Source organism: Neolamprologus brichardi, chromosome 10 (assembly GCF_056152115.1).
Source record: "Neolamprologus brichardi isolate AB-2024 chromosome 10, ASM5615211v1, whole genome shotgun sequence".
In the NCBI taxonomy this organism is placed as follows: domain Eukaryota; kingdom Metazoa; phylum Chordata; class Actinopteri; order Cichliformes; family Cichlidae; genus Neolamprologus; species Neolamprologus brichardi.
The window spans coordinates 21183461-21296225 of record NC_142113.1 but is presented as its reverse complement, the minus strand read 5'-3'; the positions used below and the strand labels follow the sequence as shown (position 1 = coordinate 21296225).

At 39.8% G+C, this 112765-nt stretch overlaps 5 protein-coding genes across 8 annotated transcripts; 2 read left to right on the top strand and 3 right to left on the bottom strand.

Moving 5' to 3' along the window:
* Window positions 1–34603: 34603 nt before the first annotated feature.
* On the top strand, window positions 34604–50730 carry adad2 (adenosine deaminase domain containing 2). Of its 3 annotated transcripts, none has more exons than XM_006784944.3 (11): window positions 34604–35014; window positions 35756–35918; window positions 36603–36747; window positions 38441–38579; window positions 40545–40673; window positions 42513–42663; window positions 42902–43072; window positions 43328–43542; window positions 44187–44421; window positions 50178–50310; window positions 50429–50730. In XM_006784944.3, the coding sequence occupies exons 2-11, from the start codon at window positions 35770–35772 to the stop codon at window positions 50537–50539; spliced, it is 1578 nt and encodes a 525-aa protein (XP_006785007.2). In that variant the 5' UTR covers window positions 34604–35014; window positions 35756–35769; the 3' UTR covers window positions 50540–50730. The 3 variants fall into 3 exon arrangements, with proteins under 3 accessions (XP_006785007.2, XP_035761255.2, XP_035761254.2); XM_035905362.2 differs by lacking the exon at window positions 34604–35014 and adding an exon at window positions 35153–35237; XM_035905361.2 differs by lacking the exon at window positions 34604–35014 and adding an exon at window positions 35527–35565.
* A 2329-nt stretch (window positions 50731–53059) lies between these two features.
* On the bottom strand, window positions 53060–69908 carry adgrg4b (adhesion G protein-coupled receptor G4b). Its single transcript, XM_087846969.1, is given in 30 exon segments — window positions 53060–53190; window positions 53715–53879; window positions 54151–54252; window positions 54948–55149; window positions 56068–56146; window positions 56576–56693; window positions 57269–57537; window positions 57844–57965; window positions 58904–59007; window positions 59094–59139; window positions 59233–59358; window positions 59470–59616; window positions 60285–60450; window positions 60533–60737; window positions 60888–60988; window positions 61874–62003; window positions 62094–62236; window positions 62554–62594; window positions 62684–62791; window positions 62929–63002; window positions 63095–63301; window positions 64097–64251; window positions 64554–64582; window positions 64759–64804; window positions 64950–65011; window positions 65567–65664; window positions 66923–67207; window positions 68282–68519; window positions 68632–68762; window positions 69899–69908. Coding segments are annotated over 30 exon segments (3840 nt in total).
* A 1300-nt stretch (window positions 69909–71208) lies between these two features.
* Window positions 71209–88391, bottom strand: fhl1b (four and a half LIM domains 1b). Of its 2 annotated transcripts, none has more exons than XM_006784943.2 (6): window positions 88248–88391; window positions 75160–75334; window positions 74864–75038; window positions 74404–74573; window positions 73581–73767; window positions 71209–72276 (listed from the first exon to the last, which is right to left on the bottom strand). In XM_006784943.2, the coding sequence occupies exons 2-6, from the start codon at window positions 75313–75315 to the stop codon at window positions 72125–72127; spliced, it is 840 nt and encodes a 279-aa protein (XP_006785006.1). In that variant the 5' UTR covers window positions 75316–75334; window positions 88248–88391; the 3' UTR covers window positions 71209–72124. The 2 variants fall into 2 exon arrangements, with proteins under 2 accessions (XP_006785006.1, XP_087703011.1); XM_087846885.1 differs by lacking the exon at window positions 88248–88391 and adding an exon at window positions 85619–85666.
* Window positions 88392–89687: 1296 nt separating this feature from the next.
* LOC102796534 (sodium/hydrogen exchanger 6-like) lies at window positions 89688–103623 on the bottom strand. The gene is made up of 16 exons (XM_006784942.3): window positions 103214–103623; window positions 102595–102794; window positions 102356–102433; window positions 102129–102205; window positions 101421–101533; window positions 101205–101310; window positions 98936–99077; window positions 98678–98783; window positions 97523–97611; window positions 96102–96215; window positions 95693–95804; window positions 94361–94514; window positions 94236–94266; window positions 94056–94144; window positions 93591–93696; window positions 89688–92095 (listed from the first exon to the last, which is right to left on the bottom strand). The coding sequence occupies exons 1-16, from the start codon at window positions 103488–103490 to the stop codon at window positions 91766–91768; spliced, it is 2124 nt and encodes a 707-aa protein (XP_006785005.1). The 5' UTR covers window positions 103491–103623; the 3' UTR covers window positions 89688–91765.
* A 1130-nt stretch (window positions 103624–104753) lies between these two features.
* On the top strand, window positions 104754–110429 carry LOC102796229 (cytokine receptor common subunit gamma-like). The gene is made up of 9 exons (XM_087847408.1): window positions 104754–104821; window positions 105181–105271; window positions 105564–105730; window positions 105954–106096; window positions 106204–106369; window positions 106663–106698; window positions 107923–107980; window positions 108929–108989; window positions 109497–110429. Exons 1-9 carry the CDS (start codon window positions 104755–104757, stop codon window positions 109752–109754), a joined length of 1047 nt encoding a protein of 348 aa, XP_087703534.1. The 5' UTR covers window position 104754; the 3' UTR covers window positions 109755–110429.
* Window positions 110430–112765: the final 2336 nt, after the last annotated feature.

Here is a 112765-nt window from a genome sequence, read left to right as displayed (position 1 = left end):
ACATAAATGACACTGGTAGTGTCGATAACCCCATTTGGACCCTTATATTTACATTTTTACATTAACAATTCAGTTGAGATTTGCTGCCAGAAAAAGACCAACATTCATCACACACAAGTGTCATGCAGAAGGACACTTGAAGAATCTTGTTATTATTGCACCGGTGTGAAATCTTTTTTTCCCCAGTCCTCTCCTCAGCCATGCTCAGAGCAGAATGGATCTTTTCTTTTTCCACAGAAAAAATAATAATCACATGATCATGCTCTTCTAATTGGGGTCAAGGAGAAATAATCATTTAAGAAGAAAGATCTCCCTTCTTCTCCTTATATCGCCTTGCCCCTTCATTTTATCATCTTCTGGGGACGGTGTCACAGCACACACACAAAAACGCGACCTTGCCGTTCCACTCCAATTTATAACAATTGCTGTGTGTGTTCTATGTCTGTATGGGCTGCGTGGGCTTGTGTGGATGTGATTGTGTGCATTATACATGTGTGGTCATCTTAAGAGGCCACAAAGGAAGCTTCTTTTTGTTCTCCAACAAAAGCACCTGACAGAAATGTCTCAGATATCCTAACAACTCTAGACTCTACACACACACATGCATGCAGAACAAACACACACACCCGAAGGCAGAAACAAAGGATAGAAGAGCATGCAGACAGCAGAAGCGTGACTGTGCACATGCAACGTCATTTTCTAGGAAGCTCTTTAATTCCTGTAAGAGAGAAACTGCATTGTCATTTCTAACAGAGAAGCCATTTAGTTTCTGACACAGAACTGCAGCATCAACGTTAGCACTGACTAACAGGCACAAGCAAGGTTTCAGAACATCTGACTTTACAAAAAAGTCTTACATTTAAACTACAGTGCAGCAGTTTGGTGATGTCAGGCACTCTTCACATTTTTAAATAAATATTTACCACTACAGCTCCTGTCCTTCCCTGACTATGGTTATTTAAACTCACACTGCTGATTAACACACCCCACTAAGATTGTGGGGTTTTTCTCAGATGAACGTTGAAACGATTGCTTTTATCCTATTCCTCCTCTTCTCCCTGGAATATAATGCTTGTGGAGTGTGCACTGTATATGCTCTATACACTGTGTTAGCAAACTTAAAGGCTGTATATAAAAGATGGACAATTAATTTGCTAATTGCCTAATTGATTATATTTTACGTGTTTTTGATGTGGGTGGGGCAGAACAGGTTGTATTTGCAGTGTGATCTTCTGAGGATATAAATGAAAAGTTGCTGTTGTGAAATTAAAATGAAACAATGCTTGTATAAGATGGGACATTTTAGCCTGTCGGTATTTGATTGCTAGATAACATGATGACATCATATATCAGCCGATTTAGCGAATTATATCAAGATTTCTTTCACTCTGTTTCTTGTTTTTACTGCAAACGACAGGTAGTATATAAGACAACAGGATTACCATGACAACCTAAAAGTGTGATTGTAAGGGTCTTTTCTGAGATGAATACAGATTCTTCTTACTTAGTGTGAAGTACCATACAAACCACATACTAGTATTTCATTCATCAGAACTGAACCGCAGACTTCATGGCAGACTTGGAGTACAGTTACCTGTACAACAGGCCATATTATTTGGCACATAATTGCCTTAAAAACACAAAACAATAGTTCAGTCACACTAGAATAAAAATTGGATGCTAACATCCTTGTGACTAGCAAATATCAGTAGTTGCTCTGCAAGTAGGATTTACCAGCTGGTCACCAACTATTTTCAATCCTAGCAACCTGTCTCCAAGCAACTGGGGTCTGACTTGGACTGACTGCAATCAACCTCAGACTGTTTGCAAATAATTGCTGTGTAATTCATGAATGCAGAGTTTGCTAAAATGTTAAAACTTAGTAACACATAAGTGTGACATATGTGTGTTACATATGTGTGACACATTTCATTACAATAGGGGACTCAGACTTGACTCGACTGGTCGCCAACTGGTTGTATTCTAGTTATATTCCTATTCAAAAACAAGGTTTTCTGTTTAATGTGAACTCTTGTGTTTGTGGACAGCCACAAATGTATCATCCTCAATCAGTTCATCGCAGTTAGTTGTTGTATTATTAGAAACAGGTTGCATTTAATTGATTTTATTCAATGGTCACCATCTTGATGCACCAAAGTCACTTCGGAGATGGCAACTGACTGCAACTGGTCCCTGAAGTAACCATTAAAGGCACTGTGCTGCATTTGGGTCACAATAATTTTGATTGTGTCGTAGTCTCCAGCCACTGTTTTCCCCGAGTATGTCTGTTGCACAAATCTGTTGGGACTGACTCACTTTTGGAGCAAGTCTCAAGCGGTCATTCAGAGATTTTTTTTTTCTCACATTGGGTTTGCTTTCGCTTTGTCCAGTGAAGAATTGTTTGATTGTTCAGTTGACGCAGGGATAGTGTAACTGTTTATCAGCATTAGCGTCATTTGCACAGATGGTGGCACATTTTCAGTGAGTGAGGTTTGATGCTTTGCTCATTAGCACCTTGTCAGTAAGGAGACAGCAGTTATTCTGACGCCTCACTCTGATTTTACAAACAGATCGACTAGAATTTCATCTTTAACCTTTACAATCAGAAACGTACTTCATACCTCTTCCACACATTTGCACCTCATCTCCACCTTGTTTCTTTTTAACATTTTTTTTTTTTGCCTCCTCTTGTTGTTTCTTTCACCTCCTGCTGTCTCCAACTCGCCTCGCCCCATTTTGCTTTTGTGTTTCTCCTCCTGCTCGTCACCATCATCACCACTATTTTCCCAGCCTTCATCTTTCAATCTTTTGTGGTGGTCTGGAAAACACAATACTCCGCTTTCGCACCAACAGACTCGTCATAGCAACAGAAGTGACTGTGACAGGCTGTATATCAAGGAGAGGACAAGAAGAGGCAAAATAGAGGGATGAGAAGGCAGTCGGGAAAGGAGGCAGAGGGGTGGAAGGAAGAGATGCTGAAATTTGCCTGCCTGATGAAAGATACTGTGGGGAAAACAGCAAGCTTTGCTATCCGAAAAGATAAGTAGGTCAGTCCTAATCTGGGGTTGAGTTTAGCATATAAATAAATAATGCAGTCAGCTTCACAGCAAAAGCACCATCTAGGTAGAAAACCTCATAAATATAGAAGCCAACTGCACTGCACTGTGTGACCTACGCTGCATCCAGCTGCCGTCCACTAATCTTCACGTCTCTGATCACAGCATCAGTTTTGTTTTCTAAAGTGCAACGATGATGATGTACAGCATCATAGTGGCGAACAGACGTGTGGTGACAGAGGCAGATGTTGTGTATAGCCCGAAAGAAGCTAACTGTAACAGAGCCAAGATACAGCAGATAGCGAAGAGGTAATCAGTACCAAATGTTGTCACTGCATGCATGTGTGCAGCCCGAGAGAGAGAAGAGAAAGCCTGGACTTTGTTGAGGAGATGGCACTGTTGGAGATATGAGGTGCATTAGACAGATGGGACATGTGATAGGTCACATCTGGTAATGGGTGGAGAGGACAGGGGAGGAGATGCTGGAAACGATAAGACAACAGCACAAAGTGAAGGTAGTAAAAAGGCAATGCACACTCACTGGCCACTTCTAATACGATCCAATATAACAGCTCTGCCATAAACACTACTTTTTCCAAGCATCTATTGTTTTTGTTTGACTGCTAAAGGTTATAAATCTACCTACCGGGGCCATATTGGTTGAAGGTCACTATATTTAAGTGCTCCTAATTACCTGGGACATAGAAATGCCCCTCCTAGATTGGCATTTCTCAGTAATAAAGGTTACTGTTTTAATCATAGCCTGTATAGAAACCCGCTGGTTTTGGACTCTTCATTTTGAAGCTTCAACATTAACATTTTGGCTGCTACCGTGTTAGCTTTTTAGAGCTCCAAAAATCCACAAACACTACAAACATAACTGAGAGGTCCAGTTCACTGACTTCAGTTAGCTGAGGTGAAGCAGCGCAGATGCCTGTGTTAGCAGTCAAATCAGCCATCCATCTGGATGTGTTAAAAAAAATGCCCATCTTACAGTCTTTATAGAGTGGTATATAATAGTATATTTAGGTACATCGGTCGACTTGCCTTCTTCATTTGTCGTTATCACGCTCACCACATTAGTAGAAACAATGTTTTAACTTGTTGATGGTTTAATTAAGAAGCTAGAGTTTGTCATGAATGCTAAACATGAAACAAGTAGCCTAGCTTTGTTCAGAGTTTGATGCCATTCCCAACTCAAATGCATTAATACAGACTCCAAAGCAACTTTAAATATGGATACATTTTTAGCACTTATGTTTATAATGTTCCCCCCCCCCCCCCCCTATTAATACAGTTAATGTCACAGTTCTTTCATGAACATCTAAGGTAATCTTTCTGACCCTGAGCCATACACAGCTTTGTTCATTAACCTGGTTCTATAACATAAATCTTGCTTTGAGGAACAACACCTACACTTAACCCTGCACTGATATCTGGGACACTGCTGTGCACCCTGGCACACTTCTTTATCACCATCATCCTCTGCTGATTTTAATCTGCTTTCCTTTACACCAGCGGGGTGTTATAAACCCCCACTTTCATTTCCCTGTGAGCTGAAACAACACCTTCCCTGCTGGCATTATTCTTTAGGTTTCTAATTCTTCTTTGCACCAGCTCGGCCATTTTTAATCCATTTCATACCATTTTATGGTCCTTACGGATAACCAAATGTATGATCTAACATCACACGAGATGTTTCCTGTTATACTAGATTGTTTGTAGTTTCCTCTAAATAATTGTATACAGTAAATACATAACTTTAATTTTGATGGGCGTAACTATATAGGCTACACTGAGAACAGGCATGTATTGCACAGTCAGCTGATGACCTGCCCATAATTATAACCAATTTCAGTACAGTCTATGTTATTCTGCAAGAAAGTACAGTCTCTTAGAAACCTGATCCATTAACTAAGAGAGACACAGCACTCAAAGATTAAAGAATTTAAATCTATATGAGAACTATTTAATGGCAAAGACAGTGGCTGTCCTACTACACACCCCAGACAATCAATCATTGGCTCTATCACAGCCAAACCGGGATTAATATGCTAATGGTGCTGTTGCAGTGACGCATGTGCACCTTGTAGGTTCATGTTTCAGCAATGTGGTGGCAGACATATCTATTCTTTAACATAATAAGGATAAACCTAAGTGTAATTGACATTTTTCTTGGGTGATTGTGATTGGCTCTTTCTGTTGTGCCATCAATGAAGCCATAACAGTGTGTGACTTTTGTGCAAGCAAAGTAAAAGTAAGCTGCAGAGAAATAAGCCTCTAAAACCTTTCTTTAGAGTCAAATCAACAAACTCTTTATTATTTTTATTTTAATCAGACACCACGGTAGAGTCTAGGCGTGCACATTTTGTGTCCACATGACTATAAAGGTTATATCTTTTCTCTCTCCTTATTCATTTAGACATGCTAGTCAAAATAACTCATAGTCCATTTGAGCACTCACGATGCTTTCTGCTATGAGCCTCATTCACCCATTCACTTTTTTCTATGCCTTAGTGCTTTTATCTAACATCCACACACAATCTGATGAATCTGATGAATATATAGGGAGGACTCAGGCTTCAGCATCATGCCCAAGGATACTTGGAGTGGAGGAGCCACCCAACTGACTGCAATCTTTACCAACATGGCTTCCAAGTGGAAAAAAATGCTTTTGTAATGACTTTGGAGAGACTTCCTTGTACAGTCCAGCAAAAATAAAATGCTTATTGAACCAGTTCCCCTGCATGGGACCAGCCATAAGCTGTTATAAGAGTCAAGGTGACTGTGCTGGCATTTGTGTTAATAACAGCATGACAGAGGGTGACTTGTCACACAACACTGTGGGCTTATACAATATTTCAGTATGCAATGAATGAGCGCAGTGGAGTCTCATGTGGACAGACCATCACAATGTCCAGTTTTCAGTGATGAAGTTAGTAGTTTAATTGAGTCGGTAGTTGTCATAATGTACTATGTAGAATAGTTATAATAGATGGTAAATTAACATAACTTTTACACCCGGCTTAGGTAATACCAGAGTGCACAAACGAGGCCGCAGCTGAAAGAGTAACAGCTAAAACTGTCATTTAAGCATTAATTTCATTAAATTTATAATCAATGAGATTGTCCAGCTTAATGACGGATCTGTGATATTGATAAATCTGTTAACTTACACAGACTGTATCCGACTTTCCTCCCTGCCTTCAGATACGCTAACCTTTATTAATATAACAGCTTTTTCCCAGTCTTACTGACCTTTTTTAACACTAAACCACTGTACAGCACGTTTACTCTCATACATGCTCACACCACTGCTTTATCTGCAGCAGCTGTGTTACTATCTGTCTGTACTATGTGTTTAACCGCTTTATAAGTTTATCTTCTTTTGTAAAGTGAGCCGCTATGTTACCGGTAATCTCACCCATTTTTGTAATTGCTCAGTTGCTATAAACACAACCCTCTTCGTGTGAACAAGTGGAACCCTGGGTTAACGTGGCACGCTGATGACCAGCTTTAAGTGATTAGGGTAAGTGAATACAGATAACGGATTGTTGAAAGGGGCCAAAACAACTTATATCACTATATAACCCCCTGTAAAAAAAATTAATAAATAAATAAATTCAAGTGTCTTAGCTGCCTCCCCAATTTAAAAAGAAGAAAAGGTTGTTAAAAAGACGACACCTACAGCACCAGGACTGCTTTTTAAAAAAATATATTTCCAATATTTACATTATATACACACTTATTTAACTTTTTCGCAGCCAAGAACACTTGTCCACACAGCTGTACCGAACACAACACACAGGAAGTAGGGAAAGCAAAGGTGGTCTAGCCAGGTTTCAGTTCAAAGTTGATGCTTCCAGTCTCCAGCCAATGGCAACCTGCCACCTAGAGCTTATGTAACTGAAAACACAGAGCAAATTTAACAGCACCACACCCAAGCGGGGGGGATCACATACAACATCCATCCATCTTCATCCGCTTTAGATCACATACAACAGACAATACAAAATTACGATCTGGGTCATAACAGTCACATGGATGTGAGTCTGAGGCTCTTCATTATAATCCACAGAAAACCTGTGGGCCAGTTTTGTTGCACAGTTTGATGTATAAATGGGCACAGAGGGCCGGCCATAATGGGTGATTTGATTCCCGAGGGCGACGAATGACCTCACCATGTGATTGAACACCAGCGCTGGTATCTCTGGTTACTGTCGTCCTAGCAACAACCGCTAATTCTATGTGTCCAGATCTGTGTTGATGATGACAGCCTGGTTTGGACAGTTAATCCCATCTTATCAGCAGAGTCTTTCTTTTTCCCCCCTCTTTCCCATTAAATCTCGCAGACCCTCATCCTCCTTATTTATCTTATCTTCACCTCTATCACTGTTTCTGCTGTTAGGACAGCACACTGGTTCCACCCAGTCTATATAAATACCCCTAAATGTTGCTTTCATTCATTGTGCTTTTGCTAAAATATGTCAGGGGCCCAGTTATAATTGGGCCTCTATGGCAGAGACACCCGCAGCCAGAGGCATTATGTTTTTGGTTTGCCAGTCTGCACAGACACTTGGACTGTGGCATTAACTGTTCAGAGTTTGGTGGCTAAAGGTCAAGGTCCCTATAATCACATCCATCCCATTGTTCTGAATCCAATGTGTCAGGATCCTCTGAAGAGAATTACATTACTTTGCTGGCTTAACTTGGACTGAACACTGAACCAAGTAGAACTTGATGGGCAGAGCTTAAGATCACTGTGACACTAATTTCAAGAAGAAAAATGATAAAATGGTGGCATTTTATAATCAAAAGGTCAGAGATCATGTCTGGACAGTCATGAATTTAAACTGCGACATGACTGGTTGTCAGAGGCGTACAAATGTGGAGCAGTAGCTCCCATTTTTACTACACTGACTGCCTGCTTTTTAAAGTGCTTATGGCTTCCTCTTAGCCGTAATCCATAAGCATTAACCAAAAATGTCTACCTTGTTGTGGCAAGTCTTTAGCGTGCATCCTAGGGGGAGCATGATTATTTTTTTACTTTTTGCACCAATTAATGTAATTTTTTTTTTACAATAGTGACTGATCTACCAACCCAGGGACAAGAGAAACCAAGAACTTGCTACCTGAAGTTGAATAAAAAACTATAGGTGCAGAAAACACACTTTGATGGCTTTGATCGTGTTCTGCTTCTTTCCGTGCTGCACTCCGTCACCTTCGAGCGGGTTTCATAAGACCAGTTCGGCTTGCTGGTAGAGTGCAGTGTGTGGCCTGACCGAGCACAGCTGCTGTTTATGATCTCCTGTTGTTATTCCTACCCCATTAGGACACCACAGAGCAGCTGAGGGAAACAACAAAGGCACAAACACACAGGCACCGACACAAAGGCTGAAACTACATCCACACATCCAGCACGCTGATTGATTCTGAACCTGGTGTCTGCACAGCACCTGTTAAAGTACTTTGATTCTATTTCTCGATGTTACACTCTGGCATTAGTAACTGTGTAATTACACATTTGCGATTAATAATTCCAAGTTTGGTCCGGGATCATGGCACTTTGATGCTCACAGTGGAACAAACGGAAAAGCTATCAGTCCAGCGTGGCAAAAGCAGGTCATTTATTAAGAAAGGGTGCGGCTCTTATTCGAGGTCTATTTGAAAACCAAACATGTTAATTCAATGTCAAATATACAAACTGAAAACAGCAATTATACTGAGGGTTAATAAACTCAATTCATTCTTTAATGACCTCCTTTTTATATGAATCACAACCTGCTAAAATCTGTCTTTGCTGAAAGAGATGCTCTTGGTACAAGGGTAATACAATCCTGGAATAAAGAGTCCTTTAGGAGTAAAGATAATTTGGTGGTTTTATGATCCATGGTGCATAATATAATTTTAAAAACAAGAAAACATTCAAAGGGGGGGGGGAATCAAATATGAATACAACCCAACTATCTGTATCAAATAAAATGTTCATATATAAACAGGATACAAATTGTGTTTTAATTTTACAGCAGGCTATTATTTGTCTTTACTTTCCTTGCTCTCAGTGTTACTTCCAGATGGAGCAGCCAGCTGTTCTTAGTGAAATGCTCTTGCTCAGCACCAGTTAACAGATACCAACGAACACAGTGGAGCAATTAGCAGCTAAAGAGCCAAATATTTCCTGTTAAGAGTCGATGGACAACAAAATGGAAATGCTTAACACAATATATTGGCCACGTTGACACAAAAGCAGCAAATAAATGCAAACATACTTTCACTCCCACTTTGTGTGCAAATAAACCACATTTTGTTAGCAAGTTTGTTTTACCACCATAAAAGCTGATAACATCAGTATTGTGCTGCTTTGTCTCAGTTTAAGAAGAAACAGATCATCTGGTTTAAATAAATAGAAACAAATACTTGTCGATTTATCCAAAATACAGTACTCTGCAAATGTCACGAGGCAAAGTTCCTAATTTGTTTGTTCTTCCAAGGACCCAGGCTTTCTTCTAAGTTTTTTAAGTGATCTTGAGCAATAATTCTCCAGGCTTTCTGAAGGTCTTTCACAGTTTTTCTTTGGCCATTAGCTGATTTTTCACTGTTTTTCAGTCCAGTCCTTGTAGCTGACTATTTTCAGAGGGTTTTTTGCAGGTTAAGCCACTTAACGCTGATCTATAAAAGATTCAAACATCTAATTTAAGGTATGAACCAGTGTTATGCCTACACATAACAGAAAAGTTAGCAAAGAAACCATTTTACATTGTATCTTTAAAAACTTTGTTAAAACACATTGTTCCCCATTTCTTTAGATAAATTCAGTTCAGTTATATTTTATTTTGTTTGTATTGTGCCAGATTACAGCAACTGCCACCCTAAGGTCCTTTATATTGTAAGGTAAAGATCCTACAATAATACAAAGAAAACCCCCAACAATTAGAGTCCTTTTCCATGCCACGTGGCTCAACTCTATTCGGTTTCGGACGTTTTCCATTTCAGTCAAGTACAACCTAACGTGCACACAGTTGATCTAGCAACGTGGCCAAAAGTCCCATGATGTAATTTGTATGCAACACAAACGCCACAACAAAGGAGCACATCAAGGCAATGGCATACCTGCTGCTTGGTGTATGGTTCTTTGTCAGACTCAGGGACAACTGTGTTGTTTTTTTGTCACCATTTCCCCTTGTGCGCAAGCATTTGGTGAAAGTGGGAAGGAAAAACTCCCTTTAAACAGGAGGAAGCTCTGACAGACCTATGCAACCTAAGAATGTATGAAAAATTTCAAAGTTAACACAGTTTGGCAAACATAAAATTGTATTCTTGTATTCTGGACAAGTTGAGGACAAAAGAAGAAGCAGCAGGCCTAAGAAAGTCTTTAAAGCAGATAAACAGTATCTAAGAAGTCGTGTCCCTTAAGAAATAGGAGGTGGGAAAAAATCCAGCAATGATCCGACATGTGACTGAAAGATGCATCTGGCCCTTGAGATGATCCACCTATTGTTCACTGAAGCCTCAACAGAAATGGTCTCAGTGGAAGGCTGGCTCTCAAGAAGCCATTCTTAAAGAAGCCAAACAGTAAGAAATGATGATGGTGTGCCAAATTACACAAGAACTGGACTGAAAATCAGTAGCAACAGATCACACAGAGTGAGGTGTCCAAATTAGAAATATTTCGTTTAAATTGTCAGGTGCTCATAAGAGAGCTACAACAGTGAGTCTCTACAGCCATCTGTAAAAACATGGAGGAGGCTATGTCATGGTTTGGAGCTGCATTTCAGCCATGGTATTGAGGATCTTATCAAAATTCATGGAATTATGAATGCAGAAAAGTAAAATCAGATTTTCAACAGTTTAGTTTTTTAGACTCACACTGCCAGTGCAATAAAAGGATATCTGGAACACTATCAGCCATGGATTGGCCTCCCCACGGCCTGAACCTCAGCTTTATTGAAAGCAGTGTGGGACATCACTTAACTGACAATGAAACAAAAGGCAACCAACATACAAAAAATGTGCTTTGAAATATCCTTGAAGAAGCCTGGAAAACTGTTCATGAAGACTAATTAAAGAAAGATTGCCTGAGAGAGCTTAGACTGCGTTAAAGGCTAAAGGTGGTCTTATTATCAAATACTGACTTTCAGGCTTGTTAGAACTGTACAAACTCTGTTTTTGCCTTACATACTGTATTTCCATGTGGGTTTGCACATGTGTCAACAAATTGCTGTCCCCAATTCCCCACATTTCCCCTGTCCCCAAATAACATATAAAGAAATAAGACATAAATCAAGACTTTCGTAATGTAATCTATAATAGCTTATGTTCCCTTTACTTACTTCCCAACCTGTCACGGCAAATGGTCTGATAGTTACTACTGCACGCTTACAAGTCCTAGCTAGCCACAGTGCGTTTGGTATCATCTGACCTCTTTCTCGCTCTCTCTCTGCTCTTACTATTGACTGTACTGTGACTCAGAGATGTTGTTCACAGCTTCCTTTTCAGACATCTGTGACCTTACCTCCTCTCCTCTCACTTGCCTCCTCCTCCTTTTCTTCTCCTATTCTCTTGGCCTCCAATTGACTTCCCACCTCCCTCATCTCTCTGCAGTCATTCTTCCCACCCCCTCTCATCTCTGGACATGGGAGAAGGAGTCAGACAAGAGCACAGATGCAGTGGCAGGCATAGAAGCAGGATGGAGAGCTGTCTCCTCCCAAAGCATATAAAGAAGTGTGAAGAGCTTGAAACACAGTCTTTTTGAGCAATGACATCATTATGTGATGCTTTATTAAACTCATTTAGGCTTTATCAGGTGGCAGACAGGCCCGATTTAACTGATTGTCTATTTTCAGCTTTTTATAATCTTTTTAAAATACACTCTTTTCTCTTTTTCATTTGAATCCCAGAATTAGACTACCCAATTCCTTACTGCAATCTCTGGCCTCTTTGAGATACAGTACATTGATAAACAAATATTTGAGCCTCTTTCAGGCATAATTGCATATGGTGCAGAATTCATATTAGAATCAATGAGTGCAACCTGCCCAGTCCTAGAAGCAGTGAATCAAACTATTACATTCATACCCGTCAATCTTCGTTAGTATGATGTTTTTTACCATAAAGGATGTTTGTTCTGCATACATCTGAAGTCAGTGTCACACAACAGGAAGCATACACTATGACGCTAACTGCTTCAAGTTACCTGATTTTCTGATAAAAAAATATTTTGGCCTTAAACTATGTATCATACTGAATGCGGTGCTCCTCTAGGTGTCTAAATGGACATTTAAAATCTCCAGAACTAGTAAATGATGGTGAAGTATTATGGAGCTCTTTTGAAATCCCTTACTATACTCTTAGGTATCTGCAGTCTTCTTTTTTTTCTTTTCCTGGGTGCCTTTGAGAGTTCTCGACATCTTAGATCTTGGCACGATGACACCAAAAGCGTTCTCATCCCAGGGTGACGCCATACACAGCAAACAGCAAAAAGAAGACCAGACTCTAGATTTCAGCAGTTGAAATCATCCTGGCTCGCCCAACAAATGTTCATTAGCACCTAATCTGAAACCCCTAATTTAAATTTATGAAGCTGAAGATGTGAGTAATGTAGATTTAACTATTTCAATGTGATGCACTCTTTTTTTATTTTTTCCTTGACAACAGGTTTTGGGATTGTAAATGGCCTTGACCTATCTCACGTACACGGTAGATTGAACACAAGGCAGCGGTTTTACACTTTGGTTGACGGGCATTGATGATTATGGGCAGCAATAGATCTACCAGTTCGAAGATTTTTATTCACTTATGTTTTTACTTTTATTTTTAAGTTTCCTTCATAGTGGATGTTTATAACACTAAATGAGGTCAAACTTAACACACCACCCAAATTTACACTCTTCCTCCTTAGGTACCAAGCATGCTTAAGGTATTTCTATCGCTGTGACGATCCACTGGTGGATAAATATACTGGACATAGATGATTGGGTGTTTGCACTTTTTGTTTTCTGTGGACTCACACAACTGAGTAGTTTGGTCTATTATAGGCATCCAAATTTTAAGTCTGACGTTTAGCCATTTCCAGGTCCAAACTCTTTTTCAGTTCCCAAACTCAAACAAATACTGTAGCATCACTGTGAACTGAAAGTGGCTCAGTTTATTTTATCTTTAATAATAATAATTTAAAAAAACGACCTGTGTGGCCTCTCCCCCAGGTGTTACAATAAAATTTAACATCATTTTCAAAAGTCAGGAGAGTCAGGTCACATGTTAGTTAGGTATTAGCCCCATTAGCTTTACGGATCTCTTAAGGTTTCATAATAAAGATGTATATTTTTTTCAGTAAAGGTTTAATTGAGCGTACCTTTTTTTATTATTATTGTTGTTGTTTTTTTTGGCTCTATGGACTGCATCCCACGCAGAGACTAAAAACCCATCAACTTTCTGTGGCAATACAGACACTCCCCTCTCCTCCTCTTTAATCGGGGTACCGGTGGCACAACAAAGGTTCCTAATGACAATAACTTCCAAAAATGTAGAACCGGGGAGAGATCATTTAGCATATTTTGGTGTCCCATACCTGTTCGCAGATGCAATTTTGTTGTCAGAGAAAATTACACTAAAGCTTTCTTAATCTTCCTGGAGCCCTGATTGTGCAGCACGGTACTGTTCTGACACTAATTTTCATTCCCGATGGCCCCCGCCTGTCACGTTAACTAGTTTTTGGGTTCATACCGTGTATTCTCACCCCAGCAATTAACTTCACTTTTTTTTTACTACAGCAATATTTTTGCTGTCTTTTTCTTTTCTTTACTTTTTTTGCAGATTCCAGAACCACAAAATAAACATAAGGAGGAAATAGGTGTAAATCATTAATAATTATGTATGTTTACTTATATTTAAATTCTATTTTCTTCTACTTTGTACAGTGTGCATTTTTCTCTGTAGTTGCAAAGTTTTTTGCTGTAGGTTATAGGTTACTTTTTACTGCAGCTGTATTCATTTTTCTACTGTAGAAATTTGAATTTCGTAGAGGACTAATCTCTTAGTCTATCTTATCTCATCTTATCTTATAGTATCTTATCTTATCGTAAAGTTCCAAATACAGCAGCATATCCAGGATTTGTGTTTTTCAGGGCTGTACTGAAACTGTAAATGTTTCTAAGATGCAAACAAAATCACATCCAGTGCAGTCAGATCGGAGCTTGAGTGATCTTTAATGTGGAAGCCCCCCCCCCCCCCCCCCCGGGTTGAACTCTTGTGACAAGAGCTGCAGGTTACTGTTCCAATGCTTCTGATGATGAAAAAGGACGACTACAGAAAAAGTCGAGATGCAATTCTCCTCACAAGCAACATCCCATTACTTAAGTTTAATTTAAGACAATATAACACACAAAACACCTTCACTCTCAATCCCAAATAGCTCAGTCACATTGAGCAAAGAAAGCACTGACTGTACTGTTTTTTTTTTTTGACAACACGCTCACAAACCGACACACACAGTGAGAGGATTGTTGTTTGAAGCCAATTCACCAGGCCTCCAGCAATGACACATGGTGAGCCCATGTGACTCCTTCCATGTGACCTCCTTGTACTGCATTTCTCTCTGTGTCTCTCTCTCTGAGGCACATCTGCATCACTGCAATCGTGAGGCTAGAAAAAAAAAAATCTGACACACACATGTCAGATAAACACACACACAGACACAGTCTTGTAAAAGTAACACATAAGCAAATGCACACAACACACTCACATTAAACTTTGACCTGAACTGTAAACATACATCAACCCTTTGTTGGGCAAAGACACATGTGATGATGATGATCACATGACCAACTTGCAGAACTGCAAAGCTCTACGGTTTATTTTTTTTCTTAGGCTTGAAGGGAAAAAAATATATCCTGTACTCTCACCCGATGTTAAAATGCAAAATTGACAGATTTAATTCAGTAATATGAGCTGATAGTGAGTACAGCGTCGTCCTGGAAACGAGCCAAATGACCACCTGCGAGCACAATTTGACAAGCTAATTATTACCTCCCTAAACAAGTCAAATGTCATAATGCTTTATCTACACTCTACCAGCGAGCTGTGAGGAGGAATTTCACAGCTGAAGTATATCAGGACATTATCACGTGGCCTAAAAAATAAAGTGCCTTACTTTTTGTGACGCAAGCCATTCATCCATTGCATAGCAGCAGAAAACAAGCAAAAACATACTCGTCATCAACATTTTGACACTTGGAATGTCATATTTTGTGGTTTGTGAAAGGAGCCTAAGTTCTAATGAAGAAGAACGGTTCAGGACACCGAATGTCTGAGGTGCCTTGGACCACTAAGATCAGACGTAATGATGACGAACAGTTTTTCTGCAGTGTTTTTAGGTTGCTGATACTTTTCTGGCAGCCAATTTGTCACATTTTGTATCTGCAGTTTCCACAGTGAGACGAAGTTGTGACAGCCACCGTCTGTTCCTGTAGCTTCTGTAACTCAGTGCAATCTTACATTTTCTTAAAAACGAAAAGAAAAAAAAAGAAGCCTGTCCTGTGGTTTACCATCCGTCCACGCTCATGAGCAGCTGTTTTAGCGAAGCGTTTTAGTTTAGCGATGGAGTAATCAGTGCATGAAGTTATCCTGACTGAGTCTTATCCATATCCATAAAACGTTGTCTTCTGAAGTCATATTTAAAGGATATTAGTGCTAAGCCTGGCTTTCTAAAGACTTAGTGTGATTTGTTCCCAATTAATCCACAAGGCTGTAAGGCTTGTGGGCAGCTTTAATAAAGACAGCTAGAAAGACAATTAAAGTCTCTTTTTAAAAAAACACCCTTAATTGATCATATGGTGTACTACATAATGTTAAGTAAGGCTATCCCAAAAAACTTTTAGACAATGAATAGACAATGTTTTAGACAATGTTTCTCTTTTAAAAAAATACCAGTGTCACTGTTTTCTGCACAGCCGTTAATAATACTTCTCTGATTTTCTACCACTAGAAAGATTGCATAGATGAACTGCTTTACATTACCCATTTATCATTTAGATTGAACCACTGTTTAACAAGAAAACAGAGTGAACAGCAGTCCATCTAAAGTTCATTTTTTTGTCCATCATACCCTGAGCAGCGTTGACTGTAAAGATAACGTAAGTGTTTCGGCCATGTTTGCTGTTTTAAGGCCTTGTCATTGTTTCAAATGTGTATTAAACTTAAGATTTTATTACTTAGGTATAGTAGTATAATTAAGGTAGCTTTAAAAACCTAAAACATATGATAAACTATGGGAAGAAAGCATCCATACTCACGATGAGTCCAGTGCAGTAGCAGAATTATGCAAAACGTCTGTTTTTGGTTATTTCACTGTTCACTGACACAAAGAAAGTGTAATAAATAAATGTAAAAGTACATTTGAAGAAAATCACATATGTGCAGCGTTTGTTTATATAGTGTATTTATGTGTCGGGATTTTGTTCTACAGTATGCCAGAGAGTCCTCAAAGTGATTTTACGGTTCACGATACCAAATTTAGCAATGAGCAAACAAATAAATAAACCTTATACAGCTTTTTAAAATAAATCTGTTAGATTCTTCTCAGCCCATCTGTCTGAGAAGCAATGCTACTGCCACTCTGGGCAGTCTACTTTTACAGAAAAAGAACTAAATATAAATAAATGCGTATATTTTCTGTTGGACCTACTTGAGCTAACGATTTGTTCCGTGTGAAATTTGCGCCTCCCTCCACTCTAGCATCCCCCCGTAGACTCTGACATTCCTCAGAGGTCAAACTAATTATTTGTTCCAACTACTGCTATCCTGAGTTTGATGATTTCTTGTGGGAAGTGATGAGGTCAAAGGATGGCTACCAGAGATTAACGCTACATAATTTGCACTTACATGGCTAAGTACCATCGCATATTCTGTCTGTAAGCTATTCTAAACAGAACAGCTGTATTATTTGCTATTTACTTTTTCCTTTGCTATAATACACTGTAAATGTGTTTTACAGTGTTTGGGAATGCTAAAGGTCACACAGTTAGCTTATACGGGACTAAGCTAGCCACATGACAGAGTTCAGTCACAGGATTCTCTGTGCATGTGGGTGTGTGATAATGTAAATGACACAGCCCTTGTGTGGATTCCATGAAAACCTTCTAACCGTGTGAAAAAAGAGAAAAGGATCGCTGCCTGTCTCAGGACCTCAGCGTCTCCTTGTCCCTGAACCCTTTCTTTACCTCTTTGCCATCTTTACCATTTTTTGATTCACATGTGTAAAGGCACCAGTCTTCATGCAGGAGGAGCGACTACAAGCTACGAGCTGACGCGTGTGCTGTATGGCTAATGTAAGTTGCTGCATATGTAAGTGGATTAGTCGCTTACCAGGGAGGATAGGGTGTAGGAAGGGAGAAGCACAGGAAAGAATGAGGTAAAGGCAGGGAGGAGAGTAAATCAAGGGCGACAAGATGGCAGGATAGAGGAGGACATGGAAGAGACTGCAACTCATCAGCTTTAGCTTTGTGTCCCGGCCAGCAAGACCTAATTGATTGAGACAGCTAACTTCCAGTAATTCAGCTGATGAAGCTTTTCACTCTCAGGACTGCTGGCTGGACACAAACAAACTCACCGGCAGGGCAGCTCAGGAGCAGAGACAAAGACAGAGTGGCAATGAGAGGGGGGGATGCACGGTGTTTTGTTAGCATGCCGACCCACAATCAACCCCTTGACACACTCGCGCGCACACACACACACACACCCACTACCATAACTGAGCAAAGTGCTGATAGGGCTGTTCTCATTCCAGGGTTGGTGAAGGCACATGCATGGTTGGCTGGAGCTGTGAAGATAATGTGGCATGCTAGGCAGTCGACAGTCCTACTGGTGGTGCAGAGGAATGCTGTCTGACGAGACCGGCCACAGCCTGAGCGCTTTCACCCTCGTTCAAATTATCTTTGCTTGTGTGTAGCCAGTGCAAATCCAGCCTTACAATCTATTCATTTCAGCTCTGTGCAAAGCAGTCTCAACCTCACCGAAATTAAGGGATAGCTTCGTGCAACCAGATTATGGAAGGCACCAACCGCTTCTCATGCCCCCCCCCTACCCACCCTCCCCTGCCCCTAAGGCTCTTTCAATCCCCGCTTCATTCTCAACCACGCTGCTGCATGTGCACGTGTACCATAAATAGACACAGAGAGGCTGCAGAGGGAGATCTGCGGATGAGAGACTCATGACCCGAAGATTAAGACTGCTGCTGCAGCATGCAATTGAAGCCAAAATCTGGTCTGATGTTCTGGATTAGGAAGAGAGTGGTGGGAAAGGAAAGAGAAGGAAAGGATGATGACAAGAGGGGGAAAGCAATGGTGAAGAAGAAGGTGGTGAAGAGAAGAAGAAGACAGGATTAGAAATGCTTCATGATATGTGGGACTTACTTTGTATTGAGGTTTCCCAAGCTCCTCAGTAGATATTACACTGATATTTCATCATTGTACTCTACAGTAGATTAGATTTTGGTCCTTAAATCCCCTCTCACTCTTGAGCATGAAATGTCTCTGGTTTTAGTTGGAAAGCAATAATCTGCCCCCGTGTGAAAGCCACATCAGACAGATTTATGAAACAAAGTACAAGGGAGAGAGGAGGGAAAAATGGGTTCTGATGCAGCGAGAATTGAAAAAATAGAAGGTGTGTGTGCTTTAATCTTGTTTTTCTTGCAGACTTGCTCCAGGTGTGCAGGAGCGAGTGAGTTATCATGATTTTTGAAGCTGTGCAGGTCATCATTTCCTATTGTGCATAGATATGATTCTATCATTAAAGCTCTGAAGATTGAGGTCCCTTAGGAAATGTCCCTTTTTTTGCAAAACCGAATATCGTTACTAATCAAGTGAATAGGAAATGGACAACACATCAACCATGTTAGAAATAATGATTTTTAGCTAAAATTACAAAACTTACAACCCCAATTCCTGAGACTGACACATTTAATGCAGAAACACATCTAAATAAATTGTGACAAGGCCATAAATGTCTGAGAACTGAAGAGACCAGCCACTCGACTTCTAGCTGCTCACCAGTCCTCGGTTTTCTGTGTCATATTTTTCATTTCATGCTAGTGAAAGGGTTCAACACCTTCTACTCTTCTACTGCCAAGCCATGCTATTGTAATAGCTGTATTATGCGCTTTAGCATTGTCTTGCAGAAATATGAAAGCCCTCTAAAAGACTTGCAGACCTTGCTCTGATGGTGTCTATCCAGATGTGTAAACTGCCAGTTCTGTAGGCACTAATATACTCCCATACCATCAAAGACTGAGTGTCAATAACGAGCCCTTTCCCCTTCAGTTCACAGGACTAACCACACAACAGTCTTTCACTTTTCACAGTTCATTTTAGATGAGCTTTGGCCCAGAGAAGATAGCAGTGTTTCTTGTTCACATATGGCTTCTTCTTTGCATGGCAGCTCTTTAACCTATATTTGGAGGTGGCACAATGAACAGTCAGTGATTTCTGGATGTGTTCCTGAGCCCATGCTGTGATTTCCATGATAGCATCATGGCTGTTTTTAAAGCAGTACCGCCTGAGGGCCAGGAGATCGCAGGCAGCCAATACCGATTTCTGGGTTTGACCCTTAAACACACAGATTTCTCCAGATTATGAATCCTTTGATGATGTTACGCAGTGTACATGATGACATATTCCAAGCCTTTGTTACACTGAAGAACATTTTTCTGAAATTTTTCCACAATTTGTAGCAGATTGGTGAACTTCTGCCCATCTTTACGCCTGAGAAGCTCTGCCTCTATAAGATGCTCTTTTTATATCCAATCATGTTACTGACCTGTTAACGTTATTATCGCCACTGTCTCAACTTTTTTGAGATGTGCTGCTGCCATCAAATTCAAAATTTGCAAATATTTTTCATTAATGTGTAAAATGTCTCAGTTTATGTGTTTGATGTGTTTTATTTGATATTTCTGGGGCATAAAATATAGATTCATGAGATTTGTAAATCACTGCTTTCTGCTTTTATTATTTACATAATATGCAGCATCCCAACTGTGGAAGTGAGGTTATAAATGTTTTTCCTTTAAAGTTTGCTTTTGATAATTTGTCGTTGTAGTTTTATGTGTTTTATAAGATATATATTGTATAGCCTCTACTGAGACTTTTTGCCTCATTGTCTACATAGACTTTTAATGGAGTGAAATGGTGTGACAGTCTAATAGTTATAATTGCATATGCCTAATTAGTTAGAAGTCAACGGATTTTAAGAGCGACAAGTTAAGAAGTTAGATTCAATAGCACAGATGTCGGATTAAAATGTGTTATTACATAATAGAATAATTATAAACACAGATGACAAAGAAGCCTCAGGACCACATTTGTCACTCAAGCCCCATTGATCTCATGTAATGAAATACTAGAAGAGATCACGACAAGGCCACTGTGTCACAGTAATTACAATGAATAATGGCTCAATTAAATGGAGGGAGAAGGGGAGTAGTTGGAAAAAGTGAAAGATACATTTGAACTTAAAAAATGTAAAAGTAACATAGTTCATAATAACTGTAGCTCGTGCAGCATTTCTACTTGCAGAGTCCAAGAACGTCATTACCACACTAGGACTTCATCATCAGGACATGCAGGGCAGGACGACAAATGTAAGTAGGAATGATAACTCGAGACTGTTCATAAGAAATGAGGCGAGTGTGAGAGTAGAAGTAGAGATAAAGCATGTCGACCATTATGAACAAAGTACATTAAAAAATAAAAAAAGACTTTTGGCACTCAGAAACATGAATCGAGAATTTGCTGTAAAATTCAACTGAAATATAGACAAAAAAAATAAAAGTTTTATTCATTTGAATATTTAATCCAAACAAGTTTATTTAAACAGATTTCATTAAATCTGATGTTTTATGTTAAATTTATGTAACAAAATCACGTAGAAAATTGACATGTAATCAAATTACTTAAAGTATATATTTTGGGCATAAATACTTACAGAGGGCATGTAAATAACAGTTATCAAGACATGTCAAATGTTTAACATTGCAATATTTAATGTAATATTAAAACTTTCGTAATCACTCTACATAAAAGAGTAACACTCTGTATTGTTAATATCTTTAGTGGCACTTCTTGTCCTTACAGCGAGGCTTTCTTGTGAGGAGAGGCTAAAGTTTACGTATTCAGCCGTGCTGTCTTAAAATATCCAAACACCACTGAAGGAGGGAAAACAGCTTAAGCGTTCCATCCTTCTCCCATTTTTCTATATTTATTATATTTGGAAAAAGTGGAATAGTGCCTTCAGTCAACAATGTTTGCTGTTACAAGATTGTTGATTCGATACAGATGAGCCATGTTATGAGAATCACTAGCTCGACTAATTGTTTTAGTTGGAAGTAGTGTGAATATGGGGTCTTATTTCAAAAGCAACAGCTAGTTTCATTAGAGTAAGCTAATAGCCATTAACAGTCTCAAATGCTCTGTCAGATAACAAAAGCTTTAGCCATGCTTCCAGGTGTTAAATAAACCAAGATTAAAAGCAAAATATTAGCCAAGATTAGGAAAGCTTGTTAACGTAGGCTCTGTGCCCTGTTACACCCACCTCCCCGACTAGCTACAGAGGTAGGGTTAGGCTAAGCAACACCACCATGCCAGGACAGTGCCACCAAAAATATCAAAAGACTGCAGCCATGTCAATGTGGGACCACCTGAAACCCAGTGCTGATACTGAACAAGCAGATGCCACTGTTTAATTACAACATTTATACACTGTCATATGTACACCTTCAGCGCCCTCCCAGTGATATTTATTTATAACTCCATATATGTGATCATAATCCATCCACCATAAGGCAAGAGACGAGATTTCAGGATACACTCTGGACAGATCAATAATGCTGAAATGCTGAGTTAAATTTTAAGCTCTGGCATCACTGAAGAAATCAGTAGTCTGCGAATCAAAAACATGTATTTTTTAGTATTTTGATTTAAAAAACACTTTACTATAAATCTAGTTGATATAATTGTTTAGAAAATAAACAATAAAAAATGTGCAAAATTAATTTTTAGCTGAAGTTTGTGCCAGACAGTTTGATAACTAACTCCAGATTTGGTATTTTATATATGTCAGATCATCATTCAACCTCTGAGCTGGTGAATGTAAACATATAGGTGCTTCACAACACTTTCGACACTGGAGTTGGAATAGATTTTAGTGATAAGTAGGCTTCGCAGACAAGCAACATGTCACATAACCACTATATGACAGTTGAGGGAGACACATAAGTGGGCACAGCGGGAGTTTGTCAGATGCTTCAAGGCATGGAATGAAAGAATATAGAATCTCTACTCTCAAAGATACAGAGGAAGGGGGGAAACAAAAAAAACAGTGTGCCAGGAAAGCAGGCAGCATATTGGTCTCCACTCATTACATTGTCACCATGAGCATCCAATCTGGAACTAGTTGGCATGAATACAATCTGATCCCACCCTGATTGTGTGTGGTTTGAGGCTAAATTACTTTTTTCCCCTTTTAAATCAGGCTACTGCATCTCATTTGAGAAAATAGGTCTAGATTCATATAAAACCGAGGATTATGCGAAAATACACACACGGGATTGGACAGTGGACTGCGTGTTTGTGTGTCCATAGAGATTTCCGTCTCTCCGCATGTGTCCATGAATCGGCAGTACACATGCATGGATGATTGCTCATGTGAGCTTTCATCCATGCTGCTACATATGTGCAGGCACACTGCATCTGAAGTCTTGTATGTGCCTCTGCTGGCTCATGGCTGCGTGATCGGGCCACGTCCAGCGATGCTTATGCATGTGTGTGTCAGAGCATCGTGCTGTTGCAAAGGAAGGCTGCCATTTGTTTGTGTTTGGCCTGGAGAGGACTATCAGATGCCAAGGACCAGCTCAGCGGAGTGGGGAAGAGAGGCATGGATGAGTTGCAGAGGGAATCAAAACAGCAAAAGGAGGCATAAGCCTGTTCTGTTTTGTGGCTTTTTCTGGTAGAGCTACAGTAAGTTAAAGAGTGGAAAAGTCCACATGAATTATTTGAAGTTTTCAAGTAGGACTGGGTTCTTTTCAGAGGAAACAGTACCAACGACACTCATTCTTTTCTGTAAATCTTTACATTTCCATATTTGATTGCTCTTTCTTTCATTCATCTATCGAGGGGGTATCTCTTAGACAATCCTCCTGAATTCACTGTAACTAGTCGGATCCACGGAGGCCTTATTCTACAACAGACAGTGTCGCACTGCCAAAGACCACAGAGGCATTGTGTCTTTGCCTCAGTGGGTCAGATCTGTTCTGTCCAACTTACAAATTATAAAGCAGGGAGTTTCAAGGTGTTACGGAATAATCTATGCACTGACAAAGAGTCTGAAGGATTTTAGGTGGGTACCATTTCTTTAGCTGACGTTACAAAAGAGACGTTAGCAGCATAGCATTCAACTAAATGTGAACTCTTCACTTCTATTCCTCCAGCAGAGAAAGGCCTTCAGAGAAATGTCACAGGCAGTCATTGAAGCTGAAGATGACAATTTAAATAGGAAAAGTCATAACTTCATAATTTTATTCTGCTGTATCAGGTATCTGTGTGAAATGTTGCTATAAAACCAGGTTAGCAAAAGGTCACATTACCCTTAATCTTTTACCTCTGCCCTTCAGAATATAATCAGAAAATCTAATTTGACCAAATTTAAGGAAATTTTAAGGAATGAAACTTACAGACAAAATGATACAATTATAATAAGTACATAGCCTGGGTATCACATAGATTTGCCAGAATAACAAGCCTGACAGCACAAGCGCTTTTATCTTAAACACCAGGTGTTACATTTCCTCGCTATGAAACAACCCAGATCTGCCAACTTACTTTCCTCACTTAGTTTTTTATACCACTTGATGTTGTTGAGTGAAAAGTTACTTCCTGCTCACTGAATTTTCATTAAATCTTCTTCAATAGTTCAACATGCTGCCGTCTTTACAGTAGCCTGCCTCATTAGCTGGCAACCTTTCCTGATCGCATTGCCTCTGCGGCTGACGTGAACTGGACCTTTATTTGCACATAGGGCCGCAAACATGATACGCAACAGCCGCTGCATATCTGACCTTACAGTTGACAACAGTAGCTTAATCACCACTGATTGGCACACTCTTTAATGTGGCCAGGGCTAGCGGAAGCATCACTTGTTGTGCACTCGGGCTGCCAACTCCGCCAACACCTACATCACACGCAAGTTTGACTGCTAACAAGAGTATCTCTCCATATTTCAGTTTCTGTCATCTGTTAACCGCAAGCACACTGCATGGTTTTAACAAGCACTAGAAAAGAAAAAACTGAGTCAAATTGAAGGTTTTTGGCCGATGCTTCGGGGTAGCCCTATGCATAAGTGATAGAAATGACCTTTCAAAATAGACAGTGAGGACAAATGGGGAAATCATGGCAGCAGGAAGAAAGGGAAAAGAAAGGAAAGAGGAAAGTACACAAGAAGGGGGAGAAGACTAAAAGTAAAACCACAAAGACACGCATATGTAAACACACACACTCAGAAATGGTGGTATAGACCTTGATCACTTATTCATTCAGACCTGAGGAGGGAGCCAGGAGGATCAGGTTGCCTAATGACTAAAACACACTCTCACTCACTCGCACACACAGACACACGCACACACAAGCAGTAAATCCCACAGGCCTGGGCCCGCCAGCTCAATTGAATTACTGTTATCGTATACCCAGGGCTGAGACAGGGGACCCTGTCTGCCCACCAGCCACACCCTCTGTGTTTGCTCTGCACTGGAGGACACACTCACATGCAGGATCAAATACCAGCACTATACTCAGTCTGCATCACTACTGCAGCCTAGTCCCATAATAGCCATCATTTACAGTCAGTATTGATTACCCTCTGGCTGACTCTTAGTTATAAGCACTCACACACACAACATATAAAATCTACAAAACTACATTTAATAGTGTTCTTATGTTGGAAGACTGAATTCCTCTATGCACACTGTACACAGATGCATGCACGCACATGCGTACACCCACATTCAGTCCGCACTCACACACACGTTCCCAGGATGTTAGATCTCAGTCTATTGATTTCTACTGGGAATGGAAATCACTCCTCTACATTACGCTGCTCTCTCTGCCATCTTCGTTCTGCTCCTTTTGTCTTCATTCTCATGCATGTTGTTTCATTGTTCAAACTAAATGGAAAAGAGAAGGAGTACAGACGAGGGATGATGAAGACTACTGAGACAATATGCTGAATGATGTCACAGAAACTGAGCAAAACTCCAGTGAATGGGGAATTGAAGCGCAGCTACAGAAGCTACATTTCAAATGCTCTGGGTTTGATGCTCAAATATAAAGGGACTGCATGGACCGTGCAAAAGCCCCCACAAAAATGCCTAGAATGCAAAGTTCATACATGCATACATGAATGCTTGAAATGACTAGCTATTGAACTGTAATGTAACAAAAAGAAAAAGTCAAAGGAAGATTGGAGATATGGTAATCCACCCCATATTCATGGAGGATTTGCCGGATAGCATTGTGGCGATGTGTGTAACGTTTCGATAATTTCCATATATCTCCCTGCCAGAAATGGGGGAGCCTGGACGGGGACCAACTGTGCCGCGTAGATGATGGCTGGTGGCCTGCTTACTGTGGCGTTGATCGAGGCTGCAGAGAGAGAGAGAAAGATGGAGAACAGAAAGACGGAGAACCAAACGAGAGAAAGGAAAAGAGAGATGGGAGCACAGAGAAAAGGACAGAGGGAGGAAGGGGAGGAAGAGGAAGAGGGAGAGATTCAGAGCTGGTGCAGCTGCCATGGTAACCGGCATCACCTTGGAGAGGAACAGAACAGAACCGCTCTGGGGAAAGACCCAGTGTGTGAGCGCGTACACACACACACGTACACACAAAACTCATCAAACAATCACTTTCTCATTTATGTTTCATCAACACTGCCCTATTTTTGGATGTCGAGTCTTGGTTGAATATGAGAATTTTTTCTGGGATCAACAGTCGGTTCAGCGCAGTTCAAATGACGCCCCGCTGGCCATGGATGTTTAATTGATACGTCTGAACCGGGGCAATATCTCATACATGCCTCACTTTCATCGACTGCTCTTTTTGTGCTCCGCAGAAAGCCTCATATCGGCCCGCCTCTTTTTCATACGCATTAAATGTACAGTATCTGCATTAAATTTGCATGACTGCAGAATTCCACAGTGAGAGCATGTGGGCTTTAAACTGCACCACAGTGCAAGTCTGCCCTTGAAAAGTCTTGATACATGCGTACAGTATGCCATACTGTACTGTTTGCTTTCCTCGCCATCTGAATATGCATATACTGCATCCCCTGCTGTGGCTGTGAGGAGGACTTCCCATCCCCCCATGTTTCACCCAGAGTGCAACGTGAATCCGATCTGCATACATGTGAAAGATTCCCCCTATTCCGTAACCTTATCTTCCACGCTATTAATTTTATGGGAATATAATTAGACGTTTGATTAGCTCAGCCTTTTTTGTTTAAAATTAAGTTTCACATTTATCTTACTGTTCTTCTTCCCCATCCTTTTGATCATTATGTCTTTGTTTAACACAAAAATGATCCTGAGTGAGAAAAGTGTTTTAGTTCGTGTTAAACTCACTGATGAATGTATAGTCAAACATAATAAAGCCATTGTTTTTGTATTGTGAATATTTCTGCATTGACGATTAAGTTAAAAAGTGTAAGATTAGACCCCCAAGTATGTTCAGAATCCAAGAATGTGAACTCAACACTCAATTAAATGAATACATGGAAGAGTTGAATAATTTGTACAATTTTCTTAAATAATTAATGGTAAATGTTTGATTTAGAAGCTGAAAGATGACCATCTACCTTGACCAAACAGATTATTGCACATGCACACCTAAGCCCTCTGCAGCAGTGCTGAAGTTGCTTAAATGTAATATAGCGGAGAAACAAACTCAATGCAGATGCCACTCTGCTATTTATAGCATAGCATGTGCCAGAAAAATGTGCTAACAGATGCAATGGGTGTAGCAAGGACATATAGGAGGTAGTGGAGGTGCAGACAGTGATGTATCAGGAACCGAAGGCTGTTATCCAGCATTATATTAAATATATATATATGATATGACTTTAAAGATACAAATGAGGAAACAGGAAACAACAACCAAGTCAAAAAGTGCACAACCTGCAGCTCTTAGAGGCACACATGCAGTGCTTCGAGCTAAATGCTAATATGGTCGAGCTAAATGCTAACATCGGCCTGCTAATGTAGTTACACATTTCTAGTGTGCTGTGCTGTTTAGCAGGACTCATGCTTCATATGGCCACTGTCATTCTAAAGAAATGATCCAATACTCCATTGTTGTACTATTGACAAGTACAAGCTACTGGGCATCAGTGATTTTGGTGAGTTGTTTGTACGACAAGACAAAATCCACCACAGCGACAGCCAGAAGTAGCTCATACTAATGTGCTTTTGTATCACCAGTCTTTTTTTGTTTGTTTGTTTTTTTTCAGTTTTTTTTGTTTGTACCATGAACGGGTCTGCATTCTAAGATCTTTTTATACTTTTGACTTCCATGTTTTATAGCTATTTTCCAAGCTACTTATATATATATATATTATATTATAATCTATACGTATTTCAGACTGATGTACAAAATCTCTGCATGTCAGTTTGCTTGTGTTTTTACCTTAGGCCCCTGAAGGTTTATATTTATATTGCATGTTTTATAGATATTATGATGTTATCATATTCCCTAGAAACCACTTAATAGCAGGATAAAAATTTTGTATTTATGCAGGGATAATCCCTTATAAAAGTCTTGGTATCATTTTTAGTTAGCAACCACCTAGCAAAGGGCTAAAATAACCAGCTTTTGGCCTTTATGCACCTATGGTAGCTTATGAAAAGCATCCCAACTTTTTAATTTCATGACTGTAACGTCTCATTTATATCCCACAAATTTCAGTTACACCTGCTTAGCAACCACCTAGCAGCAACCTACAGTGACCAATTTTTAGCATAGACAGTGCTTAGGAAATTTATAAGACCACCGACCATAAAAGCAAGGAAACACAAATATTATATATATAATATATTAATATATTTATAATTTGTCAATGTCAGTTTTATATCCATAGCTTTGTTTAAAGCAACAAGGCTGACCTAAGTGCTTTACAAGTTTGTTAAAAAAATTGCCAACAGCACACACAGACTACTGTGTAGTACATGTAGTACGTACAGCCCGTGCTACCTATTACATATACTAGTTTAACTAATTGAAACGGGTACAAACATTTTTGCCAGTAGCTGTCAAGACATTTCAAAGCCACAATTCTCAATTGCGCTGTGGCACTAGAGGTAAATTTCATTAGCATGGAAATCTTCAGTAGACCACAAATGAGTGTGACTTCAGCTTACTTCGCCTTACTTCAACTGAGACACACTGAGATGGGTCGTTTTTGGGGGAGGGGGGGTTCTTCCAGGCCAGCAACAGTACATGTGGTTTCTTAAGTGGCAGTCACTTAGTGTTAATATGATTCCTGGATTCCTGGCAGTGCCTCTGGTTAGTGATATGTTGGTCCTACCTACACAGACATCTATCATCTTAAATGTGATAATACAAGGTCAGCATCTGTTGACCATATGCTTTGTGAAAAGCGCAACGAGACTGTGAGAGCCGTCTACACACCTCTGCTGCAATATAGATTCCATTAAGGCATTTAAAGGCATATATAGGGAGCTTGTAAAAGTGGTGGCCATTATTTCGTTTGCATGAAAACCTCATAGCTCCGCGTACCATGTAATCACTTTAGCAGAATGATATAATGCTGTGGTTCTGTTCTCCAAGGACAGCGTGTCGTTCCAAGCCTTAAGAAAAAAAAGAACAATTTGTTAATCATAAATCCTTAAACATTACATTTTAGAGATAAGAGGTTTCACCTGCATGCACTAAATGTAAAATGATACAATCAGTGCATGCAGCCGGATGTTCTACTAATGCACACAACGTGTTTATGAAGGCTGCTGCATATCCTATAGCCATGCTTGCTCTCTCAGGCCTCTACTTTAACTACAGCATAGAGGAATATAACACTTAGGCCTGTCAGGAAATGTCTGAATGAGTCTTTGATTGTGGCATTTTTAAAAATGCCCATTCTTTGCTTGATAATCTCTGCCTTTCAGAAAGAGCTCACCTTTCTTTTCTGCTTTGTTCCCCTCCTTGAACCAGCTATGCTATTATATATAATATGTTTGTAATTTGCAAAGACAGTGGAGTGGCTAATACACGATCGGATGCTCTGGTTAACAAATAAGTGGCTCAATCACAAGGAAAGGAGAGGAGCGGAGGATTGGAAAAAAAAGGGAAAAAAGTGAGGGGGAGGCAGGGGGAGGTCAACAGAAGGAGAGGCAGATGCTCGTGCCTCAGATGCCTGTGCGCGAATAATTATCCTGATGAGATTCACCAAGAGCGGCACGAAATGCAGAGGAAGAGGAGGCGGATTTGGGGAATACCTCACGACGCAGAAAAGAGAGACAAAGGGTGATTAAGTTTTATATAAATGTACTGTAGTACAGCGTGTACATGTGGGTTCGGCATGCCGCTACCCACCGCTTCTCCTTCATCTGTTCTCCCTCCTCGTCACGCCGGGTTAGAAAGTGGAGCCTCCCTCTCATCCTTGAAAGATGCATGAAGCAGCAGCTATAGAGACACAGGGAGAGACTAGAGGATAAAGAAAGAAGGTGCACTAAGCAGAAATAGTCTTCTGCTCCATATAAGAGCACATAGGTAGGTATGAACTCCCAGCCTGTGTCTGTTGAACGAAGGCAGGAAGGACAAAGGAAATAAGGGCAGGTTCAGGTTTTTTTTCCTTTGCTGTGGTTTCTTTTCCCTCATCCTTGATTGAGTTTGCATGCATCGCTGACCTCTTACTCCTTTTATAATCACTTTGTTCAGCCTGGCATCAGTAGACACGTCTTTCTTTCTTTTTTTTGTGCCGGGCAGCAAAAACCATCACGTCTCTTTCTTCACGTTTTAGTGAAAGACGATGATCTCTATCTCTCTACAACCGAGCACATTTGTCAGGATCAAAAGACAAAACCAGCTTTGTGTCGAGGATGCACACAACCAGGTCTTCACAGACACAGACGGATGCTCTACTTACACCTTTCATGTGGAAGTTTTTATCACAGATGATATCTTTTTTTATCTATTAAAATAGAAGGCTTATTGTGTGCTTCTGTAAACATATCATTTCTGTAAAATCCAACTAGACTGTCAGTACTAGATGATTTATGACAGACACAGACAATGTCTATTGATATTTGAGCTTTCAGATTCTTTTATAATCCAAGTAAAGCACAACTTTGAGTTTTTGCAATGTGAAGCCATGCTTTAGCAAGAGCTAAAGAGTGTGCTAGCATATCTATGAGGCATTGATGCAAGAGTGCTGTGAGCTGACAATAGCATGCTCACATGGACACTGCAACAATGCTGATGTTAAGATGTTTCATATTTAGCGTGATCACCATCTCAGTTAAGCTGATTAGCAAACTGCTTAAATCACAGCACAGCTAATGCAAATGGAAACGCCCACTTCAGCAGTGTTGCTCTCCATCTTCCTTTAGTATCTCCTAAAAGACTAATATCCTGTTTAATTGTTCTCTTTTCAATAAGTGTTCGTCCACATATAGGTGGATCAACACTTGTCCAGTGAAGCACAACACGTGCTGCTTCTGCTAGAAGGAATAAGAAGGTAGAATAGTAATAAGGGCATCATTATAATCTTATGCTGAGAATATTTAGGGAAAGCTGTGCTGGATCCTAAACCCCAGCGCGCTTTCCTTCTCCCTCTGTTCCCTCTCTCCTCTGACTGATGCTGCTGATTTGTAGGTCATGTGTGAGTATCAGAAATAAACTGAGAGAGTGGGTAAGAAAAGGACTTTTACCCTCTAGTGGTGAGCCTGGGGAAAGGCCTGTCAGAATCATTTATGGGGGGGAAAAAAGATGAATGTCCAATTATCCCTGTTCAGTTGTGCATGGAGACGGTGACCCAGTTGGAAATCAGTTTTACAAATTTCCTTTTTTTTTGATTCACAGGCAGCTTTCATCCAGTTAAATGTGAACGAGGCGATGATGCTGCACGAATGTGCGATAAAGTTATAGAAATGCTCTAGAAATGTTAGCAAGCTGAAATAATGTAGGGGGCGGGGAGGGTTAAGAAGGCTTTTAAACCAACTTTCACCAGGCACTAAATGTAAGTTTTAATTTTAAATGCACTTTCAGTGTTGCGTAAGCTACATATGCCCAAACACACACACAGACACACATTCGTTGATACACTGCTTGCTTTATTAGACACGACATCATAAATCAGAGGCAGTTTTTTGGGATCACTTTCTTACTCAAGGACATTTCAACGTGCAGCCTGGAGGAACCAGAGGTGGAACTACTGACCTTTTACGTGACCTTCTTGTGTAGTTGTCTGTGTCGTAAATTATTAAAAGTTTGTTGGGGGTTTTTTCTGTTTTTTAAAGTGCAATTGTCTCACTTATTGCTGGTATGTTTCTTCTGTTGCCACGGTATGTGCAAGTACATTATGTGTGGAGAAACGATCACAGACCACAAAGGTCATCCGTTGAATTGAAACACACACAGTACCATTCTGTAAATTAGGTAAATGAGGGACGGTGTCTTCTACACAATCCTTGGCATTATGGTTGGGAGGAACAGAAAAGGGCAACAATTCTAAAATTCATCATAAATGAGAATCTTAACATTTCACTTTAATAAAAAGCCAAATCTAATAGACGGTGATTCTGCAGGGAGTCGGGAAGGCTTTAATTTCAGGGTCCTTTGACTCTCAAAGTGACGTTTTTCAACCGATAGCTGAATTTGAGACACAATGTCTCTGCATTCATCACAAAACAGTCCTGTTATATTTTACTCAAAAACATTGGTGTTATCTATAACCACATATTGTACATATGCTGCACTTCAAGTAAGTGGCCACTTCATTAGGTACACCTTTTGGATGGTAGATTGGACTCTTTTTTTCCTCTTTTTTTTTTTTTTTTTTTTTTTACCTCCAGATCTCAGTTAATTATTCATGGCACAGATTCAACATGGCGCTGGAAACATTCCTCAGAGGTTTTAATCCATATTGACATGATAGCGTCACATGGATTTGTCAGCTGCACATCCATGGTGTGAATCTCCTGTTCCACCACTTCCCAAAGGTCCTCTGTTGAATTGAGATCCTGTGACTGTGGGGGCCCGCTAAATACAGTGAACCCACTGTCATATTCAAGACCAGTGTGAGATGATTTGAGCTCTGTGACATGGCAGTGTATCCTGTAGCAACAATTACTGAAAAATACCAATAACCATGCCTCGGTCAAAGTCTCTTAAATCACATTTCTTCCTCATTTTGATGTACACTTTGAATTTTAGCAGGCTGACACTTCCATGTGAATGCGTGATTTGATATTTACAAGTCTACCTAATACAGTGAATGTAGACTGTATGTTTAAAGTTTAACCTGGAGAAAGACATCCTGCAGTAAAAGAAAGTTAAAGGTGAATTTGTCTTAAAGGATTTTTGCAGTTTGTTAGTTTTTTTCCAAGTCTTCTGTAGACATGCCAATTTTTAATGTTTGATAACTGTCAAGTGAAAATCTGACAAAATGTTACACAAAAAGTGAGATAGCCGACTGAAAGACACTGCCTAATCTATCCACGGTGCCAGCAGGCTTGAAAAGTCTAAGGATGAGCAGAAACAGAATGTAACTGAATCCCATAACTGAAATAATCCAGGTATTTCTACCATTCATAAAAAGAACATAGCAGCTAAATATTTATCCTACTGTATTTGCACATACAGGACATACTGCTGTATAGTATAATATGCAGTAGCCAAAGCTGATGAGAGAAAAAGCGGCTGGTGTAAATTCAGGTTTGCATTGAGAGCATTATCATAAATTAATACATTATAGTGTTATCTGTGACAGTCGGGCATCAGCAACAATGCTCATCAACAGTGCATAGAGGGTTTTTTTTATTTGTTTTTTGACACACATAGGCACACATATGCAAGCGGGCCAACACAATCACACTTTCACAAACACATGCACATAATAACATATGTTTAGAAAATTGCAACAGGCTCAGTGTTTCACAGTTTTGCTTGTCTATATTCCAACACAAAAACTGTGACAATGTATTTGGGAAACAGTGTCCCTGAGCAGGAAAAAAAAAAGACTGTATCAAGCTCTGTGGTTTCCTCCGTCTCTTTATTTTAATTAAAAAAAAATAAACAGGGAAATCTCTCAGCCCTGTGAGCGAATGTGTGGGTGTGAAAAAATAAGGAGAAGAGAGTAAGAAAGACATTGAAGGGGAGAGTAAGGGGAATAGAAAGAGACAAAGACGGGGAGTCAGGGAGGGAATAGGTGGTATTTAAAATGAAGATGACACCCGGGATAGTTTCCATTGTGCCTCAGCATGCTCTCTTGAGATGGGAGTGACTTAACATTTCACAGTCTCCTGTGAAACACAGGCACAGTGAGGCATAAGCACACACACATCCTCATAGGAGAGTCTCGTTTGGCTCAGAACACATACGAAGGCTTTCTCTTGAGGTGACAAGAAGGGAAATAGAGTTCAGTCTGCAGTTTCACAATGATGGGCGGGGGGGACGCATTACTCCACTGCAAATCACACGTTCTAATTTTAACTGCGGCGTGCTCATTTCATCATTGGAGGTTCGGTGTGTGGTGTGCGTGCACTCTTATCAATGAATGGGCGTGCAATGTATGTGTGTGAACAGTGCTACAGATTTATTTATTCATAGAAATCACCAAACCATCGCTGTACCTGTTTTGCTTATTTACTGTCAATACATAAAACATGAATGATCCAGCCTGGCAGAGTCGCCCTTTCATTTCCTCTCATTTCCCGAATTCAATGGAAATTTCACGGAAATTGATTAAATCCACATGGATATCAGTGTAAGTAGAGATCTGAATCTGGGATATTTACACATGTGTGTAAGAGGCATGAGTGGTCAATCCTGATATGTATATTTTGAGGTCACTCCTCAGATGCATCCTTATTCAGTGTCTCTCAAAACATCATTTTATTCCCATCCACTGATTGACAGCCGATCATCCATCCATCTGTCAATCCATCTTCTTCTGCTTATGCAGTTTAGGGTCTGTCATAGCCCTGACAGCTGATTATGTTTCATGCATGTCTGTCATGCTGAGTTGACACCATTAACATGTTTGCATCAACATGGGGGTGTGCAAAAAAAAAAAGAAAAGAAAAGAAGAAGAAGAGCACTGCTGAAGCACTTATAGCTCCATATATTCAGCAGTATGTCGGCACCTCTCTGTTTTGTGTACTTGTGGTCTTTGGATGTTTTTTTTTAATTACTTAGGGTCAGCTCTGGGTTGTCAAAACATGGGTTGGTTCTTATAAGACAGAACTGGCAAGCACCAGTTACACATGCAGGTGGAAAAGTGGCATCATGTCCAAATCTTGGGAAAGTCACACCTTGTATTCTCACTCTGATGATGCGGTTTCACTGGAAGGATCTGTCAAGAGTCCTTTCCCCAAACCTTATTCAAAACAATTCATGAAGTGATGATGTGAATATTTCCAAATTGTAACTGAATATAATTGCAGTCTATACAAGAGTCAGGCAGCATATAAGTGAAACATGTCCACATACTTTTTGGAAAGTTTCTCATTATATCTATATTTATTAATAATTTTATATAATTTTAATTGCATTGGCAGGCGTTGACTTGAAGTAGCTGCTTCGTTTACTTGCGCGCAGGTTTTCACACCTGTTACCGTCTCTGGGTTGCAACGGCTTCCCACGTCAGATTTAGCTAGTCTTTTAAAGCCTGAACAAGCGTTAAGTGTATAGGTAAGCTTTTAGCAGTGTATTTGGAAGTTAAAGTGTTGACTAAATACTTAGTCGCTGGCAAACTCGCGGTGAAACAATTTCATGTTTTATTGTTTTCTGCCGGGACTGGTAGAGGTGCTCTAACGTGTGGTAGCAGAAAGATGCTAACGTTAGCTTTATCAGTGAAGCTAACGAAGCATTGGTGGCTAGTTTAGAGTTAGACGTTCTTTCCAGTTTGAAACGGGTAAACTTGTTCATATTTTTCCTACTGTCAATTAATTTCAGCTCGGTCGATACTTTTGGTTATACTAGCTAACTCGTCGTTTACTCTTGATAGCAGCTAACTAGTTAGCCTCTCAGCTAAAACGCAAATTGCAGAAAATGCACACTTAAATTTTGTGTTGGCGCTGTGGGCTAAAGGAAAAGGGAAATGTTATCGCCTCTAGACATCACAATTTATCATCAGCTGTCAATAAGCTAGGGGTTGTTACTTTTGGTTTGCTGTTAATCGTGTACACGATTAACATTAGTGTAGCTTTATTGGGATTATATATTTAAACAAAAATAACTGAGTAAGTGCATTTCATGAGTATTAAAAGCTGTTAAGGCGCAATCGGATGAACACACTCATTCCTACTTTTGTTAAATATGTATAAATGCAACAGTAGCAACTTCACGCCACCATAGGGCGAGAGGCGGGTACACCCTGGACAGTTCGCCAATCTGTTTTATTTATTTATGTGTGTATGTATGTATTTGCAGGTTGTTCGAACACCATGACTAGTCGAGGAACATTTAAATATTCGAGAAGAGGTGCTGCTAGTTTCTGGTCTTTGTCAGACCGTGAGCTGAGCCCACGCCCTCACTGTCCTCAGGTCCACAAGACAGATGATGCAGACATTTACACTGGTGCTGCTGGGCTGAGGTAATGGAAAAAAATGACCGCCACCTTGTCACATGCTGTGTCCACCTGTTTGGACAAGGACTTAACTTTTCTGTGTGTTCCTACTCACCTCCGTATAATTGTTGGAGAGGATGACTTAAAATGTCCTTGCACACAAACCCTGCCTTAAAACGCGACAGATACACTCTCACGTTTCTCTCGCACATGCTGGGACAGAGGTAACTAATTTTCTGTTTCACTGCAGGGGAGTGTACTCTTGATGTGTGGGTCAATAAAACCAGGATGTAACTGTTTCTTTGTCAACAGCAATTTGGATTTTATTGTGTCTTACTGAGGTTTCACAGCAGGCAGGTGAACAGCTTGCTAATGAGTCCAGTGTCCGGTCCAAAATTGGGCACATTACACTCTGTTACTAATGAGTGCACCCTTTGTTTCAAGACAGTGAGAAAGACAGTGGCTCTTGTGGTTGTGAAACTTCTCATGTACTTCATTTTACTCTGCTCTGAACATTTACATCCTCATTCATTTACTTATGCAGTTCTATTTTTTGTGTGCAGTCTTAGCAGGTTGTTAGCAGTTTTTTTTAAGAGGAAATTGTAGGTGAGAATTATCTTAAAATAAATGCAGCTGATAATACTGTTAATTTTTAGCTGTTTGTGCTGACTGAATCATTTCCTAGTGGGTTTGTGTTTGTTGCCCTCCTAGGACAAACGAACATGCAGCTGGAGACTACGATACAGCACCAGAGGCTCTGGTTTCTGAAGGAGACCACAGACCCCGAATCGAAAAGGGCTCTGTCCCCACACTCAGCCATAATTATGATTCTGGTGACATAATGTTGGAAAATGAGGTAACTATATGAGTATACACAGATCAGGCGTAACATCTTGACCACCTACCTAATATAGTGTTGGCCCACCTTTGCTGACAAAAGAGACCTGACCTGTTAATACATGGACTCTGCTAGACCCCTGAATGTGTGCTGTGGTATCTAGCACCAAGATGTTAGCAAGCAGATCATTCAAGTTTTGTAAGTTGTGTGGTGGAGCCTTATTTGTCCATAGATGCCTGACTGGGTTGAGATCTGTGGAATTTGGAGGCCAAGCCAACACCTCAAATATGTTGTTGTGCTCAGCAAACCCTTTCTGAACCTTTTTTTGCTTTGTAGCACATTATCCTGCTGAAGGAGGCCACAGCCATCAGGTAATACTGTTTCCATGAAAGGGCGTACATGGTTGCCAACAATGCGAGGTGGTATATGTCAAAATAACATCCACATGGATGGCAGGACACAAGGTTTTTCAACAGAACATTGTCCAAAGCATTACACTGCCTCTAAGATGGTTTGCCATTTTCCTGTATAGTACGTTCTGGTGCCAGGTGTTCCCTACGTAAAAATGCCTCACACAGCTGGCCATGATTGATATGATGAGGCCACCTTCTTTCATTGCTCTGTGGTTCAGTTTGGAAGCTCACCTGCCCACCACTAAAACTGTCCAACTGCAGCTCTTGTCTTGCTGAAAAGCTGCAGTTTTGGAGATTCTCTGACCTAGTTGTCAAGCCATCACTCGCTCAAATCCTTAAGCTTGCCAGTTTTTTCTGCTTCAAACACATCAACTTTGAGGACAAAATGTTCACTTGCTCGCTGACATATCCCACCCACTAATAGGTGCTATGATGAAGAGATAATTGGTGTTATTCACTTAAACTGTCAGTGGTCATAATGTTATGTCTGATCAGCCTATATAAGACCAAGGTTTTCTGAAAGTTCACTGCCGTTGCATTTAATGTATTATGCTATTAAGACTTTTTCATTAGAAATTTTATCTCAGACGATGAGATGCTGACAAGGTCTTATACATTTACTTATCATCTCTTATTCAGAAGGTGTACTTCACAGATTAATTAAGATATGTGAATTCATTGTGGCATTAAACCATACTTGAAAATCTGACATCAAAGTGCAATCTCAATATCTGCGATAATTAACATTAAATTGCTTGACTGGCAAGTAGAACAGTGGTTTATACCATTATCCAGTTTAGTGAAGGGGCTCTAAACCACCTGCAGCCACCTTGTCACTTTAACTGTGAACAGCAGAAGTGCATTCAGTGCTTATCTCACACATAACACTGCGTTTATTGTGTTTCCCTGATAACGGCTCAAGAATGATAAGAACACCAGAGTCCCGTTTGTTTTGGGGTTTTTTTTTTTGGTTTTTTTACCCTCCTAAGACCCGAACTCTTCCACAGCAGGCATTTTTAATTTCTCTTTGATATTTGGGCACATTGGGGCCCGATGAATGTAAAAACAAAGAATTACCAGATTTTTTACCTTATTTTTGTTTTTAAGAAAAATAAGAGCCACATGAGAATATTCGTTTAAATTTTGATAGAACAGTAGCAGTATAATGTCCTCGTAAGTGGATATCAGGCCCTTGTAGAGAAAAATTGAGTATTTTGGTCGAAATAACCCAAAATGTGATGTCCACATATGTGGACGCCAGGTCCTAGGAGGTTAAAGAAGGGTTTTGTCTTTCTCAGGCTGAAGACTCGGATGATGAACCAGCTGTGCTCTCCCTCCGTGGTATGTCACCTCCTGAAAGCATACTGTCAGATGAAGATCTTCTAACAGAGCAGGTCAAGGACATAAACCAACCTGATACAAGCACAAAGACTGAAGGTACAGTAGCAATTTAATAAAGGTAAAACTTGAAAGCGCTCACATTTTCAGTGGCACTTCTGCAGTTGCTAGCAGCTAGTATACACAGAAACACCCAGTTTGATAGTTTGTTCTCAGAGCTGCAAATCTGCTTCCTCCAGCATTAAAGGCACAATTAGATGTCAGTAGATATCAGATTATAGTCATGAATTTTTTTTTTTCTTCTTACAGCTTCCAATTCAAATGCCTTTAAGCTGTGTATCTGTGGTTAGTGCAGGAGGTTGTTAAACTTTTCTAAAGGAGTCTGATTCGAGATGATGAGTAAGTGAAGCTCACTTCTTTCTGATGACAGTGATACTAAGGCAAGTTGTTGAGGATATCCTGAACTTCTCTTTATGCTCCTGTTAGCTGGCATTAGTTAAACTTTCTTTGAAGTGGATCTAACATTGTTGAACTCTGACAAAGCGAATTAACTCTCACATGATGTGAGAATGTAATCAAACTGCCGTACATTAGGTGGTATAATGTTAACTCAAAACCAGCTGTTGTTGTTAGTTGTTAGCTGGCTCGTTATCAGCTGTCCAGAGACGGGATGGTTGCATGTCTAATCTGCTGACAGATTTGGGATTAAAAAGCATGTTTATGCACACTTGTATGTGTTAGTTTTATTCAGACACTGGTCACATTGTCTCTTTCCATTGTGTTTTTGCTTTTTGATGAAGGGGAGCCTTGTCACATGATTAAAAGCATAGGAATGATCCTTCATGTCTTGAGTCTGAATGTGTAGAAATTAATTGCAATTGTGACTGGTCTCTAGTATAAAACATAACACACAATTAGGTGGAATGGTGAAGTCCACGCATTTAAGATGGCATGTTAACATGGCAGCTTCCACAAACCGGTCGCTGCTCTTGTGTATTTTTAATGGATTAATTCTAAGGCTTTGACAATGCATCAATTTGTTTTAAGACGTAACTACACTCTAATCAGTGTACATTTATGAAGGTAACATTCTTATTTTATTAAAATGACCTCAAAAAAGACTGACTGTAACTTTAAAAAAATGATTGTTGCCTGTGCTTCTTGAGAAGACCCACGCAGTCACTCTGTCCTGGTCATACAGTCATCGAATATCACTATTGATCACACACAAGTCAGTCATCAACCTCCCTCCTTCAAGAAAATCTTTTCACATGTTCACCCTTAAGGTCTTTTTTTCCTGTTGAGATTGAAAGCTCCGTTTCAGGGGTTTTCAAATCAGTGGTTTTCAAACCAGTGGTCTTGTTCACAAGGCACTCCTGTATTCAAACCTATGCAAAATAATAATAATAATGGATTGCATTTATATAGCACTTTTCGGGACCCCTCAAAGCGCTTTACAATACCACTATTCATTCACTCTCACATTCACACACTGGCGGAGGCAAGCTACAGTTGTAGCCACAGCTGCCCTGGGGCAGACTGACAGAGGCGAGGCTTCCATATCGCGCCATCGGCCCCTCTAGCCAACACCAGTAGGCGATAGGTGAAGTGTCTTGCCCAAGGACACAACGACCGAGACTGTCTGAGCCAGGGCTCGAACCGGCAACCTTCCGATTACAAGATGAACACCCAACTCTTGAGCCACGATCGCCCTCAAATGTCCTCTACTTATTTTTTTTCTTTTTGAACATATCTTTGGACTGAAGTGCTGCACGTTTCTTTCAGAAGTGTACAATAGATTAGTTTAAATACATTTCTCTTCATTTTAGCACATGTGGTAAACTCCTTTGTCACTACCAGCATGAGGGGGGGGGAAAAAGCAAAGTTCTCACATATATTCAGCCAGTCAGCTGACAATGTTTATGATGTGTAGCAATATCATAAACATTTTCAAGGCAAAGTCCTTCTGCTTCCACAGTTTTAAGGACACTCAGATGAGTGATGTCCAAAATACGCTCTGTCCCTGATTATATAGCTGGATTCTGCTGTTTATCTTTCTTCCAGTTTGGCGCACTGAATGGCACAAGAATCACATGGCAGCTATAAGCAGTGAGAAGTTTGACAGCCTCCTGAAAATGTGTCCAGATTTTTATGACTGCAAGAGCCACATGGCAGCATTTGTCTTGATAAGAGGTAAGCTTCTTGTACACGTGCAGTTTTCCATTAGATTTGTGCTCTTCACTGCAGGATTTTGTTTTCATAGTAGGTTATAAGTGGCTCCTGGATATTTAGTAGATGTATCCTGTTTATTTTTAACCTTTTTTTTTTTTTTTAAATCTGTATCTTAACAGTGCTAAAGAAGAAGACTAGTTTTACTCTTAACTGTCTATAAATGCGTAAAGTGAGCCTGTACCAGTGGCAGGTCATTATTGCAGTAGTATGTTAAATGTCCAGGCATTAGCAGTCCACATCATGAAGATTTCCAAGCATGAAAAAAAGGTCACACTCAATTATCATAAAGTGTGTATGATATCACATGTGAGCCAACTGGAAATTTCCATTAAATATGATGGGTCACTCATTAAAAGATAATATTGTGGAATTAAAGCAATATATGCAGACTCTTTCTTTTAATAATCATGGAAGCAGAAGATATGTGTATATAAAAACATAATTCTTTGGCACTTTTATGTGAAGTAAAATAATGGAAGTTATAATCTGAGTGAGTCAATTTAGAAGAACAATTTAGGAGATGAAACTCCTTTTAAGACACACAGTGCCTAAATTGCACAAGCTGAGAGCTAATTCGATATGACTACCGAATGCACGACTACACAGCTGTGCGGCATTCCTGCACAGAAGGCCTCTTAGTTGTTTGAGAGTTGCCATTTAGACTGATGTAAAGTAATCTCTCCTATTAATGAGGTTAGCAGTACAAGCAGTCCCTATGAGTCTAAACGTTCAGGCTTCATGGTGCTCTAAATGCTCAGTTCCTGACAGGATTTTTTGTTGTTGTTGTTTTTTTAACCTGGTATCATCAGTTCAAGCACACAGCATCTCAGCACATGTGCTGTTCAAACCTTCAGTCGTTTGAAAGAGAAATGGCTAAAGATTCAGTCACACAGCCTTAAGGTGCCAGTTTTATGGTTAGTGTTAGGATGCAGGTAGCTATTGGAGTATTCTCCTGAACAGTAGGTGTCACCACTGAGGAGATAATGCTACATCAGTGCTGATAAAGGAAGCAAAGTTAAAACGGGATGCAGAGACATTAAAAACAATGTTGTTGTTTTTCTCACTAAGGTCGTGTCCAAATTCATGGGCGGGTAGGCCGGAAGTAAACGGCTGTTAAATTGGACAGTCTAGCTTTCAGATTTGTATCTCGCTGTCTCGGTGGAGTTTAATAAACTCAGCTGCTCCTTGCTATCTAAAATATAACAGGACACTGGTGTAAATTCTCAACTATCTCACACTTCTGTTTAATCAGTTTTCTGTTGGACGTTTATTCAGCTCTGTGAAAACCAAGGAGGAACCCACCCAGGTGATTAGTAAAATTTGATTTAATCGAATCTAATAACTTTAATCTCAGCCAAACTGATTTACACACGAACAAATAAAACACTGAAAAAAGCCTGGAATTGGCTGGGCCATGCTATGAATTCTGGGATATGGTGGACCACGAAGGATGCACCCGACCCAACCTTCAAATTCGGGGAAAAGGAGGACACCTTTGTCGGCTGCATTCGGAAGAGTCTACAAATTTGGACAGCTTTCGGCGCGTCGCTATGTTGTAATCGGCCTACAAATACGGCTTCTGGAGGATGCAGCCCATGAATTTGGACATCCCCCTATGTCTCTAAAATGTTTCCAAACTGTTGCACCATCTCTCTGTATGTAATCTGTTATTATCTGACTGACTAAATCAACATCAAAACAGCACATCATCACAAGCAGATGTGATATCTCTCGCAGTCATTGTTAATTAAAGCTATCGCTAATGAAGCTTTGAGAAGAAAAACTATCTTTTCCCCACAGAAGTTCTGGATACAGCAGGTCATCCATGTGAGCAATACCAGGTAGTGGCAGTGGGATCTGGCCGCTCAAGTTGTAGCGAATGGCTTTGCTACAATGGGGTGATGGTTCATGACAGCCATGCCATCATCATTGCCAGACGGGCTCTTTTAAGGTACTAACTTCTAAAATTAGTTCCTAAATACAATCTCAAGAATGCAGGTGTTAAAGTGCTGGTTCTGATTTAGAACACCTGAACTTCAAATGTCTATTCTTAATATTAAGAATGAAGATGTAAAAAGCAGGCTGCAACATCTCACTTGCTCTCTACCAGTTATAATGCTTCTGATTCACTGAAAGTGCTGCTGCAGCTTAAAGTGGGAATAATATTTATTTTTCTGGCTTGTGTTCAGGTTTCTGTATAAACAGCTTTTGCTGTTCTTTGATGCTGATCCAAAGGCCAAGGAGAGCTGTATTTTTGAGAGTAGTGCAGCCAGCCACCAGCTTCAGCTCAAACCCAAGATCAGCCTGCATCTCTACACCAATCAGTGTCCCGAAGGAGCTCCTACGAACTTCTACTTTAAGTACAGCAATCTGCTAATTATCCCATTCTTTTGATTCTTTTTTTTATAGATGTTTTTAAGTCATATTTGTACTTGTAAAAGGTCTCAATTCAAATCTGTGGATTTATCTTCCAAGAAATGTGACATTTTGTACATGTTGTAAAACCTTTCTATGGGTTAATTTTAACTCTGTTTATAATGGACATTACATTTTGTCCATTACTCGTGAAGATTAAGTTCTAGTAAACTAAAATGTAACATAATGTCCTGTTTTAGGGTTTCTGCAAACGACACCTGGACCTCTATGGTTCTCCAGTATCATTTCAAAGGCCTACTGGTCCCTGTGACCTACCTTGACCCGAGTCTCTGGGGCGCCAAAGTCTGCTGCATGTCTGGCAGTGACAAACTTTGTCGCTGGACTGTTACTGGGATTCAGGGTGCATTACTGAGCCACTTTATTCAGCCGCTTTACATCACGAGCATGGTGCTAGGTAAGAAGCTTAAAGCATTTATTCTTTATTAGAAGGGAAGTGCAGCTAGACCCATCATGAATACCTGGATGTTTTTCTACAAATATTTGGATCAGCACTAGAATGTAGTGGTTTCTTCCCTTGTTCATGCACAAGTTTCATGAAAATTGGTGGGGTTGTTTTTTCTACTATGAACACATAATTTATTCCCATTTTTTTAAAGGTTAGTTTCCAAAGAGCTGAAAATGGTCAGGTACAAGAACTGAACTTAAAATGAGTGAAAAAGCAGCCAATGGCCAAACTAAAACTTTGAAAGACCTTCAGAAAGTCTGGAGAACTGTTGCTTAAAACCATTACAAAAAAAGTAAAGCAAGTCTGCTTCAGTTTATTCTTTATTAGCATTATTCTGTATGAGCAAAATATAAAGAAATGAGGGGTGGGTCAACAGTTTTGCACAGTATCTATCTGACAGCAGAATCAGTCATCATATCCATGTATCAGCAAGATAGTGAGCCAATGCATTTCAAAATATTGGAAATACTGACAAGCTTTAATTCCAGTTCAACGTTGCAGATGTAATTGGCTAAAGGTGGCATCATAACAAACTAAATTTTGCATAAATTAATTTCTTTCTGTTGCAAATGTGTTTCTAAAATCTTACTTAGGAGGCCAGAAGCTCATGAACCAGGAAGTGTCTGATATCACCAGCAAGCGACTGGGTGATGGATGGCAGATTGTTCTGCCTCAGTCCTACAAGAAACATGACATCGTCTTTGTCTGCGGGGACTACGTGGGGCCTGTTGTGCCCTCGCTGCATCATGAAAACCTCAGCATCAACTGGTGCCTCGGGGATCAGGATATTGAAGTTTTGGACAGCAGCAAGGGCTTGATTGTGGAGGGGTAAGACCCTTTTTTCTTTTTCAAGAAATCAGTCTTTGTCATGAATTAGATGAAGTTTTTAGAAAATGTGTACTAATGTGTTTCTGCACCATAAATTTGGGACGAGTATGAAAATTTTCCTTGTGCTGTCATTTGTAGAGAAATGGTAGAGCTGTTGTCAGAGTTGTCTACTTTCATGGCCTCTGTGTTGCCTGGGGCTCCTGCCATCACTTGGCTTTGCTGCTGCCGACAACTGCTGATGTCCAGTAGTTAGTGTGACACAGACATGGCTTTCTCTGGAGGCTGTTTTGTCCTTGAGCAGAGATTACAGCTAAAAATAGATTTAAGATCCTTTTTTTTTTTCTCACTGCAGTGTTGCTGCCTATTTTAGCTGTTGTCCTCTTGCTCGAACTGTTATTTTTAGGCAAACACCATGGTTTTAAGTGTCAACTATTTAGAAAGAAAACAAAAAAAGCAAAGAAAAATAGACTTCTGAAGATATTTAATTTAAAGGCAGGTATTCAGGACACGAGGTATGCAGAGGGCTGCTCTCTTTAGAGCTTGCCACAGCAGATCTTTTTTTTTTTTTTTCTCAGCATCACTGTCTTCAAATCATACATCCTTTCAGTTCTCATTACCATCTTGTAAACTTTCTCTTTGACTCTATCCTGTCCTTCAGTCACAAATCACCCCTACGCTCATCGCCACACTTTCACCCTGCCTGCACACTCTTCTGTTGTTGTGAGTCTAGTGCTTTGGATGGTTGACCCCAGATATTTAAGCTCATCGTCTCCTGCTCACTCACAAGCGTATTCTGTCTTGCTTCTAGTGGCTTTCATTCATTTTCTCTTTAGGGCATACCTCCACCTCTTCAGGCTCTCTTCTACTCCCTCCCTACTCTCACTAGAGATCTCAGTGTTTTCTATAAACATCATAGTCCACAGAGACTCCTGATGATGTAATCCCACCCCCACTTTGAACCCACCTGCCACTTCTACTGCACTCTTTTGGTCAGAGGGCCCGGTGGCGCCAGTGTCCGGCAGCCTCGCCTCTGTCAGTGCGCCCCAGGGTGGCTGTGGCTACAATGTGGCTTGCCATCACCAGTGTGTGAATGTGTGCGTGAATGGGTGGATGACTGGATTTGTAAAGCGCTTTGGGGTCCTTAGGGACTAGTAAAGCGCTATATAAATACAGGCCATTTACCATTTACACCTCACATGTCCTGGACCACTCTCACGTACTTCTCTGTCCCTCTTGAATTCCACATCTAGTCCCACTGTTTCTGTGATATGATATGATATGATATCCTTTCTCTGGGTCCAAAAAGACACTGTGCAACTCCTTCTGACCTCCTCTATACTTGTAAGTGTTCATCAACATTTGCAAATCAGAAACTGGTATGAAACCATAACTGCTGCTCACCTCTATCCTTAATCTAGCTCAGCTCTCTGTCTATCCCTCCTTTTTCTCATTTTCTTCATTCATCATCCTCAATGTATTCCATCCACCTTTTAAACACTCTTCATTCATTAGTACATTTCCATCTCAATCCTCGGAGGTGTCCTTCACCACTTCATCTGTACGTTTGTCATCTGGCAATTCTTCCCTATCATCCAGAGCCTGTCTCAACTCTTCCCTGGACTCTGACTAACATTCTTCCTCCTTTAACTTTCACCTCTGCATTTGCTTTTTCCTCTTGATTTCCAGAGTCATCCTACTGGCTTCCATCCAATTCTATCCTAGCTACATTCTCCCCTGACAACTCCCTGCAGTCTCCTTCAGATTGAACCTCATGTGTAAGATTCAGTCCTCCTGTGTGTACCTTCATCCAGTCTTATGCATTACCCCAGATTCATCCCTTTCTTGAAGCCCTTTTCATCCTTTTTACAAAACCCACCACCATCTAACCTTCTGCATTTTTCTCCTTAACATGATATCTACCCAACACCACCTCAACACCTCTGTTCCCTTCTCCTTCATGTCCATTGAAATCTGCTCCAATCATCACCCTCTCTCTACCACTTCATCCAAATTACTTCAGAATTCCTTTCTCTTCTGACATCCAGCCTTTGCTGCAGACACACCTAATAGTCAACATGCCTGCTTCGATTTCCAGATTCAAACTCCTGTCTGATCCTGTCTGACACTCTTCACCTCCACAACACTCTCCACATGCTTTCCTTTAATAGTACTCAGACTCCACTTCTCTTCCCATCTTCAGTGCTTACAGATTTACTCAACCACCAGTCATAAAAACAAGAAAACATGAATCCTATTTAATCAAACAGTACATTTGAAAGTTCATGGATAACAATAATACTATTTTTTGCATAAGTTTTATCATTTTGATTAAATAGCTTATACTGGTGGATTAAACACTGCAGAAATATTTTTATTTTTACCAGTACTGTTAGTTTAGGGCAGGTGTGGTGTAAACCTTATATTGGGTGGTGGTCTAATAAATTGGTTAAGCACTGTACACCACGGTAGAACAATATCTGGCCTTGCTTCACTTCCACCTGTCTCCTGCACACACAATATATCTTCCTTGGTTCTCTCTTGTTTTCTGTCAACAGTAGCACAATTTCCATGGTCACCTTGGCTAACAGTATCATAGACGGTGTTTTCAACCTCATCTCTGGCGAATCAACTACAGAAATCTCTTGATGAGCGGCATGTTTGAGTTGACAAAGATTTTACGCTGGATGCTCTGTGCACGTGCGCAATTGCGCACTGCTGGCACGGTCTCTGCGCACAGAAAAAAAATCTAACCTGAATTGAAATTAAAATTAAAACTTAAACAATTCTGTTTTGCAGTGTTAGTCAGTAAGTAACTGGCTGCTCCCGTATGGGATTAGAACGATGCCACCTTATCCCATAGTCCAGCCAATAATGCGATTCACATTCGTATATACGCAGCTAATCAACGTGGTTGACAGGCTATGACAGCGTCCTTATGTGCCGACACCGGTGTTTTAGCTAGCAAAGCGGCGTGGCTGATGTAGAGTGAAGCCACGTTAATGACAACGTGTACAACCATTGGAGATGTGTGTGTTTATATCAGTTTTTTAATAGTGTTGCTAGGCCACGTAAAACCAGAGTTATGATAAAAAATATATGCAATGTTTTTCTGAATATGTTCTTCCTGAATACTATCGTTGTTTATATTTACTATGGGAAGAAACGGTAAAAACGGCGTTTTATAAGAAAAAAGGCTCGAAAGCACTCTCCACCTGTGAGCAAAACCAATAAAAACCCACCTTTTCCTATTGGTCGAAAAATGTACCATGTCGACCAATCAAAAAATGATATGGCAACATGCATTTACTTATTTAGGAAGGGGTAAGTTTTAGGAGTGGTGGCGGTGTTTTGAGATGTGAGAGATTTGCGACGTTTAGCGCAAATTTTGTGTAGTTAGTGTGTAGTGTAGTCAGTAGTTTTGTTGTGTGTGTCAGAACAATGAGGCAACTACTGAATGTTACAGGTGTTACAGGAGCCCTTTATCTCATAGTGGACAGAAATTATTTTATGGAGTGGCACAAATAATTTGTGGCATCAAATTTGATGCAGAACAACTGATTGTTCTGTAAATAGTTTAAAATTTTTATTTTTAAAAAACGCCTTGGCTGCATTTTTAGGTAAACGGCTGCAAAAAAACGTTGTTATTTGCATAACTCAGTTACTTTTTTGAAGAAGTAACTATATAATTAATTGCCCAATATTGGTCATTATATACTGTATTTTGCAGACAGAGTCTCTCCCAGACGACAGACTCATACTCATAATACAAGTCAGAGCTTTATATTAAAAAAGAGAGAAAGTTGTGTTTTCAAAATTGGGGTCCAAGTTATTTTTACTTCCAATAGTGTTAACATACTACACAGGCCATGAACAACATTTTTTTTTTTTTAAATTTTCATTGTAAGTGGGCTAAAGCAGTTAATTAAAAGTAGTCTAACATGAATGTAAATGCTGTAATTTGATTATTTTAATAAACCATGTAACTTGGATGCTGGCGTGACCACAGTGCACACGTCTGCTGTTGCTCACAGTGGTCCAAGGGACCGCTCAGGGAGTTTGTGTGTTCGCTCAGACGCATGAAAAATTAGAAGGAACATTGCTCAACCCTTCCCATTTATCTGGGCTTGGGGCCGCCACTTGGAGTACACTGGCTTGTGGCCCTCCTGTAACTGAGCTCAGAACACCTAATCATAAAACTTCCAAATATTAGTGTGAAAGGAAAGGTTGCTTGTATCACATGACTTTTTTTTTTTAAATTGGTGATTTAGAAGTCTTACTCTTACTTTCTATTAACTATGATTTTCAGTACCAAGGCACTTGGCGAGGTTTTTAGGAAATAGTTATCTTGGAAGGATTCAATAGTCTTTCCCTTCTAAGTATGCACTGGACATGTAATGTCTCTGAGTAACAGAGAAACAAAGCTAGGTTTCGAAGAATATCAGGGGTTATAGACTTTGTCAGGATGGAAGAGACCTTAAATTATTTGAAAATGAGTCTCCCTGAACAGGCTTTGCTAATGTCAGCTTCTGTGAGTGCAGTCACACTCAATTCCTCCTCAACATTTTGTCTGTTTAGGCTGCTGGGTTCCTCCCCTGGGTCTCACTCCAGAGTGTCCCCTAAGAAATGTGTTAGTGGTAGTGGTAAGTGCTGCCTGCAGGAAACCCTTCCTCTCTTTCTCTCAGCCAGACCACAGCCACACTTTACCTCGGCAGTGTGATAAAATTGTCTCGCCAGACATGTTTAGCACAAATAAGCTCTGAAGCAGAGAGTGTCCCCACCAGAGTAGCATTGCATCTGCTATAAAGGTCAAAAAAGAGTGCTGCAGTGCTGCAATGAGAGGACATATTTTTCATTTATAGTTTTTGGTTTTTGGAGGGTATCATACCCTAAATACCTCACTGCTGCTTGCTAACTGGCTGCAATCACTGTACATTGTCTAATATGGTTAAATAAGAAGGTGTGAGTATTTAATCGGGCTCCCAATTCAAACTGATAACCGTAAAAGCTTTTGGATACATTGTTGTATCATATCAATACATGCCTGTACATGAAGTTGGACTGCAAATGAAGGAAGAATGTGGACATTAAATGATACAGAATTGAAAAGTTGAATCTTGTCAGGTGGAAAAAGCATTTCAATTAACAAAGGACAACTTTTTTGCTGCAAAATATGTTTTTTATTGATTGCATTGTGGCAGAATGATACCATCAGCATTAATATCCAGTGGCTGCAAATAATTTCCAGGAAAATGAAGGTTTGATTGCGCAGCAAAAACAGGAAGAGGAATGGCAATTTTCATTTCCTTCTTAGCTGTTGGTCACATAATCTCCACAGCTGAAAAGTGTTTTTTAAAGCTTTAAATAATTTGTAGCTCACCTGGTAGAGCGTGCACTACATGTACCAGAGGAAGAGAGCTTACCATAGTGGCCTGCATTCATTTCTGCTCCAGGTCCTTTTCAATCATTTCCCCTTTTCCTCTTCACCTTCCTGTCTTTTTGTTCTTTTTTAATAAAATCTTCAACAGCAGTTTTAAGAAGAAGTGTGTGTGTGTGTGTGTGTGTGTGTGTGTGTGTGTGGGGGGGGGGGGGGAGTGTATCAAATGCACCTAAAAATAGCTTGCATTAAAAATAGTATATCTTTTGTTGTATAATGAAAACTTCAAGAGGACAAATGCATCATAAAGCAAATTTAAGTAATATGTGGGAAACATTAACTGTTGGAAAAATGTTAATGGTGGATTTTAATGTTTCTCCAGCTCTCCTTCTGTGAGCGTGCCTGGCTACTCAAGCAGACTTTGCAAGAGAGCCCTCTACAGTTATTTCCTCAAAGTTGCACAGCTGGGTGGGCACTCCTATCTGCTGGAGCTTCCCACGTACCACAGTGTCAAGGTTTGTGAATCCTCAGTGTGAACTGTGCAAAGCTTTCCATTTGATGAGTAATAGAAGGTTGGGTTTTTAGTTCCCTTATGTGATGTCTGATGATGTAAATGGTTTTATTCTTTTATAGGTGGAAGCCAGTGTCTACCAGACGGTCAAAGAGCTGGTGAGACAGCAGTTCCTGGAAAACCACGCAGGACCGTGGAATTCCAAAAAGCTGGTGGATTGCTTTAGCGCTTGAACTCGCAACTGGAAACCTGTCATGCCGATGTTTACCCAAGTTCCTTGAGAGATTTGATTTGCTGTTCTTCTCTGCACTTTGCTAATTACCTTCAACAGTAATTGTAGTTTTGTTTTATGTACGACATTAGAGTTTTCAGTTTGTGTAGGTGTTTGAGAAAAATAAACAAGGCCCTGCTGTTGTGCACCAGACTGAAGGAGTCAGTTTGAATGAGTTGTGGGTGGAAACACATCGCTCAAAGGCTAACAGTGCACAAAATGGGGAACATTTTCTGTTGTGTCAAGTAGAACTGAGCAACATTATTGCCAGAAGCTTGAAAATTAACAATTCCTTTTATGGAGCTCGTGTTATGAAAAGGTAACTGTGTGCGTTTTTTTTATTTAATATTACTGCCATTCACTATTTTCAACATTTGACCTTTTTTAAATGTGAATTATTTCATTTATTTTTTGTGCATTTGTAGCCAAACTAAGTCCAGTCAGAGGGTAAAATCAGCACCCGAAGAACCAAAATAAGGTCTGTAATGAGGTCCATGTGTTCTCTTGGTTTTAATAGTAACTTAAGATGAAGTAAAATGGAGAAAAATAAATGTTTTCTTTAGTTTTAAATGTTAGATATTAACACATGTTCTCTGTATGCTTTCTATTGCACAATGTGTTGTTGTTTTGCACGTGTATTAATTAATCAGGAACTTGTACAGCTCAAAAACTACAACTTCAGAATTTACCTGTCAATTCAATCAACACCTCTCTTGTATTCTGGAAGTGAAAGGTGAAGCGTGGCAGAACTGTCACCAGCTTTTTTGCAGATGCAAAGGTGAGACAGGCAATATAAAACAAAAAGATCCTTAGTAAGCTCTCACACATCGTGCTGGGAGATGGATAAGTTGTGACTCCACATTGCTACAAGCCCGTCTCAAAGAATGGCAGCTGCATAATTAAAGCATACACAGACTGCGCTAGTTTAAAAACACTTGTTTCCATAGGCTCTCTGAAATGAGCAGCAGAGACGTCCATAGTTAGACTAATTATTCAGAAACATCATATGTTGATCAGAACAAAGGTGTCAGAATTTACACAAACAAAATGGCACTCGCAGCCACGAAAAAATAAAGTGTGGTGATCTTTCCGTCTGTGAGCTGATTGAGGGATGGTTGTGGAGTTGTTTGGTTTGAGAACAGTTTCTGGCAAAAGAAATTAGGATAAAGATGAACACAGTGAGACTTCTGTCATCTTAAATTTAATACTTTTTTTTTTTTTCTTACACAAACTTTGTGGTACCACGGTTCATTGTCACCATGGCTCCACTCACCAGTTGCTTGGCAACCAACTCCTCCTTGGAACTGATGCAACTGCTCGTGTCTCCATAATTACAGGCTCTTTTACAATATTTAGCAAAAACAAAAACAATAGAATTGCATGAAAAACAATATCTAATGAAGCTGCAGCGATGCTTGCAGTTTAATTTGGTCTGACATCGCATGGATTGCATCTGTGGTTATCCTGAATTAAAGTACACTATGCTTAGACTGTGTGTGTAGTTGTGGTATATAACAGCTGCTTAAAACTTTGGGATCACTTTTCAGTGTGCCTGATTCTAAAATAAAAGCATATTTGTTTTTGTTTTGTTTTTAATCTAAAATAACATTTAAGCAGAGAAGAATTCTGAGTGACATTTATTTATTCTAAATTATTGAGGATTTTAATGGAATAACTAAATACACTTTGTTTCTGTGGTCCAGTGGCATGCTGGGTTACTTACATGTATATAATTTAAAACGATCATTAGAAAAATAATTTGCACAGCAGAAATTGGTTATGCTGGTTAAAACATTGATTTATCTGGCTAGTCATGTGTGTACAGTATCAGCCTTTGGGTTGGGTTATAGTCTCAAATAAACAAAATTCTCTCTGTTACGGTTCTAATAATTTAGTCCATGTGGGAAAGTGCCGAATAATTAAAGATTTTGTACGACGATGTGCTCGCCTTTATTCTCAGAACAACACAAAGGAGGGGAAAAAAAGAGGCACCAGTACTCAACTGATCAAGAGCAGAAGGGCATCACAGTCCTTAGACTGAGTAACAGATCATCAGCAGGCAGCCTCATTAAATGTTACCCGCAAGTGCCGTATCGTGCTGGTTAAGAAAGGGACTGTGGAAACTTCTGGGTCTTGTTTTGTTTTTGTTTGTTTTTTTATTTGACTCTGACCCTCATGGAATAACTTTCATTTTGTAAAATATGTCCACTCTGGAAAGTTTCAGAATTTAAAAAAACACAACAACACGTCATTCACACAGTTTGATGCTGCAGACACACAAATCGCTACAATAATTAAACGCGATAAAACCGCATTAGGTTGAAGCAGTGCTGTATCAGTGGTAGTTGCTAAACATTGAATCAGTTGACGTTATTGATTTATTTAATAATAAATATTTGCAAAATTTCTGATCAGTTTCATGTTACATGGCTAAAAACACTGAGACAAATCTTTAGTGGTAGTCAATGTGTTGCGCTCTTCTTTATTCTTGCTGGTGAAGCATGTGATTCCTCCAGCCAGGTGTTAGGCTCACCCCTCTGCAGGAAGGCGGACCTCCCAGACCCAAAGGGCTTCTCTGAGGTTGAGGAAGCGCCAAGGAATTCATAAAAAGGCCTACAAGATAATTAAACATCTGTGAGCAATTCAGAGGTGTGAAAAACCTGTGTGTGAGAGAAGAATGTATACCTGGGAGTTTAAACTGAAATTGAGCTGTCAGATGGTTGACGGAAACCTTTTTAAGGAATAACAGACATGTCCTTTTACTTGTGTCTAAACCAGCTTAATTACAAAGCCTGGTAATTATTTAACGTCGGTGCAGTCTCATTAATGTAAGCAGTGACCTTCAGTGTGAATTTTGGCAGCTGAATGCAACGGTGATCTGTGCTCATCATTTTACTTTAAGGAGCCTGAATCTAAACACGATGAACTGTAACTTTTAATTGTAAGCTTAAATGTCTTATAACAGATTAGAGCCAAGGAAGTTTAATGTCAACAGAGGAAAGTCCACCGAAGAATGAACGTCTCACGAAATGTCATCATGTACTTAATTTATCTTGCTCATAATAAGTGTACTGAAATGTCTTGACCGAATCATAGTTATGAGTTTAGTCAGGACGTGTGGTGCCTGGTTTTCTCACCCAGGTCTGGTCTCTTGCAGGATGAATCTCGCTGGCTGTAGTTGGAGGAAGCTGACGTGCTATCTGTGGAGGAGGACTTAGTTGAGCTGACTGATGGTCTTAATGCTCCCGGAGGATTTGTTTTGGGCTTTGCCTGAGCTCCAATCGAAGCCGAGTTGCTCCATTCTGGACAACAGTGGCAGACAAGTAATGTAAGTGAAGCCCAAAGTAGTGTTTGCTGCTTTGCTTTCATTGCAAGTTACCCCATAAGTTGAACTTTTAACAGCACCAAACAAAACAAACAGATTTGTTAGATTGAGTATGATCGAGTCTTTGCATAGTATCAGTATCATGTACTAATTTCAGTACTACTTTATGAGCCTCGACAAAAAGGTCGCCATAAAAGTAACTGAACTGAATTGATGAGGTCACGCTGTGTTACGTGTGGGTCTCATACCAGAGTGCTCCTCAAGTCGAAAACGTCCAAAGCAGAGGTGAATCCTCCACTGTTTCCTGACATTCTCCTTCATTAAACAGTGGAAGAAAAATATGAAAAGTCCTGCAGCAAATAGAAAAGTAAGAAAAGGTCGTGAGCTCAAGAAGATTAGATAAGATCTGGGTTTGTAGCTCTTTGTTCCTCGCGCAGGTATTTCTAATTTTCTCTGGAATAATTTCATATAGAGAAGTAAACAGCAGTGGCTGCTTCACTCTAATATACAAAAGAAAGTATTATAAGAGAGACCAGTAGAGGTGAAAGCTATTGTGAAATGGTTGCATCATTTGGCTGTTTGAAATCTTCCTTTTCATCTTTTTTTTCCCCCTCATCCGAGCTTCTTTTGAACTCCGGTTGCAAAGCGGGTTGTTGTGGAAAACTGCACACGTGGTTAGCAAATTTTCACACAATAAATAAATCCACAACAACACCCAAAAGGTCGTCTTCTTAAAAGTAAAGCACCATCTTTTTACAAGTCTGTGCGTGTTTATAATGTTTGATCTTTGGCATATTACACTATCCTTACTTCTGAAAATAGTTTTGACTGACTGAAAAGAACTAACACAGCCAGATGTTCATGTCAGCTAATAAAGACACACTTGGCTGACCGAGACGTTAAGTATTCAAAAAAACTGCAACAGATTGAGGCTAAACAGTTAGTTATATGGGAAAAAATAAGCTTGATGACTTTCAAACTTAAGATAAAATTCTATCTGGACGTTATCGAGCTTTCATTAACTGCCTCTGTACAAAAGGACAACCTTGCAGGCTGTTGAGTCCAGAGAACAGGTACAGCAGAACTATTCTGCCTGGCCCCCAGCCAAAGAAGCCAAGAGTCCATGTTAGCCCCAGTAACAAGGTTAGACTGGCAACTCCTTTCAAGTCCTGCATGACTCCACTCCTGGTCCCTGCCGGGCTGTTGGCTCGCATACGTCGAATCTGGATTAGAACCACCACAAAAACCTAAGAGGAGATTGAAAAGAAGCCTCAGAGTGGTTGGATTACAGGAAAATGGTAAAAGGGTCAAAAGCAAATTTACACAGTAATAAAGAATGTGTCTAATATGAAGCCACTTTGTTAGATACAACTGTTCAGCTGCTCATTAATGCAAATGTCTAGTCAGCAAATCACATGGCAGCAGCTCAGTGCATTTAGGTATGTAGACATGGTCAAGGCAACCTGTGGAAATTCAAGCTGAGCATCAGAATGAAGATTTCTAATGGTCAGTTCTGATTATCATAATTTGCTATAAACAACATTAAAGCATGGATCCATCCTGCGTTATATCAACAGTTCAGGCTGCTGGTGGTGTAAGGGTGTTGGGAATATTTTCTAGGCACACTTTGGGCCACTTCATACCATCTGAGCATCATTCAAACGCCACAAGTTGCTTGAGCATTATTTCTGACCATCTCCATTCCTCTTTGATCACAGTGTACCAATCTTCTCACGGTTGCTTCCAGCAGGATAATTCACCATGTCAAAAATTTCTGAAAATTTCAAACTGGTTTCTTAAACATGGCAGTGAATTTATGGTTCTTAGATGGCCTCCACAGTCACCAGGCCTCAGTGATCACCAGATAAGGTAAACGTAAGATTGACATCATGGACACGCAGCTGACAAATCTGCAGCAATTGTGTGATGCTGCCATGTCAATGGATACCAAAATGTCTCAGGAATCTTTCCAGCAACTTGTAGAATCTGTGCCACAAAAAATGTTTCGGAGGACAAAAGTTATCCAGTCTGTACTGATTATCAAAAACGTTGCCTGTTAAATCCTGATATAGAAACAAATGAAAAATGTTGAATTTAAAAGGAATAAGGAGAACGCATAACAATCTAAAAAGTAAAATCTTTAATGAAATGTGGAAATGATTTACCCCAGTGTTGAAGAGAAAGATGAACACAGCGTAGGCAACCACAGACACATAAAATGTCACATCGTCCTGGAGCCAGCAGCTGGGAGGGTGACAAACAGGAAAAAGACAGACGAGGCATTAGTCGATGAGATCAGTGAACACGACGAATGATCAGTGTGGTCGTATTTGAACTAATGAAAACGTGTTACTGGCTTATCATTCTTGAATCATGTGTTTGGATAGCCTGAGAATGTAATACCACGTTACATGACTTCCAATATGACATCAGATCAGCTTGATCTGGCTGAAAATAAAATGTGAAGGAAATGGTTTTATCTATTTTTGAAGATTTGTGGTTTTACATCATGGATTTGCTTTTGTAATTGGAGAAAATATGTTGTGATATTCATTTTGTCCAGCTAAGAGATAGATAGAGAGATGGAGAGAGAGAGAAACCTTCAACTCTCTTCAGATCATCAAGTATGTATCAAGATATGAAAAATGAATAAAAGATGAATCCAAAACTCACAAGTTATCAGAGTTGTCCAGCAGCTGTAAGGTAGAAGAAGAAGTGTCTGTGTAGATGTGACTGCCGTAGGCCTCTTTGTTCACGATGAGCACCAGGATGCAAATCACCAGAGGAAGCCCTGGATGGAGATTTCAAATACATACAAGGGTATGTACTTACAATGTCATACCCTCAGAAAAATATTAAACAGAAAATATAATTGCTTTTAAAATGGACCCTTTTTGTTATATAAAAATAGCTGTCTAATGTAATGCACTTTTAGAATTGTTGATGATCATAATCGCTATGAGGCTATAGTTTAGGTGTCACAAGTGTTCGAAAAGCTCCATGTCAGGCAATTTATTCTCTTTATGATTTCAGAAAGAGGGGAAATCATTAATATGGCCCAGTTCCCTCCATCTGCTGTTTAAATTTTGATTTTGTGAGGTGCAGCCAATCAGAAGGTGACCTAAAGGGAGAGGAGCAAAATGGTTTAATACTCTGCACTGGGGCCCAGTATATGATAAAGATTATTTTGGAACCATGACTCATGCAGAGCATCTCTGCTAGAGTCTAACGATCTAGAGATGGACCTGGAAATGAGCATAATGCGTCCCATTAGAGATTTTTATGAGCTGTCATCACACCATATAAGTAATAATGTTTTCTGTGTTGCCATTAACTAAAGTTCAGTCGTGCAAAAATGTGACTCACCCCATCCCAGAAAACAAAACTTGAGCATATAAGAGGGCACGTAGGTGTTGAATACTTTAACAAGGGCAAAGTACATGTTAACGGCCTCTAATCCCATCCAGGTGAATGATGCAAGCAGGAAGTAGTGCAGGGTGGAGGCCACAGCCACGCAGAGAGGGTACAGACCCCAGGAGGACAGCCAGGAGTTGACCAGAAACACCAGATTCAAGCCCAGCAGGGCCAGAGAGAGGTTGATGAGAATCTGAGAGGGGTAATCTCTACGAAGCTTTCTAAGAGAGATATAGACATCGTTGAGAAAGTCGAGAGGTTAGGTACAATGATACTTTTGTGCTACATGCAGATACACGTACAGAAAAACCTTTAGCAGTGAAGTAAACTCAACAAACCTGAGAAATGCATGCATTAAAATACCACCATGACAGTGAAATTTCAGCATCTCCTTCGCTGCTTTCTAACACTGAAAACAATGTGTGCCTCACTTAAAACAATAGTTTTTCGCATACATTTGAATTGGTGTTGACAGGCCTGTAGTAGCACCCACAGATCTGTGCTGCATGTAAGCAGAAAACGCTTACTCGAAAGCTGTGTACGTGAGAACGGTAATTCCCAAGAAGAGTGACGAGACTCCACAACCAAGATAGGTGATAATGGTCAGGATCTGCTCATTAGCAGGGTCCAGCTGAGTCCTGGCGGCATCCTGGAGACATGGAGACGTTTGGTTACAGGGCTGTATTTTCCAGTGTGCATTATTAGCTCTTGGCTGATCCTGTTCCTAACTGTTCCCATTGCCGTGTGTAAACTTGCATAAAGCCCAGCATCTGTCTAACCACTACTACACTGAAACACTTTTTACTGTCTCTAGCACTTATAGTAAAATTAGTTTCATCATAGCTCAGTGATAAAGTATAGGAATGGGGTTTTATGTATTTTTATTGTGTTTAATTATATAGGGGGGAAAATCTGACATTCATTTATGTAAAGGAAACAACTTGTTAATCAAATAATTTAAAGTGGTTAAAAAAATCCTCTTCGGTAAGCATTCATTACTCTGTAGGCTGAAAGCCACAGAGTAATGAATACGGGACACTGGTCTGCACCACAGAAACCATGGAATAATTAGTGAAATAAGTAAATCTTTTTAAATAAAATGTATTAGAAATTAATTATAGATTTAATACATTATGTATTTATTTCAATTTTTAATTAGTTACAGACACATTTAATTATTTAATGATGAATTTATTCATTTAATTTTGGCGTTCTTGGTACTGAATAGCCCAGGAGGCATTTCTCATATTTATTATTATTAATAATGGTGCAATTGTTGCAAAACAGCAATCCCATTACAGTATATGTTGTCGGGAGTTACTCGAACATAATGAACTGTTTCAAACTTTTCTTTGCAGCAGTTTATTTTTTAAATAGTATTCCTTTAGTGCCCTCTGCTGGTTAAGCCTGGTCAAAGCATATTGACACCTCTGCAATTCAGTTTGATACAAGAAAAATAAAAACATAATTAGTAGTGTGTGTATTGTTGCTGCTTGTACTATCGTGCCATTACCAAAACTTTAAAGTGCTCTGCCAAAATGTGCTTTTTAGGAAACAGAAAAACAATATTAAAGTAGTAGTTTGTACCAGAAGAACTCCAAAGTGTGTGAGATGATCACACAGGCAGGTTGTGTAGTAAGGGCTGCTGTTGTATTTCCGACATCCATAATTGTCCCAGTCTCCTTGTCCATCTGCATGAGAAGAGTAACGTTTAATGTGGCCCGCTTCTTCCAGAGTTGATTTGATTTGGAAGAATAGGACTGAGATCAGGACGTACTGTTTTTGTTGAAGTTCCAGTACACACACTCGACCTGCTTGTAAGGCTTAATCAGAGACAAAAGAAACATTAATGCATTCATTAATTAAAGGTGCTTTCATTACATGCAGTGTATATTGATAGAAACAACCTCTCCTACTGTGTTTGGTATAAGATGTTGGAGTGTGACTTCAATATCTTCTTCCAGGTCTTTGATTGGACAGCTGGCGTTGGTCACACTGGCTGCCACCACAAAAGTGTTGAGGGTCTGATCTATTTGTCTCCCCTGAAATTAAAACACAGTATATATGAATAACATGTTTCACTAATAAGCATCTAAGCACAATTTGTTTGTTTAAAAATCTTGACAAAGAAGTGGCTTCATAGAAAATACCACCTTAAAGAGCGACGCGATGGCGTAGAACTGAAACTGGATTCTCGGTGGGGTCTGATTTAGGGCTTGTTGGGGGAAGCAGTGCTGCAGGGCAGATGGGAGGGAGATGAAAGCCAGTGTGCTGTTGAGGGGATGCCTGTTGATAAAAATCTATAAAGACAAATTTTCTTAATTCTTTTTAAAGCTCAGGCAACATGTTTCAGCTAACAGCACTGTTGATTTCTGAGATGCACTGCAGACAATTTAAGCAGCATTAATACGGTAAGTACAGACTCATCTGTATGTTTGCTTAAATATCGCCAAAAAAGACAATGTTTAGTGGCCGTTTCAAGCTGCTGCAAACAGCACTGTTCAAAGCAATGACTGTAGAAAAGCTTACAGTTATTGGTTCAAAGTAGCATGTTTTATTCCACATGTGTAAACCTTTTGTAACACCTGTTCACCTGCTTCTTAATGCAGAAATTCAGTTTTATTTATATAGTTCCAGTTGACAACAACAGTGGCCTGTAGGCACTTTATATTATAACATAAAGACCCTACAATATTAGAGAGGAACCCCAACAAACACAGGACTGCCCTATGAACAAGCACTTGGCAACATTGGGATGGAAAAACTCCCTTTTAACAGGAAGAGACCTCCAGCAGAACCAGGCTCAGGAAGAGGAAGCAAGCTGCTGAGATGGAGAGAGATGGGGCAAATGACAAAATATTAAATCAGCCAATCACATGGCAGCAGCCTTGTAGACATAGTCGAGTAGACCTGCTGAAGTTCGAAGCAACAGAATGAGGAAGAAAATTTACAGAGAAATTTTGCCGACCTCTGTTTTTTTGCCGGTTGCATCAGACGCCACTCCAATCATTAAACTGTTAAACTCTCCAGGAACTACATCCACCACTGCGATACCGATGGCTGGAGCGACCAGGGTGGAGGAACCCTGATAACCCACTATTCTGTCTCCCATTGCTTCTGTAATATTCAGGATGCTGGAGAGAAGACAGAAGATTTTAGTGTCCCCACATCAGATTGTTGGAAAAGTTTATTTCTCGTTCTGCATTCGTTCCTTACTTGTTAGTAAAAGGCACCAGGTTGCTCTCAGATTTCAGTATTTTTGAAATAATGTTGAGAAGAGCTTGGCCCAGCTCTGGTGTGACCACGCTGACGTTAATGATGTCCTGCAGCTTGTCGAGGACTATCGTCAGTTCGTCATAGTTGAGTGTGGGGTGGTTACTCAGTAAAACTTCAATCATATCCACCACATCCTGAGCATTATCTGGAAGTTAAATGGCACAACTTGTGAAACAGGCATTTTTATCCCATTCTAACTTGTAACACAGCATATGTCTAATATGTAACAGGGTTTATGTTGGAAATACAGATGTTTGGGTAATTTTAGAGCTGGGGAAAAAAGTCTGTGACTGACCGGCAGTTACGTTGACAGGGTACAGGTCAGGGATGGTCTCCACCACTGGACCACAGTCTTCCAGCTCTGGAGCCATCCAATGGGTATTGAGCTTGCCTTTACTGTCAAACGGAAGGTGGACAGAGGGAGAATGCATAAAAAAAATCTGCAGAGAGTAAAATCTTTAACCTTTTTTAAATTTTTCATCATCTAGTTATACTGCCACCTCAGCATGTTGCATATCAACATTTGCTAGCCGCACTCTTACTGGAAAATAAATGGCATCGGCTAACTACCTGACAACGGAAATGAGGTTAATTCGATGGATTGGGGACATTATGTGAGACCTCACACAGCTGTGAGACATTTTGATTCTGAGAATTACCGATCATTTAACCTCTCATTAGTGACACTGAGGTCTTGATTAATGCATTTACAGCAGAGCCATCACTGAGTGTTGTGACACTGAGTCAACACGCAGTCTTTAGAACAGCAGTAAAGCCATATGAATGTATACCAACGGATGTGATTAATACTCAGACTCGTACGTATCCATGTGTTAAATTTATCAGCCAGCCAAATACATAAAACACACAGCACACTTCAACTGTAAACATGAGGACAAATGTCAGAGCATGTGTACTTTAGCAGTGTTGGTCTAATAAATCTTTACTGCTGGATTGATTTCCATTACTTTAGCTGCAGACATCCAGGGCATCAAGAGGATGAAGCCCAGTAAAAAAAATTTTTATGTTTTTTCACTAGTAAAGGTTTATATTGTTGAGTAGACAAATCCAGCAGCCCTGATAAATCTAAGCTTTTAAAAAAGTCACCTACATAGATGACGAAACCCACAGATTCATTGCAACGAGTTGCCCAGCAGTCTTTCACACTATGCTGCTTTTAAACTCAACCATGTCACTGACCTGTTGCCATTTAATCGCATATTTTGTGAGATGTTTCACTTGGACTACAAATGAAAAATGATTAACAGTCCGAGCTCTCACCAGTGTCGAGTGGCGTAGTGGTCCGGGTTCTTTGGGCACGTTTGATTGGCAGTTTCTCCTCCTGAAGTTTCAGGCCACACAAACAGACCTTTCAGGGTTTGGCGGATTTCTGCATTGCACTTAAATGACACTGGAACAGTGAGATGTTTGAGAAAGAGATCAAAATGAGAAGATTTTCAGGGCTGGGTCCCCCCCCCCCCTTTTTTTTTTTTGAACTCACGTATCTGGCTTATCTCTATGTCCTCAGTGAGTATGGAGATGGACCCCTTATTATAAGGTGTCAGCAGTATGTTTCGTATCCGCTCTTCGATTTCATGGATGTCTGACGGCATCATGACTTGTACCTGGAAAATACAGCTCTCTCTTCTGGAAGTAACAGAGCTAAATATGGTTTGCAGAATGACAATGGGCTCATGTACATAGCAAATATAACATCACGATGTTATACTTTTTTAATATTACCTGCGTAAAGGCAAATAAAAATGAACAAAGTAGCAGCCAGTTTCCTCCTCCTCCAGTCAGAATTTCAATTTTTTTGTTTATTGTAATCAGTTCTAACTAAAATTGTATGGAGACACACGAAGCTTACCTTGAACCTGTGTCTGCTAATACCTGGGAAAGAGTAAAGAAGATGAAGATGAAGCTTTCAGGGGAGAAACAGCCTTTTGGTTTAAGAAGGCACTGACACATTTTTTATGCTTACTTACTCTGATAGGGTATTCTGACTGCAGCTTAGGATGATTTCTGGAAGTGAGATCAGTAACTTAAGTTGTTTAAATTGAAAGACCTTTGCGTTCATCAGAATGTGACATATTTCTGGAACTGGGTGAGTTGGTGAGTGGTACTCTACCTTTGAGCTTTGGGGACCAGCTGAAATTCAAGCACTGTCATCGAGTTGTTTGGTAGGCTATTGTTGAGCTGTGAAGAGGAAGTCAGCATTCATTTTACTGTATTACTTCTGCTGTCAGGATTTTACACCCCTATATTTAACCAGGTGAAGGAAAAATAGTTTCCTGTATCTTAAAATAAGAGCTTAGGTGTTCTGTAAGACGTACCCAGGACCTAAGGATCTGTTCTGAGTCACAGCCGCCTGTTATGGACACGTTCACCTTAACCTGAAAATACAGTTCTGCAAAGGAAATTGAGACAGATCAGAAAGTTTTCACCAAGTAATTTATGATGTCAGATGAACCGTAATGTACATGCAGTTGTGAAACTGACCGGAGACATTTTCAGGGTTTGTGGCAATGGTCGTAGGCGTGGCTACAGTAGTAGTACTTGTACTTGTGATGATGCTTATGGTTGGGGGTCTAAATTCGGTGGTAGAAAAGGGTGTGGAGGATGGTATTGTGGTTGTAGAGGTAATATTTGTCACCGGAGAAGGCTGTGTCATCGTACTGGAGCTGCTGGTATCAACTAAGAAACCATCTGGAAGATGCATGTCAGAGACCCACAATGAGTTTTTCTGCAAATGCTTCACAAGACCGCACACGTACAGTGCTTTAAAAATTGGTTAGACCAGCACACAATGAACGGTTTATGCCACGTCTACTTTAAATGAACAATATTTGTTATTACAAAAATGTTGTTTCTGTAATGGTTAGTCCAAACGCTTCAATCAAAATGATATTTGTTCATGTTAAAATATAGATAAATATATAAAAACGGAACTAAATAGAAAAACACCCTTAGAATTTCATTTATTTCATTACTAATTAGATAAATGAATTTTTGTGATTGAACGTTATGCACTCAAGAAAGTCCAGTTTGTCGGCTAAAATTTGGGAATATAAATGTGAATTCAGTTTGATATTCATCCTCTGTGTCTGCAGAAAAGCTGGAGAACATTAAAAACTTGTAAACTTAAACTGACTGGTTGTTGGTGCATATACCAAGGTTATGACCTAAAGCTACTGCAAAGCTTTGTAGAGATTATTTGACCAAGAAAACAGAATCTGGAAAACTTGGGATTTATTGGATTCAAATAAAGATCACACAAACGTTTCATCCAAAGCAAGTTTCTGGAAAGAAAACTATTTGCATCGAAAGAGACTTTTGAAAAATACCAAATGTTAAAAAACAAAGCAAGACCAGGAAGAAACTGTAATGAAAGCCAAATGAGATTATAAAAAATATACAGTTTTTTTGGTTATTATGTACGAATAAGAACTATAATTCGTTTTTATTAACTATTATCGGCTTCTGTTGAGAATTATTTCCTACCGACAGGTGTGGTGTGTATGTTTTCTGCATCAGCCCACAGCTGTAACAAACCACTGGTGTCGTTGTAGGGATTTTTAAGCCTCGTGGCTATTAGAGACTGCACATCTGCCACATCCTCAGCAGGGATGACATTCACATATACGTTGCAGCGAAAACTACAAGGAAGACACAAAGTCATGGTTTAGATACCACGTTCTTATTCTCTTCTACAACAATGCTTTTCAGGTATTTCGATTATTTTGGGCTCTTTAACCAAAGTTAAAGCCCAACCAAGGGTTTTTTTCTATTAAGATCAATGTTTTTCCCAGATTATGAAAATTTGGCAAAATTTAGAAGCAAAGAATTTTTTGTTTTGTTTTATATACAAATGAAAGAAACCTGTCTGTACATTTTTTTTAAATAATTTCAGATAGAAATCACACAATATTCTGGGAACTGTAACTCTCTACCATATTACCTGTTGACACTGGAGGGACTGAACCGCATCTGAAGAATAGAAGAACATTTGATACGTATGAAACAAGATGCTGATAAAGATGCTGTCCAGGTCTTACACTCCTACTGTCCTACTGGCCAAACAGACACAGCTATATTTGCATTGAGATGACATCCCCTCATACATACATCAACCTGGTGCATCAGTTGAGCTCTCATGTTCTTACCAGCTGGTCTTCATATGGTGTTTTTACGAGGTCTTCTGTATTGGATCTGAAAATAAGAAAATCAAAGAAACTCAGTAACCTTCTGGCACATTTGTTCCTCCCCTCTGACGTGTACTATAAAACAAGATTTAATTGTGTGACACACAGTGAGATTCAAATGAATTTTATTGCAAATGTAAATCATCTCCTACCTGGATAGTTCAAACACAGATACTATGTGTAAATAGATGTAGCTCGGCAGCTCCTTTCTGAGCTGCAGGAACAACAAAGAGCAGAAGGCAGTGTTATAGCTGCTGAGATTTACTGCTGCTGAATAAATGTAAAGTAAAGTCTGCACAGTATAATGAAATCCAAAGCAGCAGGGTCTGGAAGTCTGACCCTACACACCTCTGCCAAAGCTAAAATTTCCCGCCACAGCACGCACAAAATCCCTGGATCCAAAACAATATCTGGATTGAGTCTGTGAAATTCTCTTCAGAATATATATTTTTAAAAAATGCTCTAAATTTATCTTATTTCCGTAATTTATGGATTTATGGAGATGTGATTTCGCTCCGTCTCACGATGGTAAAGATTTTAAAACTGGTAAAAAGAATTTGGACCAAATGAGGATCATGTTTGGAGTTACTCACAAATCCATTGATAACTTTTTGATTAAAACGGTTAATGAAAACAAACAAACGGAATAAATAACATGAACTCATTGGCAGAGGTAATAAAAATAATTCTTCTTATACCAGTTTTTCAAGAATTTAAAAATAGATGAATAAACCTTTTTTTTTTTTTTTTAAGTTTTTGTTTGTTTTACCCATTGATGTGCGATGTCTCTGGCTGTGTAGATCTCAGTTTTGTTCTCATCCTGACGAATAATAGTAATTATCAGTTTCACTTGGTAAATGGACCATGCTGCCAAAGAGAACATAAAACTGCATTAAATGTTTGTAGATTTCATTTAAGACCATAAAAAACCAAGAGTGATAACGTTCAAGCCTACTTCAGTGTGTATATTTTTTTATTTGATTTTTTTTACAGTTTGACAGATTTTTTTCTTTATCTTATCAATATTTGAACCTGACCAATATATCACTGGGCTCGAAAGTAAAGGAGAGATGGGAGAAATTGTCATATTATCTTAGTGAGGACTCATAAAAAACTACAGATAACAAATGCTGAGAAATCTCTGGGTTATTTTTGTCTGAATAAAGAAAAAAGTATCAGTCGATATATCGCATTATTGAATCACTAAATATTGGTATCAGTCTTAAAAATCCCCACATCACTCTGCCTCTATTTAATAATGGCTGCTTATTATTATAAACCAGTAGCTCTCAAACCTCAGAAGCCTGTAGAGTAAAATGACTTTACAGCCTACAGCCCACCGTTTCCATCAATCATTAACAATTAAAAGGATCCAAGTCGGACTTGACGTAATTGAAAGTCTGTGTAAAAGCATCAGCATTTTTATTTTTCCTAAAAAAATTAATTTATTTAGTTTAGTTTCACCAGCAGCCACGTGGTGTGTCTCCCCGCCCATAAACTATATATTTTGTATTACGATATGAAGAAAAGATCAAACTGTATTTTTTCCTATCTGCACTGACCTAAAACTGGAGCAGCGCTTTCAGCTAGAGGGAAAGATTCATGTGGAACTAATACTGCGTTTTTCATATGGCTGAACAGACTGTGTGAAAGGAATTTTCTTATGTAAACTAAGCTCTATAGTGCTATGAAAGAGGATTAGGGCCAGTGAAAGAAAAAAATCTTTGGGGGTCATGAGTTCTGACTTCTTCCATATTTCTGAGAAAAACTGGAATGTCTTTTTTTTTCATAAAATTCCTGCATTTAGTAGCCAAGAAATTAGAATCATTAATAAGTAAAAGTGTCAACATTTATCAGCTTATTGAAACTGTAGACTGTTCCAGTTTTGTAGAGATGAAACAAGCTGCTTGATTAATGCGTCTAATTTTCATCTAATTGATTATAAATTTGTTTTTACATTTACTTAACTGCCAAATAGACAGGTGGTGAGTATTTAATGCGAGGGGATACACCAGAGACAGCCAACAAACTATCGCTGAGGCTGGAAAAAGCTTGATGAATGTGGCATTTACTGCAGTAAAATAAAATCAGATGATAACGGCAAAGGTTTGAAGTGAATGCTCACTGCAGCTCAGGCTGCGATCTTGTAGTGGAGCACAGATCTGAGTGTCCCAGTTGTTTCTCTCCCACTTCACAACATCCCCCTCTGTACAGTTCATTGATGCCACTTCCTTGCTGCTGCGTTCTCTCCCCCACATCCGAAACAGAGAGAGTTTTCCCGACACACGGGATATAGGAATGATCTGTATGTTTTTGTTTACAATGAAGTGTCCTGATCCCAGAGTGAGCGATCCACTGGGGGCCAGTGTGGAGCACGAAGAGGAGGCAGAAGAAGCAGCTCCATAGAGGGCTGTGAGAGAGGGAAGGCATACAAAAGGTGGTCAAGGAAAGACTAAAAAAAATCACTGAAACAGCCAAGGCAGGTTTTCCATTTCATTTTCAAAAAGTGAATGTAGCTGTAGACCGCATTCATTTAAGACGTCATGAGCAAAAACACAAGACAGCTATAACTCTTGATAGTGACCTTTGTAAGCAGATTATCACTTGATGCAACCATGTTATCAATATATAAATCATCGAGATGTTCCAGCCAGACAATTTTTAGATAATAGACTGAAAAGGAGCACCTGTATTCAGTATTGCCTGACAGCCTGTGTAGGAAAATCAGAATCAGTTACAGGAGAAAACTGAGAGGATCAGACTTCTAGATCCCAAAAGCCATTTCTAAAAAAAGATCTTACTTTATTTCTTCACCAATTTTTCTTTTTTCGATCTTTCTTACTGTTATCTTTCAGTATTCAGTCTGTCTTTCCTTTTTCTCTTTTTTTGTGCTCCTTTTAGATAAGATAAGGAAAGCAATCGAGGATCTACAATCTGAGAAATTCAATTTTTAAAAAAAGAAACTTTATGACATATGGTAAGGGCCCTACAGTATTACAGCAAGAACCTCAACCATCACACAGTTCCCTATGTGCTAACACTTGGCAACTGTGGGGAGGAAGAACTCCCTTTTAACAGGAAGAGACCTCCAGCAGAACCAGGCTTAAATAACAAGCTAGAGAAGCCAACAATTACAACTGATTATTTTTAGGGGATTGTTTATATTCATAATTGCTCCCCTTGCTTTAGGATTTTTGTTTCAATCCCTGAGAGGATATACAACACCCAGTGCAACAAATACCTAAGCTGACGGGAAAAAACATATAACACATAACCCAGTTTTTTTAATCACTCAGAAAGGGAGAAAATTTTAAATATATACAGCAAGCCTGTAACATATTGTTGGCCCTTTATTTAACAAGTTTATGAGCAAACTCATTAAATCTGTGACCAGTTTGTAACATCAAAATGTCTTTTAACTTGATTTAAGTAATCCCAGAATAAAATTAGGCTTTTAAAGAACACACGATGAGAGGAAACCCACCTGCCGTGAGCTTCAGCAGGGTCCCTTTAAGGTATAGGGCAGGTCTGTCTTTCGTATGTGACCAGGTCAGGCATAGTGGGTACCACTGTGACTCAAGGAGGACGATCTTCTGGGTCCTCCACTCCACGCCAAACAACCAGACCACTAAATGTCCCGCCTTAAACCCCAGCCCCAGCTCAGCATACTGTGCCTTTGGATGTCGGTACATAAAGGCGGTCCACGGTGAGGAACCTCTGGTCTAGACATGTTTGGAGTTAGTGAGATTTCATTTCTTTAACTGTTCGGCACCTTTAAAAATATCCCTGTGACAGTTAAACCAGTTGTAACTGGAGGACATTTATCATCAGTACCTCCTCTAGATTCAGGTAGAAGCAGACTGTGAGCTCTTGCAGGGCGGGGATGGTGATCTGACGCTTTAGTGTCCAGTGGCTGCATCCCGCAGTGAATTCAGCCACTTCCCCCCACAGGCTGAACGTTGGCACTGAGAGGAAAATACATCGTTTTTATAAAAAAGTGCTTCCACAGCAGGAAATCTGAACAAAGGGAGAAGGTTTTACCTTCAGAACCTTCTGGACGTTACGTAACTTTCCTATTACAATACTGAATGCAGTTTATTGATCATGTATTCTAATTTATTTATGAGATCTTGAGACTGTCTTTCTGGATGGATGGATTTCCTGATCATTGGACAATGTCCAAGCTTTGTTGTGTATTTTGGTTGGAAATGAGCAGTGGATGTTGATAGATCCACTGGTAGATTTTCACCATACATTGTTGTGGAAGCAAATCACTTTTGGAGCTTCTTAACTGGTTTTGCTGGGTATTATATGAAAAAAGAACATTTTTCATTCCTGAAAGGAGTGTGTAAAGTCTGGTTTTTAAGTAATTAAGACACTTAATTCAGCTTCTGCATTGAGTTTGATCCTTTTTCAGTTCGCAGTGTGTTGGGAAACCTCAATTTTGTTCATATTTAAACAGGGTTGTTTTTTTTTCTTTGGTTTGTTTGTCTGTTGAAACGAAATATATTTTGAATTTTTCATCTGAATTAAATAATTACTATATTATTGAAGTGTTTGAACTGTTTTATGTATAATGTCCCATTTTTAGAGGTTCCTAATTAATTGGACAATTGACTGGCAGGGAGGTTCTGTTCTCTGGTTATTAAGCAGCAAAAAGAGTGGAGTTTATTCCAGGCTTTTCAGTGAAACTCCATTATTGGGCTGAAAAGGCAAAACAGCCCGGTCAGAGAGACAGCAAAAACTTTAGTAGTAATCATTCTTACAAAGCTTGCATGCACCAACCAACTCACCAACAACAAAAAGCCAGAAAGACCACAAAAAGCAACGAAAGTTGAATTATTTCCATGATTATTTCCTAAAAGAATTATTTCCATGGTTAAGAAAAACAGCCTTAAAACATCTAACAAAGTAAAGAACACTCGATAAGGGGTTGGGTGGATCTACCAGTCCAAGAGACATCTTCAAAAGACCTCTAGTTACACTCAGGAAGCCCTTTTTCATACTTTAGACTCAAAAGATAGAAAACATCTAAAAGAGCTGGCACAGCTCTAAAAAAAATCCACCTTTATAACACTTAAAATTCTGTGAGTCCACGTACCTTTGAACATCTGAAAATGGGGGACTGTATAAAAATTCCTCAAAGTTAATTCAATGCTTTTGTTAACATTGAATTTAACCCATAGATTGTTTGATTTGAAACGCACTGTGATGGTGTACGGAAGCTCAATCACAAAAAAAGAAGAAAAAACACTTATAAACCTAACTGTTAGTCTCATTGCAACTCTTTTTTTTCATTGTTGAAAATGTTGTTACCCTAATGGGTAATTATTTTTTTGCTTTAGAAATTATCATCAGTGTTTTGCGGCCACTTTTACAGACCCGGCCACTTTAAAAGGAATGTGTGAAGAACAAGGAGTCTATTTTTTTCTTCTTTACTTATTTAGTCAGCAGGAGCTGAATCTGGAGTCAGTCTACAGTATTACATCATGCTTTTCCACCTTTCACCTTGTGGTCTTTAATGGCTCTACATGATATATGTGAGGTTTGTTTTAGATAATCTTGACTTTTTTACAATCAGCTGACTTTCTCACAGAATCGTGGCTTCAAGTAATACGCAAACATGATTTGTGATCAAATAAATTGTGATCTCTTTTGTATTTTTCCCATTTTTTTTAGTTGTTCCTACCGTCTGCTCTAGCAGGACCCGGGCTGCCCAGCAGAGACAGAGAGAAAAAAACATTCAGGTAATTTTGAAGGATGATCATGATGAAATCTGAAAAATGAAATTAAATAATTACACTATTATTTGTGCATTAACTGTATAATAAAGCATTTTTATTATTAGAATTATTAGAAGCATCAAAGTTTATCAAAGTTTTCAAGCATAAGTGAAGAACTTACCTTTGACAGAATCGCCTGATGAAGGAGATGAATCTGAAAGTAAATCCTGGTCGAGATTCTCAGCAACTACACTTAATCCTGCAAAGTCTCAGCTCACTGGTTTTGAAGAAGCTCTGAGACGATGCATAAAAATCAAGTCACAAAGCTCTGTGACCGTGAAGCAGGTAATGCTGTTGTCTGGCTGTGATTGGTCGGCTGGTGCTATTATGTGTATGCAGGTGGGACAAAAAGTCAATCTATAAAAGTGCAGGAGGAAAAAAAATCACGGTCACACAAAAGCATACGTGAAACGGTAATTAGCTCTGACAAACATGCACTGCTTTCTGTCAACACAACCTGAACATGAAGACCTAATTACTCTTTCAAGGCTACTTGCATGGCCTTCAGTAGGTTGGTATCTGTCCCTGTGTGCAACAAAATCATCTTTAAAAATGTGAAGTTGAAAAAACAAAAAAACACATTCATTAAAAATAAACTGAGAAATTGAATCAAAAAGAGAAAAAGTCATTCTCAGTTTTGTAGAAAGTTTATTTGAGCTTTGATCTTCACAGAAACATACAACATTTATTCAGATTTTATCTTTATTTAGAAGTGAAAGGGTTACAAATTTTGTTTATGTAAAAAATACAACAAGCAAATATCAATTAGCAGTTCAAACTTAAATACAGACACGTGAAGAATTAAACGCTGCAATTTAAGCAACCTTAGATATTTATTTTGTATCATTTACCGACTGCAACATGACACGCATTGATTTCTGAGCTTTTAACAACACAGTAAATGAAGGTTAGCTTTAGCAGAATAAGAATGAATGATGCAGCTCTAACAACAAAGTCGGGTAGCTGTTCGTAAAAATACTGTTCTCTTACATTTGGACAGAGAGAAAAGGCTGACTGTGTCACCTCCTGTAAAAACTTGAAACTAGTGGTTCAAAACACCAGCTCACACATTTTAATGTAATACAAGTCTGACACGTGCCGCTGCCGGACTCAGAGTTTCTCATTTTCAGACGTAGACGTCACTTAACATCCAAGCAGGTTACAGTACTCCCATCAATTGATCTTCCAAGATTTCAGCTGGATAATAAACAGAATATTGAAATAAGATGCTTGCTTGCAGGTAAGGTTACATCCTTTTATTCTTTTTTTTTAATTATTATTATTATTTCAATAACCCATCCTCCAGCAGAGTCATGGTCTGAGTGCTTTGTTTCGCCAAACACATTTGCTTTACAAAGGGGAGCACCGTAGACTCTCTATCACCTTTTTTATTTACTTTATTTTATTTCATTATTCACATTATTATCAGAGTGGATATAATGCCGGAGCGGACAGGGAGTGAAGGCCAGCTTGGTGATAGAAAGGAGAAGAATGCAGGGGAATAGGTTTACATAATTTTGAAGTGGGCAAAAAGTCGTCCGTCTCTACTTGTTGCCGCAGTCGGTGCAGAGGATGTCTTTTCCCTTGGCTACGAAACGCTTGTTGGACAAACTGAGGGAGCACCTCTTACAGTTGAAGCAGTATTCATGCCAGGAGCTGCCCTCATAGTTCACCACATTCACCCCTTTACCAAAACCTGAGAGGAGAGAAGAGCAGAGGGGAGTTAGACCGTGTCTTTGGTCTACCTTTGTGTGCCACCTGCTGGTCTTAATCAGTAAAGACATCAGCTGTATTTGAATTGCCTTAAAGCACATCTGGATCTTTTCAGATGAAAAGTTACAAAACACCTTAAAATCATCGAAAGATTTCATTTTTATCTTCAAATAGTTATTAGGTTTTTTTTAACAGGGCTTTTATGACATCATGGTGTGAGGCCCCTCCACCTACACCTCTCTTTGCATCGTTGACTCTCTGTGTCATCCTTTAAAAAGCAGCTTAAAACTCATCTGTTCATGCAGGTGTTTGTGTGCCTATGTTGCTTTTGGCATATGCATTTAACTATTCTTTCTCTGGAAAAGTGCTATAAAGATAAACTTCCCTTTCTTTCTTACTTAACTGGTAGCTGAGTGCACTCAGTCATAGTTATGGTTCTGGTACAGCTTCCATTTACCTGTTGTGTTTATTTTAATGCCACGAGTTTAACTAAGAACTCAGATCTCAGCTGAGATCTGTGTTTACTTGTTAGTCGGTCCAGTCTTTCATGCTGCAATATCACAGACTGCATATGAAAGAAGGATGTAGCCACTGTGATGCAATAATATTTGTTGCAAACACTTTAGCTGAGTTTTTGTGGACACAGCAGATACTGCGCACTACACCAGCTAACATGTCATTCGAATGGTAAAGTGCCACCTGCTTTAACCTCCTTTTGACTCTAATAGAGCCATCACTTACAAAACAAACACCATGTTGTATTAAGACTTAAACTAACGAGTGAGAACACGCTCTCATTGTGAAAGCGCTGGTGTTTAGAAGGAATTCAGGTGTAAAGCACTAAACACACTGGCTTCAGTGGACTGGGAATAACACAACAATGGAGGACATTGAGGCGAAGGCATACCTGCTGCTCGGTCTACGGCTTTTTGTCAGACTTGAGGATAAAAGAAGAGAGTCAGCGTGTAGCCCTTTCCCTCATTGCCGGGACAAAAAATGTTTTGTTTGATTCTTGTGAAGAAACCGCTTTCATGACTTATCCACTATCATCACAGACTACTACCACCTAATGGAAAACCTTTAAAACCTGAGTGGAGTCGAGTCGAGCTCAAATGGATCAGACAGCAGCAATCTCATAGATGACTGCATTCTCAGCGTTTGTAACGAGTAAAGCTTTTGTAATATAAAAATTAAATGTGTGCTTCACTAAGGTAGAGGCTGTTTTACATTTTTACTCCATTTACTCTTTTTTTAATTTTAATTTGACTTTCAGTTCTTTACGCTAACCTGTGATGGGGTTCTGGCAGCCGCTGCACTTCTTGGCCACGGAGGTCTTGTAGCAGTCGACACAGAAGACCTGCTCCTGGTGGTTGGTGAAACTCGTCCCTGCCAGAGGCTTTGCGCAGGAGCTGCACACGAAACAGTGGCTGTGCCATGGCTGGTCCTGGTAGTTCACTCCTCCAGAGGTTATAGGCTGGAGATAGAAGTTAAGGGATGTTTTACCATCCAATTAAAATAATCTTTAAGTAGTTTGATTACTGTTAAAATAACATCTCCATCCGAGATTTGTTTAAATATTTTCCTTGGGTTTATTTTAGCCTTGATTTAGAGAGGACAGTGGAGAGAAGGCAGGAAACTTAAGAGAACAAGCAGGTTGCGGTAAGAAGCCTCTGCAGTAGCACCATGACATACTGCATGGTTCGCCTGCTCAACCAAGTGAGATACAGTGGCCTCCACATTTGTTACATTTAGCATAGTTTGGTATGAATTAAATAGTCGAATTAAAAGTACAAATGAAGCAAGAATTTATTAATAATTTGGTCAGTCATTAGTGTAATGGGGTAAAAAGCTAAAATGCAATTAGGCTGCAGATTTCCCTGACAGAAAAAAAAATTATCCTAAGTATCTAAAGATTAAGATTTTATGAATTATTGCACTATTACAGCCTGCTTATTAAAGGAATTTCAACATGTCAAAGCAAATAAAAATAAAACAATGAACACAATTAAACATTTAAATGGCAGCGTGCCTAAAATTGCTATAAAAATGTGACTTCAAAGTGATCTTGGTGATAAGGGGGTGGCCTGGTTCCCTGTGTGAGAGAAATTACCTTCTTGCAGCTCACGCAGTGTTTGGCGAATTTGTCATCATAGCAGGGGCTGCAGTAAATGTCACTTCCTTTGGAGAGAAAATTCTGTGATCCTATTGGTCGTTTACAGCTGTAACAGGTGAAACACTCGTCGTGCCACGAGTTCCCTTTGTACTCCACGCTCTCTGTTCCTGCAGGGGAGAGGAGAAGGATTATTACTGCTAATGCTGAATAAATACAGTAGTACAGAGGACATTTTTAGGCCTGCATGAGTCCTTTTATTTAACAATAGTTTGACACTATAATAGTCAGTACACCCTTACTGCCCTAAATCATGTATATATTTAGATCATGTCCTGATGAAGAAACTCTTTTGAAAATGACTTTTTCCAGCTAACTCTTTGGTTTTTTAATCACACAAGACAAACAGATCAGTGGGCCACCCTCTACAGAGCATTGGTGTGAATGTGATCAGTCGTACCCGCCAGTATGGGTTTATAACAGCCGTGGCAGCGTGGAGCATCCTCTCTGGAGCAGCACTTCCCACACATGATGCGGTCATCCTTGGTGCTGAAGGGCTCCTTAGCCAAAGGCTTGTAACACTTTGCACAGCGGAAACACTCCTCGTGCCAGTATCGGCCCTTGTGGCTGAGCTCCTGATGGAGGAAAACGGAGAGGGTTTTTTTGGGGTGTTTTTTTGGATGACAGCTGGACGCAGGTGGCAGGAAATAACAAAACTTCTAAGTCCACACAGAGAAATGCAGCTCGATAAGACACCTTTGTTTCCACGGAGATGGGACGGTGACACTCGGCACAGGAGTTGGCGCAGAACTTTGTGTGGCAGCGAACGCACACCGGCCTCCCCTCCTTACGGACGAACCTCTTCCCCCCGAGGTCCTCGCGGCAGTAGAAACACTGCGAGCTTTCCGCCATCGTCAGGATACAGTCCCACCTGCAGCAAGAACAGAACGCAGGGAGGAAGTAAAAGCTCTGCCCAGCAACGGCGGTAAACACCACGCTGGTTTTATGAAAAAAAATAACGGTTCATATTTTATGATTCATGGGTCAAAATGGATTTTTGTCGTTTAAAGAACTTTTGGTCCTCACCAAACAGCACATCATTAAAACCAATCACAAAATTTTAAGCATGAGCTCATTTTAAACAATCCAGCTGCAATTATTTATTCTCATTATGGATGAGCCTCCTGATCATGTGCTTCATTAATCAAATAATTTCTTTCTAACAGTTCTGGAAGCAACTTCCATTTTCCACCACTTCTTCAACCCATCAGGTTATTTTCTTCTTATGTTCTGTGTGCAAAAATCTTTGAAAAACATAAAAAAGTTAGATGAGACAAAAATGATTACAAGGATCGCTCGGAGCTGAAATTTCTCCACAGAGCACATAGACCGTAACTATTCACCGCGGCTCAGCTCTGTGGGATGTTTGAGCAGCTGGTGAAACTAAGACACCATCAAAGAGGAAATCAGAGGCTGAACTAGGATTCTGTCAGCTCACAGCTGCGTGTGAGCTGTGTGTTATTCGAGCGGATTTCGTGGATACACAATGACGTATCTGTCAGTTAGTCAGTCTGTCTGTTAAAGCAGCTCCTAACTGATAAGTTTGACAGCAAATTTTACAGCTGATTTGGGAGGCAGATGAATTAGGCTTTTATTTGCTCTTGACTTCCTCTTCCTTCCTCTAGTAATCTATCCATCCTCATCTTTGTATTCCCAGGCCGTATACCTGCCCTGTTTCAGGGACGTGTCCAGATGTGAGGGTTTGAGTTGGTACTTGTATTGTGTAATACTACTTTCTTGAACTCCACAATATTTTAGATGCATGTATTGCACTCCACGCCATTCATTATAAAGCCAAACACCGATTCTTTTCTTTTTCAGCCATTATTGTCCTCTTGCATGACCCAGTTTGTTTGTGTTTGGTTTTCTCAGGATGTGGTGCTGTGCATTGTGGCCAGATGGCTTCACTTTGTTGTCGTCTGTCCTAAAGATCTTATTCCAGATGTTTTGTGGTTTATTTAGATGCAAATTTGAAAACCTACATTATGCTGCTATGATCTTTTTAGAGAGAAGAGTCTTTCTCCTGGCAACCCTTTCAGCCAAGTGAAACCTATCTGCAGTGTTGGGAAGGTTACTTTTAAAATGTATTCCATTACAGATTACAGAATACATGCCCCAAAATGTATTTTGTAACGTATTCCGTTACGTTACTCAATGAGAGTAACGTATTCTGAATACTTTGGATTACTTAATATATTATCATGCTGTTTACAACTACGTGAATGTACTATTGCTGTGATTTATTACTGTTACTGAAGGTCCGCGGCTCCGAACCGTAGTAAAGGGACCTCTGGCTAATACCGTGGGTTCTGTGTCGGGCTCGTAGCTGAAAACTAGCTTTACTTTGTTGTCTGGGTCAACTTTGCTAGCCAGAGACAGAGAGAGGCGTTGAAAGGTTGCTCCAACGGAACTTATTGTTTTTGGAGGAAAACACGAACACAGAATACAGCGTATAGCTTACTTACAGCTGGGCTCGTCAGGCACTCTTCTTGTCTCCAGTGGTTATTATTATATTTACATGCTTCCAGCTCCCGTTTTTGCTCGATGACAGCTCGTACTTTTCCTTTTTCTCCCTCCCTCGCTCACAGACACATAACGTGTATGGTACCGGTATACCGGTTTTCTATTGCCTCGCGCTTTGGCTTAAAAACACTCATTTTAAAACGTAAATCGTTAGGTTTCCAAGTAAGCGCCTTGAGGCGACATTTGTTGTGATTTGGCGCTATATAAATAAAATTGAATTGAATTGAATTGAATATGGCAGTCCATTCTCCCTGCAGCACGGACTACACTGCCTATGATGCTACATTCTTTAGAGCTATACCGGTAGCATTCTGCCTATTAGCTTAGCACAACAACAACAACAGGCGCTCTCTCACCCAGGAAACACGCAGAGAGAGAGCGTCACCCTGTAACCATGGCAACCGTAACGCTGCCGCCTGGAACAACAGAACATAGGTGTCAAACAAAACCCAAACAGTCCTGACCCGCCACAATATGAAACAGGGAAGTACCGCCGTGTAATCCATTTATTTCAACAAAGTAACTGTATTCTAAATACCACCTTTTTAAACGGTAACTGTAACGGAATACAGTTACTCATATTTTGTATTTTAAATACGTAACGGCGGTACATGTATTCCGTTACTCCCCAACACTGCCTATCTGATTATCTATTATTCTATTATTATTAATTGCAAATATTAATGTTAGTAATATTAGTAGAATCTCACAATTGTAGCCTTCCTGAGGACACTTGGACCAACATTTGTTACTTTAATGGAGAATGAGGAAACCAAGAAGGTCATTAGGAGAGTAGAAGCTCTATGAGTCAGTGCCCCGTCTCTAAGGAAACGTATCTGGATCCATATCAAGAGTTGGGAGTTCGCCTTGTAATCGGAAGGTTGCCGGTTCGAGCCCCAGCTTGGACAGTCTCGGTTGTTGTGTCCTTGGTCAAGACACTTCACCCGTTGCCTACTGGTGGTGGTCAGAGGGCCCGGTGGCGCCAGTGTCCGGCAGCCTCGCCTCTGTCAGTGCGCCCCAGGGTGGCTGTGGCTACAATGTAGCTTGCCATCACCAGTGTGTGAATGTGTGCGTGAATGGGTGGATGACTGGATGTGTAAAGCGCTTTGGGGTCCTTAGGGACTACTAAAGCGCTATATAAATACAGGCCATGTACCATTTACTTCATTTGCAACAACAACAACAAGCTTTCTGAAATTCTGTTTGCTAGTTCTTGTTTAATCATGCTGACGAGCAGCACTGCAAACGTTGGCACACTTGATTTCTCACACTACAGAATCCAGAATTCACTCTCCCTAAAATATAGGACACGTAAACTCCCTAAACATAGAACCAAAATCACCACGTTGACCAGCATAAATCTGATCACAGAGCTGTGATTACAGGGCCAGAAGTTCCGACGGTAAATAATAAACAACATGTTGGTTAAAAATGGATTTTTTTTTAAATCACAGCTACACAAAGGCACGGAAATATGGAAGAGGAGCGATCGCTACAGTCTGTTCACTCACTTATTTCCCACATCAGGTTCATGCTGCCTGACCACGAGGAATTCTCACAAACTGCTGTGAGACAAGTGTGTGTGTCCATGTGTGTCTGCACAGTGTGGTGAACGCATGAAGGAATGCCTGGCATGACTAATGTGGTGAGATCAGGAACGCTGACATCCTTATGACAACACACACAGACACACACACACTCCACTTCTTAAATGAACCACTCCCTTAGAAACCACAAACTATAGTGTTCACCTCCTGTATGGAGCGACATGTCGGCACACATTCACGAGGAAGTTCTCATTTTAGGAAACTCCTTTCCCAGTCTGTCCACCAGCCATTTCTGTAGTGCATCAAATGTAAAGGTCATTTAACTGTTGTGCAACTGTTAAATGTACAGTTACTAGTCACTTTATTATGTGCATCTTGCTAGTACTAGGTTGGACCCCGTTCGGTGCTAGTTCGGGGAGGCATCTGCTCGCTGACATCTTGGGGGGCTGACACCACCATAAATGAGTGGTGTGCGCACATGTGAGTGTGTGTATGGCTGGGCCTGGGTCTGGCAATTGCTGATTTTTGCCCCCTGTAGGGCATGTTCAACAGGAATCAAGACAACACTTTTCTGGTCTTATATTGTCCAATTTTGGCAAGCCTGTGTAAATTATAGTCTTCGTTTCCTGTTCTTAGCTTACAGGAGTATCACCCTGTGTGACCTTCTGCTACTGTATTCCATCCACTTCGAGGTTTGAGGTGTTGTGCACTCAGAGATGTTCGTCTGCATACCTTTGTTGTAACGAGTTGCGTTGCCTTCTTATCGGCTTGGAGCTGTCTGGGCCTTCTCGTCTGACCTTTGACATTAACATTTTACCCCAGAGAACTGCTGCTCAACGAATATTTTCTGTTTCTCAGATCATTCTCTGTAAACCCTAGAGATGGCTGTGTGGGAAAATCCTAGTAGATCAGCAGTTTCTGAAATACTCAAACAAGCCTGTCAGGCAGCAACAACAAAGTCACCAAAATAAATTTCTTCCTCACTCTAATGCTCGGTTTGAACTTCACCGGGTGATTGGCTGAATAGGCATTATTGAGTGTGTAGTGGCCATCACAAGAAAAACTGTTTGGAGCTTGAAAACATTTCAAATTGGGATAAATGAGCAGTTTTTTTTAACATTCTACTTAATTACAATAGTGCTTTTAGCTCAACAGTGATGTTACCATGGTAACATGCTGATGTTTAGCGAGTATAACACTAACATGTTTTGCTAAATGTCTCTAAACACAGCTAAATTAGTGGTTATACAGGAAAAAGTGACGTTTTTGCCCAACGATGGTGCCAAAGGGAAGGGTTAACAAAGCCATCAGCAGACATCTCATACAAAATCATAAAAAACGATCATCCCGTAGGACCTCGAGAGTCTGTGCAAAAATAGTATAGACTATCATTTCACTTCCACAGAGGCCACACTTTCATCATGGCTAAAATACCACTTTTGAATAACTTGACCTCTTCATTCAAACATCTGTTCTTTAGCTCATCTGGCAGACTCGTCAGCTCGTGCCATGGCGAAGCGCCCGTCGTCCATCCGCAACTGACGAGAACCAGAATTTAATCAAACTCACATACGATGGGTCTTCACCCAAATATGTTCAAGATAACATTTGTCATTTTCGTTTTCTCTTTTCATTTCAAAACATAACTCTCATGCTTTGAATTATTCAGTTACACCTAATTTTGCTCCTGGTGTAGTGAACGAAGCAGTCGCTTACATCAGATTCTTACTGCTGATCAAACATCAGAAGATACAAAACGATGCGACAGCTTGAAATATGGTGTCGTCACACCGTGTGTATCCTGTGAAACGATGATGTTCGTGCCTTTTATGGACGCAGTGAATGCTGAAGCACTTTGATTGGGTGGTGTTCTGGATGAACTTGTCGTGGATAGAACTGTTTTCGAGCCTTCTTGAAAATTAGAATCTATTAAGAAGTCATTATTTTGTGCAATAAATCTAAGCAATGACAAGCAAACTAAACGCTTTCTTTGTGAACTTCACACATTAGAATACCCGCTGAACTGCGATGAGCCGCTAGTGTCAGTGAGACATAATCGAAACTGATCAAAATGGTTTTTAACGTGTTTCAGCTCGTTTGTTTGCAAGCGATTTAAACCTTCAACACAAGTCTTTTTGTTTTCCTCAGACTGGGAATGCTCATGAAAGCACATTTTTATGGCATAATTCAAAGTCTCAAATACAAGCAGATGAACATTTTCACAAAGTCTGGAAGGAAACCCGATTTTAATTTAATATCCAGTCTCAGGCTGCTTTTTGACAGACGTATGAGGCAGAGGTTAAAGGTGCTGTGGTTAATAAAGTTGATTAAATAACTTCGTTGTGGTCTCATCTCCTTAACAGACAATAAAGCTCCGAACTGTTGAGCGGACATATATCTTCCCCTCGGTGGCCGCCTCAATCATTACTCAATGGAGCAAACAGCAGCTGTCTGGTTTATTTGGTGACTGGGTGTGAAGAGGTTACTCATCCGTCTCCACTGGAAGAAATCAAGTCCTGTCAAATAAAGGCGAGGTCTGGCATTTACCTGTTACCTCCTGTTTTCCCTCCACGCTTCTTGACATTTTAATTCCTTCTCTTCCCAAACTAATAAGGATTCAGCTAAGATTTCCAGTGCTCTCTATCCTGCTCCGTTTCTCATTTTTGCTTTCACCTGCAGAGTCGAACTTTGTAAAGACACAGAACTCTGCTCAGTAACCGCATAGAAGGCAGTATTGATGCTTGGCTATGAGCACCGTGAAATTGTTATCTGATGGGAGCTAAACAACAGCTGACAGGAAGCCAGGACTAAAACAAATGAGGTGTAACTGACATCAGGCAGCTCCGAGTACACTGTTGCTGCACGTCTTTACTTTCTTTTCCAGCAATAAATAGCGCTGTGTAACGACACTGCAGCACATACACATCGTTTTCTTCCAGCTATAGCGGCCAATACGAAACTCAGTCAGATCACCACGGAAAAATTAGGCTGTGTCACGCAGTCACGGCTAAAGGCAGAGTTGAGGGCAGTGCTGCAGCCAAAGAAAGCTCATTGTGGAAATGTGGAGCTCTCCATGGAGTGACATTAGTTTGTCCACACTTGGTAAATTTGATTTTTTAAGACTTTTAGTTGGCATTGGCATAAGGCACTGGTGGTAAAGGCTTGTGTGAGTCTTTATTTTTCTTATTGACAATAAATCAGAGTAAATGATGTGTTCTTGGGAACTATTTAAAGTCAGATAAATGCAGGATTGTGTGTGGGATTGAGTCAGAGGAACGACAGGGCCCATGGTTTGTCTCACTTTTAGTAGTTTCTAAAAATATTGGTGCTGTAAAATAAAGTATGACGGGGTTAAGATAACCAGGCATGTTCGTAGAAACGGTTCATTGTCGGTTTTGGTCTTTTTATGGCAGTTGTTAATAATAAGAAGAGTGTCATCCTTAATCTTTCATGGATTGAGTGTTCAGGGAATAAAGAGAAGTGGGAGTGGACTTCGGCTGCATTAGTTTTAAATCAGCCTGAATCTTTTCCCCTCTTTCGGTTAAAGTTTCAGCCACCTTAGTGTAACGGTTACAAGTTGAAGCCTTCCACACTGTGCAAGCACAGAGCACGGAAAGGTGACATCATGTCATGTGGACGAGGAGAAAATCAGGCAAACGTGTGGAGATGTGAAAGAGACAGCGAGTGCGCAATAAAGAAGCAGAGACAGACAAGAAATCTGCCAGTGCAAACATGACATAGTGTGGATTATTTTAGAGTGTGTACCAGCCGTGTGTGTGTGTTGGCATGAGCTTATCGCTCAAGAATGTAGTGGAAAAATGAGAAACAGGAAGTCTTCATCAGAACTGTGAAGCTGGCACAGTTCAGCCACACACACACACACTGAGTGAACTGTTAATATGCTCGTCCATACAGACTGACTGTGTTAAACTCATATGTCATTAATGCAGATTCCACAAACCCTGGCTCAACTTACGTCGCTCAGTATGTGCTGCAGGTGTGACCTCAGCACTGACTTTTCTTTAAAAAATCTCTTTAATCACAGACTTAGCACGGCAGCCAGTACTTCTCTGCAGCCTGCAGATAGCTCTGCTAACCTTAACATGTCTGTTGTTCCAATTTCCTCCTATTGTGGCATTGCTATGCAGATTTTAGTGATGGGATAGATAACAAATTCAGAAATGAGACTTTCCTCTGGTTGCACAGCAGGAAAAAACCTGAGTATTGATAAGGAGTCACTCATTGTTTAAATGTCAAGGCGAGGCATGAATGATGACTTAATGATGTTGCAGCTGTTGAGAAGCTTGAGACCTTTAAAATGTGGAAGTGTAAAAGTTTAGCAATTTAATGACTAACTTCGTGGGGGGAAAAAAGTTGGGTAACATTTTGCTTTGCATTAAAAGTTAAATCCACCCAAAACACAAGCAAACTGATGTATATCGCATCATTGTGATACTTTTTTAGTTAACACAAAATAACTGCCTGCAGGGGCCTCAAGTTTGAATTCATCGTGCAAGTTTGCTTAGAAAAATATGTTTTAACCTCTGCATATACAGGAAGTGAAACTTTTGAGACTGCAAATGTCCACAGCATTAACCTATAAAGGCATTTAAGCAATCTTGTTTCTTACCTCTACATTAACAATGATAACGGCCTGACGATGAATAAACTATGAGGAACGGAGGATTCTGGGTTTAAACCTTTATATGTGGAATTTATCCCTGTGGTCCCATGTGTTTTTTTTTCCATGAGTTCTAGTTTCTCCCCTATCTTCACAATATGTTCATTTTTATATCAAACCTCAGCATTAAAGCAGATTAGCTAGCTGTGGTCTCAGTCACACAGGCTTAGAGACCAGTTGGCAGTTTTACCTTGCTAAAGAAAAATTTGCATTCCCCAACTTGTTGGCAAGAGGTTTGTGTAGCTTGCTGTATGTTTCTAGGTAGGCCTAAAAGAGAATGCTGCACCAAAAGTTTCCATCCGATTGCTTTGGTCATGAGCAGATTGCCCGGGTTGCATATAGTTTGCATGGAAGACACCAACTTACCTGCAGATGCTTACCAGCTGCATGATAGTAAAACTCTTTTTGAGAAACCAAAGTAAATGTGCTCTTTGAAAGGAAAATGTCTCCATTTACAGATTGCACCACACTTTTCACAGTTTCACTACTGCTCTAGGAGCAGTTGGTGTTTGCAGACAAGTCTTCTGTACAAACTTCATGCAACCTGGGTAATCCGTTAGTAACTAAAGCAATCGCAACGAGGTTTTCTGTGCAGCACCATACACCTCATCACCAACTGGCTGGGAAATACACACTCTTCCCTAGCAACTAGTGGTTGCCAGGAGGCTGCCAACTGGTCTCAAGGCTTGTTTCAAAACACAAAGTGTCCATTTCTGGTTTACTTGGTTGAAGTTGTGTTACTTTAATGGCAACAATGGTAACAAGCAAACAGTAATACTTAGAATTTAACACCTGTAGCGTGAAAATATGGAAATTCAAAAGTTACTGGTCATTTATTAAAAGTTTCTTAAAGTTTCTTCATTTTCATGGAGAGAGTTGACGTTAGCAACCATCTGCAAAGGTAATAACACATTACAACATATTATAACAGTAATAAAAAGTAATTAAAGAAGACGAAAAAGGCTTTGGCAATCTGATCTGCGATATCTGAAGGACCTTGTAAAGTTTAAGTGGCAACAAGCCTCTGGCTGACTAAAGAAAACAAAGATAACAATCTGATTGGTGCCCTTGTCAGTTAGGTGGTTGTTCTAAAGACTTGGTTAAAGTCCTTTGGATTATCATATAAAAGAGGTGTGTCCGTGTCTGAAACCAACAAAATCAACAGACAAAAAGAATGCATCGCAGCACCGTGACCAGAAGCTGCCCTCATTAGGATGCAATGTTCACAAACTGGTTTGCTTTATAAACTACATACGTATACAACTACCTTGGACACAAAGAGAAAACCATATTACCATATATTGTTGTTCAGATGGTTTCTCTTGCAAAAGAAGTGCTTTCTTTCAGTGAGTTTACACATTTGGCAGATACCTCCCTGGATTCATTTCCTGTGCTATATTCACCAAGCAAAATATTTCTTAGAGCACCTTTAACAATCACACTATAGCCTTATCGTGGCCTAACAACACTGCAGTTAGAGTGTTCCCACCACTGATCCCAATCATTCTGGCTGAAAAATAAACATATTAGTGATTAAAGCTGGGTAGCAAGTTCAGCTAAACATTTGTATTCTAGCGCGGGCCACAAAGAAAAACTTGAATAACTGTTTTACCTGGCCCGGCTGAGAGCTGCATTCCAGACAGTGGGATAAAGCTGATACAACAGATCTGAGTGAGGTCAAAGAAACAGCATGTCCCGCTACTACAAGACAGGCATGATGGCTTTACCAGAAGCTTCTGGTTAGATCCACTTAACCCACCTCGCTTTGTCTTGAGTTACAGACTCCACTTTCTGCACTCATTTCTCCACTCAGTAACCGAGAAGACCTTTAAATCAGGAGCTAAAATACGTCTGACCAGTTTTCATGACGTTTTCTATGTGTGTGTGACAGTAAGACCCTCTCCACTCTGGCACCAGAGCAGTCCTGCTGGGAGGACTTCCAAGTTACTGGTAAAAATTTAAATTATCTCATGGTGTCTCAGGGGTTCTCCTGTCTCCAAACTGTTCCAGTCTACCCTCATAAATCTCCAACCAAGAAAATCCCTGCAAATCTCCGTTTCTAACCATTCTTCCAGATTCTTCCACTCCTCACTTGAGTCGAGCCATTTTTAAACATCCAAACAGTTCCTGTATAAGTTCAACAGTTCAGCTACTGTTTGCTATATTTCTCCATGTCTTCATTCAGATTTTTTTAATTAATTTTCTAGCCTGGAGAATATTAGATACAGGAATATTTTGAATATTTATTTTTTGAAATACTTCGAGTCTCTTGTCTGTCAGAAACCAGGATTAGCATAGCTTAGCATAAAGAAAGGGGAAACAACTAGCATGGCTCTTTCTACTGCTTGAAAAAACTAAATGAAAAATAACTATGTTAAAATTAAATAAGCTACAGTGAACTCACCAAAGTTACAACCCAGTTGTGTTGGCAGTGTATACTTTGTCCACCAGAGGGCCCTGTGCAGCTTCCCTCTAGGTTAAAACAACCATAGCAGAGTCAGGGAGAGCGTAAATGAGTAACCCACAATATGCTTTAACAATATTCACAAAGGGTCACTGCAGGTTTGATTTGGCAACATTTTCGCTGCATCCACTCCGGATGTGGAGCCGCTGTTATATAAATAACAAATAAAAAAATAATAAATAAAAAAACATTTTTATACACATAATCTAACTGATCCTTAAATAAAAAAGTCAATTCTATCTATAGGATGTGATGTGATGTTAGATGCCGACTGCACGGAGTTAGAAATACTGTACTGTACGCTTGTTGATTGACTTTAACAACTGTGCAGTCATTAGTGAGCATCAGAGGGGACGATGGTTGATTTTTCTTTCTTTTTTTTCCCCTAAACCAGATCCACACTAGGGTGAGATATAAGCAGATGGTCCACTGTGGTGAGCACTAAAGGGAGCAGCTGAAAGTTGTCCTTTCCCTGCTTCTGGTCTTTATGGCTAAGCTAAAACCTCCTGGCTCCTAGTTTTTTATTCAACAGAAACTGTATGAATGAGAGTGGTGCCACTCTAACTTAATGATAAGTGGGAAGACTGCTTCCCCTTTTCCTTAAGATATCCTTACTTTATTGGGTACACCTTGCTAGTACCAGCTGGGAAATATTCCCTACAGAACTGCTTTTTCTTCCAAGCTCCTTAGACTAGTTTAAGACAGGCTTAGACAGGCTCTCCAATTTTGGTGAGCCTGTGTAAATTGTAGTCTCAGTTTCCTGTTCTTAGGAGTGGCACCCAAGTGTTGTCTTCTGCTGCTGTAGCCCATCTGCTTCGTGGTTCTATGTGTTGTGCATTCATAGATGCTCTTCGGCATAACAAGCGATCTAAGCGATTTAAGTTATTGTCTGGACCACATCTACCTGCCTAACTGCACTGAGATGCTGCCATGTGATTGGCAGATTAGATATTTGTGTTAAGGTGCAGTTGGGATGGCTGTGCCTCAGGAGGTAGAGCAGGTTAAATAATAACCAGACAGTTGGTGGTTTGATACCGAAACCCAAGCTGATGTGTTCATTGGAGTGTGAATGTTAGATAGAAAACACTTAGACATACAAAAAAAACTGTGCATGTGCGTGATTGACACATGTTTTTTAAAGCACTTGGTGAGTGCTCAAGTGGAGTGGAAAAGCAATTCTGTTAAGAAACCATCAATTTACTATTGAAAACTTGGGAAATTTGTAACTAATAAAGTGGCCCTCTTCCTTTCGCATGAGATAAGTTCCCACACCCCCTGATCAATGTCAGCACACCCAAACACAACACAACAGGTTTTACTGGCTGCAGGACAAAAGGCAACACACACACACACACATACACATATGGGAAGCTTTCTGTTTCTACCATGCTATCCATCAGAAATCTCTATTAAAAACTCAACTCTAGTGTTCACGTGACCATAGGGGATCAATAAAAACAGAAGACCACAGTGTCTGCACCTATTTACATTCAATCCTATTAAAATCACAACAGGCAAAACACAACAGGGAGTTACCATGACGTGAAGGAAGACCAGCAGCATAAAGTTTTATGGGGCTGGGACGTCTTTAATGGGACTGAGCTCACTCTAATTTCTTTAACATGCTTAGAATCCAACTGAAAACTCCCCACAGTTGTGTGCGCGTGTGTGTGTGTGTGTGTGTGTTTGAGGCAGTAGAAGGTAGGATTTGGTTTTACACACTGTCTGTGTGTTTGCTCACAATAGGGAGCGATGTTGTACTCCATCATCCAGCAACAATAGGCATCATTTCCCCATACCAACATAACATTGTGACTGTTTATTTAACCAAGTGTCAGTATTTCAGCTTTATTTTTAGAACTGAAGCCTGCATGCGCATTTTTGATACATCTGTTAACACACCAGTACCAAAGAAAAAAGTCCAGGGAGCTTGAATCCAGCTGGTAGAGCATATGCATCAATTACATGGCTACACGCACACGCATAAACGTTGGACAATGAAAAATAGCAGTACAAGAATTTTAATTGACCTCTGAGAGCCATTTTTTGGCCTCAGAGGTTCCATCATTGGAGAAAAAAACAAAAAAAAAAGTCAGACTTCCTAACTGGAAACAGATTTCAGGAGCAGCTCAGGCTTTCACAAGTCAGCATGTAACTGTAGCTCACACGCACTCACACTGACACTAACACACACACACACACACACACACATATTACACAGACAGCCAACGCCCCGGACAACTTTAAGCCTAGTTTCCTCTCCGGATATCAAAATGCTGCTTTGCAGATTAAGTGTAAATGAAATCATTGCAAGTGTAAGAGAGGAAGAGAGCTACAGGAATCAAAATGTTACCTGCTCTGAGTTTGCGTGTTTATTTATTATTAAATAAAGTAAATAAGTAACTAAAAATCTGCAATACTTATTAAAGACTAATAACTGGAATACTTAAGTACAAAATAACCCCGCAGCAGCTACTCGGTCCCGTTTAAAATCCAGCTTTTATGAGAAGAGGCTGGGGTGGTCCGGTACAGAGGGTTAACAAACAGCGGTGCTCATCGGTCGGCTTACCGGGATCAGAGTGAGGTCTGCAGCGGTGGATGAGCGGCTCTCTGGAAGCAGCGGAACTCCGCTTCAGCGACGGCTTCACGTGTTATAAATACTGCAGCCTGTGGCCGCATCAACTCAAGCCAAACACCCACACCTCACACCGAGGCGCAGAGCTCAACCTTCACAATAAGAGCCCACGCGAAGCCTCGGAAAGAAGAGTGGGTTTTCAAAATAAAAGTAAATATAAAGTTCAGTCAGCAAGCTTTCACTCAGAAATATTATACCTTTATACGCAATTTGTATCTAATTAATATTTAAAGTCCACGACCTAGTTAAATGATGGCGCCAACATTTTATAAATATAATATATAATGCAAAAAACTGTGCATGGTAGAGATTTTTATTTCAAATACTCCACAGCCGAACAACACACGGAGCTCGTCAGGAACTCCTTAGTACATTACATGTTTGTTTTTTTAAAGGACAGTGATAAGTGAGAGTTACATAGCCACGCTACATAGATTTTGCAATACACACAAAAACTTGGTTTCAGCTCTATAAACATAATCTAAACAACCGGTAAAGATCAAAAAGATACAATTTCTCAATCATCTCATTTTGATTTGTCCTTTAAGGACTTCGTGCAAGCTACACTTAATCACTTATGAAGATGCTTACTGCAATTGTAAAAAATATATAAATGTATATATATATATATATATATATATATATATATATATATATATATATATATATCTTAAACATACTTGGTGTCCCATCCTGCTCTTCATATAGCTGAGGATTGGGAATATAAATCTTGCTACATGCACATATATACTGTACATCAGTCATGTGAAGAGAAATGCTGTGGAAAAACTAAGAACAGCCTTCCTGCTTCCATAGAAATTTGAAAAGTAAGTAGCAGCCAGGCACTGCTCAGGGGTAACAATCTGTGCTTGCTTTAGCCACAGGCTCTAGCACCTTGAGGTCCACCATGAACTCCTCTGTATGCCAGATGAGAGGCCATCTGTCTGACAGCTTTTTCTTACAAGCAATAAGAAAAAGATCCAAGCGCACCAACAAATCTACAGCAAAATGGCTGGAAAAGAAAAGATTCAGGGCTGGAATGGCCCAGTCAAAGCCCAGACCTCCACCTGATTGAAATGCTGTGCATAAAGAGAGCTGTGCATAAATGAATGCTCCCAAAAATCCCAATGAACTGAAGCACCATTGTAAATAAGAGCAAGCCAGAATTCCTCCACTGTGACGTGAGAGAATGAAAACAATTACTTCAAGTTATTGGTGCTAAAGGTGGTTCCAAGTACAGCCCATGACTCAGTAACAGGACTGCACACAGTCATGTGAAAAACAAAGTTTTCACATGACTCTGTGTGTGTGTGTGTGTGTGTATATATATATATAGGTAAACAGAAAAATCCATTCCATTTAATATCACTAAAAGTATTTTTATTTAATTTCAGTAGAACTCACAAGTTGTCAGACTGAAAACACACTGTTAATAACTTTAGGACTAAACAGGGAAAAAAATAATTTCATCTGAAATTATGATCTCCAACATTTTTAAAACATCCACTTATCAACCCATTGCAGGTGTAACAATCACATACACAGTTTCCACAAGTAAATTTTTATATTTCAAATATTCAAAGAGGTGCATGTCCACATTTGTGTAAGAATCTCAAACCTCAATACTGCTCGAAGATCAAAAAGACAACACATTTGGAGCTCGGCACAATTAAAACCCATGTATTTTATTACGAGGTCTAATTTTGACCGACTTTCTCTTTAGGCATCAAAATAGTTGTAGCCATGTGAGACGTGCCTGGTGAGCACAAACAAGGGTGTGGATTATCTGAGGAGACATCTCCCAGTGAGGTCAGAACATATTTGATGAGCCTGGTTCCCAAATAAGGGAACAACACCATCCGGGAGCTCGAGTAACGTCCCCTCAACATTCAGAATCCGCTCATTGTTACTTCATTTTCACATGTCACATAAGCGTTTTGATAAATTTCACATAGGAACTTTGATCACAGAATGCCTACGTTGGAAAAATATGTGTGTTTCTATCCATTAATGCAAGCACGACATTACTTATTATATCATTTGCACTCTTTTGGGCTCTTTAGGACCAAATGTACTACACCACAGGCAGTCAATGAATGGCCTAATCAGTCGAAAAGATTTTACATCATACAAAAAAAAAAATTTAAATTAAAAAAAAAAAAAAAAATCACCTTACTGCATGTTAGCAAATCAAAATATGTACAAATCTACATTAAGTAAATGAGCTTCTGAATAGGCACTTTAATTCATAACAGTTCAGCCAGCTGTCAGTATTCTTTGATGAGACATCACAAACACATAAAAGCTTGTTTTGTTTTGTTTTTAAACTCAACCAGATGGAGGCAGAAAATCCAGAAATAAACTAATATTAGCCCTAATAACCACATCAGTATACTTGGCCAGACTGCCACACACTCACACACACACACACAAATGTAAAATACACACACAGGGAAGCTCTAGTTTCCAAATATAAAGTTACAGCTTCTGCTACAGTACAGAAAGGAGACATTTTTTTAAACATGCATACAGTCTAGGAAGGAATAATCGCCTCCACCTGTGAAGAAATCTGTAGCGGTTTTATTACGCCCTCCACCCCTCGGAAAAAAGTCATAATAGGAGCCTTTCACCAAAAGGAAATCTCACGCAAAAATATAAATAAATAGATAATAAATAAACTAAATGAATCAGTATATAAATAAATCATTTTGTTAAAGAAATCAATGTTAAATAAATCAATCAAACCGTAAACAGACTGATTTAGAGGCAGTGCTAAAATCTAAGATTGTGGAGATGCTCCTGGGCACTGGTGTGGATGCAGTTCGTTCTCTTTAATCAGTACCTGCCTGTTTGTTCTGCTCAGGTCTTTGTTTGATTCCTCCTTTGATAATCTCCTGATCACATCCTTGAACTGCTGATGAACTCTGGGAACAATAACTAGTGTTAAAGTGAGCCAGTCTGTGGATATGTTAGTGGGATTAGTTACCAAACTGTAGTGTAGATGGGCTTTAACGCCCTTCAGTGTTATGCGTGGTGCTTATCTTTAGGTAGAAACACACAAAAGGAGCTGGAAAAATGTGAACTGTGTATACAGCTAGGTTTAGAAAGCGCTGCCATATCACCAGTGTGGGATAAACACAGGAGCAAATGAAGCCTGAAGGTGAAATGTAACCTATAAATTCGAGAAGCTCTTGATTTAAAAGTCCCTCACGTCACATTCAGTGTCACAGTTATCCCGACTTAAATCAAGCTCAAACTATTTTAAAACTGCATGTTAGATAGATTGGCGGTGAGAAAATCAATCTGTGCTTTCTGATTGAAAATCCCGAAGAATTCATTTGTTTTGTTTTTTTAAATATGTCATTATTTTGATCAGTTGTATGTATGGTGTGTATTTTTTTTTTTTTTTTAAGTTGGAAACAACAAACTGCGTCCTCAGAGCGGCAGCTTTCTTACAGTCTGTGCCTGTGAGGTTCAGAGCGCGGGGGGGAGGGTGGTGGAGGCAGGGTGACGGTAGTCGGGGTCTCCACGGGGTCATCCATGGGCAAGACCAGCCGCGTTCCCCGGATCGCCACTTCGTGTTCTGCCACGGAGAGCTCGTGATCCAGACCTTCATCGAAAGAACCTACACCACCCCCGGCGCGGGTGGTCGAGGAGTACTTGGGGTTGACGGTGCGGGATCCGGACGCGTCCGTGCTGACGGTGACGTCGGCGTACATGGAGCTCACGCTGGCATCGTTCAGGATGAAGTCAGAGTCGTCGTCATGGAGCTGACCTTCATTCTGGTGAGCGGGAAGAGAAGAGGCGGCCGTGAATGCTTCTACACGAAACTTAATCAAAATCAAGAATGATCCTCGATCAGTATGAGTAAGTTTGCATGTACAGTACTGTGCAAAAGTCGTGAGTTATTTCTTTATGTTTTGTTGGGAAAATGGGAAATAGGTGCAGCGATTTACTGAAACGTGAAAACATGCATGGAAATAAAGTGCGTGAAGTAAAGTAAGTGAGTAAGTCAATATTTGGTGTGACCACCTTTATTCTTCAACACAGCCCGAACTCTAAGAAGCTTTCCTGTTATTTCTTTATAGTCTTTAGGAACAGTTCTCCAGGCTTCCTGAAGGACAACATGATCCCACACTGCTTCAATAATGTTGAGGTCTGGGCTCTGAGGAGGCCAATCCATGACTGAAAGTGTTTTATTGTGTTTTTTTACTCCATTGGCAGTGCGTTTGGGATCATTGTCATGCTGACAAATGAAGTTGTTGCCAGTAGATCAAAATCTGATCTGCTTTCATAATTCAATCAATCAATTTTGATAAGATCCCCAACACCACTGGCTGAAATGTAGCCCGAAACCATGACAGAGCCTCCACCGTGCATTAAAGACGGCCGTAAGCACTCACTATTGTACCCGTCTCCTGACCTCCTCTATACATATTGTTAAAACAGAAGTTTGCAAACTTGGGATCCTCACTCCATCAGAGCTGTTGCCACTGATTTCGAGTCCAGTTCTTGTGTAATTGGCATAACTCAGCCTTTTCTCCTTGTCACTCTTCCTTAAGAAGGGCTTCTTGTCAGGCACCTTTCCACTGAGACCATTACTGATGAGCCTTCAATGATCAAATGAAGGTCCAGATGGATGTCTCAGGTCCTGAGTCAGGTCTTTATTGATTTCTTTTTTATTTCCTAAAAAATGATTATCAGATACTACACATCTGCTTTAGATGTTTCTTTTAGAGTTAACGCTTCTTCTTTAATCCTCAAATTTTCAGTATCCTCTGATATTTTTTAAAGGACATGGCACAGAAATACTAGTTTATTCCTGTCACATGGCTTTTTCTATAGATTAAACTAAAAACAAATAACAAATAGTGTTTTTTGTGACAGACTGCCTAAAGATACAATTTAAAATCTTTTTGTTTGCCAAGTTTTCTTAGTTTAGGTAAGTTTGTTCTGCTTGAATAATTCATAGATAATTTTTAAATGTACTAAAAAACAAAGAACAACTACAACAACAAAAACATTCCTCTGAAAATGGTCAGGAACATGGACTTCATTGGAAAAAAGGGAGTGAAAAAGCAGCCAATGTCAAAAGAAAAACTTTGAGAAGCCTTCAGAAAGTCTGGAGAACTATTTTCTCAAAGAGCACTTCAAAGAAAAAAAAGTTACAAGACAGCCTGGCTCCTTAGAAGGAAAATATAAATAAATGAGAGGTGGCTGAAGACTTTTACAGTCCTGTAAATCTGAATAACTCATAATTCTTTTTCATGTCCAAACCTCATAGGCCTGTGGGCTGGTGAGGCATCGAGCCAGTGGTCCACAGCATGCAGGCAGAGTAGCAGTGAGAGGCGGACCGCTGTGGGTCAGGAGGGGTTTCAGGTAGCTGGTGAACAAGCTCGTGTCAAGGAGTGCACAATATAACCATTTTAAAGCAGTCTGGTTCAGCTGTAACAATAATGACTCAACCAGGTTTTCAACCCCAGCAAGTGAAGGAATATTTCTGTTTCACAACATCACTGTGAAACTTAAAACACATTTTATGGTTTACTATAATTCTTTAGCTGAAATGTTCAAGTAAAAGGTTTAACATTTTAAAAACACCTTTGTGAAAAGCACGATATAAAACATAGTAAAATAAATATCATCACTCTATCTCTGAACCTTCTGTGTTGTTATGTTCTAGAAGTTTGTAAAGAGCGCCCTCTGGTGGCCACAGGTGAACACACCAGGCTCAAAGGATACTTGTGGTCAAAGTTGTACCATATCCTAAAAGGCCAGGCGCTCTCGTGTTTGGTGCTCCTCCGCTGTGACCCATCCAACGCGGCTGAATTCTGTTCAGCAGAAGGATGATAATGACATGGCGTGCATTTTTATTTCATCACAAAATCAGACAAATTAATACGGCACTCAACACCAACTCACAGCGTTGTCTTGATCAGAGTCCACACCCACCCTAAAAAAACAAAACAAAACAAAAACATGTACTTTGACAAAGTTCAGCGGAGGTGATGCAGCACAAACAGTAAGATACACGGAGGCCGGCTTACGGTATGCTCATGAAAGATAGCATGGGTGTGGTGCCGCCACCGCAGATCCACACAGTGAAGAAAACGATCAGGAGCGTGGTTGAAAACATCATCTGACGGGCGTAAGTCGCTGTGTCTCGAATGGAAAGTGCAAAGGTCATCGCCCCACGCAGACCTAGAGGAGACGAAAAATAAAACAGGGATGGGTGAAAACGTTTTATTAATTATTGCTCATGTTGTGGATACATAGGCATATATGAGCAAATAAGAAAGCAAGTCCAAAGAATGCAAGTCATTCTGAGAAGACCGTTCGAGGTCAGGTTTAGGTTTAAGTCTGCGGGAAACAAAGCAGGCGCCCTGTAGTGTGAAAACAACTGGAAAAACCAGAGCACCTTTCACATATTATGTGATCGTTGGTTGAAGGTGGACATTTCAGGCTCCAGATGTGCAGGTGACCGACGTCAACTAAAAGTAAACTGAGACCAAGTACTAAAAAAGTTGCCTTTGGTTTCAGTCTTTGTCACTTTCATTAAGTCTAAAGAGGCTTTGGTGTAAATAACTACAGCCTCTCTGTGAATGTGAGCCGTTTACCCTTTGAACTTCTTTCTTACATTCACCAACAATATGCTAATAAAATACACAACTCCCACTCAGACTAATCAAAATGAAACTTCAACTGAATTCTTCTAGATGATAAAATCAAAACTGAAACATGTACACCCACTGTGGAAACAAATGGAAAATCCTCCTTCTTTTTAGGGGTTGCCACCGCACACTATTTGCTTCTCCCTATCTCTAGCATCCCCTTCTGTCACATCAACCCTCTCCGTGTCCTCCTTCTCTACATCCTCCTCTTAAGTCTTGAAGTCTGGAAGCCCCATCTTTAACATAGCTTTGTCCAATACATCCACCATTGCTCCTCTGCACATGTGCAAACCATCACAGCCTTGACACTCTAACTGAAACCACACCTAATGAATATTAACTATAACAGCTCTACAAGTCACTGAACTTTATTAACGTTCCTCTTTGCTGGTCTCTTCCTGTGCGCATTCCACATTAAAGTGCAGCAGCGTGCCTTTTGTCCTTTTAGTATTAACTTAATAAAAGTTAATAATAAATGCATCCTGTTCTTGGCTTAACTACTTCAGTTATTTCCGGGCAAGCTCATGTGCTGTGCGATGGTGTGGGTGTTTTTGCTTCTCCGACTGCTGGTATATGTAGCAATGCTAACGAGCAGTTCCAAAAGTTTTCTCAGCGTACTTAATGAACCGTTGACATATATAACTGAAGGTTTAAGAGGAGAAACATGATTTGAGTCCAAGCCTGATAAACGGCTTTATACTAATGTACCTGCAAACATCATAACGTGCTGAAAGTTGTATCCGATCTTGTTCTTGCGGCCCAGGTTGAGGAGGAAGGACAGAGGGTAGATGTTTGCCGCCCTGCCCAGAAACACTGCCACCTACACAGCGCAGGAAGGTCAAGGACACAACACAGGAACTCTAACACTGGAATGGAAAATAATCACACGTAGACGTAAACACCAGCTCGGCGGTGACTAAGCTTTGATATGCCGATTTGCTTGTGTCCGTGACGTTATTTTTGGCCTTGGTTAAACAGGAAATAGATGTTCAATTGTAATGGTATAAATATATATCAAAATATTTTTCAAGGCACAATGAAACAAAAGGTTTTGATCATATATCCTGATGCACCGCAGAGGCACTGACTCCTTAACCACCAGCAGAGTAAAGGATACGAAGGCTCCGACAATGAAGAGAGGGTTGAAGACGTGCGACTGGAAGGAGAAGAGCGTCAGACCCATGTAGGAGAAGATGAAGTTCTCTGCCAGGAAGTTCAGCAGCTCAAACAACTGAAGGGGATGAGAAAAGCGGATATTGAATTTCATTTATATATGCTACTTCCCCAGTTTTTACACTTCCTTCTATTTGAAACATTTAAAAATTTCCAAAATATTCTTGCGCACCATAAAATGACGACTCTGGAAGACCCAGAGTTCGGGAGAAGTCATTTAAAAAATGCTTGTCACATTTTCTAATGAAGCTACATTTGATGCGCCTGTTCTACAGGGGCTTGCCAATCAAACATGTTAACCACTACACCAACAGAACATGTTTGTCGGTGACAGAATGCAGTGAAAATCAATAACCTGTATTACAGAGTCCCCTCATAAACATTCTTCCAGCTCGCACACTACAATGAAGCATCAGCTTTTAATTAACTTTGACTGTGCATGAGACTGGGGTGTGCATGTAGTTGTGAATCATCTGATGTTTTGGACGTGTCTTCCCCTAGGCCTAGTCACGCAGGACTATAGGTTGGTTGGTGACCCACTGGCAACCTTTAGTCACTAGGGAAAATATGTACTCACTGTCCAGTTGGTGAATGATTAATGGAGGTTGTTGGCACCAAAAACCTCCTTGTGCTCGCTCTGGACAGATTCGCGCAGTTCACTGTAGTTTGCATGGAAGATGCAGATTTTCTGCAAATACTTTGCAGCTGCTGCCCGTGCAGTCGTTAAAAGAGACCTTCAAAGTAAAAGCTGTGCCTTACCAGCGCAAACTAAACATTTCAAAGCGGCCTGGAGTGCCGACGTAAATATTTTAAGCTGGTTTTCAGACACTTGAAAGCCATTTCCCACATTTGCTTCTTAGACACTTTTTTGTCATATCTCTAGCTCAGTGCTGCTTTTGAGTCAGGTGACCACAAGTTTCTGCGTGTCATATCATCTTTAACTTATCAGAAACACATAACTATGATAAACTCATATCCACAAACATCCTGCATTATCATGAACTGATACTGATGATTGTGGTAACTGGTTATTAACATTTAGTTGATATGAACGTGCAGCTTTGTGACTTCCTAGCTTCAACAGAAGACACAGAGCTTTTGAGTTTGTAGGACACGGAGCAGTCGGCCACATCAGCTCCATCAGCTCACTGTTTCTGTGAATAAATGATAGGATTTCTCAGAACTTTCTGCAAATTTGGCAAGAAGCAGAGAAGCTGAAAATCATCCTTCCTTTCAAGATATTTCACAGATGTAATTCTTTGCAAACCAGATCTTTAAATGCAACAACGCAGCAACAATTGCTGCTTGAAAATGAATTTAAAACAATGTGATCAAGCGCATTATATAAGTTATACTGCATTTCACCTGTTTGGTCCTGTCTTGAGAGTCTGGTGAGAGATTGTTGTAGGTGTAGTGGGCCTGAGTGATCCCACAGAACAGCACAGCAACGACACCTGAAAGAACACACAGTCATCCCACATCAGCGATCGGTAGGTCGATAATCTTGGTTCAAGCTTCGTGAGATTCTGCAGTTCTGCTATTGTTAGTCAAACCCAGACATGAAAATCCAACGATTACCAAGCACTGTGTGTGTGTGTGTGTGTGTGTGTGTGTGTGTGTGTGTGTGTGTGTGTGTGTGTGTGCGCGTGTGTGTGTATCGTGTATTTGTTGACATGTTTCTTCATCATCAGAAACACAGTAATTGTATCTTAAGCCCACAAACTGTCCGCAGTAAGTTGCAGTTTTAGAAAACTGGGCATTTATTTTACTTACTGTATATATTTATTTTTACTCACTATCCAGAGAACTGAGCTGAGAGCCACAGTCAGCACAGACAGGTAGGAAACTACTGAGAGACAGACTAAATAGACATTGTTGTTGCTGCTGTTTTGTCATTTGACGGGAAAAAAAATGAATTCTTCAGTTAGACACTGGATAACTGGCACCATGAGAAGGCAAACAAAGCCTGTGTCCTTATCTAAATCTTCCTGTTTAGGAGAACAAAAGTTCTAAATGTTATTATTAGTGTCCAAACAGATATTTATAACCTTTTGGTGTTAATGCAAACGCTTGAACAGCAAGTGATAAAATTCCTTCGAATCCATCATATCGCAGCATGCCACACGCTCCCCAGAAAAGACAGTAAAACAGTCAGTTTTACTTAGTAGACCAGCAACTGTGTTTTAAATGAAGCTTCACACTAACACAAGATCGATATCAGATGTCTTCTTGTGAAGACCAATGAGTTCTCAGACCTGACCTATCTTTGCAAAATACTACACAGAGAAATACCTAAGAAACACACAGATAAGCTGACACAGACTCTGTGCCTCCACAGAGCACTTAAATGACTCCTTCAGGGTAGTTTCCAGTGAAAGCATGTGTCACCAAGCCTGCGCACATACACACGCACAGACTCACAAGGTGAAACCGCTATCTCCCACACTGCTGCAGCTGCTAATCAAATACGGAAGGCAGTGTTGTTACAACTGCATGCAAGAGACTTTGTTGCAGGTCTACCTGTGAACCCGCAGGCCTCCGCCAAGAGAAAGGTGCTCCAGGACATCAGGAAAAAGAGCGCCGTCTCCAACAAGGGGAAGTCCCGCAGCTTAGTGAACTTGGTGACGTGATGGAAAGTTAAGGGGCCAAACAAGGAGGCGTGGCAACTTTAATACACTGGAAACAGGGAGAAACTGTATCGTTATTCATTTACCTCTTGCACACACCTGTGAACGTAAATGTAAAATATGTCATGGTAAGAAACAAGTGAAAGGATATGAGTGCGGTCACAACTCCTGTAACAACTCCGAGAGCAAAAGAGCCGCTGAAGACGCCCAGAAAGACGCCGAAGGACTTCAACATGGCCATGGCCTCAAAGCTGTGGCTGTTGTCGCCTGCAGGCTGGTACGCCACAATGGAGCTGCAGGGAAGACAGAGAGCATGCACGCAAAACCATTTAGAAGAAAAAAGGAAGTGGGGCTTTACTACAAAAAAGGCCTCACTGAGAAAAGGGAAGCTGGTCAAACACATGCTCACAAAATAGCGTCAGGAATGAAATCACAAATGCAGCAACCCAACTCCAAGAATGGCTTCTCTTACCAGTCTCATCATTAATTCAGATGAACTTGGTTATGATTTGGACATATCTGCAAAGACTTCAAATATGTGGAGTTGGGTTTTACAGTCATAAATGACAAAATAAAAGGTCTTGCATGCTTCATTTGAACTCTATCAGGTTAATATTCTGCAATAACCTTTAATGAGCCTAAATGACTAAAAACTTCATAAGAATAAAGGATTTCCTGGTGATTCTAGAAATGGTGGGTGATCTAAAAATCAAAAATCAAAGTAGGAATGGATATGAAAGGGCTGCAGCGTCTCAGGAATGAAAGGGAGGGTGATGAAGGATGATCCTGAAGTAGGGATGCACCGATACCGATACTGGTATTGGGTATCGGGGCCGATACTGTAAAATGTGTGTGTACTCATACTCGTAAAAGTTAACCGATACCATGAACTGATACTAACTTATTTCATTAATCAGAGGGTGGCATGTCATTTCTGTTGTAGTTTTTTAGATTGGTTACTAGGGGGACATCCCGCGCTAAACAGGCACAGGGTTAGGTGAGTGAGACTGGCGGCTCCAGCTAAAAAAGAGAAACTGGAGGCTGCTGTAGCTAGGCTAAACAAAATGTCAGCAGTGTGGACCGGAACAGCCAACTTTAACTCGGGTTTTGGAAAAGCGATGAAAAATGTCAAGAGAAAATCCACTGGCAGTTAAAATAACAGAGGCTCTGACTCATTTTATTTCTCTGGATGACCAGCCAATGCCGGTCGTGGAAAGCATAGGATTGAACCATCTTCTCAGCATACTCGAGCCGCGATATGAAATTGGACACTCTGCAATAATTTAAAAGTTTATTTTATTCTCAAACTTAATTTGTATTTATTTTATTCCAAACAGAAGTCTTTATTTATTATTCTGAAAGCTTGAGACAGTGCCCAATAGTTCAGTGATATTTTGTTAAATTACAATGTGGATACTCCGCAATAATTTAACAGAAGTGCTTATTTTTCACTTGAAATTTATTTGTGGTCATTTTTATTACGATTTTATTTTTTATCGGCAGAGAATAAAATAAAACCTGTCTTCCAATTCATTGCATTTGTGTGTGTGTGTGTGTGTGTGTGTGTGTGTGGTAGAAGTATCGGTTTTTGTACTCGGCAAGTACTCAGATCCAAGTATCAGTATCGTATCGGTTTGAAAAAATTGGTATCGTTGCATCCCTATCCTGAAGCCTACCTTCTAAGGTCTGAGGTTCTAAAATATTAACAAAAGCAAAAACCACGCAGTCCCCCTGACCAACCCACCCACCGAGGAGTCACTGTCTGGTTTTCTCCCAGCCATTCCTCGGCCACCTCAGGTAACAGTGAGCTCTGGTTTCCTGCGGAGCGCACAGCTCCAGCACCATGCCTTCCCAGCTTTTCGAAGCGGAGGAGAACACTACATACATACGTACGTACGGGCAAGGCGATGAATGACACAGATGGGTGGAGACAGGTAAGCAGTGAAATGACAGGGACTGATGTTAGTATGATTAATGCGTGTACAATACAAAAAAGCCATTTCTGCCACAGTTAGCTCAATGCAAGCACAGGTTTTATGGGACTAATTAGAAAAGAACTAGAAATTATAATTACAACTGTGACTGTCCTTTCTGTCTGTAATGAATATGAAAAAACTGGCACTACTGGGAGCCCAACTGAAGGAATCAAACACAAAATTAACAGTTTTCCTTCTGCATAAAAATTAATAACTCAGATTTAACTCAGGTTCCAACAGTTTGAGCTGAATTGTTCACCAAAATGTAATTACTTTAGCAAAAAGCCCCAGCTGATTGAGCCTAAACTGCTACAGCTTCAGAAAGAAACATTGCACCAATTATATCAACTAATATCTCTTAAAAAGCACTTATTGTTTTGTGACGGGCATTAAAAATTGCTCGTTAATGTGGCACCGATGATTCAGTGCGCCAGTAATACGTACGAGGAGAGGACGATGGCGACGGCATCGTTGAGGACGCTCTCCCCAAACAGTAAAGCGTAGAGGTCCACGTCTACCTTTAGCTCATTGAAGATGGCGAGGACTGTCACTGAGACACAGAAAATAAAGAGTATAAAACATCTGAATAATAACAGGAAAGCTGTTGAAAATGGAATCAGATGCTTATCTTCTCTGTTAATTTTGGATGTGGGTACCTACCAGGGTCTGTTGCTGAAACGATGGCCCCAAAGAAGAGGCAATCAGTAAAGTAAAAATCTCCACCAAGCTGCCCCACGACTTTCATGAAGGACACAAAGCCATACATGATCAGCCTAGGAGAGAAAAAACAAACAAACACTCAAACCACTACTATTCACCAACAATCTGATCACATGTAGGAATGCAAGGTCTGCAGTGTGGTATGTACCGGGCCGATCTGCACCTTAAGGTGGGTGGATACTCTCTCTCACCCTCACCATCTTCAGAGGTCTGCATCCTGGACTCCACCCTCTCATTCACATCATATATTAAATCCATCTCTGAATTTGCCATCTACCACCTGAAGAACATCTCCAGACTGTGGCCAGTACTCTCAGACTTTGCAGCTAAAACCCTCATTCATGCTTTCATCACCTCCCGCCTGGACTACTGTATCTTCAGAACTCAGCTCCTAGAGTTCTTACTTGTACAAATTCCCAGTAACACATCACCCACACCAGCTCCTGGGAAAGTCCCATATTTCCTAAAAGATCTATCTCCTTGCCTACATGCTCTTGCTTCCCAGTATTTATCTGACCTTTTCCTCTGCTACACAAACCTTGGAACCAGCTATATAAATCTAAGTTACTATTGTCAATATTATCGTTGCATGGCTTAAGATTTTCTGCACTATTCTGAGCTAACTTCAGAGATGTTTACTTGACTTACCCGATAACAAAGCAGGATATAACTGTTCCGATGAAAGCATAGGCGAGGATGGAACCGATGTTCCTGAAAAAGTGTCTCTGAGAAAGACAGAGAGCAGGTGTTTATTTTAAGAAAGAGGCTACGAACAAATGAATAATCTTAAAAAGAAAACATTAAACCCTTACAGCTATACATTTAATAACAGATACTTACATAAATCTTTATATAAAACCTTTTGACACTCTTACCCTTTTCAGACTGTAACCCGCATGGAAAATAATGGGAGGCAGCAAAATGTTGAAAAACACCTCTGGGTCAAAGGTTACCTGAGGAAAGCAGTAAGATGTAGGTTAGTTAGGCACTTAATTGCCGTCCATCCATTTTCATTACATTATGAGACATACATGTCTCGCTTAACTGACTGTTTAGTGTGAGACATGCACACTAAACAGCCAATACTTCAACCCTCCACCATCTGTTCCCTTGCCTTTCTCAGCATCTCATCGTCCTGCACTTGGTGACCTTTGCCCTGTCCGACTTCCCCCTTCAGAGTGTACTCATAGAACCGTCCGCTGACATTGACCAAGAGAGTGGCAGGACTGCCGTTAACGGCACAGCCGAGAATCACGTCGCTCATGCTTTGGGGGGCGTGGATGCCAAACCGCAGGATCACACCCACCAACAGTCCTTTGGGAAAGTGGAAAAAGAGAAAAGAGCAAGTGAAATCAGAACAGGCAGCACAGGATTTGAAGTTAACTATTATTTGAGGAGGAAATTAGGCTGAGATTGCATTTAAAACTGTTGCATCAACCAATACTGATAGGAGAATTATTCTTACAGAAGTGAGCTTTATTATTTTGAAAGGAAAGGATGCTTTAATAGCTATAAATAGGAATTATAGGGCCCATCTCTAGTCATGTTTGCCATTTATTGTTGCAATACACTACCCATTATCGTGTATTTTGTTGCAACAGTTTTTTATTAGGGATATCACTCTGATTAGAAGTATGCTGCCCAAGATACGTGAGATTTACCTGTCAAATTATTCAGCTAGCATTAAAGCTACGTTTAATGGACTGATATGACTGCTAGCTCGGTGTCCTTACCATAGATCATGGCAAGCCCTGTTTCGTGCAGGAACCTGAATCGGCGGTGTTTGAAAAGCCATATGGTTAGTATGGTGAGCGTCAAGAGCATTATGAATATCAGTAGGTAGGCACTGTCCTGTCGGTGGCTTTCCTCTGCTATCCTCTCAGTTGCGCCGTTGTCCATCGCACCGCCGTCGCCTTGGCTCCCGACGAGCAGGACTGTGAGCAGAAAAGGCAGCAGCAGCGGCGCTTTCGACGGCTTACCGCCAAGAAAGCGACTCCGTGTGAATCCCATTTTGTCTCTGTGTCCAAACAGTTACATTTGTTGTTAAATTAGTGCTGTTTTTGCCGGGAAACAGCTGATTAGATTAGAAATTAGCTGGACCAGGGAAAATGACAGGTCCTTCCTTGCCGTTACCAAAACACTGGGACTTCCGGCTCTTCAAAATAAAAGCTCGTCAAGTTGCTTAAGCAGTGTGAAGGGCAAAGTTACACATAAACGCGTGAAGGCTGCACAATCAATCCTCGTAAAATACACTAAAAATAGACATGAAAAAAATGGAAACTGGTAGCGTCGTTTAAAAAAGTAAGAAACTTGTAAATTATAGTGAATTTATATTAAAGCAGTATAAAGTAACAATAATTTATACCTACTTAAAGGAGGAGGGGTGAATATTAACACAAACTGTTAATATTTTAGCAAATTCTTTCAACTTCCGCACTTAGAAAAGTAACCGTTGCTCTCTTTTTATTGCTTTTTTCAAAGGCTATTTTTTCAAGAGGCTGAGCAGATCACTGCCCCCCAGATAAAAAAAAAAAAGATGCTTAAATTATTTAAATTATTTAAAATAAGTAAGTTAAAGGCTTACTCATTCTCTCTCACAGCACTTCCACACTCACACATGGCGCCACGTTCGCAGCAAAGCCTAACAGGTGTTGCAAAGCAGATTAGCACTGCTTAAATAGCCCGTAGATCCAAGTCAGAGTTTTCAGATTAATTCTCTTACTATGGAATGCTGACACCTTGGCTCTGAATATGAGTAAATATAGCCCTGCTGTATTTATATCACTTCACCATGTCACCACAGAGTCGGTCAGAAATGTGTTTTTCATGTAGTTTGAGACTTTGTTCAGTAACTTTTTTTGCCTTTGTTTGGACATTTTTCAGACAATACCTGTAAGACACAAGTCTTGTCGCTACTTGGTCTTTATTTTTGTTAAAAGGCTAAGATAGATAATAGATGGCTATTACAAACAATAGCCAAAACTTGATTCATATTTCATTATTGCATTATAGGTTACTATTTTATTTATTCATTTATTTTTTGTAAGTGTAGGTTACATACATATATTTTAGTCTCTGAATATTGTTGTTCCTGTTTGTCTGAGGTCAACATTAATTATGTTACAAGGAAGTGATAAATCATCAGTGTTTGGTCTAACTACAGGAACTGATGGGAAACAACACCGCAAAAGTCGGCTCAGTTACGTCAGACAAACAGCAACAGTCAGAGTTGTAACGTTGCAAAAGTACTCTTAACATCCTGTTTTAGTGCGCCATGATGCCGACGAGACTGCTTCTACTTCTCTGTCTGATCGGACCCGTGTTTGCCATAGAAGCCCCTGGTAAGATCAATTAAACAAGATCGAAGTTATTACAAATTATAGTTTACTGATGACAGTTTTTTTAGGTTGAGTACAAGTGTCTGAATAGTCAGTGAGTCTGTTTTTGGCAGATCTACATATATTATCTCCTGCGCGGCTAGCATTCAATATGTATTTGTTCACCCTCCTTAAAACAGCGAATCAGTTAAGAAGAAAGGACCTGAGTTGTTGTACCTTGATATAAAAATAATTGCTATCTAAATTAATTAAAGTCAGTTTAAGGACATGGGTGTATGACTGTACTGTTATGTAGATTTTATATGTTTAACCTTTATCAGTTTTTGAAAATCATTTTCTCAAATTGGTCATATTTTTAACAGATGCGGATTGCTTGGTTATCAATTTGAAAAATGTTTCCTGTACCTGGAATAAGAAGGGGACACCAAAGGTCAACTACACCTTCTATAGTAGGTGGGTAACCGCTGATAACAGCAGTGGGACATTTTAGTGACGTCTTCTGAATTTATCAGATTAGAATTAGGCTGGTTGTGCTTCAGTGGAAGATGTAATGAAAATTCTTCTCTTTTTCTGATAAACTTAACAGTTAAACATATTTAATTGCTAGGCCCAACAAATTAAAAAAAAACACATTTTTGAATAAATGATGAACATACCATGAACGTATCATTGGTCATGATGAATACTAAAGTAGATATGGCTCTGTACTTTGCGTCATTGTTTTTTTATTATTATTCATCCACAGTTTCTTCAATAAGAAAGAAAAAAGCTGCCCACAGTATTTGACAGAGAACAACATGAACATTGGATGCATCCAGCCATGTGAGTCTGGCGACAGATTCATGACTTTTAACACCAGGCTGGTACATGGCAAGGATAGGTTTGAGGAGAAACATGAACTTAAAAAGCGAGGTATGTATTTACCCTGGCATGGAACATAACTGTATTTAAAATAACAAATAAAATAGTGATGGAAAAATTAGTGTAATTATTGGGATTTTTTTTATTTACACTGTTGCTTAAATCTAAAAAAAAATTCCAAGAAAATTGTGGGTATTCTGACATGAAAGAAGCCTTAAAGTATAGTGTATACTGGCATGTCTGTTCATGTTATTACACATCTGTATCTTTTCAGTCAAGTTAAATCCACCAACCAACCTGACTGTTCTCAATGGATCAGACTTTAACTTGTGGTTTTACTGGAACCACACTTCTCCTGCTCGCTTACATTGTGTGGAGAGTGAGGTCCGCTTCAGGACAAACAACAATAAGTGGGGGGTAGGAAAAGAGTTTCTCTCATCCTTTTTAATTCATTGCTCTTTTTTTTTTGCCTCTTCTTGTTCTCTTCCATTCTTATGTTTTCTAAAATCCATCTGATTTTCCAGTTCTCTAAAGTAAGCCCCGAGATACAGAAGTACTGCATCAACTCGCCCTCGGGAAGTTCTCGATATGAGCTGCAAGTGCGGAACAGAATAGATGAAGGCTGTGGATCATCTGAATTCTGGAGTGACTGGAGTGAACCTGTGTTCTGGGGATCCAACAGCAGCATAGGTTAAAATTTCTACATGTTATGAAGAAAAGATGTCGTTTTTTGCCCAAAAATGTCATTGAATGACTGCTTAAACACGGCAGATGTTTTTTTCTTATGTATAGCTGACTTTTTTTTCTGTAGCTTTCAGAAATAAAAAATTATGTTTGTATAGAACTTTAGATTTATTTCAGTTACTGTTTGACCCCAACATGCTTGGTTAAAATTCAAAATTATGCTTCCTAACAATGCATGCCCCAATATTTAGAGCTAAAAGATTTATACAATTAATAGTCTTCTTTTTTCTTCCTCACAGACTCTGACTCAGTGCCTGTGTGGATGACATTGCTCTATGTGGTGGGCAGAGATGGGCAGTAACGCGTTACTTGTAACGCGTTACTGTAATCCGATTACTTTTTTCAAGTAACGAGTAAAGTAAGGGATTACTATTGCAAAAACGGTAATTAGATTACCGTTACTTTCCCGTAGGAACGCTGCGTTACTGCGTTACTAAAACCGTGATTTTCTTGCGAGAATGTCTCATGACAGTGACATAAGCGAGTGCTACGTGTGTGACAACAGCTGTGTGCAGATCAACAATGGATCATATATCGAGTGCGGGAGAGAGTATGAGCGTGCAGCGTTTAAAGCGTGGACGTACTGACCTTATTTTGAGTTTGATTCCGTAAAAAGTGACAAAAACATTAGTGTCCGTTGTGCGTGGGAAGAAAACTTCTTTCTACAGCGAAAAAAAAACCCCTAAACTTCCAAGCAAGCACCGAGTGCGCTACGACGTAATGGGAAACTCACAGAGAAACTGCCGTATCCTTCCACTGACCGCTGCGGCACACCTGCACCAGGATAACCCTCCGCCTACCCTACTCCTGCTTTACAGGTGAAAAGAGAGCAAAAGGACCGCTAGTCTTGACTTTATTTATTTTCTGCTGTGTTTTACTTGCATCTGAAAGAGTGAGTGTAAACACACACATGTATATATATGTATATGTATATATATATATATATATATATATATATATGTATATATATATATATATATATATATATGTATATATGTATATATATATATATATATATATATATATGTATATATATATATATATATATATATATATATATGTATATATATATATATGTGTGTGTGTGTGTGTGTGTGTGTGTGTGTATGTATGTATGTGCTGGAATGTGCAGAAAATAGGTTTAAATGTTAAACTAATTTCTTCCAGTCACAGAATGGTGCATATAATTAAAATTTTGCTTCATGCATAAAGTTAAAAGATTAAAACTAACAAAACAAGTTTTAAAAAGAGACTTTTCCATTTGATTACATTTTGTATGATGGATTATGTAGAAAAAGTAGAATTGGGCTGAAAGATCTATCGCTTTATCGCCTATTCAGGTTGTAAATCATGTTTTTAAAAAGTAACTAAGTAACTAAGTAACTAAGTAATTAATTACTTTTGAAAATAAGTAATCAGTAAAGTAACGGGATTACTTTTTTGGGGAAGTAATCAGTAATTAATTACTGATTACTTTTTTCAAGTAACTTGACCAACACTGGTGGTGGGTGCCATCACCCTCATCCTGCTGGTGGTGATGTTACTCCAACGTGAAAGGTGGGTTCTTCCATAAATCAGATGATTGATCTATGATCAGATCACAGATCCAACTGATGTGCCACGAAGTCAGTTTAGGTGTGCCGTGCGATTTTGTGACCGTAGATTAGAATTGGAACCAGCATATGACGGCAACCCAAATGCCCACTGTGTTCATGACCTTAAAAAGTGTTTGCACAAGATTTATTTTCCTCAAATTCTGTGGAATTTACTTAGGATACTGAGTAATCACCAAAACTAGGGCTAGGGTCGCCATGCCATGGCTACTTGTAAGCCTCTACCTTCAGTTAGGTCCCAAACGCGTTCAACACAAACAGTGCTTGTGGGCCTCTGGTGAGTGGACCATTGGACCACTGGCACACGTCTTAGAGAGGAATGTGGTTTATCAGCTCTAAGACATGCAGACTGTCTTTTCTGCCCGAGGCTTAAAAACCCCAGATGATGCTGGCTGACATAAGCTTAGTCACAGCAACACTTCCCCCTTATCCATCCCAGACATTAGCTATTATTTGTGTCTTGGTTGTTTTAACTTCCTGTTTTTTTCCTGTCTTACCTCAGCTAAAGTATCCAGTCTGCTTATTGTTTCCAGGTCGTTACTGTAGTCAGGGTTTCCAAACATTGGTGTTTCGAGCTTTCCCGAATGCATTCTTTTCCCTCTTCTTGCGTTTTGCCCCAGCTTGCTCTTTGTTGATTGATCTTTTAAGTTCTTGTCATCTGTTTTCTTTGCTCTTTGCCTGAGTTTTTTGTTCTGTGTGCTACCAATCCATGTACGAACTCTGAATGCAAATTTGACTTTTACTGGATGTCCTGCATCATGCATTCGGATTCCCGATCCGGAAAGTTCAGCCTCACTCAGTTACAGTGCTGAGGTGTTAGCGTGAACAAAGTGAATGCAAATATTCTTGTTATGAAAAAATGAGAGTAACAGTGTCCCTACCTCCCATACAGGCTCAAAATCATCCTGATCCCTGCAGTTCCCAAACCATCCCCGATTCTTCATGACATTGAGGTTAGTAACATCCAGAGGTCTGTCTTATCCTTCCAATTCCCAGTCACACAAGATTTCTTACTAGATTTCTAAAGCTAGAAAACAAATTAAGATACTAAAAGAATTAAATGAAGAGTAATAAATATGCATGTTAGTGGCTGTATGAGATCGTATTGGGTATCACAGTGCTTTGATGTTAATGATAACGCCATGATTCATGATAGTCCATTCAGTATTAGTAGAAAGGAGCACCAAAGCATTAGTTCACATCTTCTGGGAATCTTAAATGTCTGTAGAAGTCCTGGCAGACAGTTTAATAGTCATTAAATTGTCCAGATCAAGAGGTGAACCAGTAGATTGAGAACAGCACCACTTAATGGCTAAAAATATAAATACTCGTGTTCAAATGAGTTTTCAGCATGGAGTTCTAGGAAAGGAGTTACCCATTAAATAATTGTAACTCAAAAATCCAGTTTGTTGCATTTATTTGTCAAATTAATGTAAAGATTTTTCCCCCATTTCTTTAAGGACTGGTTTCAGCTCTCCAAAGGTCTGAGTGAGAATTTTAAAGCAAGCTACAATGAGCAGGTCTGCCCTGTGCGTGAGTACAACTACGTCTCCCAGTCTGACAGCATGAACTCTGACGACTCCACCTCCTCTGTCAACACCAACCAAACCGACTGCTCTGTGTCCATCGATGTGAACGATCCAGAAGATCTGTACGTCCCCTTGTCCTCTTCCAGCTCCCAAGTTCCATCTGAGGAGGTGCAGCAGGTTTCTGACTAAGCAGGTCGTGAACCAGGGTTAGGTTTGCCTGAGCCAAACTATCGGGAGTTTGTTACACTGATACATCTCCTGCTTGGTGACAGTGATTATTAGAAGGGTTTACAACAATTCCCAGTGAGAAGAACCCCAATATTTGCTGGAGGTATTTAATCAGTTACACTCGAGCTTAGCCTTTTAAATAAAACCTCAGACTACAGATTTTAGTTTAATAAACTTGACCTTAATATTTCTTTGAAATCTTTCACCTCACAGATACATAGTACTCCATCTTAATAAAAGGCTTTTCCTTTTTGTTAAGACAGGTGGTATAAAGTGCTGACAAAGTTACTCTCAAAAACATACTTTAGACGATATGCATTCTTAATCAGGGTGCAGCGATCAGCTCTCTGCTTCCGTGATGTAAGTTTTTGAATTTCTGCAGCATATCAAAAATCCAACTGATGTATTTCAGTGATTTTAACTGCAGCACATTCTACTGTTAATCATTTCCATTATTTTTATTTTTTAACATAAGGTCTTGGAAAACCTTTTAGCTCATTCGCGAGCACTTATTTAAGTTGTTGTATATTATTGCATTGTATTTATTGACTTTTAATGTGTTAGGTTGGAAAATAAATCCCATGACTTTGGCTCGTTTTGTTTTTTTGTTTTTTAAATAAAACATCACACATGTCTACACACACTTTATAATAAGGCAATACCTGTATTCTGTGAAGCTGTGTACTTGAAGTTTGCATTGCATGATATACTTTGACACTGTGCGATTACTGATCGTTGCAGAGTTAATATTTGGAGACAAAGTCAGAGAGGGGAGGCTGGTTTGGACACGTACATTTTGTCTGTCCCCAAAGAAGAATCACAAGTGTCTAAAATCCCTTTGCAAACTAATTTTGTCATTTTTGTATTTATCTGGCAGCCATTTACTTAACAAAAGTTCAGAAATAACAGGAAAGTTCATAGATTTCTGTCAGATAAGGAAATGTGGACTCGCTGAAAGTACACTGGTGACGTCACTGTTTTGATAGACAGACATATAAACACAGACCAGAGCACTTGAAACTCCTCTTTGTGTTAGGTTCCAGTCAAAGTAGGTCTGAACAGAACCACAAATTATAATTTTGAAACACAGACATAGACTCACAAAGTGAAATCAGTAAGTGCCACACTGCTGCAGCTGGCAATCAAATGTCAAAATTGATGGTAAAGCCTCTGACGTGGGTCTACTTGTGAACTCGTGGACACTGACCAAGTGAAAGGTGCTATGTGTGAGTTTAAAGCAGTGGTTCCCAAAGTGGGGGGCGCCCCCACCTAGGAGGACCGCAGTATGAATTAGGAAAAAAAAGTTTTTTTAAAAGGGCTCACACACAAACGCAAAGCAGAGGTTGAAGCATCGCCAAATATGCTTCCAGACCAACTTCCTTCCAAGACAAAGACTAGAAAATATGATGAAGCATATCTTGCCTTTGGCTTCACCTGCACAACAGCTGTCATTCCAAGGGATGATAGGGATCATCAACAGAATTCGTTTACCCTGCGTCGGGAGCACACACTGGGCTCTCCAAATCACGGACAAACAGTATCCCACATTCTTGATTTTTAGTTCACAAACAATTCTGATAGCGACTAACTACAACTTTGGAGGTTTTCGCTCTTTACACAGTAAAGTTACAGGAGGATAAAAATAATTATCAGGCAAAATGTCCTTTGTTAAAATAATCCCGTCCAATACCACGTGAGAACAATAAATATATTATATTATCTGTTTTAACCCTCAAATTGAATGGTAATGTAACAGAACCCATTTTTTTACATTTTCACAAAACTAAAACATCACTACTTCCACGTCTAATTGTCTGTGATGGAGACAGAGTAAACTGGATTCGCACTACGTGCCCAGCGAATTATTCAATAAAGATTGCATTAAACCTTGTCTCTGTGTTGTACTATGCTTATTTTACAGGACATTAAAAGTCCAACTTCAAATGTCAGTGTACATCATTTCAGTCTATATTTTTGAAAGCAGTTTCCTCTGACAGGAAACCCACAAAACTCTATAACACGAGATGTTATGACAGCTCGTGCTACGGATGAGTAGTAATTTGACCTGTTTAAAGGGTCGGGATTCTTTAATATTCTTTTGTATAAATAATTGACAGACTTGTCCAAATAAGAAGAAGTTTAATAACAAGAATAAGAAGTAACATCAAGGTAAACTGCGACCTTTTAGTGTCACACCTGTGCTAAATGAGCTTGTTTTCACTTTTGTCTCATTGTGATAAAAAACATCAGATGTCTTTGACTTGAAGCATTGCATTTGCATCCAACAGATATACCCGTAATATAAAAGACACCCTTACAAAAAACCCTTAAAAATATTAAAAACGTTAACACAGATGTTACGTTCTCTCTACTTTGTTTTTCTTCTGTTAAAATAATTAAAACACAGGGAGTTGGGGGTTATGTGAAAAGGAAAAGACCATCTCTGAATCAAGGGTACATCTTTCTCCATCTTATAATGCTGTGATTGCAGCCATTCCCCAACTCTCTGTGAATGGCACTCCTGGCTATTGATCAACAGTCTTTGATCAGTGGTTGTTGATGAATGGTCAAGAAACTCACCTCACAGCCCGGTGGTGCTAGTTTCAGTCATTGTGCAAATATTCAATTTATAAGATTGGGGAAACCTGCAGTCAGCTGAGATGAGTGAAGCTGAGTCACTTGGATGAGGGAAGAAACGTTTCTCCCACTGATGCTACATCCAGAGAAAGAGAATCAACTTTTTGGGAATACATCGACTTATTTCTCTTTTTAAAGTTGCATTTTAAAAAAGGTTTTCAAAATCTATTGTTTTATTTGGAATTCGAAAATGGTTTTTAAATTACATTTTTATTAAGGGTTTAATTATTTTTTGTGAAATCAATTTGAAGTATTAACTGAAAAAGTGATTTACAAATATTTTTTATTTTAAATTAGTTTATTTAATAATAAATTATTTTAGTAACATTTCAATT

Excerpts from the sequence above, each read along its gene's own strand:
- LOC102796534 (XM_006784942.3), bottom strand. The coding sequence starts at position 103,490 with ATGGGATTCACACGGAGTCGCTTTCTTGGCGGTAAGCCGTCGAAAGCG. Across the intron at positions 98,784-98,935 it reads CAGGAGTTGTGACCGCACTC|GTCACCAAGTTCACTAAGCT; the intron begins ATATCCTTTCAC and ends ACTTTCCATCAC. Across the intron at positions 94,145-94,235 it reads ACTCTGATCAAGACAACGCT|AATTCAGCCGCGTTGGATGG; the intron begins GTGAGTTGGTGT and ends TCTGCTGAACAG.
- fhl1b (XM_006784943.2), bottom strand. The coding sequence starts at position 75,315 with ATGGCGGAAAGCTCGCAGTGTTTCTACTGCCGCGAGGACCTCGGGGGG. Across the intron at positions 73,768-74,403 it reads ACTGCGTGAGCTGCAAGAAG|CCTATAACCTCTGGAGGAGT; the intron begins GTAATTTCTCTC and ends TTCTATCTCCAG. Across the intron at positions 72,277-73,580 it reads CTGCCAGAACCCCATCACAG|GTTTTGGTAAAGGGGTGAAT; the intron begins GTTAGCGTAAAG and ends CTCTCCTCTCAG.
- LOC102796229 (XM_087847408.1), top strand. The coding sequence starts at position 104,755 with ATGATGCCGACGAGACTGCTTCTACTTCTCTGTCTGATCGGACCCGTG. Across the intron at positions 105,272-105,563 it reads AACTACACCTTCTATAGTAG|TTTCTTCAATAAGAAAGAAA; the intron begins GTGGGTAACCGC and ends ATTCATCCACAG. Across the intron at positions 105,731-105,953 it reads ACATGAACTTAAAAAGCGAG|TCAAGTTAAATCCACCAACC; the intron begins GTATGTATTTAC and ends GTATCTTTTCAG.
- adad2 (XM_006784944.3), top strand. The coding sequence starts at position 35,770 with ATGACTAGTCGAGGAACATTTAAATATTCGAGAAGAGGTGCTGCTAGT. Across the intron at positions 38,580-40,544 it reads TACAAGCACAAAGACTGAAG|TTTGGCGCACTGAATGGCAC; the intron begins GTACAGTAGCAA and ends TCTTTCTTCCAG. Across the intron at positions 50,311-50,428 it reads CCACGTACCACAGTGTCAAG|GTGGAAGCCAGTGTCTACCA; the intron begins GTTTGTGAATCC and ends ATTCTTTTATAG.